The sequence below is a fragment of the Pristis pectinata genome, chromosome 11, assembly GCF_009764475.1.
Source record: "Pristis pectinata isolate sPriPec2 chromosome 11, sPriPec2.1.pri, whole genome shotgun sequence".
Lineage (NCBI taxonomy): Eukaryota > Metazoa > Chordata > Chondrichthyes > Rhinopristiformes > Pristidae > Pristis > Pristis pectinata.
This window is the reverse complement of record NC_067415.1, coordinates 57,561,094-57,705,272: the sequence shown is the minus strand read 5'-3', so window position 1 is coordinate 57,705,272 and position 144,179 is coordinate 57,561,094.

Genomic DNA, 144,179 nt, shown 5'->3' with positions numbered 1-144,179 from the left:
TCATAGAACTGGTGTAAGAGGTCACAGAAATAGAGGCTAGAGTGGGAATCGGATGGAGAATTAAAGTGACAGATGACTAGAAGCCCAAGGTTACCCTTGTAGATTGAACTTGTGGTCTGGTGTTCTGCAAGTCAGGTAATCTGTCTTCGGTGTCTCCATCATAAAGGAGACTGCATTGTGAACACCAAAGGGAATACATTAGATTGGAAGAGTCACTTAGATTTGATCAGAGCATGATTTTGGCCTTTGCCATTCATTGCTCCACTGGTTTTCAGCAAAAGCTTCTGCACCTCATTGCCAGCAGGGATATGTGGGTGGGCCAGGGCAAAACCGTTATCCACTGCGATTGTTCCAAGAAGGGAGAGTGTTCTGGTTTGTAGGTATGCACCAGTGTTTGCACATGGATCACTCGCACAGCTAGGTTGTTAAATCTCTGATGAGTTGCATCATGATGTCAGGTAGCTGGTAGAGAGAACTGCTGGCCACTTGTGGTGTGTATGTGTCGGTGTGTTCTGGATCTCCATGTGGGGACAGTTCCTGATCATGCAAAGCTGAGGGACCTGGTGGGCTTTGAAAAATTGACTCTTTATTCCTGGAAAACGTTGAAATATGAGTTGTAATGATGCAGTGAGTAGGGGGCAGTGGGAGCAGTGGGGTTTACCGTGAAAGAACTGCTTTGTATTGGGAAAGGAAAGGATGAGGGGAAGTGAGGATGTGGATGTCAGAGAGTGAGACTAATGGAAAATGAGTGAACCTCACAACAATGAGGGTATTTTTTACAGCCCAGTCAACACTGTGTTTTTGGGTATTGACTGTAGCGCCTTCTTTTTCTTCTCGGAGCACAGGGGATTCTGTTTTATTGTGTAGTAAAACATTCAAAAGGTTTTATTTTACAGGAATCATTAGGGCAATAAATAAAGATTGGTCAAAGTGGTCAAGAATGTCTTAAAAGAGGAAGGACTGTGTGGAGGAACAGAGTGCAGGGAGGAAATTTCAAAGCTTGAAGGATGGGCCAATGAAGGTATAGAAGGCATGATAACTGTGATTAGAAATGGGGTTGGCACAACCACTGTACTGAAGGATGCCTCCAGACTTGTCACACACTTATACTATATCTACAATGGTGCACTCAATAACACATGCAGTAGTCACATCTGTTGCCTTCAGTGTGATGTGGGTCTCATCGATGGTGTCAAGCAGATTGGGAAAGCCAATGAATACTGGAAAGTGATAGACCTTTCCCCTTGTTCAGCTGTGAGTTGGGCAACTGTACACAAATCACCAACCCCTTTCTTCCAATCACCAGTGGCAGAAAGCTTCAGAGCTTGTGTCACTTTCATGGCTAAGGACAAGATACTGCAACATGCTGAGTGTGACCAAAGGTTATTCCTCCAAGTGTCAGCGAGTCAGCTGAGTCTGATTCATTGAGGCACCACTTCCTGACATGAATGCCGACTTCATTCATGGATTAGTCTTGGCCTATACTTTTGCACAGTTATGCCAGGAATATGATGTCCATGATTCTGACCCCTCTTCACTGCTCATCTGTTACAGTGATTCATTCGCAGAATCTGAACAGGATTCTCGGTGAATTTGTTGTCATGCAGGCATCTTCCATCTGGAAGTCGAGAATATGTGAAAGGAGAAAGGAGTATTTAAATCAATACAGCCATGCAAACTGCAGTACTCATAGGTACAGGGTGGAGAGCAGCGTATGTATTCACAGGGTGGAAAGCAGTGCATTCAGTCACAGGGTGGAGACAAGTGCATACAGTCAGAGGTGGAGAGCAATGCATGCAGAGACAAAATGGAGACCAATGCATGCAGTCATAGAGTGGAGAGCAGTGCATGCAGTCAGAGGGTGGAGAGCAGTGTGTACAGTCAGAGGATGGAGACCAATGCATGCAGTCATAGAGCGGAGAGCAGTGCATGCAGTCAGAGGGTGGAGAGCAGTGTGTACAGTCAGAGGATGGAGACCAATGCATGCAGTCATAGAGTGGAGAGCAGTGCATGTAGCCTTGGGGCTGAAGATATCATATCCTTCCTCATAATTACGTAGGGAGGAAAATATGTGCTGTTCAACTGTGTGCAGCCTTCTTTATTTGGCTGCTCTGCCTTATGTTGGTTAATCCACACTACAGCAACCCAAAGCCAACCTCTTTTTTTCGATGACACTTTCCTTAAGAAGACTATACAGGTTAGAATTATCCATCAACACAGATCATGGCAGTTACTAACTCTTGAATACAACTCCAAAACAAGTTCAGGAGATTATTCTGACATTTATAGAACTTGTTGCAAACTAACAATGTGCAGGCATGTCCAATTTCAAAGTTAATTCTCTCTAGCACCTTCCATTGCTGTAAAAGATATCATTGTTTGGGAGTAACAGATGTGGGTGTGACTGGATGATCATTAGCACATAGAATAGGTTTTTCTACAGTCTCGTAAGCATGAGAAAAGTCTTCTGACTTGATCCAGAAGAAAAATCTACCAGTAGTGTTGGAACTTGCAGAGTGGAGAGGTAGTCCACATGAATGTGAATATGTCCATTTTCCACTTGTACTGTGTAGGTCAAACTTCACTTACATTTGTTAACCTCTCCAGAAATCCACAAACGCTCTGAATCCCTGAACTGCTGGAACACCAGTCTCACCTCAGGATGAAACCCCAACCCATCACCCGCACCTCAGAGTAGACTCCTGGACCCTCACCCTCACCTCAGGGTGGACTCCTGGAACATCACTGTCACCTCAGGATAAATCCCTGGACAATTGCCTTCACCTCAGGATGGAATATGTTTTGCAAGGATCAGTGCTGGGACCCCTGTTGTTTGGACAAATATAAATAAAAATTATTTTGAACAAAAATGTATATGACCTGACTAGTAAGTCTGAAGATGATGTGAAAATTGATGGAGTTGTGATAGTGAGGAATGTTGTCAAAGGATAAAACAGGACATAGACTTGTTGAAAATTTGGGCAGAGAAATGGCAGATGGAATTTAATCCAGACAAGCGTGAGGTGATGCATTTTGGGAGGTCAAATGCAATGGTGGTAAAAAAGGTGGAGAGTGTGCTTGTCTTCATTGGTCAGGGTGTTGCGAATAAGAGTCAGGAAGTCATGTTGCAGCTGTGTAAAATTTTGGTCAGGCCACATCTGGAGTATTGTGTGCAGTTCTGGTCACCACATTACAGGAAGAACGTGGAGGCTTTGGAAAGGGTGCAAAAGAGGTTCACCAAATTATTGCCTGGATCAGAGAATATTAGCTATAAGAAAAGTTATTTGGATTATTTTCTCCAGAGCATCAGAGGCTGAGGAGTGACCTCATAGAGGTATATAAAATTATGAGAGGCATAGATAGAGTAAAAGTGTCAAACATTGGAGGGCACAGGTTTAAGCATTGATACGCTGGAACACTGAGCTGCCCATCCCTCAAACGTGTTTCTGTAATAGCTATAATATCACATTGGCCCTTTTATGCCCCAAATTCATCTGTTTTAAGAAGCAAGGCATCTTGCATTAAAGTAAATGCAGTTTAGCCTATCAGACCTTCCATGCTCCCTGTCCTGTCCCTGCCTGTCCTACCTACTGGACTTGCTTGCTCTAACCCTTATATTTGCTTCAACCTTCTCATCTGTTAGACCACTACCAGACTAGTTTGCCATCCAAGCAGCACTAGCAAATTTCCCTGCTAGGATATTAGTTCTCCTCCAGTTCAGATGCAGCCCTTCCCTCTTGTATTGGTCATCTCTGCCCCAGAAGAGATCTCAATGGTGCAACTAGCTGAAGCTCTCCCACCTGCACCAGCTCTTCCACCACACAGTCATTTGTCCTGTCCTCCTATTCCTACTCTTGCTAGCACATGGCACAGGCATAATCCTGAGATCACAACACTGGAGGTCCTGCTTTTTAAACTTCTGCCTAACTCCCAATATTCATTTTGTAGGACCTCATCCCTCTTCCTGCCTATGTTGTTACTGCCAATCTGGACTACAGCCTCCAGCTACTCACCCTTCCCTTTCAGAATGTACTGTAGCCACTCCAAGACATCCTTGACCCTGGCACCAGGGAGGTAACACATCTTCCTGGAGTCTCACTCACTGCCACAGAAACACTTGCTTGTGCCCCTGACTATAATCTCCTATCACTACCACTTTACTGGACTTCGACCCTCCCTGCTGTACAACAGAGACAGTCATGGTGCCACTGATTTGGCTTCTGCTGTCGCTTTCCCCTGAGAGGCCATCCCCATAATAGTATCCTCAATGGTATGCCTGGTAGAGAGGGAAATAGGAACAGGGAACTCCTGTGCTATTTGCTTTCCTCTCCTGGTGGTTACCCATGTACGTGGCGGAACCTGAGGTGTGATCACCTCCCTGAAACTCCTTATCTATAATACTTTCTGCCTCTTGTTTAGGGAAACCTAAACAATGAACACCGATTGAGTATCAGTTCTTTATGTCATTCTATCCCAACTCCAGAATCCATCTTGTTTCATGTTTGTCATGTGTTTTTAAGTACTGAAGTGGTGTCATACAAAACATAAGATCAATTTAAAAGTTTGTGAAATACAGAAATAAGATGTTAAGGCAATGTTTCAGACACACAGCAAATAACACTATGTTTCCTGCATGGTACCTGTTTGCCCCACCTTTGCTCCCAGCACACGGGCAACTTAAAATTCAGCCCTTTGATCATTGACAAGAGGAAGAGATCTGAATTGGGCAGGATATCTGAGGACTGGCTTCATGTCCTTAAATATTTTCAGTGACCAGCCCAAACACCATTAGATATGCTTAGCAGGAGGGGCATTAAGCAAGAGATGTGGGCAAAAATGGGAGGGAGCAATGTCCAGCAGGAAAATAAGCAATAGAGGAAGGGGACTCAGCAAGTCAAGGAGTTGTACACAGAGAAATGAGCCCTTTGTACCATCACGTCTATGCCAACCTTTTTTCCCATTTACGCCAACCCCATTTCCCCAGATTAGGTCCATATCCTTCAATGCTTTGCCAATTTAAGGTCTGCCTAAAGGTTTCTTGAACATGGTGATTGTATCTGACTTCACCACCTCCTCTGGCAATAAGTTCTAGATATTAACTACTCTCAGAGTGAAAAAAGTTTCCCCTCAAATTCCCTTTAAAACTGTTTCCTCTCACTTTAAATATATGCTCTCTCATTTTTGATAACCCTTCCCAGGGAAAAAAATATTTTGACTGTATACAAAAAAAATGGAAGAATGAGGTAGTGTTCATTGATTCATGAACTGTTCAGAAATCTGACGGTGGAGGGGAAGAAGCTGTTGCTAAATCGCTGAGTGTGGGTCTTCAGGCTCCTGTACCTCCTCCCCAATGGTAGTAATGAGAAGAGGGCATGTCCCCGGATGTGAGGGCCCTTAGTGATGGATGCTGTCTTCTTGAGGCACTGTATCTTGAAGATGTCCTCAGTGGTGGGGAGGGTTGTGCCCAAGATGGAGCTGGCTGAGACTACAACCCTCTGCAGCCTTTGCACTCCTGCACATTAGAGCCTCCATACCAGGTGGTGATGCAACCAGTCAGAATGCTCTCCATCATATGTCTGTAGAAATTTGCAAGAGTCTTTGGTGACATACCAAATATCCTCAAACTCCTGACGAAGTAGAGGCACTGGTGTGCCTTCTTTGTGATTGCATCAATGCGCTGGGTGCTCCAAGATCCTCTGAGATGTTGATGCTCTGGAACTTGAAGCTGCTCACCCTTCCCACCACTGACCCCACGATGAGGACTGGTGTGTGTTCTCCCAACTTCCCCTTCCTTAAGTCCACAATCAATTCTTTGGTCTTGCTGACGTTGAGTGTGAGGTTGTTGTTGCGACACCACTCAACCAGGTGATTTATCCCACTCCTGTATGCCTCCATCTGAAATTCTGCTAACAACAGTGGTGTCATTGACGAATTTATTGATGGCATTTGAGCTGTGCCTAGCCACACAGTCATGAGTGTAGAGAGGGTAGAGCAGGGTCTAAGCACCCATCCTTGAGGTGTGTCTGTGTTAATTGTCAGCAAGGAGATGTTACCATAGATAGGCACTGACTGTGGTATCCCGATAAGGAAGTCGAGGGTCCAGTTACAGAGGGTGAAACAGACGCCCAGTTTTTGAAGCTTATTGATTAGTACTGAGGGGATGATGGTGTTGAGCGCTGAGCTGTAATCGATAAACAGCAGTCTGACGTATGTTTTGCTGTTGTCTAATTGCTCCAAAGCAGAGTGGATCCACTGTAGACCTGTTGTGTCAGTAGCCAAATTGCAGTGGGTCCTGGTCCTTGCTCAGTCAGGAGTTCATTCTAGCCATAACCAACCTCTCAAAGCATCATCTACTGTGATGAAATCTCTCCCCACAAAGTCCTCCATTCCAGGCAATATTCTAGTGAATCTCCTCTGCACTCATCCTTCCTATAGTGTGGCTACCAGAACTGTACACAATACTCCAAGTGCAGCCTAATCAGTGTTTTGTAAAATTGCAACATAATATCACAACTTTTATATACTGTGCCCTGACCTATGAAGGCAGGCATGCCATATGCCTTCTTCACTGTCCTACATATGCCTATGTTGCCACTTTCAGGGAACCATGGGCTTGACCCCCAGGATTTCACAGTTCATCAACATTCCTTAGCACCCCACTATTTACTGTACATGTCCAACCTTTATTTGACTTCCCAAAATGCATCACCTGGCACTTACTGAGATTAAATTCCATCTGCCAACACCCCATCCAACTTTCCGTATGATCTATATCCTATTGTGGCCTTTGACAACCTTCCTCGCTATCTACAACACCACCAACTTTCCTGTATTTACCCAAACTTACTAATCATGCATTCTACATTCACACCTAGTTTATTAATGTATATCACAAACAACTGAGGTCGCAGCACCGATCCCTACAGTACACCACTGGTCACAGGCTTCCAATCAGAAAAACAACCTTCCACCACTAGTTTCAGCCCCCTATCACTAAGGTGATTTTGAATCCAATTTGTCAGTTCACCTTGGATCCCATGTGCCTTAATCTTCTAGACCAGCCACGTCAAATGCTTTACTAGAGTCCGGATGGACACCGGTCTGCCGTCAATCTTCTTAGTTACATCTGCCCACTCTATATAAGGGGAGGGAGAAGAAGCCAAAGGACCTCAAAGTTTCCTTGTGGGACATGAGGTGGACAGCTGTTTGCCTTGACTGACAATAACAAAGAACAACAAAAAAAATAATAACTTCCCTGGGCCTCTTGATCTCCCAGCAAACTTGACTTTATGGGGAAACCTTCACTGCTCCACCACACAGACACCCAACAGAAACTGTGGATCATGTTCTGGTGTTGCCATTGGATATCTGAACATATCCGTCTGAAAGAGTATGTTAACACCAGGACGTGATGGGTAACACCAGGGTCAGATGGACTGACTAGCTACCCTTTTGTAGAGTCTCCACTCTAAGGGGCCTGTGAGTCAATTATGATGTGAAAGTGCAAAGGAGATTAATGTTGTTGCTGTTTTTCTAACTGCAATCTCCAGGCCACTACCTGAAAAAGGAGGATTTAATTCAGAATGCTTTACATTATATATTGTTGCCATTACAATTTTATATTCCCTATTGTTGATCTAAATTGACTTCCTAAAGATTTATTTTAAGAGATAAAATAGCTATTTGTTAGAGAAAATCAACCCAATCTTGTTTTAGGATTAATGTTGACAAAAAAAGTACGATATCTGGAATAAATTGAATCCACAGATCGATGCACAGCTAGCATTCAGAGGCATTTTTTTTTACCATAATTCTATCCAAGCAGCTCTAATAGGATTGTTATTTGCTCTTTGCATTTGACCCAAAATATAATTCCCAATTTAAAGAAACCATTATTTGATATTTAAATTACAAGTGCTTTGGTTTGTCTTTCAATGTATTAAGAAAAAAATCTATTATAACCTAACAGACCTCAGTCTTAATGTTCAAATTACTCTCCTCCCAGTACAGTCATTTCACAGTGGCTAAACTCAGGATGTGGCATAAATGCAACTTCATATGTATTTCTTGTATCCTTCACCTATGTATTTCATCTGAAGGATAATTGCACAGTGTACAACATAAATGTATAAAGAATAAAGTTTTATTGACATAATTTGCATCTTGCAGGGTATAAACCTCTTAATGCATAAGTATGAAGGTTGAGGTTTAAATAGAGTTCAGACAGTACAAACCCCATGCCAAATTTCAAGTGAACAAACACAAATTAATAAGAGAAATTATTACTGTGCTTTTTATGCAAGTGAGTCGTTCAATAGAATCTCATCTTGTGTACTAAGCAGTGAGAGTAAAAATAACAGCCATTTTCTTGTACTACAGCTTCACAAACCAATAATTCACATAATCGCTCCCTGTCTTATCTGATGCTTGGCAGATCTATCTGCAACAGACAGACCCATTCTGAATCAAGGCAATAGAAAGAAAAAATCTTGCATTTATATTGACTTTTTTCCAATCCTCAGCATTTTACAACCACTGAATTACTGTTAAAGTACAGTCACTGTTGTAATGGAGAGAGCCCTTAGGTTAATGACATATTAGCATTCCTATTTTTGAGTCAGGGTGAAGCAGGCATTGAGCCACACTGCAGACAATTCCAATAAGCTGAGACCAGAGTTTCAGTACTATTTTAAATGTATCACGGATCACCAGAAGGCACTTGAATTTTATTTGCCAGGTGACTTCCCTTTCTACTAGCATATCTATGTCCTCTTACCACACTTGGTGTCACCTGCAAGTTTTGATGTGTGTGTGTGTGTGTGTGTGTGTGTGTGTGTGTGTGTGTGTGTGTGTGTGTGTGTGTGTGTGTGTGTGTGTGTGTGTGTGTGTGTGTGTGCAAATTGATGCTGGTAAGTATGTATTTCTCTCCTTTCTCTTTTCACAAAACTGACCTTCAAAATATTTTGTTTTGCTAAGATGTTGTTCATAGATAAACTGTGTGTCCAACTGCTTATTACTGCTCATTTTCATTTTAAGTGACATGAGGGAAAATCATCTTGAGAAAACAGCAAAGGAAATGAACTAGGAAAAGTATTATCCAGAGGCAGGGCTTCTAGTTGCAGCCTGACAAATGCTATGAGCTTCAGACCCTTTCAATAGTGAGTTGAATCTGAATCACAATTAAATTCTACAATTTTCCTGAACAGAATGTAAATATGATCCATATTTGATCACTGTAACTAACCCGGGCATGTCACTTTGAATTTCATTTTCCATCAGTTTTGAGTCCATCGTGATCCTGTGTGAGAGATTTTGCCTTCCTTGTCTGCATAGATTATATTTGAAATGCCTCACTCATTTACATAGGATTACTAATGTCCTTTTGGAAATTGACACTATGTTCAAATGGAATTGATTCAATCTAGTTCTATGATCTAAATCAAATCTAAATGAAAACAAAGCAAGATTGTTGGCATTCCCATTAAGAAAGCAAACCAGTTGGAGCTGGATCGACCACTGCAAGTAGAAGGGGATATTTTGTTTGAATTCATCATGTAAGGTTTGATCATGATGCTGGTTTTCATTATGAAAAAAGATTTCATTTCATAAGGATTGTGGCCTGTTTGCAGTTGAAGAAGTGAATAAACTTCTAGATAGAGGAGGAATAACTCAGGAATAACTGGGAGATACAGTGAGGAGGAGAAGCTTTAGAGCACCTCTGAAGGGACTAATAAACATGAACTGAATCGGCTCCTCAGTCATCTGGAATTATCTTGTGAAACCAGTACTCTGAAAAACCCTGAACTAAAGCACTGAAAAATCAATTAAGTCTAAAACAGCACAGCAAATTACAGTGAGATTTGAGAAGCCTTCTTATCATGGATATGCAATCGAAACAATCCCATTAAATCAATCTCAGCTGATTTAAAAAGAAATCTTGGCCATCAGATACAGCTGAATTTGGAAATTGTTATTTATTCTTCGGTACTCTGGTAAACTAAAAATTGACTCTGTCAAAAACTACCATTTTCCCTCATGTTCCCACAATGAGAATCTCAAGGAGAACGATGGAAAAGAATGGCCCTCAAACAAGGCTGCAAAGACATTAGCCTGGATGTTACAGTTGTGATGATGGCAAAGCTATCGGTGCTCATCATCAACATGGTGAAACTGACAGTGCCTCTTTATATTTGTAAATGCCCAGTTAAATGCAGAATCCTGGAACTGTTGTCATTTAAACTGTTGCTGAGAAGTTGGATTGCTCCTATTTTTGTTGTGTTACGACATTGCATTTAGAGCTAGCGCCAATTAGTTATCATGCAAAGCATCATGAAATTAATCAAAAAAAGTTTGAAACATCGTTTGCGTGCTTTATTTGTAAAAAAAGACTTTTAAACTGCTCTAGATATAACCACACTCAATTCAACACAACTGTTTGCATCCTGTTACACAGCAGATAAAGAAGGGCATCAAACTTTAAAGAGACACTTCCCATGGCAGTCGGAAATCAACATGTTGTGACTGTCATGGAATAGAGATAACATACAGGGAGAAGTTAAGGGCTCCATGATTTTCTGAGAGGGATATAAACATCCAGCTCAATGAAATACACGACAGGAGGAAAGTCTTGAGCACTGGCAGGTGGTGAGGGCATAGGAGGCCAGGGTCAGCATCAGATTGCTTTGTTTGATGTAGTAGCTATTTCACTTTGACATAGACACAGATGTAGAACATTACAGCATAGTACAGGCCTTTCAGCCCACAATGTGGTGCCGACATTTTATCCTGCTCTAAAATCTATCTAACCCTTCCCTCCCACATAGCCCCCTGTGTTATTATGTGTTGTTATGTAGTTATTAAAAAAGAACTACAATTCCCAGTAGGCAATGCAAGGGGTCACATAGGGAACAGGAAGTGGCTGTAAAAAAGTGGGAAAGCCAGCCAGCCTGTCTGTTGCAGCCTGTTGTGTTGTTTTAATAAATGTTCAGATGTGAAACCCACGCAAAGTTTGTCTCTTGATGAAGAACAAACATAACATGGTGTCAGAAGTTGGTGTGAGGTCTGAACAAGGGAATAAATGAATACTGTGTGCAATTGAGAAAGAGACTCAGTGAGCACGAAAGAAAAGCTGTAATAAGACGGAGAAAAAGCCGGCCAGCGTGGTGAGGGAGCACATTGTTCCTGAAGTTCAGCAGTCACCGAATTTGCTGAGAGAAATTCAGGTGAGAGGCCGAGAGTTCCCGTTATGGATAAGCTAAGTCCTCCCAGGCCTATGCAGTTTACTGGCAATCTAACCGATAATTGGAAATGCTTCAAACAGCGATTCAACATATATTTAGATGCTAGTGGAGTGGGAAGGAACAATGAAAAATTGAAAGCGTCTATTTTTCTGCACGTGATCGGCTAAGATGATTTGGACATCTATAACAGCTTTCAAATTGATGAAACAGCTTTTGAGTTGGGCACTTTGATGAAAAAATTTGAGGAGTATTTTATCCCAAGTTCAAACGTCACATTTGAGAGATATAAATTTTTTTCCTGTGACCAGAAACAAGGTGTTAGCTTCGACTAATTCTTAGCTGAGATTCACGCACTGAGTAAGTCTTGTGAATTTGGAGATTTGAGAAACTCACTAGTTAAAGACAGAATAGTTTGTGGAATTCCAGATAACGGACTCAGAGAAAGACTGTTGGGTGAAAAAGATTTGACCCTGGAAAAGGCGGTGAACATGTGTAGGTCAGCAGAAACCACACGAGCACAAGCTAAGGAGCTGTACAGAGCAGACATAACAGTACATGCTGTGAAAACAGAGAAGCAGCTTCCAAGGCATTTTTGAAAGCAACAGCAAATCAAAGAGGAAGGCTCAAACAGCAAATGCAGCAAATGTGGAGGTAGGCACATTCCAAAGATGTGTCCTGCTTATGGGAAATCCTGCAATAGCTGTAGGAAGAAGAATCACTTTGCAAGGTGCTGCAAAGCTGGGGCTAACAAGAGAAAGGTGCACACAGTTGATGAGAAAATGGAGGAATTCTTTGTGGATTCTGTACAGACTGTGGCTGCTGGTAAAACAGAATGGATTGTTCCAGTAACTGTGAATGAAACAGTAATTCCATTCAAGCTTGACACCAGAGCTCAGGTGAATCTGTTATCCATGGATGATTATAAGACTCTCATAGGAAAGAGTAAGATTTACCCTGTGAAGTTAAAAGTGACAGGCTACACTGGAGAGAAAGTTCCAGTAAAAGGGGGCTGTATGGTAACCTTTAAACACAAGGGGCAGCAATTAAAATCACAGCTACTGATTGTAGAAAAGAGCGTACAGCCAATATTAGGTCTGAGTGCATGTGAAAAGCTCAACCTAGTGAAAAGAGTTTTCATAGTAGCTTCACATACCAAAGATGACTACACAACACTCATGGAAGAGTATGCAGATATCTTTGAGGGGCTCGGATGCTTACCTGGTGTACACAAAATTCACACAGATGAAGCAGTGGCTCCTGTTGTCATGCAGGAAAGTTCCGTTTCAACTTAGAGATAAACTTAAACAAGAACTAGCACGCATGGAACGGATGAATGTCATACAGAAAATTGAAGAACCAACAGATTGGGTGAGTTCACTGGTAATTGTGCAAAAGAAAATGGAGCATTGCAGATATGTCTAGATCCAAGAGATCTCAATAAAGCCATCAAGAGAGAGCATTTTAAATTGCCACCACGGGAGGAGATCATGTCCCAGTTTTCAGGTGCCAAATAGTTTAGCAAGCTCGACGCATTGTCTGGATTTTGGCAGATGAAGCTTGATGAGGCAAGTTCGAGACTGTGTAATTTTAACACACCACAGGGAAGATATCACTATCTTCGGCTGCCATATGGGATCCTGTCCGCACCAGAAGTCTACCATAAAACCATCTACATGATTTTTGAGGGCATACCTGGTGTTGAGACCATGATGGATGACATCATCGTCTGGGGGTCCACCAAGGACGAACACGATACTCGACTGAGACAAGTGCTTGACGTGACAAGGAATGTCAATTTGAAATTAAATAAAGAGAAATGCGAGTTTGGTGTTAAGACACTGACCTTCACAGGAGATGTCATATCTGAAGAGGGAGTGAAGCCTGACCCAAGAAAGACATCAGCCATTGAAAACATGGAAAGGACCCTAAGCAAAGGGAGGTGAGACGTTTCTTAAGGATGGTGACTTACCTGGCTAAGTTCATCCCTCGACTGTTAACAGTGTCAGCACCACTTAGGCCACTCCTTGAGCAACAAAATGAATGGATTTGGTCTCATGAGCAAGGAGAGTGTTTCCAGATGTTGAAAAGGGTCCAAACTGAAGAGCCCGTGCTGAAGTTTTATGATCTGAAAAGGTGTATCAGGATATCAGCTGATGCGTCCCAGCACGGCCTTGGATCAGTACTACTGCAGCAGCATGATGGCACATGGCAACCTGTGGCCTATGCATCAAGGACCTTAACAGGTGCGGAAGCCAACTATGCACAGATAGAGAATGAGCTTCCCGCCACTACATATGCATGTGAAAGGTTCCATCGGTACATCTCTGGGCAAGCTATTGAAGTGGAGACAGACCATAAACCATTGGTCTCAATTATGTCCAAACCACTGAATGACTGTCTCATGAGGATACAGCGCATGTTGATAAGGCTGCAGAAATATGACGTGAAGATAACCTACACACCGGGAAAATATATGTTTGCTGCTGATGCTCTGTCTCGAGCAGTCGACAAGACAGAAAAGAGAGACCAACAGGTTAATGCGGATATACAGGCCTATGTTGACATGATTGTCACCTCTCTTCCAGTATCTCTGGATAGAACAAAGCAGATTAGGAAAGCAGCAGAGGCAGATGAAACAATGAAAGTACTCAAGGATACAATATGGAAAGGATGGCCAGCAGCAAGGATGACTGTCCAATGTGCATTCGGGATTATTGGGCATGCAGAGCTGAACTGTCAGTAGTGAAAGATATGGTCTTCAAAGGGAACAGGTTTGTGATCCCAGTGTCACTATACAAGGAGATGATCCAGAAGATACATGAAGGGCATCTTGGGGAGGAAAAATGTAAACGTAGAGCACGTGAAATGATGTACTGGCCAAGAATGAACCAAGACATCAGTCGGACCACTGCTTCATGTGAAATATGCCTTACCTACAGACCAAAGCAGCAAGCAGAACCACTTACGCCACACCCTGTACCAGACAGGCCATATTTCAGAGTTGGAGTGGATTTGTTTGACTGTAATGGGAAGAGCCATATTGTTGTAACAGACTACTTTTCCAATTACCCAAAGGTTGCAACACTGCAATCAATGTCCAGCAAAGCAGTTAGCACATTCCTGAAAGCTGTGTTTATGAGGCATGGAGTTCCATGTGAAGTAGTATCAGACAATGGTCCACAATTTTCGAGCAGTGAATTTGAATCCTTTGCCAATGTTTGGGGGGTTTTGACATATAACCTCTAGCTCACATCACCCAAAATCTAATGGCCTAGCAGAGAGCTCAGTTAAGGTGGTGAAGGACATCATCAAGAAAGCGCAAGATGGACAAGAGGATTTCCATAGAGGTCTAATGATTTACAGAAGTGCGCCACTGCAGAACGGCCTTTCACTAGCCCAAATGCTGATGGTTTGATGCATATGCACTAACCTTCCAATACATGAAAACCTGTTGACACCTGGAAAAGCACACAAGGTCAAACAGGCTAAAGAGGAAAGGACAAAAAAAACAGAAACAGAATCATGACAAGACAGCGAAAAGCCTACCAGTCCTGAAGCCTGGGGATCAAGTGCAAATCTGAGATCATGATTCTGGCACATGCTTCATGCAAGGAGTCGTGCAAGAGGAAGTAAATCCACATTCATACCAGATTCAGACGGAGCAAGGGCCACCTCTGAGGAGGAACCGCATGGATCTATGACCACAAGCTCCAACCCATGGCTGTGACCCGTCCCCTGTCAGTACACCAAAGGGGCTGGCATATGGAGAAAATGAACATGTGGACCAGAGTTCCCAGGAAAACACCAACAGTAATGCAGCAAATGAAAGCAACACATCTGCAAAAACAAGTACCAGACCAAAAAGGACCATAAGACCACCTCAGAAACTGATTGAAAGCTGCTGAGTGAACAAGGGCTCCTGGCAGGTTTATAAGGACAAAATATTGTGTTTGTTTTTCTTTAAAGGGGGAAGATGTGTTGTTATGTAGTTATAAAAAAAGAACTACAGTTCCCAGTAGGCAATGCAAGAGGGTCACATGGGGGAACAGGAAGTGGCTGTAAAAGAGCGGGAAAGCAAGCCAGCCTGCCTGTTGCAGCCTGTTGTGTTGTTTTAATAAATGTTCAGATGTTAAACCAACGCGAAGTTTGTCTCTTGATGAAGAACAAACATAACACCCCCCATTTCTCTATCATTCATGTGTCTATCTGAGAGTCTCTTAAATGTCTCTAATGTATCTGCCCCCACAACCTCTGCCAGCAGTGCATTCCATGCACCCATCACCCTCTGTGTAAAAAACTTACCCCTGACATCCCCCTTATATCTTCGTCCAATCGCCTTAAAATTACATCCCCTCGTGTTATCCATTGTCGCCCTGCACGACATCTTTCCTACAACAGGATAACTAAATAATAGTTGTAAATAATCACTGAAATGAAAAGAGTTTCTAAATAGTCTGAAATTTGATATTGATATTTTTGTATTGCTAAATAGCACTGGTTTTTCAAGAAAAGTAAGTTTATACATCCACCACCTCCAGCATACATTAGAAAACTGAGAGAAGGATGGGTTGCAAGCATCGCGTGAGGATGCAAAGATCTATTATAATTTCAGGGGTAGGGATCAATGAGGAGTGCAGAAGGGCACACCAAGTAAAGCATCAGGTGCACCTAAAAATGAGGTACCAATCGAGTGAGGCTGTAACACAAAACTGCATGCATTCTAGGCAAGAAAACCGCATACAGAGAGCAAAGCGGTCCCACAATCAAGGGATCAGGTTCAAGCTCTGCAATCCTGTCTAATCTCGTGGTGACTGGTGGCAGAAAATTCTTCTCCTTAGGCAATCCCTCATGATTGAGGTTGCCTTGCTTCCACTCTAGTTTGTAGGTTCTGAGGTGGTTAATAGGATCAATAAGGAATCTGCCAGATAGGTAGCATTAGAGCCACAAAAATGCCAGGCAATGACCATAGAATAACAGAGATAAACAGCACAGATAAAGACCCTTTAGCCACCGAATCTGCACCAACCATCATTCATTCATTTTTACATTAATCCAACCTCACATGCTATTGCTCACCCACGCTAGGGAGAATTTACTGAGGTCAAATAACCTACCAATCCACATATTTTTGAAATGTAGGAGGAGACCAGAGCACTTAGAGAAAACACACACAGTCCACAGGGAGAATCTACAAACTCCACACAGACAGCAGCAGTGGTCAGTAATCAGGGCCACTGGAATGGGAAGCAGCAGCTCAACCAACTGCACCAATGTGCTGCCCAGTGTTCTCTCACAAAAGAGAGTCTGACCTCACTTCCTTGACATTGTGACCAAATTCCTCACCTTCAACATGCTGGGGTACCACATTGACCAGAAACATAAGTACTATGACTAGAAGGGCAGACCAGAGACTGGGTATCCTGTGGAAAATGACTCACTTCCTGATGCTCAGAAGACTTTCACTTGATAAGTAATCTAGAAGAATGAATGAACAATCCAGAGACATGAGTTCAATTTGCACAACAGCAGCTGTGAAACATAAGTTCTGATAATAATGTGAAAATTAAAGATAACAAACTGGATATAGTATCAATGTCCATCAAATTAAGAATTGCCATAAAATTCTTCTGGTTCATCACTTACTTTTTAGTCTGGTATTAATGTTACCCCAGATATATAACAACCTTCTGAAATGGACAAGTAAGCCATTCAGTTCTATCATAACTGCCATGTTGAATCAAGAATAAGGATTAAACAAGATCAACATTTGAGATTAACTTCCACACTGATTTCAGGCATGGCAATGTTTCTCCCTACTCTCCTTACAAATGCCTGGGGACTGGTGTCTAAGTTGGAAGAGCTGTCCCACAAATGAGTCAAGCAGTAACCTGACATAGCTTTACAGAAAACACACCAGACTGCTCCTTCGTAATCCCTGGGTATGTCCTGTGCCACTGAAAGTGCAGACTCAACAGAGATGGCAATACAGTGGAATGTAGGTCAAACATGTCAAACAAAGGCAGGGAAAATACTTACCGCTCTCCTTCAGCCAATGAATCCATGTTCCACGTTGACCAAAACTGGGAAGAAACACTGAAAGTAGCAAGAGTACTGAATGAACTATGATAGGGAGCTTCAATGTTCTTCACCAAGTGTGGTTTGTTAGCACCATAACTAAATGAGCTACCTAAGCCCTGAAGAAAATAGCTGCCATACTGGGTCTGCAACAGTTGGTGAGTGAACCAACATGGGGTAAACCTACCTGACCTCATCTTCACCACCCCCTATTACAGAAGCATCTTTCCATCATAGCATTGGTGAATCACTTTGTGGACTCAAATCCCAATTTCACATTACGGATAATGTTGACACCACCATTGTGCCGAATTGGATGGACTCTGAATAGATCTGGTAGCTTGAAAGTGGGCACCTGTGATGTATTCTGGATGATTATCGGAGTCATGGAGTCATAAAGCATAGAAACAGGCCCCTGTAAAAGATGACTACACACATCCTAAACAACAAAACCAGCGTACAACAGACAGAGACAAGAAATCTTGCAACCAAATATCAGACAAAGCTCTGCAGTTGTGCCACATATTGTCATGACTGGTGGTGAGCAATTAAACAGCTGATGTTTAGAGAACACTCTCATCCTCAATGATAGTGGGACTCAGCAGGTGAGTGCTAAAGAAAAGATTGAAGCAATTGCAACCATCAGCAAGTAGTGCAGAGTGGATGATTCATCTCAGCACCTTTAGAACCCCATAATCAAATAAGCTACTTTCAACTAATTTTATTCAATCTATATGATATCAAGATATGGCTAAGAGCAATAGATACAGCAAATGCTGTCGACCAGACAGCATTCCGCATATTGTGCTGAAGATTTGAATCTGCACGCTCCTTTCCAATTCACACACAATCCAGACTTGGAAATATATTGTTGTTCATTTATTATCACTTGGCTAAATCCTGGAGCTACCTACCAAACAACATTATGAGAATATCTACACTAGAAGCATGGCAGTAACTCAAGAAGATAGATCATCACAATTTCCTCAAGTTCTATTAGCTACACGCCTTGACAATGCTGTCCAAAAAATGAATAAATTAAATTTGAAAAAGTTTGAGTTGTTTCTAAAGGGACTGAAAGTTAATAAATCCCCTTGATGTGATGATTTTAATTCTAGGGTTTAGAAAGGGATTGTAACAAAATAATGGATAGACTAGTTGTCATTTCTCAAGTTCCAATCATTCTAAAAAAATGTTCCCACTGATTGAAGGCAGCAAACGTGACCTTACTAATTACCAGAGGAAGAGAGAACACGAGAAACTTTAAATCAGATAGCCTGACATCAATAGTAAGAAAAAAAATGCTGGAATTTATTATTAAGGAATTAATAAGACTAGGCAGTCAACATGGATTTATGAAAAGGAATCATCTCAGATTAATCTTTTGCAATTTTTGACGTTGTAACTAGTAGAATAGATAAGAGTGAACCTGTTGATATAGTGTCTTTGCACTTTTAAAAGGCCTTTGATAAAGTACCACACAAGAGATTATTAAACAAATTTAGATGGCATGGTATGGGGCATATTCTACTGGCATTGATTGATAACTGGTTAATGGACAGAAAAAAGAAAACAGGAATAATTGGGTCATTTTTGAGTTGCAAGATTGTGAACAGTGGGCTGCAGTAGGAATTGATGTTGGGGCCCAAAGTGTTTACTATCTAAAGCAATGACTTAGACAAGGAAATCATGTAAAATAAATACAAGTTTGCAGATATATTAAGCAATATGGGAGCACGAGCAGTGAGAATGATGCAGACAGGCTTCCGGAGATATAGTTAAGCTATCTTAATTGCGCCAGGACATGGTAGATTAAATATAATGTGGAAAATTGTAAGGATGTGTACTTTGGTGAAAAATTGGAAAGCAGGAATATTTTATAAATGATAAAAGATTAAATAGTGAGGATGTTCAAAGGGACCTGGATGGCCTTGTATATGGATCACTGAAAGTCAATATGCCAGTTCGGCAAACAATTAGGAAGGAAAATAGTATGTTGGCTTTTATTATAAGAGGAGGTGAGTGCAAGAGTAGAGATATTTTTCTCCAAGCACATGGAGTGCTGATGTGACATATTGTGTACAGGTCTTGGTTCTCAAACTAAGGAATGAGATACTTATGTTAAATTAGTGCAGCAAAGGTTCACTAAATCAATTCCATGGTGGGTTTGAGGAACAATGAGATGGTAGACAGATCTGGATTGTACTCTCTTGAGTTCAGAAGAATGAGAAGTGATTTTTCTGAATTTTTGAGGTGCTTGACAGGGTTGATGCAAAGTTGAAGTGTCCATCCAAAATGAGTCTGAAGGACAGGTTCAGCTTCCATTTGGGTGAAGAAACTCTGGATGAAGCCAGTTAGGTTTGATCTATAATTTGGGGAGTCTAATCCCAGGAGATGGCTATTGCTGACTCCACAGTATATTTTGTCTGTGCTTTGACAATTCAAGCGTTAGTCCAGATGCTCCCTAAATGTTGTGACAGTACTTGCCTCCATTCTATGAAGAGTGTTCCAGATTGTAACCACCCTTTGGGCCATTTTTCTTTCCTTTAGATCCCCCTTAAACCTCTTACTCCTCACCTTAAATCTATTTCCTTTGGTCTTAGATGCCTCTGCCCTGGGGGCAAAACTTCTCACAAAATACCCCATCCATACCTCACATAATGTTGTGTACCTCTGTCAGTTACCGCTTCATCCTTCTCCACTCCAAGGAAAAAAAAAACAGCCTATCCAATCTCTCTGCATAACTGGAACATTCCATCACAGGCAACATCCTGGTGAATCTCCTCTGCACCTCTCCTGTGCAATCACATTCTTCTTATAATGTCGCAACCACCACTGCACACAATATCCCAGCTGTGGCCAACCAATATTTTGTAAAGTTGTACTGAGATCTCCCTGCTCTTATACTCTATACCCCATCAGTAGGACAGGCAGCATCTACAATAGTCAATGTGTCAAGTCAATGACCCTTCATCAGAACCACTGCTCTCTTTTACATTAAGTGCTTAAAGGCTAGCCCCCTGACCCACTGTGTAATTATATATAGATACCAAATGTAGAAGATTGTATCATTGAACATTGGCATCTGAAGACCTCCTACATGAACCTCCTAGTGTCAGTTGCTAGGATGCAGAAACAACAGCTGATCTATTTATCAAACTGGACTCCATTATTGAGAGCTTAAGAAGTGACGTAAATCCAACATGGTGAAAATAACGAGAAGGATAATGTGGATGATTTGTCTTGCACCTTTGAATCGTTCAAGAAACAAGCAGGACCAAGAATGCAGGATTTACTTGCTTTGTGACGAAAAGGCACTTAGTAGGACCCTAATTTTATTTTCAGTTCAAGAAGGATATTGGTGTTCTTGAAATTCAAAGTTTTTGTTTTCTTGTCTGTTTATTGCAGCTGGTAAACCTGGGCTATGCCATTGGTCTTAATGGGGCGTCTTGCTAATTGTATGCTTCCCTGCACGTAATTACATGTAAACCTATCTTAAAAACTAGTTCACACAGGAATAACCTATAAACACGTCAGAATCATATCTTGCTAAATGAAATAGTGTAATTAAAAATGGCTTGACAGCAACAGTATAATATAAACTAAAGCAAACAAAATAGTTAAAACAAACATTGCAGGACCACAGCCTTTTACACAAATTTTAATCTTGAACCAGTATGGGAAGGAATTGACTTTTTCGGACCACACTAAACAGCTCATTAATATGCTTTATCATTCTATTCACAGAGTATTTTTCATATGTAACCTGCAGCCTTTGACAGGAAAAGTACATTCATCTTAATGTGACCTGATCATGCCAAAATTGACAGACTTTTGAAAAAAAACTCACCCTTTTATTCTAAACATGTAGTCTAATCCAAAGATCCCAACAGACATTCTTGATCTCCCAATGAACTCTGCCAGGGCTGAAAAGTGAACGAAACATTTGAGATTAAACAATCATTAAGATTATCTCTTGGGTATAGAAGTCCATGTATAAGAGTGGACAGCAACTGTAAAGATGACTTAGAATGAATTAAATAATCTGAGGGAAAGAAAATGCTTACAGATAATGCCTTTCACATTCCCAGACTATGGTAAAATACTTCACAGCCAAGGATTGCTTTAAATGTAGTCACTGCTGTCATGTAGGTAAAGTTACACCTAGCCTGTGCTTCAATCATTTCTGAGCTTATTAACTGAGCAATTACAACCACCATTATTTTTAGCACAAGCTTCACATTCTTTCCTTGATTAAACAAATTGAAACAGAGAGGTGTACTTTAAAATTATATTTCACTGCCTGGAGGTCGTGCATTTTACTGAACCTGAAAATTCTGTTAGTTAACTTCTATAAGAAAATTGGACAAGATTCCCAGCAACAAACCTTTCTCACTTCAACACCCATAACATTCCTGCTTTTGATTCCCAGATATTGGGTTCTGAGTGTGCAATTCAGCTTTGGGGAATAGGGTGTAAGTAGCTTCCATTCACCTTTGTAATCACATACTTGTGTGTTAAATGCAAATATTTTGTTTGGAATGGTGGACATAAAATATGTTTCTCTTTTTCCTGTTATGATTTTGAAGTGATTTAAAGACTTTGAGGTTACCCAGCTCAGTTACGTTCACCTTTTTATAATTATTGTGAAATTACTTGTTATGAAAACTATGGTTGTGACTTGAATTTGGTTCAATGATTCTGTAGCATATAACTTATTTCTAGTGGATGATTGTTGCTGTTATACACAGAGTGAAAATAACACAAAAACTCCTGACAAGTTGTAGTTGGTTCAGTGGGAAATAGAGATTTCATCATTATGTATTGTATTTCTTGAGATGGGTGCAAGGATTGGGATCTGTTTCATTATTTGATAGAATTTTCCAAGGTATTTATTCCCCTTATATTTTGCCCTGGGTATTTGTTATTTTTAAGGCTGTCCTGGGAGATTATCAAGTTGCAAGGGTGAAGTGGTAGTAAAGAAGTATTTACATATGGTTCTCCTGCCATCCTGGTGTGAAGCAGGCTCTTCATCCTTTACCTGCTCAATAACACAATGACAACAATTCATTATGTCAGCTCTTGCCATGCTGTATGACCAATTCCATCATCCCACCATTGCTATCAGAACTTTCAATCATCTAACTCTTAGCTAAGCCTTTCCACCTTTCCTTGGTAAAAGTCCTTCTGAGCTCCCAAGCATTTAGCTCTGTGCTTCCTTGTTTAGATTGATGTTGTGTTATCTGCTTAAGCTCTTGTAAAGTGCCTTGAGATATTTATTTCCTGTTAAATAGGATATAAATGGAAGTTGTTGTTTGGCTGTTATGTCCCAGTACAGGTATATACAGGGGCAAAACAATCCTCCTTCTTAATTTGTAATAGCAAACAACAACAACAATAGTTTCCATCTCTCAAGCCTGTTTAATGAAGCCAAGACATTCAAAGACCTTCAAAGAAACAATTGATCAAATGGCTTCCTTCTGTTCCGTAATCCTTCCGTGATTTTTGATTCTACAATTCTACTACAGAGGATACACATAACATCCCATAAATATTTGTAAATCAGGAAATGGAAGAGAGGGAGATTGCAATCAGGAAAATTGCAATCACCAGGGGAGTGGAACTGAACATACAGCTGGAGAAACAGGCTGACGAGTCATTGAATCCTGATGGATTTCATCATAAGAATCACAAAAAAAATGACCAGTGAGATTTGGTTTTCATTTTCCAAAATTTCCTAGATTCATGGAAAATTGCACAAGATTGGAAAATAGCAAATGTAACACCTTTACTCAAAAAGGAGAGTAATAGAAAACATAGAGCCACAGAGCAGTTAGCTTAATATCTGCCTTGGGAAAAATGTTAGAAACTGTTAGTTAAGATGTCATTTTAGGGTAACTAGAAAAGATGAAGGCAAAGTCAACATAATTTTGTGAAAAGGAAACCAATTTTATAAATAAATAAATTGACCAATTTATGGAGTCCTTTGAAGAAATAACAAGCAAGCAGGTGGACATGTTATGCTTAGATTTCCAGGAGTCATTTGTTAAGGTGCCATATCAAATGTTATTGTGGAAAATATAAGTTTGTGGTGTTGGAGATAACATATTGATACATGGATAGAATACTAGCTGATTAAGAGGAAACAGAGAATAGGGATGAATGTTTTTTTTCTAGCTGGCAAGATGTAATGAGCGCTGCACAATGGGGATTGATGTTTTAACTTGAATTTTTTCATTAGTGGCAGGGATCTCACCAACTTTCAATTCAGGGATCCTAAAATTCTGAGTTTCCTGAATAAAACTCTGTGCCACCAGCCATGCAACCAAGTCAAAATGTGATTCAGTCCCAGGATAAAGGGAGTTAGGTCATGAATGTCTGACTGCCCCTGTCCCACTGTTAAGGGAGTGGAGGAGGGAGGCAATATGACAAAGGGTTTGTTGGGTAACAATTCTGCTCTGAGTGCAATTAAAAAATTGAGTGTAAAATGTAACAAGTTACATTTGTTATTTTATACTTCATGGGTGTTATTTTCCTGTTTTACGTTCTTGTTAATAAAGGTGAGCATAAGAAACTTGATTTCCTTATGCACAATTACCAACCCACTGGAACAATCCTTGTACACAAGAAGAATTCAATTGCTTGGGTGTATGCATTATAAAATGCCCCCAGACAAATTCTTCTTTATCTTTCTTTCTGGTATTCCCCATCATGATTAAGTGCAGCAGCAGTTATTTTTCTTTCAAGCTGTTTTCTAAAGTTGTTCGTCTGTCCCTTTAAGCAGCTGCAGAAAGTGAAATATTGCAGCTTCGTAGGATATCATTCTGAGAGAAAGGCAGATTCTTAACGGAAGACATAAATCATGCCTGGAGCCTGTTTTGAATGCTTGATTATCACCAATCCAGCTAGACAGGGCAGGATCATGCAGGATTGTCCTGATGTCTGGAAGTAATGACATTCTGAAGTGTTCCCTTCCGAATGTCCTCAATCTTATGGCTTTCATTTCCATCCTCAAAAGGTTCCTCATTACAAACAAAAGGCCATGCGTCACTCTGCTGTTTGTGGGAGCGCATTTCACACTGCTTGGGGTTGGTACTTGGTTTCTTAGTGCATTGACAAAACTCCAGAAGATCGCTTGTGAGGCACTTCAGTGTATCCTGAAAATACAAAAGGAGTCATCTAAGTGGAAAATAGTTTCTTTCTTTCTATTTAAAATGTACCTCAGTTGTTTACCTCCCACAACCTTTCCACAGTTCCTGTAAGGCAAAAATCGCTCAAATCGCGCATGCAGGATATGCCGAAAGTTATTTGCAACTTTTGAGTTTGGATGGGGGTTGGGGGTAGGGGTGGATTGGGGATGTGAAAAAAATGCTGCTAGCAGATTAATTTCCTAACAACCTGCCTGATTGTACATCCATATGAAGCCATTGAAAATGTAAATCAAATGAGATGTATGACAAGCAGGCAATTCCTGTATCCAGTTTAATATGCTTGAGGAAGATGGAAATGACTCCCTTTTTCCATTAAAGGTTGTAAGAGTAAGTCATTATTTCTGGTGAAAAATCAAAATCCTGCAGATGTTGGTGATGTTAAATAAAGCAAAAATAGCTGGATGTACACAGCAAGTCAGGCAGCATCTGTGGGGAGAGAGAGAGAAAAAGAGAGAGAATCAGAATCAGGTTTATTATCACTGTCTTTTATGATGTGATATTTGTTGTTTTGCAGCAGCAGTAGAGTGCAAAGACATAAAATTCTATCAATTACAAAATAAATAGTGCAAAAAAAGGAAAAATGAGGTCGTGTTCATGGGTTCATGGCCCATTCAGAAATCTGATAATGGAGGGAAAGAAACGGCTTCTAAATCATTGATTGTGGGTCTTCAGGCTCCTGTACCTCCTCCCTGATGGTAATAATGAGAAGAGGGCATGACCCGGATGGTGAGTGTCCTTAATGATGGATGTCGCCTTCTTGAGGTAACATCTCTTGAGCATGTCCTCAATGGTGGGGAGGGTTGTGTCTGTGATGGAGCTGGCTGAGTCTACAACCCTCTACAGCCTCTTGCAATTCTGTGCATTGGAGCCTCCATACCAGACTGTGATGCAACCAGTCAGAATACTCCCCACCGTACATCGATAGAAAGTTAACATCTATAATTATCATTAACATCTACAGAGAGTTAACATCTCAGCCAACAATCTTTTGAACAGAACTGAGAAAAGTTAGCAATCAAACAAGTTGCAGAGGAAGTGGGGAGCTAGAGGGAATATCTGTGATAGGGTGGGGACTAGGAGAGATTGAATGACACAAGAGATGGTGTTGCAGACTGAAAGAGGTATGTCAATTGTACCTAATTTGTCTGGAGGAGGGGTCAGTAGACAAATGAAGAAAAGGAAGGAAAGAAAAACCAGAAATACTGGAATTGTAAGATGCAAACAGAAGAGCAAATACATTGCAGATAATTGGTAAACTCAGTTAACTAAAATCATTATATTAATATTAAGAACTGAGGGCAATAATATGATTTGTTCGAATATGCTTGTTCCTTTACTTTACATTGGGCTATTTATAAATAGCCTACAAGGCCAAAGACAGAGAGGATTAGGATGGACAATTAAAGTGACAGACAGCTGGAAGCTATGCAGATTGAGATGTGCTATTGGTTTTGTTTTCCCCCTTTGATTTTCAACCTTTACTCAGTTCTGAATAAAGTTTATCGAGCTGAAAAGTTAACACTTGATTTTCTCTCTTCATAGATGCTGCCTGACCTGCTGAGTTTTTCTAACATTCTCTGTTGTTATTTTGTTCTTTCTAAGTTTGTGATATTGCTTAAGAAGCCTTCTAAGTTAAAGTTTCATTTTCCTGCATCCACCTTTGCAAACAATTGATAATGCTATTCATCTGAACAACCATTTGGGATCCTCTGGAACACCTCCAGAGAAGCTGCTTTAATTAATTAGTTATTTAAGAATATATTTCCATTGACAGATTTCCAGATCCATAACAATCCTTCAATATCCAATTACTAAATCACTTTTTTTCTGCTGTGGACCATCACTGGGATTTGCTGTCAGAAAACAGATGAGAAATTCTGATTTCTCATCCATTGTTCATTGATTGACAGCTTTCATTGGGAACTCAGGACCCAATAAGGCACTTCACTCCTTTTTAATTGCACAAGGCTTTATTATCCAGAAGAATATTTCGTTTTTATTCTCTTCTGTCGCACTATACAATAATAATGACTGAAACGTAAGTAATTCCAAAATAGTCACTCACTTTGCTTTAATCAAATATGGATATTCTAGTTGATTCTTCCAAGCTACAATTACTCAGTCAATGCACAGATTTCAAAGTTGCATAAAGATCAGCCAATAATTAGAATATGACAGAATACCTTGAAGACCTCCAAGTCCTATGTCACTTTCAGAAGCAGAATCTCGTTTGGAGTACATTAGAGCCAACAACCAAGTGAGGCCAAGCAACATGTTTATACTTCTGAGCCATTATTGTGCATGAATTGTTCAGTCACGAAGATGATTTTGGAAATGGAAGTCTTTATTCAAAGACGAATTCTTACATAATTCATTCTTAAGTGTCTTGGAACATAACATTAAGAACATCAACAGGCCGCTTCAGTTCTGAGGACTGCTGCACTGTTCAACGAGACCATGTCAGACCTACAGCTCAACATGTGTGTGCTCACTGTTTTGGTCAGAAAATTACTTTTTTTTAACCACCCTTTCTGTGAAATTTTATTTACATTCTTAATGACCTACCTCTAATATTAAGATTGTCCATTGTTCTTTGTTTCAGCACTATACGGAATACTTCCTCCATTTCTTCCCGCTCAAATGCTTCTTTTAATATTTTAATAATCTCAGTCAGATCATCCTCAGTCTCCTCTGCTTAATGGAATAAAGAAGCATAAAGCCTAATTTAAGTGCTTTTCATTATATAACCATTGCCCATCCTTTGCTCCATGTCAACATACTTATATTTTACTTCTTTTTAAAGGCAAAACCTTTTCTATTTTGTGTGTGTCATTCTATCACAGTAAAAAGAAACATAGATTTGGTTTGAAAAATTCTATTAAAAGCCAGTCAAAACCTATTTTCATCCTGGACTGAAAAACCTACAGAAAATGGGGTGAGACAGTTACCTCAATCGGAAAAGCATACAAATGCAAAGGATGGTCAACCTCTCCAACCCTTAGCTGAACTCCAACCAGATTGAGGTTAATCCATGGTGACCATCCCATCCGTCAGCAAAGGACAGAGCTCTTTATTTTATTTTAGTGAAGCCTGTAATCAATATCTATTACACTTTAAGCTGAATTCTTTCACAAGAGGTCATAGACTCCCTTCTACTATTCTGAAACTCCTCCCAATTCACTCATGTACGTGGGAACTTAGAAGATCTTTTACCATCATTTCATACATTAAACCCAGTGACTGCCATACTGGCCTTTTCACAATAGCTTTATTAAAATACACTGTTTCCTTCTGTGGCTGAAGATATATTATCAGCAATCATCTGAAGCATACCTTGCAAATGGCAGCTAATAAATATAGGAGTTGAAGCTCTATTGTTTACCACAACATTTTTATATGCTGTGCAATAGAATGTTTTCAGAAATCTAATAACTAAATGCAATCAGGAATGTTGTATTTCCCAAGATAAACTGCAGTGTTATCCTCAATGCAGAACATAGCAGCCAGAGAGGGTCCACAGCAGGTGGGGAGAAAGCCAATGCAAGAGATAAATTTACCTTCAGTGATGCATTTGTTGCATGTGTATTCTTGACTGGAGTGGTGAGAGTGACCGCAGTTCAGTCCTTATGGAAACAAAGCACTGTCTTCACTTTGAAGTCACCTTGCATCATATTGTGTGATGCTAAATTGGATAGATTCAGAACAGATCCAGTACTTGCAGACTAGGACTTGAGGAGGCCTTGTGAGCCATCAGCAGTGTCTGAATTGTATTCCACTGCATTCTATGATTGGTAATGGCCCACATCAGCTCCAACATCCCAAACTATTTAGACCCCTTACAATTTGAGTACAGGAAAAATAGGTCCATGAAGGACACCATCTCCCTTGCATTACATTCATCTCTGAATCACCCCGACAATAATACATGTCAGGATGCTCTTCACTGATTACAGCTCAGCCTTCAACACCATAATGCCAAATAAGCTCATCCCTAAATTTCTGGACCTTGGCTTTGGGTCCCCACTTGCAACTGGCTTCTAGACTTCTTGAATAGTAGATCTCAGTTAGTTAGAATTGCTCATTACATTTCATGCACCCTGACCCTCAACACAGGTTATGTGCTCAGTCCCCTCCTCTACTCCCTTTGTACCCATACAGTGCCAACTTGGTCATACCACTGTTATAGACTGGATCAACAACATGATGAGGTGGAGTACAGTAAAGAGATAATAAACCTTGTGTCATGGTGTTAGAACAGCACCCTTGCCCTTAACATCAACAAGACAAAAGAGCTGGCTGTTGGCCGAAGGAAGCAGTAGAGTAAACACAACCCCATCCCCATCAACAGAGCTGCAGTGGAGATGGTCGACAGCTTCAAGTTCCTTGACATCCAATATCACCAGCAACCTCACCTGGTTCCTTCACACTGATCGGTGACCAAGAAAATAAATTAGCATATTTACTATCTGAGAAGATCCGGCACATCCACAAGGTTTCTCTCAAACTTCCACAGATGCTCCATGGAAAGTAGCCTGATAGGTTGCACCTCAGCCTGGTAAGGCAACTTTTCTGCTCTTGACTAACAGAACCTGAAGAGAATGGCAAATACAGTTGAGTTCATTGTAGGCTTGTCACTTCCTTCCATTCAGTCCATCCACACGGTACATTGTTTCAAGAATGCTAATAGTATTGTCAAGGATGTCTGCTACCCTGGCCATTCCCTTTTTTCTCTTCAACCTTCGGGGAGAAGATACTTGAAAGCCAGGACACCCAGACTGGAGAACAACTTCTTCCCCATTGTTACCAGACTTCTGAACCAATCATCTCTTTCATACCCCCTTCCCAATGGTGCTTCTATGTTCTCATACTCTTAATTCTACCTCTCTCAATTATTCCATTCTATTTGCACTACTTCAGATTTTCACTACAATCTTTAGACCATTCTACTGTATGGCACTTGTCATTGTATTTATTATCCCCATGTATACTGTTTACTCTGTAAGCTTCATGCGAGCAAGGAATTTCATTGCATCCTGGTGTATATGACAATAAACCAATCTGAATCTGAATGTGAACATTGCTCACTCTGCAATTATCCACCAGCCAAGGAACTAAGAATGGTTCAATGAGGTGCAGAAAAGAATGCTGGGAACAGCAGAAGGCAAATCTACAAGTAAAATACCAACCTGGTGAAGGACTACTTGCAGAAGAGTGAAAAAAACCGGTAATACATAGAGCAAAACAAATACATAACCAATGGTTCAGAAGACAGCTCTGTCCTCCTGCTAAATCCAGATGAACATGGTACTAGGCAATGATGGGAGTAGGAGACTCCAACATCAGTCCCATCCTTAAAGATGATGGAGCTCCACATACAAGAGAATTAGCGGGGTTGAAGAGTTGATAACAATCTTTATAACCAAGTAATTGATCTGTTTTTGGTCTCCTCCAGAGGTCTCCATCATCTCAGAAGACTATGTTTAGGCAAATGATTTGATCCACATGGTATAAAGGAATGGATGCAAACACTTAAATCAGTGAAAGCCTTCAGCCTTAATAACAAGTAGCTGTGCATGTAGCCAAGCTGTTCTGGCAAGGCTACAATACTGACATCCATCTGACAGCATGGAAAATTGTCAAGGTGTTCTCTCTCTATGTAATGCAGGACAAATCCAAACCACTCCATCAGTCTACTCTCACTCATTAGCAAGGTGACAAATGGTGTCATCAACGGTGTTATCAAGTGACACTTTCTCACCAATAATCTGTACACTGATGCTCAGCTTCTCTTCCAGGACCACTTGATCCAAGCATATTCAGCTTAGTTGATGTGGAGCTGGGAAATGGGGCAAGAGTGACTGTCCTCAACATCAAGGCAGCATTTGACTAAATGTAGTATCAAGATCCCCTGGTAAAACCAGTTAATGAAAAGTTTTCACTGGTTGGAGTTATTCCAGCATAAGGACTGCAGCAGTTCTAAAAGATAGCTGACTAGCTCAAGGGCATCAGAATGGACCTTAAAATGGTGGCCGTGATTCCCATATTCCAGTAATAAATCAAAATACAGTAATTTTTCTGATGTGCAGTCAGTTTCAAGCTAATATCAAAAAATCAGGTCATAATAAATAGCAGAGTGTAGATGTATTTTTTTAAGAGCAATAGGAGAATACTGAGTTTTTCTCTCAAAATACCAACTTGCTAATAAAATTGGCATTCTCAGAATTCATGGGTTGAAAGGCATGTCTTTCCACAACTTCACTTGCTGCTTATTAAACTGGTGAAAAACAGACATTCTCTTGTGAAAAATAATTGCTTGCGGGTGGAAGAACCGGTAGGAAAACAATTTGCTTCTATCTCTGAAATTAGCAATGCAAAATCAACAGAAGAGGAAATCATGCCAAAACACATCATTCCCTTATTCAGCTTGAATACACAATAATACTATAGTGAAGAGATGGAGGGAAAACCAGAAACCCGGAAACATCAGCAACTGAAAGCAGGCATTATTAATGTTGCTTCTACAGCTACCCAATATGACAAACTGGAAAATCATGCCTTAGGTGTTGTCAGTCTTTCGCTTTCCAAGGCATTAATCACCCATACATCACAAAGTTATTCAAGGCATTTATGTTACAACAACCACATGTGGAGTCTTGTTGTTCTCCAGTAAGACATGTGTTGCTGGTGCCATATGTGCTCAAGCCACTGGGACTTCACACACTAAAGATAGTTTTCCTAATCATTATTGGCTCAGTCTGCATGGTCTGCCAATGGCTTTACATTGAAGAGATCTACCTTCAGTTTTTTGTTCCCTGAAAGACCTATCTCTTCATATTGTTTACTCTTATATTTTAATATTAATCATCCTTGGTTATCGATTGAATGATTTGCGGTAGACAAGAAAACAGTCAAGGCTTTGGAGGATCAGAATAAATCAAAGCATTATACTTCAATGGGAAAATCTCACTGTAAATTATAAATGTATCATTGAGGCCATTGACAATTTCCTGAGTTGAATAGTAAGAAAGATCAATATTAAGTTAGTGTGGTGCACTTTTGTGGCAGATCTTTATTATGCATGCGTAATGGATCTACAAGGTAAGTTCTGGCTGCCTTTAGGTACAAAGTCCTCTTACTTCAAGTATATTCCCTTGCTTTCCGTGAAACCTCTACTTTTTTTTAAATCAAAGTGTGGTTGGAAACATCTCTGTACCATTCTAAGGATTAGTGAAGTGGAATATGACACAAAAAATAATGATTAACTTGATAAAGGAAATTTTTTGGTGCATTGATCCCTTTCAAATCTCCAAGCTCTTTAAAGCTTTTTTTTTGTGGTCACCTGACATAAACTTCAGCTAAAGAACCACGGTTTGGGAAATAGTAGCACAAGTGTAAGGGATAAAGACAAAATTGTTGAAAAGATTAGTTGAGGATGATGTTAGAAATAAAAGACAATTTGCAACATGGAGTTGATTTTATTATTGCCAAAGGCAATTGAATGCTTACAATAAAGTTGCTTATGTTACATCCCATCTATATCAGCAGAAGCAAAAGTCTTGACAGCACTGCAATACGATAGAAAACATGAGCAAGATGCATTTTTGATAAATACGTATAATATGTAACAGAACTTAGGCAGATCATCCTTTGTCTTGACCAGTGCATTAGAGTTCTCACTCTGCAAATGGGACTCATTGCCGAGAACAGGGTCATTTCCTCATTGTCCTGGGCTAAAGAGCCAGGTACACCTTGAGTTTGGTACTTTAGCTTTAAGCTAAAAGGTAAATGAAGGTCAATATTTTTGCTATTTTTTTCACTTTTTTTCTTTAGGTTTATGTTTTAATTAATTTACAGTCATCCAATGCATGTTAAGCTACAATTATTTTTTATATAAATGTTGTTTATTATTTAATTATATCACAAACTGTTTCTAAATGTCTCTGATGATGTCAAAGGACAAGAGCTATTAGATGACATCAGAGTAGTTGTGGGGGGGCCTCGGGTTATACTGCCTGTGGCTACATTGCTGCTTATGCACTGCTCAGCTGCGTGGATTGTCATTGATGTGAGCCCTCAACGAAGCTGAGAGCCACGCAGCCAAAAAACGTAGGCATAACCAAGTGACTCAAGGTACAGGACTGAGTTGAGTACCATTCACGCCAATAACTAATCTTATAATTGTCAAAGAACATGATAACATCTTAAAGGAAGTTAAGCTTTCCCAGGAACCCTGTTTTCAGTTGGCTCTGAGATCTTTATTTCAAAATATTTCACATTTATTTTCTCTGTAATTCTCTGAAACTTCAGAAAAGCAGCAGTTTAATGGAAAATGAATCCCTAAAATGAATGAAAATATTCATCAATCAAACATTATGCAATGATTGTCATTGCCTAGGCACGAATATTAAAAACATTTCACGTACATGCAAGAGCTTTTATCGCAAACAACTGCTTAAAGATGTTTTGAAAACTAAAAAACAAATAAATACATTTATATGAGTTGATTATTGGTTAAATATATTGGGGTAAAAGCACAAAGGATTGCTAAATCAATATTAACTGAAGAAGTTTCCAAGTTAGGGCATTTCAGTTTTGAGTGGGATTAAAATCGGATGAATTGCAGCTCAGATCAATTTTACAAACTGAAGAGTTTATGGTAGTAATATAATATTTGGAAACAAGAATAGTGATGATTTTATGAATTATGTTTGCAATTATGAGCACTACAATATGCTTCCAAAAAACTCATTATCGTTCTGCTGCACTTTCTCATTTGGTCCTGCTTTATTGTATTCTAAGTAATGAAATGTTATAGTATATCAAATGAAGGATTTAAGCAATTGTAAGACAACAGGTTCCTTAGCTAGGAAATCAGATGGATGTGCTAATTGATGAATTATCCTACATCTTTCTGTAATGATTCCTGTTTTGGCAGTTTGGGGCTGCATTTATAGCCCTTTATGAAATTATAACCCTTACTTAATGGCTCCTAGTCTGATTCCATTAGCTGGAGGGATGAGAAATGAATATTTTTCTTTCACCAATTGGCCCTAGTTTTGTTTTCTGCTTTTATAACTCTTTCAGGGGATTATTGACTACAAATTGAATTGCACCTTTTTCTGGCACTTAGTACTCATAGCAGATTGGATCAAAGTCGTGAAGTTGGACAAAATTCTGTGTGAAACAGTGTTACGGTGTAAACTGCCCAGAAAGAAACACTAAACAAGACCTGCATCATTCCTGACAGGACCCCACTCAGTTCAGCAGAGTTCCTGACAATTGGCTGTGTAGCAATCAGAGAAAGGCATTACATACATAATGAAAAAGCAGGAAATGTTTAAGATATTCAGCAAGTCATGCAGCATTTGAGGAGAGGGAAAAAGTTAACATTTCAGGCTGATGAGCTTTCATCAAAACCATGGTGCTTTTTTTCTCCATAGGTGCTGTCTGATCTGCTGAACCTTTTCAGAATTTTCAGTTCTATTTCAGGTTTTCAGCGTTTGCAGTTTTTAATTTTTGTGGTCTTCAAAGACATACTCCCCAGGGCTGCCACACAACAGCATCAAATATTTCCTGAAGGAAAGGGTAGATGACCTTCACATTCATTCAAAAGGATATGCAAATCCTGATCACGCCAGGGCTTGTTCCATTCACCAGGACTATCATAAAAAGGATTTAGCAGAAGGAGGCCATGGTAATCTCCTCCAGGAATGAGAATCACCACAAATGGACCAAAGCAGAAAGGAATTTTATTTCCTCCCAAAAAACAGCAGAGTTTTTTGCAAACAACTGTTCAGACCTACATAATGGAGCTCATCACGGGAAAGGGTGTGAAGGTTTAAACCCTTTAACTGTGTTGCTACTCAGGAGATTTAAAGATATGTCATTTAAATATTTAATCCAAGTTTTGTTTTCTGCTCTTATAACTTTTCCAGGGGATTATTGCCAGTATTTGAAGCAAGGAGTAATTTAATCACATTATAGTCAGTGTGTCAACCTACAAAAGAGGATGTAAGGGGTTTTTAAACATCATCTAGCTGCCCCTGTCTGACTATTGAGCAACTCTGTTGATGGCAATGATTGGCGTGTGGAGAGGGTCACAATTTGCATCAGAAACGATGATTTTGCAGATCTTGCTGGGAGATGAGGTTGCAGATGTTGAATTGGGACACCCCGTGTAGCTTCAGTCTTGCTCCTTCTCCTCTTGCTTCTGCTGCTCTCCAGTCTCTGCTTGATGGCCCTCACACTCTGTGCCTCCTTGCTGCTCTTTCTCTAGCTCACAGTTTGTGAGATTGTACAGAATACAGTTAACAACGTACTAACTTGGCAGGTACTGTAAGGCACTACCATGCTGGTAATTACATGACTCTCATTGTGTCTGTGTTGAGCTATAGTGGTTAAGGAATGGGCTGGTGAGAGTAGCCAGGGAAGTAAGGTAGCTCTAGTCCCATAAGGTACTTTCCTCTGGGCAGCACTGGCCATTGAATACGTCCAGTAGTGTGGACTTTCTCGAAATGGGTGCTTCCCAGAGACATGAAGTTCACCATATGGATTCTTTTCTTTTTCTCATGACTGATCTTGCACATCGAGGGATTGGAAACCTTTTCTGTTGACCGAAAGGTCAAGGTTGTCTGTAAGAGACTGAATGGACAGCTGAGTTCAGTCAAAGGCTGCCTGCATTTGTGGGAAGAACTCAATGCTGGTAAATCCCAATCCCTGAAATGCCACCTGTTTTTTTCTGAACTCAAAGTTAATGAAATAAATTCTTTGTAAATACAATGTCCAGGTGACCATTCAGATGCAGCAGTGAGCAGTTAATTGGAATCAGGATAGCATGCAAGCCATAAACAATAAAGCTAGCCTCACTGCAGACCAGTTCAAGCAAGGTTGCATCATTGCATTGGGACTTTTTTTTTAATCTTTCTTGTCACAATACTGCACCACCAACAGATTTCCAATGGTGTGGAGATTATCTAGAGAATTAATGGGGAACTGTTCAACTAATGTTGTCTACATTCCTGAACCCAGGTCACCAAAATCTCAGTGGTTGAGCTACATTATGCAGACAATGATTGCCTTTGAGCTCCAAGTCATTGTCAGCTCATTTGCTGAAGCATACTAGAAGAAAGGTCTTGCTCTCAACGCCTGCAAAACAGAGGCCATGTATAAATCCGTTGCACGACATTGCCTCCAATAAAAAGGTTCAAGGTAATCTCTGGAAAACATGCATTACTCCCCATATATTGGAAGCTATTTCTCAGTGAAGGCAGACTGAGAATGAAATTCACCGTTATCTTCAGTGCACCAGGACAGCATCTGGCTGACTGAGGAAAATTGTGTTTGATGGACCACGACCTCCAAACCGGCACAAAACTCATGGTCTACCAGACGGCGGTGATCCTTGTCATCAGGCACGTTTCTGAGTCATGGATTAGGGCAGGGTCCTTAAGGCACTGGAGAGATATCACTAATGCTGCCTCTGAAAAGTTCTTCAATTCCCACTGGCAGGAAAAGTGAACCACTATCATTGTGCTCTCCCAGGCCAACACCCCAGCACTACAGACTTAATTACACTCAGTCAGCTCCACTGGGCAAGCCACTTCATGTTCTTAACTGGCTTCAGACTCCCAAAACATTCTGTTTCAAACTCTGTTACAGAAAGGGACAGTACAGTTGTGTAGCAGTTGGTGCTGTTGTCTCACAGCTCCAGAGATGTGGGTTTGACCCTAACCTTCAGTCTAATTTGAGTGCAGTTTGCATGTTCACTGAATGTGTTTCTGCTAGATGCTCCAGTTTCCTCTCACATCCCAAACACATACTGGCCACTATAAATTACTCTTTAGGTCAGTAAGTGACAAAAAAAGTCAAAAGAAAGTATGATGGGCATGTGAGAGAGAATCATTTTCAGAGTTACTGGGAAATCAGAAGAGGGAATGAGACTGTTGGGATTGCTCTGTTGTGAGTCAGCATGGACTCAATGGGCTAAATGGCCTCCTATTGTCATAGCCAGGAAGTAAGAAACATTACCTGGTGGAAAAAAGGAGAAAAATATCCAGAATCTTAAATCCTTGCTGAAAAAATATACCTCATCCTGGAAATCCCTGTCCTTCACAGTTCAAAATGGAGAAAGAACATCAGGGATGGTGCTGAGAGCCTCAGCTCCATGCCTTGGGAGCACGTGGAAGTCCGGCCAACCAAATCCCGTCCCATCAGGTATCTACTGCCCCATCTGTGGTCTGCAGATCCCATTTTCGTCTCATTATTTTCTTCAAAACCCACACAAATGAAATGGTAGCAGGTCATTTCGGGACTGCCTGAGAAAACTTGGCAGGGATTTGCTGTGGCTGCTTGGAAAGATCCAATGGCAAGGAAATTGTGAGTCTCTATACCTTCTCTCCAGGGAGAGAGCTACCCAGGCACCAGAGAATAAATGAAGTTCTTCCTGCAGAATCTCACTTACCTCAGCGATGATAGCCTTTGAAAACCGATGAATACATTTCTTGTCAAAGATGTCTAATAGGGTATGGCATCTTCTGAAGACGTTGTGGGCATATGTCCTTCACTGGTGGACATGTCTTTATATTGAGTTTGGAAGGGATTCAGTTCAATCTGAAACTAAGTTCTTAAATCTAACCAAAGGAAACTGTGAAGGCATGACCAGCAAATTGGCTATATCTGGAAACAATATTAAAAGTTATGATGGTGGACAAGCAATGGTCGCAGTTAAAGAACTTATATATGAAAAAAAGAAAAAAAAAGCACAAGAACTCCACAGCTGACAGAAGAAATTAAAGACAGTATAAAGGAAGAGGCTTGTAAAGTTGACATACATTTAATAACAGTAGTCCTGAGTACTGGGAGCAACTTAGAACTCAGCAAAGGAGGACCAAGTACTTAATAAAGAAAATATAGATAGAACATGAAAGTAAACTGGGTGAGAAACTGGAAAATGGCTTCTGCAGGCAAAGCTGGGTTCAGGGCTTTGCTGCTGTCAATGTTTTGAAGTGTGCTGCCAAACTGGGACTCTTCCATAACTAAGGCCATACAGCTGAGCACTTAAGGCCAACGAGACTCACCCTCTGCATTCAGACCTGGACTATACAGGCAAGGAAAGAACCCAACTCGTGATGGCACAGGCTTGACACACAAATACCAGCAACCCTAATGTGTGTTTGTGGGGTGGGGTGTTGTGATGGTGATTCCCAGTAAGTGGTTCACATTGTGATTTTCTGTAACACAAAGCCATATTATCTGCACATTCATCGAGAAACACGAGTTATGAAAAAATGTGTTTACTTATTTACTTTTTTTCACATAAATTCTGTAAGAGCAAATTGTATTCCATACCTCAAATACATGGGTCATGATTTCTGAATTTTGTAAGAGCTACTTTCTGTTACAAACGGCCAAAATGTGGGAATCGCCTGGAATTTTGTTCTTTTACAGGTCATAAGCCAGTAGATCCTTTTTTTACTACTTGCAAGTGAATTCTTTTCCCATGGTGACACTCACCCAAACGTTCAATTAATTGATTTCAATGTCCCATTAAAGTACAGAAGAAATGTGATTAAATGTTTGTACACCAATATATGCACTGTATATTGTCAAGGCCTGAAATGGTGGGCAAAGTTTTGATGCATTTTGACAAGAAGTCAAAAAATCATTCTAAAAGAATTCCAAAGAAAATAAGTGTGCTGTGGTCAACAAGCTGGATGTAGGGAGGATGTTTCCCCAGTCTAGAACCAAAGGGAACAGACTCAGGATACTGGATAAGACATTTAGCTCTGAGATGAGCAAAGATTTCTTCACTCAGAGGGTGGTGAACCTGCAGAACTTTACAGCAGAAGATCGTGGAGATTTCCTTGAATATAATTCAGAAAGAGAATAGATAGGGTTATAGGCACAAGGGGTATGAGGAGAGCACGAGGACATGGTATTAAGACAGAGGATCAGCCATGATGGCATTGAATGGCCAAGCAGGCTTGAGGGGCCAAATGACCTATTCCTGCTTTTTTTTAATATTTCCAAGATTCAGTCCGGTTCTTGACTTTGTATGAAAATGTGAAATGGATTTTTGTGTCTAGAAATCTATCTATCTCCTTCAACATCACTTCCGTGTTCTATTTCTGACATAGGGATAATACTTGGATAAATTTTAAACCACTAGTGAGCAACCAATTTTGTCATAACTACCCTCAGAAAATCACTTTTGGTGACAGGTCATTAACCATATAGAGAAACAGCAGTTTCAGGTTTTAATCAGATGTAGAATTCTGGAGTCCTTGTTTGGAAGGAGTGCAATCTGGTCAGAACCACAGACAGATTCAAACTAACCTCCCATCTTCTGGAATTATTCAGTGTATTCAGTGCATCCAAATTGTTGGAAACCTGCTAACTTAGATCCTTTTGCCAATTCAAGGCATCTCACTGTTCCCACTATTACAATGTTCACAACAGAAAATGCTTCAAATACCCAGCAAGTCAGCTAGCATCTGTGAGAGTTAACATTTCCGGTTGCAGATCCTTTGTCAGAATAAGAAAAGGGAGATAAAAAAGGTAAGCTGAAGTTAGGTAGTCAATTTAAAACTACCTTTTTGTCTCTTTTTCCCAATTCTCATGACATAGTGGCATGCAAAAGTTTGGGCACCCCAGTCAATATTTCTGTTACTGTGAATAGTTAAGTGAGTAGAAGATGAACTGATCTCCAAAAGTCATAACATTAAGATGAAAACATTCTTTTCAACATTTTAAGCAAGATTAGTGTATTTTTTTGTTTTATACAATTTTGGAGTGAAAAAAAGGAAAGGAGCACCATGCAAAAGTTTGGGCATCCCAAGAGATTTGAGCTCTCAGGTAACTTTTACCAAGGTCTCAGACCTTCATTAGTTTGTTAGGGGTATGGCTTGTTCACAGTCCATCGTTGGGAAAGACCAGGTGATGCCAAATTTCAAAGCTTTATAAATACCCTGACTCCTCAAACCTTGTCCCCACAATCAGAAGCCATGGGCTATCCCCTAAGCAGCTGCCTAGCACTCCTGAAAATTAAAATTAAATGATGCCCACAAAGCAGGAGAAGGCGTAAGAAGATAGCAAAGCGTTTTCAGGTAGCTGTTTCTTCAGTTCGTAATGTAATTAAGAAATGGCAGTTAACAGGAACAGTGGAGGTCACATTGAGGTCTGGAAGAGCAAGAAAACTTTCCGAGAGAACTGCTCGTAGGATTGCTAGAAAGGCGAAATCAAAACCCCCGTTTGACTGCAAAAGACCTTCAGGAAGATTTAGCAGACTCTGGAGTGGTGGTGCACTGTTCTAACTGTGCAGCGACATCCTGCACAAATATAACCTTCATGGAAAAGTCATCAGAAGAAAACCTTTCCTGCATCCTCACCACAAAATGCAGTGTCAGAAGTTTGCAAAGGAACATCTAAACAAACCTGATGCATTTTGGAAACAAGTCCTGTGGACTGATGAAGTGAAAATAGAACTTTTTGGCCGCAATGAGCAAAGGTATGTTTGGAGAAAAAAGGTGCAGAATTTCATGAAAAGAACACTTCTCCAACTGTTAAGCACAGGGGGTGGATCGATCATGCTTTGGGCATGTGTTGCAGCCAGTGGTACGGGGAACATTTCACTGGTAGAGAGAAGAATGAATTCAATTAAATACCAGCAAATTCTGGAAGCAAACATCACACTGTCTGTAAAAAAGCTGAAGATGAAAAATGGATGGCTTCTACACAGGATAACGATCCTAACCACACCCCAAAATCCACAATGGATTACCTCAAGAGGCACAAACTGAAGGTTTTGCGATGGCTCTCACAGTCCCCTGACCTAAACATCATCGAAAATCTGTGGATAGATTTCAAAAGAGCAGTGCATGCAAGACGGCCCAAGAATCTCACAGAACTAGAAGCCTTTTGCAAGGAAGAGTGGGCCAAAATCCTCCAAACAAGAATTGAAAGACTCTTAGCTAGCTACAGAAAGCATTTACAAGCTGTGATGCTTGCCAAAGGGAGTGTTACTAAGTACTGACCATGCAGGGTGCCCAAACTTTTGCTTCGGGCTTTTTTCCTTTTTTGTTATTTGAAACTGTAAAAGATGGAAATAAAAAAGTAATCTTGCTTAAAATATTAAAGAACTGTGTCATCTTTAACTTTATGCCTTTTGGAAATCAGGTCATCTTTACTCGCTTAGCTATTCACAGTAACAGAAATTTTGACCAGGGGTGCCCAAATTTGCATGCCCCTGTAGGTCAAGGACTGAAACATTAAGTCGATTTTCATTCCACAGATGCTGGTGAGTATTTCCAGTATCATGTGCATACTTACCATCATGCCATCTTCCATAAGAAATAAATGCTACTTTTTGATGTCAGCCTAAAGCAATATAATTTCTTTTGCTTGTCCATTTTTGTGGTACTGTTCAGACTTAATCTCAGCTGAACATTATTATTGGTTATTAAGTGGGAAATTTGCTTATAAAAGTCCCTGAACATTCTACTCAGTATAAGAGGTTTTGGTGGTAGCTGTAAAGATGGCGCGAACAGGCAATGGGTAAAACATTTGTATAACATTGAAAGCTGAAACACAGGGCACTTTTGATAAATTTGATGAAAAAGGATTAAACATGCTTCAACAAGCACAATGTTTTACAGTAAAGTCATGTTTGTCAGCCATTAGCATGTTATAGGAGTGCTTACTTGATTAAGGAATTTTGAAGGAAGCTTTCGGAAAGATGCCTTAGGCTAGATTCAAATGCCGAAGAGCTTTCATTTGAGTAACATGTTTCCTGAGCAATTATAATTCCAATTGATTCTGGCATGAGGCTGTGGGTGGGATGAGTTTCATTCTTACCTGGGACAGGCCTCAAGCACAATTACCTGAGCTCTTTGATTGAAGAAGAATCTCAACATTTGTCCTGAGTAGTGACAAGCTTAACATGCCTTGTTAACCATTCAGCCAAGAAAATGCTTCACCACCCAATCATTAAATACAATGATTCATTCTTTATGTCCTGCTTAAAGATTAATAAAATCTATGTTTTATAAAATGTTTAGTGGAAAGGTTTTGAGTGGAATGCTTAATCCACAGTAGTTTGTCAATCTCACACTAACCTCACCTTCACCAACTTGTCAAACTTTCTCTGTTGTCAGGTTCAGGAACAGGTCAGGGCAAAAACTTGACTGAATTGGTAAGGACCTGCTTTGCATCTATCTATGTCAATGGCAGATGTGAGTGTTTCCTTCCACTTTTAATACCTTAAACAGGTTTTCAATCAGAAAGAAGAAAAATACAAATCAATCAGTACCTGTAAAGTGAAAATACACCTTAAAGTTTTCATTAAACATTTGACCGAAACAAATTTCTAACTTCCATTTACTCTTAACAAGCAGTGGTGACATTCAGCATAAAAAAAGTCAGTTTGACTCTCTTGTCAGCTGAATCACTATATATCTTGAGTGGAATCTCCCTCAGGCCACACTCAGAGATAAGAAAACACTATCCTGCGCTAGATCATAGTTTCTCCTACTAATGGGTTGAAAATACAGCCAGAAACATGACCAATTCTAAGATTTAAAATATTAGTTCCAACTGCTACCAGAATGAGATGATTATTGTTATCTAAAAAATGTCAAAAAACAATACTATTAGTGTGGATGCAGCCCTTTATTCTGACAGTTTGCTGTGAATGTTTCTTGTCATTTCAGTTACTCAGCATGAAAGCAGCAGACTGTGTATTTTGGATGCAATATTCTGTAAAAATAATGCCTTCAGATATACCAAAGAATCAGTAATTGGTTATTTCATCACCTATGTGCAACATTACCAAGCTTCAGTGTGTTCTTAAATAAGGAGCTCCTTAGGATACTATTCCCTTTAAGTAGCACGAAAGCATGCTAGAGTAGAGAACAGAAGCAATGGCATATCTGATATAATTTTAATAGCAGTGACTGAATTGCAACACATTAAACATATTTAGGATCTAATGGTGTAAAAGATAAATGATTTCTCTTTAGAACCTAGCACAACTAGATACTTATAAAGCAGAGAAAGACTGAGGTTGCATGGGATTAGATTTAAAACAAGAGAGGACCCACTGGGTCTATGTGAATATATGAAACCCTTGCATTCAAGCCTTATTATGGACTAGTGGTAGTAAAGCTTGTTTGTTTTCATTGGATCAGCTTTGGCACTCCCAGCTGAGGTAATCATGTTTACTTCAACCAGAGAACTTTGTGATTTGTTTCCTTATCTTCTCTTGTTTTCCATTTAATTGTCCCTCTTTCAGAAGCAGTTAGCTGGATTACTTGCATTTCTTTCAACAGGGCCTCTGTCTGTTGATTCACATTCCAGAGCATAGCTGGTCTTGCTTATTTACTTTGCTCCTCAATAGTGTCATTTTTCACCGTGGATTGTTAATGATCAAACAGTATGTGGCTAAACCACTGCTGACTGCAGTTGACCTAAGAGTAAATTATTGGACGATCTCATTAATCACTAATAAAAATGTATGAGTAATAAAATTCCATTTGTGTTCATGCTGATAGTATTAAAGAAAAGAAAGGTTTTATATTATACTGAAAATATTGTCTCAATCAGCATGCTTATAACATTTAGAAATTTCAACAGGATTTTATGTCATTTGCATCATTTTGACATGTTGATTTAGAATTTCCTGGGTTAAGCCTCCCTTGTTGAGGGATGAGTTAATTCCTCACACAGTATTCCCTTGGAGCATTGCAGGGGAACCGGCCCATGTCGCCTTGAAGGTTCCCGTCATTGGCAATTCCCGTTAGAATATAATTTTACCATCATATTGCTGCACAAGGATGTCTGCAAGATAAGTAAATTATCTACCTACATCCTTGGGTTACTCCACATCCCTTTCCCCAATGTATCCGCAAACCTGCAGCTTCCCTCCCAAGTGAATGCAAGATCCAGCCTCTGACCCTACAATACCCCCTACTCTGTGACCCATCCGTGATTCTTCCAATCCCACTCCTGTTTCCCCCCAAAGCAAATAACCGATCTTTCCATTCCTCCCCAATCCCTAAACCCCAAGAAACCATTCTCCCTACCCCCCAAATCCCTCAAACTCTAATGGACAAGTCCTTCCACTTCACTCCCACCAATGCTGGGCTCAGCTGCCCCCAACACTCAGCCACAGCACAGGCCCAAGCAGACCTGTAGCTGAAGACACCTGTAATTTGACCTTGGGAAAGGAGAACTGTGGCAGCGCATTTTGCCAGCTGCAAAATCATGTAGTGGCTGGTATGTTGTGCCTGAGGCCTGGAGACTGTGGTACAATGGAAGGTTCACCAGAGGCCAACAGTTGTACCATTCTAGCACTTCCCAATGTGTACACTGGACTTTCTGGGCAATGATTTCTTCACAACCAGTGATAAGGCATAATAGACCTTGTTTGCTCCAGGTAAGTACCATCGTGCCAGAGTAAATTTACTTAAGCACTATTTATATTTAGTCAACCCTCTTTTAGTTGAACTTAATTGAATACACACTGGTATATGATTCTTTGCTACAAAGGACTTCTTTACTTCAGCTCGGTTAGGAATGAATAACATTGTTCATTGATATAAATAAATATAGGAATGACCCTCTCAAGGAAGGATGTTAATTTGACTAATTCAATCATAATCTGTATCCTTTGGTCAGTTACATTAACATGGAGTATATTGAATAAAAAGGATAAGTCAACATTAAATATCATGGAGATACAAGAGACTGATGATCCTAGAATCTTGCCCACTGCCTTATATTGTCATACCTCAACTCTATCTTGTCACCTACAATCCAGGACAACTCACATGCTCTCCACTATTTTAACCACTTTCAATTCCCTGACCCCCACTGCCTCAACTTTACCATAGACATCCAGTCCCTGTACATTTCCATTCCCCATCAGAAAGGCCTTAGGGCTCTCTGTTTCCTTCTTGAACATAGATCCAACCAGTTCCCCTCACTAACATTCTCCTCTGCCTGATGGAACTTGTACTTACCCTGAACAACTTCGCTTTTGATTCCTCTCACTTCCTACAAATCAAAGGCACAGCCATGGACACTTGCATGGGCCCTAGCTATGCCTGCCTTTTTGTTGCCAACATGGAGCAGTCTTTCTTCCAAAGCCACTCTGGCACCACTCCTCAACTGTTTGTCCACTACTCAACAGCTGTATTGGTGCTGCTTCCTGCACCCGTGCAGAACTTGTCAATTACATCAACTTGGTTACTAACTTCCATCCTGCCCTCCAGTTCACTTGGACTATTTCCAACACTTCTCTACCCATTTCAGGAGACAAACAATCCACTAACATTAACTACAACCAACTGACCTTCCACAATGACCGAGACTACACCTTCTCCCATCCTGACTCTTGTAAGGACACTATCCTGTTCTCTCAGGTTCTCCACCTCTGCCACATCTGTTGTCGAGATGAGGTTGTCCACTCCAGGACATCTCAGATGTCCTCCTTTTTCAGATATGTAGCTTCACTCCCCACCCCCTTGCCTCTGCAGATGACAGAACCTTCACCTTCTCTATTGCCTGCACTTCTCACCCCATCTCCCCCCAGACAGAACAGGGAGAGAGTTCCCTTGGTCCTTACTTTCACCCTGCCAGCCTCCGCATCCAGCACGTCATTCTTTGACACTTCTGACAGCAATTTCATGATAACGCCAGCATTCACATCTTCCCCTCCCCACCCTTTTCTGCTTTCCACAGGGACCACTCTCTCCATGACTCCTTGGTTCACTCGTCCTTCCTCGTACATCTCACCCACATTCCACTGGCACTTTCCCTGCAACTGTAGGAGGTGTAATACCTGTCCCTACCTCTCCTCCCTCACTACCATTCAGGGCCCTAAAATGCCCTTCTAGCTGAGGCTCAGATTCACATGCAATCTCTTCCAAACTTTTTTATTGCATCCGGTGCTCTCGATGTGGCCTCTTCTACATCCATGTGACTAAGTGCAGACTAGAATGACTGCTTTCCCAATCACCTGTTTCTCTGAGTGTGGTGACACGTTGCAAGCTGCTCTCTACAGATCTACTCATTACCTTACTATACTCATTCTACACTTTTAAAATTAACTCTATGTCATTAACTATTACTAATAATGTCCTTTCAAATCTTCTTACAGGGCTGAACGATCTTCTGACCTTCAGGAGCGACTGAGAAAAGGACCTGACTCCCGGACCCAGAGGGAAATGACTATCACGGCCTAGGACGGGCCCGTCCCAAACAGAAAACCATGGATGAACCTGGAGATCCACTCCCTACTGAAGGCAAGGACTGCTGCACACAAATCTGGGGATCCTGATCTGTACGAGAAATTGAGATATGACCTTTGGAAAGCTATCAGGGATGCCAAGAGGCAATACCGACTCAAAATAGAGTCCCTGACCAGCTGTCAGTTATGGCAGGGCTTACATGCTATAACAGGCTACGAGACGAAGTCGGGCTGCATAGTTAACAACAACACATCCCTTCCTGATGAACTTACCACATTCTATGCGCGTTTTGAACAAAAGGGAAGTGGATTGTCACCATCCACCCTGACAGCCTCCAATGCAGCTGAACCTATGATCACAGTGGAGGATGTAAGATCAGTCTTCCGGAGAGTGAACACGAGGAAAGCACCTGGCCCAAATGGTGTCCCTGGCCGTGTGCTCAGATCTTGTGCTGATCAGCTGGCAGAAGTACTTGCGGACATATTCAACCTCTCCCTGCTTCAATCTCAGGTTCCCACCTGTTTTAAGAAGACCACTATCATCCCGGTACCAAAGAAAAGCAAGGGAACATGCCTCAATGACTACCGACCAGTGGCTCTGACATCCACCATCATGAAGTGCTTTGAGAGGTTGGTCATGGCACGCATCAACTCCAGCCTACCAGACAACCTGGACCCACTGCAATTCGCCTATTGTCGGAACAGGTCTACAACGGATGCCATCTCCTTGGCCCTACACTCAGCTCTGGAGCACCTGGACAGTAAAGACTTTTGTTTATTGACTACAACTCTGCCTTCGATACAATAATCCCAAGCAAGCTTGTCACTAAACTCCGATAACTAGGACTCAACTCCTCCCTCTGTAACTGGATCCTTGACTTTCTAACAAACAGACTGCAATCAGTGAGGATAGGCAGCAGTACCTTCGACACGATTATTCTCAACACTGGTGCCCTACAAGGCTGGGTCCTCAGCCCTCTACTCTACTTCCTATACACTCATGACTGTGTTGCCAGATTCTGCTCTAACTCTATCTACAAGTTTGCAGATGATACCACTGTTGTAGGCTGCATCTCAAACAGCAATGAGGCAGAGTACAGGAAAGAGATAGAGAGCTTAGTGGAGTGGTGTCATGACAACAACCTTTCCCTCAATGTCAACAAAACAAAAGAGCTGGTCATTGACTTCAGGAAAAGGGGCGGTGTACATGCACCTGTCTACATCAATGGTGCTGAGGTCGAGAGGGTTGACAGCTTCAAGTTCCTGGGAGTGAACATCACCAACAGCCTGTCCTGGTCAAATCACGTAGATGCCATGGCCAGGAAAGCTCACCAGCGCCTCTACTTCCTTAGGAGGCTAAAGAAATTTGGTTTGTCCCCTTTGACTCTCACCAACTTTTACCGATGCACCACAGAAATCATCCTATCTGGATGCATCACGGCTTGGTACGGCAACTGCTCTGCCCAGGGTCACAAGAAACTGCAGAGAGTTGTGGACACAGCCCAGTGCATCATGGACATCAGCCTCCCCTCCTTGGACTCTGTCTTTACCTCTCATTGTCTTGGCGAAGCAGTCAACATAATCAAAGACCCCACCCACCCAGGACATTCTCTCTTCTCTCCTCTTCCATCGAGTAGAAGATACAGGAGCCTGAGGGCACCTACCACCAGACTTAAGGACAGCTTCTACCCCACTGTGATAAGACTATTGAACAGTTCCCTTATACCATGAGATGGACTATGACTTCATGATCTACCTTGTTGTGACCTTGCACCTTATTGCACTGCACTTTCTCTGTAGCAGTGACACTTTGTACTGTTATTGTTTTTACCTGTACTACATCAATGGACTCTGTACTAACTCAATGTAACTGCACTGTGTAATGAATTGACCTGTACAATCAATATGCAAGACAAGTTTTTCACTGTACCTCGGTAGGAGCGACAATAATAAACCAATACCAATACCAATGAACATATGAAGCTCCCAGTTGCAAGCTATTGTGATTTCCCTTCCTATTGCCACTCCGATGTGTCTGTCCTCAGCATCCTCCCAGCCTCCATTTCTCTCTCCACCTTTCTGTCCCCCACCTGACTCCATTTGCCCATCAACCTCTCCTCACCTGGATCCACTCATCACTTGCCAGTTCTTGCCCCACAGTTCCCCCTCACCTCTTTACACTGGCTATCTCCCCTCTACTCTTACAGTCCAGATGAAGGGTCCCGACCTGAAACGTCCACAGATGCTGTTTGATCCACTGCGTTCCTCCAGAAGCTCATTTTTAGCTCCATTTATATGCCATGTTTCTTTTTATTTTGGATCACCAGTAATATAAAATTAATTCTGGATCAAAGGCATTAATGTATCATGTCTTTTAGAAGTGTCATTCTCACTGTAAGATGTCATAATTTCAGAGAATTGAATTCTGAAGAGTAGCTGCTAAAAACATGGCTGTTACAAACACCTTCTGTGGCTAACTTTGTTCAAGCTGCTGGTGGTGGCATCACAGTGATTTGAAGCAGCAGTCAGCAGGAGTAACGTACCTCTGTTTACCATGAACAGGGCTTAAGCCTAGCATTGCCACTTTCGTCAAGCTACAAAAATAATTGTAACATGTCAGCAATTCAAAAGGTGACTCTTTTTATTGGAGGAAAATGTTGTTCAAAGAAAAGATTGCCAAACCAATAAGTCAACTTTCCATGGAAAGCAAACATCAGGATACAAACCCTTAAACTGCAACCTCAGGTGCAACCTCAAACCTGGTGATATGGTCAACTAAATATATTATACTTTGAATTAATTTGCTTTTAATAGAAGACAATTTTTTTAATTTAAAAGAAAATGATCTCTTGCAAATCATGTGGATATGACTGAGTAAATATAGTTTTAAAACATAAAAAAGAAAATGTTTCAACCTGGTTGCAAAATTTTTAAAAAATGGATCATTCGGTTGTCTATATGTCAGCTCCTCAACATTCTCATTCCACTGAGTTGGGTTTCATTATACTGTGAACCTCTGCTGTTGCAATATTCAACATTCTCAAGGAAAATGATAATATTAGGGCAATATCTCCTTTGTGCACACCAAGAATTTACACCTAAAATAGTGCCAATTAGATTTCTCCTAAAATAAATCTTCATAATTAGAAAAATTAGAATTTTCCAGTGAACCAGCATGACCAAATGGTGAGAAGACTGTGTTCTTCTTTCTTTATTTTCTTTCCATTAAAAAGTATTCCTTTTGTATTTAAGAGTGTTAAAGGTGGTGAAATTTGTCTCTAATAGTAAACATTTTTAGGTCAGATGCCTGGATCAGACCTCTGTCCAATATAAAATCAGTAACACTATATTTTAAATTCACTATATGGAGCATTCAATTTTTCAGTAAATTAGACACTTTTTAGTGCCAGTTTGAAGATCCTTCCCATAACCAGAGAAAACCAGAAATCATAACTTTGTGCTGTGATCAGTTTTGTGAGCAGATTCGGTACAGGTGAAGTGAATTTTAGACTTATGTAAGAGATTAATTACAGAACACACAATTGTAAATGCTTTGGGCCTCATGCATTCAAATGTATAATCCATAATCTTTTATCCTGCAGGATTAGTCCCTTTTGATAGCTTTCAACATATTATTAATGTAAACAAATCATTTTAAAGTAAAGTATAATCTCAGCATAGCCATATTAAGAGCTATGAACATATTTAGGACCAAATCAATCCTTTGTTTTTTTTAATTCAGAAGGCCTTCTCTAAAACAGTTATATTGCCAATCTTACTGACTCTTACACAGTTCTGCTTTTATTGCTTACTCAAGTTCAAGATGAATGAAAAAAGTATTTTTTTAAACTTCTATAAAGGGAGAAAAAGCTTGAAGCTGTTTCTTGTGCAAAGCACTCATTATCACTATGGTACTGAACAGCTGCATATACTGAACACAGAAATAGTGATGCTTTGCAATGTCTCTGTTTATGACCAGTGCGATTCAAGTATAGAAATATTAATTCACTACCTGAAATTCCAAGTTAAGAAAAGAAAATTAATGAAGCAAATAATTTATAAACAAAAGGTGAGGTCTGAAATAATGACATAGGTGATTAAGTGCAGATAGAAATGTTGAAAAGATTTTTTAAATCCTAGACAAACACAAAACATTATGCACAAGATGACTTTTTTTTTGTAAATCATTTGGAAACCGGGAGAGAAAATTAACCTTCAGTAACATTTTTTCCTGAAAAGCATGAAATCTACAATTGACTAGATTAGATCTGGAAAATACTTGCAAGGATATTAATTTTTCAGTCTGTAAATGCATTCTTCAGAATATACCAAAGACAATGAATCCTAATGAGCTATTAAGTTTTGATATCAAAATTTATGATATATTCAGCAAAACTAGCTATTGGACTCTGATAAGGAGTTGGTATTTGTGTGATTTGTGTTTTTTTTAATTGCACGATTAAGGAAGTAGGGGTTTATAACTGAAGTAAAGGCCTGTGTTTTCAGTACAGGACAATATGATGGTGAAAACTCTAGTTCAATGAAGCGGTTTAGTGAAAAGAGTGAAGTATGGCTTCTCTTGTGATGCAACAGACAGGATTTCCCCAATCACTATTTCGCTAATTTCCATTTCACCATCCAGAAAAGAAGTACAAAATGGAGATTACAATTTTTTCCTCTCTAGCGTGGGGTAGGTAAATTAAATATTCTATTTCCCAAAGAAGCGTTCACTGGGCCGAAGTGACTTCATCCCTGCATGATCGGATGGATGATGTACAAAGAGTTAAAGTCAAAAATTTTGAAAAAATATGAAAAGAACCTACAAAAAACAGATTTGTCAGTTTTGTTTTTTGTGAAATTATTGATAAATATAATTAGATTAAATTAACTAAAATTGTACTGTACATTAGCCAATGACAATTATAAACCATAGCAACATCCTCATGCTTATGGAAATCATTTTCCCTTACTCCAGTCAGGGTAGCTGACCTGACCACCATTCAGACATATCAGTCTCCATTTGATCTCTGTGGGGTGCAGATGGCAGGCTTGCATTCCACTCAATGCTCTCTAATTGAAGTCTGGGCTGTGTGGCTAATGTGTTCAGCAGGTTAATGATGCTGTGAATCTCCACTTCCATGCTAGACTAGGTGTGAAAATGTTTCAAGTGCATTGAACACAGATTCATTGTGACTAGTTAAGATGCTTTAACATAAATCAAAAGTGACATTTAATTAGTTTTGCTGTGAAGTTTACAGGATGGATTATATGGAATTCACCAGGAATTGGTTTGATTTTTGAAATATTATCAGAAGCATAACAGTACATTAATGTGCTGAATTTGCTGCAAACCTGCACCATAGTAATGATGTATTATGAGCATGTGTCACTGTTGATACATAAAAAATGTAAGAAATAAAAGATTAAGTAAGTTGCACCATGAGTTGTCTTGTGTTATAGTTGACTGGCACATGTGTACACTTCACCATTGGCTTTATCAAGTTTGTGGTACCTAGTTTTTGTCATCAGCTCTTCATTATAACCTTTGTCCAGTGTGCTGGTTTTATATTTGCCTTGAAAAATAGTCACATAATGATCTAATATTTAAACAATTTATTGTCAGCTCATGATGCAACAAAGGGACATTTAAAACTGTGGTACCCAACCCATCCTACACCCCAGCAATCTAGACATTGCTAATTCATCCATGCTGATTGTTTATTCTTGCAACCTTTGCCATGATAGTTCCTGCAGAAAAATAACTTCAGATCTCCAGCTTTTTCTGGTTAAAGTATTCTAATGTTTAATTCTAATGAGTTTAGAAATTCATAGAATAACAGAGAATTATTGAGTCATGTTCAGAAACAGGCCCTTTGACCAATCATTTTCGTGCCAAATACCCATCTACACTAATCCTACACAGTCTATTGCTTTCTTAGCCATGGTGTTTAAAGTACTCAGCTAAGATTTCTGAAATGTCATGGAGTCTGCCTGCCTCCACTACCCTCTCAGGCACACTTTCCTCCCTGTGCTATTTCTCAGTTTGGCTCATTGTGGGATAAGATGGCCAAGAGTGGGTAGTTTGAATATGGGTAAGAGGAGAAATGTTTCAAAATACTACTCATAGCCTTACCTAGGTTCACCTTTTACTCCCGGCTCTAATGGAGTCTGGTTGGAAATTGGACCACCATTCTACTCTCAAGTTGATTGGGCAATTATTTTAAGGAAGTTCCGTGTCTCCATCTTCAAAGAGTTTCATTTTTGTCCGGATTCCTGGCCCCAAGAAAACTGAAAGGTGAAAGGGGAGAGAAAGCCTATTTGCTTAAGGATGCCTTTTATCGCAACACTTGTGGACCAGAGGGAGATCAAGCTGACATGTCCATGGCTGGCCAAGACAACTCACCACAACAATCAACCTCCTGACAAATATTTTCCCTGACCATGGGATTGAACTAACTATAATCTCTCCTCCCTCCACTAACCAGAATGTCTCTATTCTAACTAGGATTTCCCTTCATCACGATCGCCATTCACCCATGACAATATCCACTGAACACAGTCACTCTAATGACTCATGATCTCATCCCTATTATGATCTCCCTTCCAGTCAAGTAATACCATTTGGAAACTTTTAAGGTGCTGTTATGTTAAATTCTGCAGAATATCTAGGAAACCTGTTCTTGCAGGGCTTTCTATTGGAACTCCTTTCACTTTACCTGCACACAGTCCCTGTAAGTACCAGGACCATGACATCTATTCTCAAATATCTGCAATGTCATGTGACTGCTCTGTGCAGTAAAAAGCAGGCTACACTGGCCATAAGGTCTCTAACATGCCACTAGCCTCGCTCACATAGGTGGATTGATAGACTAACAAATTAAACCTTAAATCTGTCTGAATGGTGACCAGAAAAGTTCAAACAACAGCATTTACCATCAAATTGCCATTCATACAAGTTAAACCTCAATTTGCACGTTCTCCCTTTGACCACGTAGGCTCCCACTGAGTGTTCTAGTTTCCTCTCACATCCCCAATATGTATGGGTTAGCAAGTTAATTAACCACTGCAAATTGCCCCTAGGTGTAGGTACATGGTAGAATCTGGAGGAAAATGATGAGAATGTGGGAGAATAGGTTACAGGGAAAGTTAATAGGGAATGGGATGGACTCGAGGCGCTGAAGGGGCCTCCTTCTATGTCATGATTTTTCCAGATGAAAATCATTTGGCTAACCAGTCACCAAAGTACCTGGCTAACTACCTTAACATCTGGACAAGATCTTGCCGGTGGAAACCTGCCACCTGCGTCATTGGCCAAACATATCTATTCCAGATGTGGAAGGTCCGTCTTCCTGAGGCAAAGTGCAGGGCTCCAATGGTGTGGCGTGACTGGCAGTAAAAGTTTAATCATGAGAAACCCCAGCCTCTGAAACTCCTCTGATTGCCTTTGGTAGCTGTAAAATGTGCCAAGTTTTGAAGTATTCATTCTGTTCAAAAGCATTTACAATTATTAAAAATGAAAGAAATAATTTTTAAAATAAATTATTAAAAATATTTAAAATATTTTGTAAAAAGTCAGCAAAAGCACTTTAAAACTCCTAAATAATTAAAGACATTAAACAAAACTGAAATAGCTTAACAATATTTTCTTTCCTCCTCTTCCTGTAGAACTACAATCCCCATTGAAATTGATGAGGCTCCAGATCTTGCATCAGCTCTCACCTGGTATGGGATGTGAGAGCTGATTCCTCAGCATAACTGCCTGGGAATCTCAGCATGGAAGAGTTCTGTCAATAGATTCTCTATGATGTCTCCTGCAATGAAATGTATTGAAGCTACTGTTTAGCAAGTTCAGGGTCCCTTGCTTGATTTTCCATACATGGTTGATTCAGAATTGCTTGCATTTATCTACAAAATCTGGGCCATCAATAAACTGATAGACAAACTGATTCAAAAGCAAAATACTGCAGATGCAGAAAATCTAAACTTAGAATCGAATTTGCTGGAAATAGCAGATCTGGCAGCATCTGGAGAGAGAGAAAGTTGTCATGGGGTCATATAGCACAGAAACAGGCCCAACTCATCCATGCTGACCAAGGTGTCCATCTAAGCTAGTCCCATTTGCCTACGTTTGCCCCATTTCAGGGAGATAGATGACCTTTTACCAAGGAAGGTCATCAACCTGAAACACTTCTCTCCACAATTGGTGCATTTTCTATTCAAACACTACCTGAATGACACTGGGTTTGGAACAAGCCAGTGATATATGAGGACCTGAACACTTCAATATGTTCAACAACAATAGTACAGTTACTGAGTGGCTCTCCCTCTCTCTCTATCTCTCTGACCCCACATAAAAAGTTATTTCCTTAACATAAATATTTTGACGTTAAAAAGAGATGGATGGCACAAACATAGTGCTTCTTTAAAAGTGCAATCAGTTTAGATGGCCTCAGTTCTCTTGAAACTCATGATGGCTGAATAATTTATTATCTAGTTAACCAAAGTCCTATCATATATTCTCTGTTTATATATTGACTCTCCATAACACTGCTCCATTTTGAAGAATCTATTAGTGGAGTCTTTCACATGAATACAGGAAACCAGTGTTTGTTTTAAGGACTAACAGAGACCAGAAAGTCTTCTAATTCAAGGTGTGAGTACCAACAAAATACATACTTCAGTGATTTTTCCACAAAATGGAACATTTTAGGTGATTTTCTAATTTCCATTAAAACCTGAAGGATTTTCTCGTGAAGATTACACAGTTAAAATGAATTACAGTTTGCCAAAGAATGAACGAAACCGAATTCTATACTTCACTGCTCTCAAATATTCTTTTACTCAGCAATCCTGAGATACTAGTTTTAGAATGAATCACTTGATAAATGAGAACCTCCCATTTGAATAGCTGGTTATTTTTGTTGTGTTATAGTTAAAACAGTGTAAAGGCAGTAATAACATAATGCAATCATTGGCATAAAGTTAATAAGCATGTGAGCAATAGCAATACTACTTCAGGATATGATATAATTCAGAAATGCTTTGTCATTCTTTGTTCAATAAAGGATAGTTAATAAATCAGTGGTCACGTGAACCCCAGTTACATGATCAGAGGACCAAAAGCTACATTCCACAATTTGTAAGTGAATATTTTATTGACTGCTGATTTCAATAGTAACAAAAATAAATTTATTTTTAAATGCAGGCAACCCTGCATTATGGCCATTCAGGTAATGGAAAGCTGCCCTTACAGAATTCACAAATCACGACCCAAAATTTTGAGATATAGAACAAAGTTCACTGCCATGGAATTTTTGTGATAAAAATAAATAACTGAACAGACTTTTCTATAACTCACGTTTCTTGATGTATGTGCAGATGACGCCACTTCTCAGTACAGAAAATCATGATACGGTCCGCTTACTGGGAACACAACCCTCGGTAATGCAGGGATTGCATGTACGAAGACAATTTCACTGGGGCAGTAAACTATCTGCTGGAGGAACTCAGCAGATAGAGCAGCATCTTTGAGAGGAAAGGAATTGTTGATGTTTAGTATCAAAACGTTGATTCAGGACAGCGTTTTGACTCAAAACGTCAACAATTCCTTTCGTCCCACAGATGCTGCTCGACCCACTGAGTTCCTCCAGCAGATTGTTTGTTGCTCCAGATTCCAGCATCTCCAGTCTCTTGCATATTAAATTCATTGGGGTTCCTTGTATGCGTAAAATTGTTCTCACACATTCCAAATTACCCCCGTCTGAGGCTTCCTACTCACAAACTTGGTGTCCTTTCTGAACTGAAGTTCCTCATTACTTCTGCCCATATGTAATATCACCCTAGTCTCAGCACATGTGCTACTGAAACACCAATCCATACCATATGCCCATAAGATATAGGAGCAGAATTAGGCCATTCAGCCCATCAAGTCTTGTTTCGCCATTCAATCATGGCTGATTTTCTGTTCTCAACCTCATTCTACAGCCTTTTCCTTGAACCCTTAACCTCCTTTATTTCTTCCTGATATGACCAATCCATGCTCTCATTATTGGCCTCCCACCCTGTATGCTTTGTAAATTTAAATGTGTCCAAAGCTCTGGGCCCATACCTCAATCTTCATCACCTTCTAACTATCACAACCTCGAATGCTCCCATCTAAGAACAGTTCACTTTCTGACTGGAATCTGACTACAATTACTTCCAGGTTGAATTGCATCACCCTGGAAACTTGATAGGCGTTTTGAGTCATGAGTGAGCCTGCAGCATCACACAACTTCCACATCTGTCACACATAGGCTGACATCAGTTGTCATGTAATTTTCTTTTGAAGTGTTGACCAAGAAGGTGATATTGTTCAAAGGGGCACTAGAGCTGGGAATTCCTGGAACAATCACACTTTCATAACACTGTTTAACCTGCAACAGCACTATTCAAAGGGTACATCCTGAATCTAACCTAGTCAAGAAAAGGGAATCCAACCTATGTTGGTCCCATTATCTTTTTTCATAAATTTACTTGAATTTCAAGGGCCAATCAAATCCAAGGCACAAACTGTCTCTACCCCAACCTGCAAATCCACACTCTCAATGTAAAAGCCTTGATCTCCATATCCAGGCTCTGGTCTTTGAACATTTCTTTCTCACCTCAATTGAGCCCTCTGTTTCACCTAACCCCTTTCTCCTCAACATCCTCCCTCTCAGCACACAAAGGAAATAATGTAATGAACAAACAGCAGCACACAATCCCTTGCCAAACCTTGACAAACACAAGGCAAACTCTTGTAATGGATTCATGAATATGAGTGTACAAACATAACAGAACTTAATGCAAAGATGAGGAACGAACTATCTGATGTAACCCCTGGGTACTTCCTGAACCTTACCTGAAAGAAATGTTGAGGCAGTCTGACAGCTTCCATAGTAAACCTTCTGAATTAACTAACTTATTGTGTTGCTTCAATTAGAATTCTCAACTTCTGTTTCCCTTGTCAGAAGTAACTATTACATTATGGCCTATTTCATAGAATTAGTGTGAGCTGAGGCCGTATAACTGCAGAATAAGATATGATCTGCTTATTTGAGTAATGTTCACACGTCAGGGAATTTCTCAACAGTAATATAACACAGATATGGGCAGGCAAGAATGAACATTGTCAACATACTCCAGTATGAATGAGAAAAGTAAAATGAGTTGTGGTATCCCACAAATATTGTGTAATTTTTTAAAACTGGCATATTACAAAGTGTGTAAGAGAGTTCAAGCAGAACATGATGATTGAGGGGTTCTGGTCAACCAGCTGTAAACTAGAATGAGCATATGTGACATCAGAAATTTCATTGATTGCCACTTTTCATGGCTTATTTTAACTTTTAATACTTATGACAGCATAAGAAAAGCCATTAAAATAGCACAGGGTGAAAACATACCCGGTAAGCACTTTCACAGAACTTTGAAAAATTATCAACGGAAAACTAGAGATACTGTATCTAACTGAAGACCTAATGAAGAAACTTGATGATCATTGCCACAAGGGCAAACAGAACCTCTACATGTGAAGGAGATTTGTTTTATCTTTTCACAGTCCAACTGAAAATTAGCCTAATCATTCTTAGTGGCTCTGATTTAATGTAACATTCATAAGGAAGCAGCAGCATCATATTCAGATCAAAGTAATGCAGGCTTGCCTGGTACTCTGGAGACATTGTTGGTATTCCAAGGCTTCCAGAAATAGTAGGAAGGTTAACTCTGCTGATTCAGTAAAGGTTTTGGAATGACTTCTAGAATCAGGTAAAAATAGAAAACCTGCATCCAGTCTGAATCTTCAGTCTGCAATCATTGATTAAAGGTGAGTTACGTTTCTGCAAAAAACTTTCTACATAAAATTATCAAATAATGAAATAATTTATGTTGTAAAAATCTGCCCATTGAATAGTCTACCTTATCAAATCGAGAGCCTGCAAAAGTTCATGCACAGCATTCAATTGTTTTACGTCAACAGCTGGCTCTTTCCGTGCCATTTACGATATGCTTGCCATTCAACAGAGTTCGAAGTGAAAAGTGGAGCTTCAACAGGATGAGTTTAAATGCTGCTGCCCCGTTGTCCATTGTCAAAGGTTGTATAGGCCATACCTATTGTGATAATGGCTGTCCAGATACTTCGTTTTGTAAAACCTTTTCTTCTAAATGGTATTCACACAAGAGTGAAATCTTACTTCTCAAATCTTCCACTAACCTCATGTGTATTTTTCCTAATAAACTACTTGATCCTGTGATCTTAGGAGATATGGGTTCTAGCCTGAATAATGCTTGTTGATTTGAGAACTGATTCAAATGTTACGGAAACATCACAAAAATGTAAAACTATATACCTCTACTCACTATCACATCACGCATGAACCATAAAATCTTTCCTAGCCAACAACTATCTGTATTAGACAGCATACAAGGAGCTTTACAGGAATGGTAATTCAGTTGTATGGAAAGACAAGAGAAGCTCAGATTGTTCAGCTTAAAACAGAGAAGATTAAGGGGAGATTTAACAGAGATGGTCAGAATTATGAGGGCTGTGCAAAGTAAGTACGATCAAGCTGCTTCCAAGTCTGAAGAGTTGATAACCAATAGATGGAGATTTAAGATAAAATAACCAAGACTGAATGAATAGAAATTATTTTATGAAGCAAGTACTTTTGACCTTTGTGGGAACTTGCTTCATAACAAATTTCTAAAGGGGATTAGAGAGATACAAGAAAAGAAAACAATTTGTAGGGCTATGAGGAAAGAATAGTTGTCAGACTAATTGGAAAGTTGTCCCAAAGAGTAGTAACAGGAGTGATGAAAAGAATGATTTGTTTCTTCACCATATGATTTTGTGATTACACTGACACCTCATATCAGAGCAAAACTAAGCTCTGTCTCTTCAACAGAGGTAAGCATTGAATGGTGAAATGATTCTGTCTAGGATTCTAAGATATGGAACTTTCTTTGAGCAACACCAAAAAAACTAGCACACTTGGACAAAAATGGTATTAATATGGTGTTTACTAATTTTGCTTTAAGTTCTGGAAAAAGATAACACCTATCCTTAATAGGGATGGACTTTTAAGTGTGAGATTTTCTGCAATCTAGTGCTAGTTTTCTGACATTCAGCTCACCTAAGCGGTCAATAGTTATGCAATACCCAAATTTTGTTTTATACACCACATTGATTTTACTTCTAGCCCCTTTCATTCCCAAAGGAAGGAACTTTTAATAGTGCTGAATGCTCAAGCTGAATGTTATTTAGAGGGCCAGATGTATTTCTCCTGCATTCATAGGCAGAGTGCTTCACAGCTCTCTGTCAAACAAACCTTGAGGAGATTTCTCAAACTGGAATCCCAGTCATTACATCCTCAGGTGATCTCAGCAGGATTACCCCCTCTAAAATTAAGTGGCCAGAATAATCAGAAGAAATCCTGCAAAAATAGAAATGCTTCAGTTTTCATCAAATCAAGAATGAGTAAAAAGATAGAAAGACATTTGACCTAAGAATTGGCACCAAAAACTTCTCCGCCCTGGCTTCACAGGGGGACATTCTCTAATCAACACTTCCTGCAGGAACAAAGTCGATGCAAGTTATCCTTCCTCTGAGAACCTTGAGGACAAGATCACACAAGTGTTTACACTGCTGTCAAAGTCAAAGTCAGGGTCATCCTCGCTTTGAGAAACCACATCCACATTCATTGCAGGCTGTCTCCATGGGGTGTGTGCATACTATAACATATTGCTGCTTTTCACAGAGACGGAACAAAACAGCTCTATTAGCAAACTAGGGAAGCCTCTAATTTTTGGTCAGATCAACTTTTGTGTTCACACCTGGAAGGGGCATTCAGCTGTATTTCAGGGCTTTTAGTAGAGCAGCATTCATAGGAGACACAAATACCACAAGTACAAGGTGGCTGTCTTCTGTGTACTGTTTTTGTCAGAAGCCTGTGCTGGTTCCTCTGGGAGGACTCTGTCATCCTCCTTCCATGACACGACCATTTACTTATTCTTTGCCAACACTTCCCCACACTGCTTGTATTGTGGGGGGATCTTTAAAGCACCACTTCCCAAGATCGGAGCTGGGAGGAAAGACAATATTAGAAAAGATAGATAAGGTTAGATAAGATATCTTTATTAGTCACATGTACATCGAAACACACAGTGAAATGCATCTTTTTTGAGCAGCCTGCAAGTGTCGTTACGCTTCTGGCACCAACATAGCATGCCCACAACTTCCTAACCCGTGCGTCTTTGAAATATGGGAGGAAACTGGAGCACCCGGAGGAAACCTATGCAAACACAAGGAGAACATACAAACTCCTTACAGACAGCAGCCAGAATTGAATCCGGGTCACTGGCACTGTATTAGCATTACGCTAACTGCTACACGACCATGCCTGCCTCCTACACTACCATGCCTGGCCATTATTGTGAGAAATTCAATCCTTGGCCAGATTGGTATTCTATGAGAGAGCCCTGTAACACTGTTTTGGAACTAACGCTGATGAATTGTACAGTTTCTTAAAGCTTTTTGTAACAGTATTAGGAATGTTGTTAATACTTTTAAACACAGGAATTTCTAAACCAAGTTGCCTTATCAGTTTTCAATTCACTTACAATTTCCTTGTGGATGCCATTAATATTGCAGAACAACTTCTCCAACTTTTCACCTTAACTATTGAAGACTAATCTGATGTTTTATGAAATAATTATCTCCTACCCATTGACAGTTGATGGCAAGCTGACTGTTTGATTAATATTGAGACACACATTTTAAAATCCAAGTTTATTTCACAATGTACATTGTGTAACTCAGTACCTACGCAATCATATGATCACTGTGGCATTAGCTGGGCCAGAGGGGCAAAGAATTAAAGATACCTTTCTTTGCTCTCTTATTCTGAGATAGAAGGCGGCCATACCACTCGTTGGGTCTATACCAGCTCTCAGCAGATCAATCCCATCTGTCCCATTCCCCCTCTCCTTCTTTTCCCTGCAGCCCTGCAGCTTATTCCACATGTCCAAAAACTTGCTTTTGAAGCTTTTGCCACTAACCTTCAGTAAGGGATCATTTATAGTAGCCAATAACCTATCAGTACAACTTGGGGGCGTGGAAGGGAAACGAGTCACCCAGCTCAATCCCACACAGTCAAGGAGACAATGTGCAAACTCCCCACAGACAGCACCTAAAATCAGGATCGAGCTCTTGTCCCTGGAGCTGTGAGGTGGCAGCACTACCTGTTGTACCACTGCGACTCCCAAAAAGTCAGTGCCCCTATTGCAAGGATCAAACACAAGTTGTAATATGAAATTTCTGTGCCTTGAAATTTATTCTATAGTTAGCAGCTCTAAATATGGTCTCTAGTAGTGGGTGGCATAGTGATGCAGCTAGAAGAGCCACTGTCTCACAACTCAAGAGACCCGGGTTGAACCCTGATCTCTGGTGCTGTTTGTGTGGAGTTTTCACATTCTTCCCTGCATCCTCTCACATCCCAATGGGTTGGTAGGTTAATTGGCCATTGTAAGTTGCCCTTGGTATGTAGGTGACTGATAGAATCTGGGGAGAATTGATAGGAATGTGGGAAGAATAAAATGGGATGAGTGTGGGATTTGTGCAAATAGGTGCTTGATAGTTGTTACAGACTCGGTGGGGCAAAAGGTCTGTTTCAGTGCTGCATGACTCTCTGAGTCTGCATATTCTATTCCATTTCTGAAATGTTGCTCCTTTGATTTCTGTAGTGTTTAGCATTACCAATCAAGGATGCATTTCTCGGCAGTGGAGTTTGAGTAGCTTACCAATGGAATGACTGTATGAGATAGCACATGAAGAATAGTAGGGGCATAATACTGGAGGACAAATCCCATGGGATGCATGGATCTGGAACTGGAAAGCCAGGACAGAAGCAATGGTTCAAATGGACCCTGAAAGAAAGAAACCAGTGTGGAATTTCTGGACAAGAAACAGAATTAAAATCAGAATTAGATTTATCATTACTGACTTAGATGACATGAAATTTGTTGTTTTGCAGCAGCAGTACAGTGGAAAGACATAAAATTACTATAAATTACAAAAATAAAGAAATTGTGCAAAATCAAGGAGTAATGAGGTAGTGTTCACTGGTCCATGAACTGTTCAGAAATCTGATATCGGAGGGGAAACAACTGTTTCTGAATCATTGAGTGTGAGTCTTCAGGCTCCTGTACCTCATCCCCAATGGTAACAATGAGGGAGGGCATGTCCCAGATGATGAGGGTCCTTAGTGATGTATGCTGTCTTCTTGAGGCACTGTCTCTCGAAGGTGTCCTGGGTGGTGGGGAGGGTGTGCCCATGATGAAGCTGGCTGAATCTACAACCCTCTGCAGCCTCTTACGATCCTGTGCATTTGAGTTTCCATACCAGGCTGTGATGCAACCAGTCAGAATGCTCTCCACCATACATCTACAGAAATTTGTAAGAGTCTTTGGTGACATACCAAATCTCCTCAAACTGCTAACAAAGTAGAGCTGCTAGTGTGCCTTCTTCATGATTGCATCAATGTGTTGGACCCAGGATAGATTCTCTGACATGTTGACACCCTGGAGGATCTATCCTGGGCCCAATACATTGATGATTATGGACATAATATTGGAGGACAAATCCCATGGGACACGTAGGTAGATCTGGAACTTGAATACTAGGACAGGAGCAATGATTCAAATGGACCCTCAAAGAAAGAAGCCGAAGTGGGAAATTTCTGGACAAGAAACTAATTGTTGGAGATTCATTGTCTGAATTTAATTGTAAGACATCTTTTATAGTTTCTCCAGGTTTCTTACTCACAGCCAGAATGACTGACAGGTCATCTGTCTGTCAAGCAAGAAATCAATCTGGAATTGAATACCGATGAAGAGGGGGAGGATGAGTCAAACACTAGTGATTGCAGAGGAGTCAGAAATCATTCATCAGCAAGACAACAATGATTTTGGTGAATTGTAATCAGTAAATCTGATCTTAATGCTTGCAAGCAGATTGGCTCAGGGTGAGGAGTGGGTGGGAGCATTTCTGTTCTTTCTGTCTGCAAGCAGTACTATAAATGGAGTTTCTTTGTGGAATCAGCCCTGCTCACCTTCTTTTACCACCTAGGATTCCCAAATTATGTGTACCCGAGGTTCCTTGGTTCAAAAAATAACAGTGCTATGAAAATGGAGGTACACAACTTTCTTGAACGATTTAATGTTCCTTCCACTGACACCCTTTGCACCAAACCATCATAGCTTTTAAAACTCCCTGGCTACAGTAAAATGCCAGGTAAGGGCACTGCAAATGAGATTTTATGCACTTATATTTGTTTTGATTGTCATTCTTTGATGGCAAACATTGTGAGCACGCTTTCCTGTATTCCTGTGTCTGTTGTGAATGATAGAGATCTTGCATTCCCATGAAAGCCATATGATTCATGTCACTTATCAACAGAAAATTCAGACTATCAGAAGCAGGAATGATCCATTAGCTCCTTGAGCCTTCTTCTACAGTCAATTATTTCATGGCTGATCTGTATTTCACTCCCACTTACCTGCCCTAAGTCCATATCTTTTGAAACCTTAACCAAGAAAAATTCTATTGATCCCAATTTCCAATTATCCCAGCAGCCATAACCTCTAGGAGGAGATTTTTCCAAATGTTTCTACCTTCAAATCTAATTGACAAGGAACTTCAGGTAAATTCCTGTTCATATCACTTAATTTAAAACCAGATTTAAAAGTTTACAATATTTAAAAGTTTCCTTTGTACAGATGTAATTGGATATGTTTTGTGGGCTGTCAAATATGCTGTACTTTTTGTTATACGAAAGAGGTAGTGCAGTTCTCAAACATGACCGATAACTGCAACATCTCTGTTAAAGAATGATATAGTATTCCACTTCTGAGGCATAAAACAACTTAAATGGTTCATCTCTCCAAGGTGTTCACATGATTGACCTTCCCGTCAACAATGACAAAGGATATTAATGAGGAAGGCTAGGATAATTTTGATCTGATTCCAGCGAATTTTGTAGAAAATTAGGATGGCATTTGGGATTGTCTGTTTCTTAAGAAGATTTAATGAGGTTGATGTCATGAGCTGTAGAACAACTCAAATGCCAATTTTGTTGATCAATGCCATTATTGACTTACACAACTCAAATGTAAACCGATCAATCCTTAACCCAAACTATCCACACCATATGTGAAAGAGTTGGAAATAGAGGCCACACAGGTTGACAAATCCAGCTGATCCTAATTCACTTCTTTTCCCTTGTGTAAACATCGTTTAAGCAAGAGCTGCAATGAAAGTTCATGAAGTCTTGCAGTTAAAGTGTTTAACAGCTTAAAATGTTTAAGGCTGCATTCTGGAGTTTGCATAATTTCTGTGAATTATTAAGTTAAGTCATTTGGTCTGTAACATCAAGATAGTACAGAGGGCAATATAGTATTTTCTCAAGCAGTCCAAGTACATTTTTGCTACACCATAGCTATTTAATGTGCTTTGATAAACTGTAAATGGCTCATAAATTAGGTAGTGCACTCTTTAATACAACAGTTCAAATTCACTTCAGTTCATGGAATTTTATACATAGCATTTTAAAATGTTCACCCTCCATTAAGTGCACAAATATACTGATTTACCTTATCAAAGTTGTTGAAACATAAAGCTGTACTGAAAGAGTTGAAAATGTAAATATGTTCAGGCATTTACCTCATGCCTTTCTTAAATTCAGGACTTCCCAACACACTTCACAATAATAAAACTTTCTTTTAAGTGGGGTTACTGTTGAAGTAGAGGAAAGGCAGTGACAAATTTTCTCATGTCTTAGAAACACCAAAAGTTAATGACCGGTTAATATTTCTTGATGGCATCACTGAGGGATAAAGACTGGCAGGACCCTGGGAAGAATTGTCCTCTTGGAAAGGGGAAATGAGATTTCTTGTCACCACATGGAAGAACAAGTGAGATTTCACTTTAACGTCTCATCAAAATGACAGCACCACTGGCAATACAGCGTTCTTCAGCACTGCACTGATTGTGCTTGATATTCCTGTGCTTCACATTCTGTATTCATGGAATTCCCATGGCTGCACCAATTTTTTGTTGTCCCGTGGCTCCAAATGCCGGTGTTACTCGGGAAAGTTTAAACTAGGAGGGGTGGTGGGACCCAAAGTACGAGTGTGACAGATGAGAAAGTTGAGGCAAATATAGAAATTATAGTAAGCTGGTCCAGTAGGCAGCATAGGCAGGGGCAGGACAGGGAGCGAGGAAGGTCTGAAAGGCTAAACTGCATTTAATTTAATACAAGAAGACTGACAAGCAAGACAGATGACCTCAAAGCATGGATAGCACATGGGATTATGATACCATGGCTATTACAGAAACATGGTTGAGGCTTGGGCAGGACTGGTAGATCAATGTTCTGGAATACTGATACTGCAGGCGTGATAGAGGTATGATGGGAGGGAGAGTTATGTTTTTGATGAAGGAGAACATCACGGCAGTAATTAAAGTGGATATTCCCGGGGGAACATCCAGTAAAGCAATATGGAACATAGAACATAGAACATTACAACACAATACAGACCCTTCGGCCCACAATGTTGTGCCGCCCTTAACCTACTCTCAGATCAATCGAACCATTCGCTCCCACATACCCCTTCATTTTTCTGTCAGAAGGGTAGAAGTTAGAAATAAGAACAGGGTGATCACTTTGATGGGATTGTATGACAGGCCCCCCAGTAGTCAGTGGGAATTAGAGGATCAAATATGTAGGGAGATCACAGATAGCTGTAGGAATGATTTGGTTGTAATAGTAAGTGATTTTAACTTCCTGAATATTGATTGAGATTACCATTGTACTAAAAGTTTGAATGGGGTAGAATTTGTTAAGTGTGTCCAAGCAATATATATATGGCCCTATGAGAGAGGGATCAACATACTCCCTCCTATTAGGAAATGAGGCTGGGCATGTGGCTGAGGTGTCAGTGGGGGAGCACTTTGGGACCAGTCCTAAATTGGCACAAAACTAATTTTAATAGCATTTGACAGGAACTTGCAAAGGTTGATCAGGAGAGTCTGTTAGTAGATAAAGGGACATCTGGCAGTGGGAGGCTCTTAAAAGTGAGATAGGGAGAGTTCAGAGCCAACATGTTCCTGTTAGAGTGAAGGGCAAGGCTGGCAGGATTAGGGAACCCTGTATGATGAGGGATATTGAGGGTCTGGTCAGGAAAAAGGCAGCTGGGATCAAATGAGTCCTTTGAGGAGTTTAAGGGATGTGGAAATACACTTAAGGAGAAAATCAGGAGGGCATAAAGCAGCCATGAGGTATCCCTGACAGATAAAGTAAAGGAGAATTCCATAAAAATTCTGAAGTATATCAAGAGCAAAAGACTAACTAGAGAGAGAGTAGTTCCCCTTAAGGATGACCGTCATCATCTTTGTGTGGAGCCACAGAAGATGGACGAGGTCTTAAAAATAAACACTTATCATCTATATTTACTGTGAAGAAGGTAATAGAAGCTAATGAGTTCAGGAAAGAGAACAGTGATGTCCAAACACATATCAACATTATGAAAGAGGAGGTGTCAGCAGTCTTGAGGCACATAAAGGTAATAAATCCCAGGGCCTCACCAAATGTATCTTAGAACATTGTGGGAAGCAAGAGAAGAAATTGCTGAGGCCCTGGCAGAGATCTCCGTATCTTCGTTAACCATGGGTGAGGTACTGGAAGACTGGCAGAAGGTAGATGGCTAATGTAGTGCCTTTATTTAAGAAGGGCTGCAAGGACAGCTCAGGGAACTATAGGCCAATGACTGGTGAGAAAGTTACTGGAGGGGAATCAGAAAGCCAGGATTTTGAAAAGGTCCCACATGGTAGACTAGTCCCGAAGGTGAGATTACATAGGATCCAGGGTAAGCTGGCCAATTGGATAGAAAATTGACTTGGTGGATGGATGAGAGGGTAGCAGTGGATGGTTGTTTTCAAATTGGAGGCCTATGACCAGTGGTGTGCCACAGGGATTGGTACAGGGTCCACTGTAGTTTGTAATAGATTTTAGCAATTTGGATACATGTAGATGGCATGATCAAGAAATTTGCAGATGACATTAAAATTAAATTTTCAGGTCCTCCCTGTCTCACTGCTCTCCCTCTGTAATCTCCTCTGCTCTCCAGCCATGTGCTCTCTCAGACTCAGTTCCACAGCCATGTGACCTTCCTCACTCTGTGTCTATGCCGCCATATTGTTCCATGTGGCTCGCAGGTCCTCCCACTCTCACTGCAGGTGACACCAAGATTGGTGAAGTCATGACAGTGAAGAAGGTTGTCTAAGGTTACAGCAGGATGTACATCAATTAGGAAAGTGAGCAAAAGAATGGCATACAAAATTTAACTCAGAGAAGTGCAAAGTGATGCACTTTAGGAAGTTAAACTTGAAAAGGATGTATACAGTGAATGACAGGGCCTTGGGGAGTGCTGTCGTACAGAGAAACCAAGGGTTACAAGTACATAGTCCCCTGAAAGTGACAACACAGGTAAACAAGGTGGTGAAGAAGGCATATGGCATGCTTACCTTTATCAGAAGTGGCATACAGGACAAGAGCGCAGACATCATGTTTTGCAGCTGTACGTGATGTTGCTGAAATTGCAACTGGAATATCGTGTGCAGCTCTGGTCACCATACTATAGGAAGGATGTGATTAAGCTGGAGAGGGTGCAGAAAAGATTCACAAGGGTGTTGACAGAACTAGAGGGCTTGAATTACAAGAAGAGATTGGATAGGCTGGGACTGTTTTCCCTGGAGCAAAGGAGGATGAGGGATGACATTATAGAGTTCTATAAAGTCATGAGGGCATAGATAAGATGAATAGTCAGAGTCTTTTTCCCAGGGTAGGGGAATCAAAAACTAGAGGGTATAGGTTTAATGTGAGAAGGAAAAGAATTCAGGGGCCTGAGGGGCAAGTTTTTCACACAGAGGGGAATGGGTATATGGACTGAGTTGCCAGAGGAAATGGCAGAGGCAGGTACAGTTAAACCATTTAAAAGGCACTTAGACAGGTTCATGGATTGGAAAGGTTTGGAGGGATAGGGGCCAAGAATACAGGCAAATGGGACTAGCTTAGGTAGGCAACTTGGTCGGCATGGATGAGTGGGCGGAGGGACCTGTTTCCATGCTGTATAACTCTATGACTCTATGTCCTGGAGGCATCATCACGCTGGTTATTTTGCAAGACAGAGCAGCCTGTGAATGGTGAATAGGCCTCAGGTTGTGGATCCCAAGGTTCTGACGGCAGTTTACAATACATCTGCTTTAAAATTTAGAGTTGTGTAACAGTATGTGATCTTGGCATGAAGATTGCCACAGGTTGGTGATCATCTGAACTCAATCATTTGAATATAGGTTTTATATTTAAAAACATGGGGATGAATACCATGTCGTGATTTTGATGATGACACAAATTGATAAGTTTTACATCAATACCAAAATAATTCATGACAATACCAAGTATATGAATGTAAGCTGGGTGCCAAGGTTTTGTTAGAAAACAGTAGGATTCAGAGAATCTCACTTCATTTAGTCCTGCTTTCAGGGAAAACCCTTTTGGATACACATTGTAATTTACACTGTAACTGTAGAGTTTGACAAAGCCAAGCATCTTTATAGCAAAGCTGTACTTCTAGTCTAAGTGCATGAACCATGTGCCAAGTTGTGTGAGTGGAGCAAGTTTTTTTGTACATCCTCACCTTCTTATGCCATTATGCTCTTCCATTGCAATGTCTTGTATTCAGTTCCAATAATGCAGCAAAGCTCCAGACTTGGAAGTATAAAATTCAAGAAAACCTCTGTTTTCACATAGAGGGAAAGAAATCCTCTTTTAACCAATCCTGATGTGACCAAGAAAGTCAATGTGGACAGGGCAGTAGACTTGGTTTATGTGGACTTCAGTAAGACCTTTGATAAAGTTCCACATGGTAAGCTGCTCTGGAAGGTTGGATTGCATGGAATCCAGGGAGAGCTGGCTAATTGTATATACAATTGGCTTGATGGTAGAAAGCAAAGGGTGATGGTGGAAGGTTGTTTCTCAGACTGGAGGCCCGTGACAAGCGGTGTGCCTCAGGGTCAGTGCTGGGCCCATTGTTGTTTGTCGTCCATATCAACAATTGGATAAGAACGTACAAGCCATGGTTAGTAAGTTTGCAGATGACACTAAAATAGGTGGTATAGTGGACAATGAAGAAGGTTAGCAAAAGTTACAGGGGGGATCTTGATCAGCTGAGTAAGTGGGCCGAAGAATGGCCAATGGGGTTTAATTTGGATAAGTGCATTTTGGAAAGTCAAATCCAGGGAGGACTTTCACAGTGAAAGGCAGGGCTCTGTGGAGTGTTGTAGAACAGAAGGACAAGTACATGGCTCCCTGGAAATGGAATGACAGGTCGACAGGGTGGTGAAGAAGGCTTTTGGTATGCTGGCCTTCATAAGTCAGGGCATTGAGTCTAAAAGCATTTGGGTGCGGTTGTACAGGGCGCTACACTTGAAATACTGTGTTCAGTTTTGGTAGCCCTGTTATCGGAAAGATGTTATTAAACTAGAAGGAGTGCAGAAAAGATTCACAAGGATGTTACCAGGACTTGATGGACTGAGTTACTGGGAGAGGTTGGACAGGCTGGAACTTTATTCCTTGGACCGTAGGAGACTGAGAGATGATCTTATAGAGGTGTATAAAATCATGGGGGGCATTGCACTCAGTCTTTTTCCCAGGGATGGGGAATCAAGAACCAGAAGGCTTAGGTTTAAGGTAAGAGGGTAATGATTTAATAGGACCTTGAAGGATAACTTTTTTACACAACAGGTGGTATATATGTGGAATGAGCTGCCAGAGGAAGTGATTGAGGCAGGTACAATAACAATTTTTAAAGGACAGTTGGACAGGTACATGGATTGGAAAGGTTTAGATTATGAGCCAAACGTTGGTAAATGGGACTAGCTTGAATGGGGCTTCTTGGTTGCCGTGGATCAGTTAGGCTGAAGGGCCTGTTTCTGTGCTGATTAATTCTACGACACACTCTATGACTCCTCTATTTAGGCTGTGCAGACTGAAGAAATTTATGAAGGGAAACAACATCAGGGACTTCCCACAAGTGAGATTGGTGACCCTCACACTTTACTGTTTAAAAGTCAGATGGGTATTAGTAAATGTTAATATACAGCATCAATAAAAGTTAATGTAGATCATAGACCAAGGATATACAGAGTAACCAAATCAACAAGCAAAATTATTCCTAACAATCCAACATCCATGATGAAAGCACAGGTCCAAATGTAGTTGGTAGTGACAGTTTGGGGGAAAATTTCCACAATTAGTTTTTCTTCATATTGATCACATCTATTTCTTGTATTATTGGTTGTTCTTCTGCTTGATATATTAAAGTGCCAAAGTTAGTACAAGTGAAATGAAAAGTAATTGATTGAAAAGGTGATATTTATACGGTATACAAGATACACAACCAGCCCATTTGGCACAACAGCTCTATGTCAATGTCTATACTTCACAACAAGGATTATTTCACTTATATCTATACTTATAAGTTTCAAATTCATTCTCAGTCACTTTGTAGCTGGATAAAATACATTGACGGGATTTTCCAATGACCCCAAGATCATTGCTAACCTATCTCTGGACAATAATGTTTCTCAGTACAACTATGCCCCATTGTAGTGCAGTGCGGTGCCCTCACAGAGTGAGTAACTGGCTGCACTCGTTGAATGGTTTGGACATCCAGTGAGGCCTAAGCTCATTGATTATAAAAACTATGTCTTTGACGTTGACAAGCATTCAAAAACTCTCATGAAACACTTAAAATTAAATATATATTTTTTAATTTGAAAGCATTTCATCATATTTAAATTAAAATAAAAACAGAAAATGTTGGAAACTCAGCAGGTCAGTCGCCTCTGGATAGAGAAACAGAATTAACATTTCAAGTTGAACCCCTTCATCAGAAATGGGAGAGCAAGAAAATAAGTCAGTTTAAAGTTCCAGAGAGTGTGGGAGGTGGTGCACAGGACAAATGGAATATCTCTGAGAGACTGTGGCCAGGGTAATCAGTTGATGAAGCCAAGTTTTTGTTAGATTAATAAGGGAAGTTGGAGAGATAGATAGAGATAGAGAGACAGATAGAGAGAGAGATAGATAAGAGAGAGAGAGAGAGAGAAAACAAAGGGGCATGTTGAACCTGTGAAATGCTGGAATGCTGGTCAAAGCTTCTGGAAATGTCCAGAAGATCAGACAGAGTCAGTGGAGGAAGACTCTAATCTCATTCACTAAAAGACAACTCCAAAAAATCACAGAATTTTACAAAAATTTAGGAATCTATATTATTCAATAGAACATATTCTGTTTCATAAGTTTTGCAGCCATGCACTCAACAATATACAAACCATTACATTCCAGGCATATTTGATTCTCTTTGCCTGTCTTATAAGCTTCAGTATATTTATAAACAGATTGATTGAAAACACAATACTAATTTCTTTTGCAAAGATTCCTTTATATTTACTTTGTCTGTCATAATCAACAAAGGTTTTCCATTTCATTAAAATGAACAAGCGTAAAATGACATTGGGATTACGGAATTGACATTACAGAAGCTGAAATCGTTGGACTCAATGAAAATTACGTCATAGAGAAAGGGTGAACTTCATTTCCTGTTATTTAGAACATTTGTATTAAACATCACAATTTCCTATAGTCCAAAAGCCTTTATCATAACCACAATTTCTTGTGAAACACTTTATCAAATGCTTTCTGTGTGTTTAGATATATAACAAACAGCACATTATTTTCATTCTCCACCAACTCTGTTATATCCTCAAAGAATTCCCATCATTTCTTTAGCCCTGCCTTTTATAAATCTGTGCTGGCTTAGAGTTATTGCCTTCAGGCTTTTTCAATGTGTCTGAACTATTTCCTTTATAATAAACTCCAAAGCTTTTCCTGCTATCAATATCAAGCTAATAGAACTGTAATTCCCAGGTTCATATTTCAGATCTCCTTTCTCCCACAAAAATGGAGTGCTGGAAGTTTTTCAAACATCTGGCAGAAGACCTGGATTTAATGAGCTGCAGGAATTTTGAAGCAGAATTCTTCCACTTCAATCCTCCTTTCTTTAAGTGTTTCTCGGTACATTTCATCTGATTCTGCGGTATCATAAATATATAAAAACTCCAAATATTTCAATAACAATTTCAATAGCGATTGATACTTTTCAGCATAGCAATCTCCTGCCCTTCACGTAAACTGATATTATATAGAGTTTGGAGCTTCAAAAACCCTATGTCCAAAGAGAATAGTCTATAAAATTGTCAAGAACTCAGCAATATTTTTCTGTAATTTTTAAAAAATATGGTTAAGCTAAAATTTAATTCCATCCAACTTTTTTTCTCCACTGAGTGCTATTATTTCTTTATCAACTTATTTCATTCTTGCCTACTATAAATAGGTTCAATTTTTAGAAACCTTTTACATCATTTCTTTCTTGATATCTTCCTTTCATTTTTCAGGAATTATAATTGTAGTTCTATTCATGCTCCAATCTCTCCTTTCTCAATTCTCTTTAGATTTCTTTTTTTAAAAGTTTCTCTTCACAATATTCTTTACTCCCTTAGCCATTTTGGCTGAGGTTTTGATAATAACCTGCAAACTAAACTCAGATAAAAAACACAAATTAAACAGAACCTATTGAGTAGTGTCTGGTTAATTGTAGTTGCTAAGCAACATTCATGAAATGATATCCTTCATAGAATATCAACTGAAAGGAACAAAATGCCAAATGCCAAAGTGTGCTTCTACACTCTTAACAACTCCCAATACCACTTTTGGCTTCAGTCACTCAGACAAAACCGTTGTAACTAAATATAATACCTTCTGAGAAGTGGCTTATCAAAAGGAAGGGGTGCCAGTGTCTTTACTTTCTTAGGAGGTTAAGGAGGTTTGGTTTGTCACTGAGCACACTGACAAACTTCTACAGATGTACTGTTGAAAGTATCCTGACTGATTGCCTGATGGTCTGGTACAGCAATTCAAATGTAAGCAGCTGCAGAGAATAGTGAACTCAGCCCAGTACATCAGGGGCACATCCCTCCCCACCATTGGTAGTAATTACAGGAGGGACTTCCTCAAGAAAGTAACATCCATCGTCAAAGATCCCCACCATCTTGGCCCTACCATCTTCTTGCAGCTACCATCGGGCAGGATGTACAGAAGTCTGAAGCCCCACACTACCAGGTTCAAGTACAACTCGTTCCCTTCAGCCATTCAGTTCTTGAACCAACCAGCACAACCCTAATTGCTACAGCTGAGCAACACTATGATTGCTTTGATCACTATGCACATAATTACAGCATTAATGCTTTAAACAAAGTCGCACCCTAGACATTTGGAAAATGACCTACCTCTAAAGTGCCATAATGTTATGTGGAACATTCTCGTTATTTATGGACTACAAATGTGCTCTTCTCTTTGTTCATTTTAGGATGTTCTTAAATCATGAGATTATCCCAGACAGCATTTCTGTTATCACTTTTTGCCTGCATCTTCAAAGCTTTAAACTTCTTTAAAGGCTGAATTTCTTTCCAGGCTGAAACTGAGGTGAGGTTGGCACCATGCCTCCTGAGGAATTCCAATAACCTGACATTTAGAAGAACAAGAGGTATCAAAGCCCTTTTCCACACAATGAAGCTAATTCATTTGAGGAAGTCATTCATAAGTTGGACTCTGTTTCTGTTGGGAGGCTGTGGTTTGATATAAAACTTGTACAGTTAAGGCAATTGTTCAACCACACAAAAGCAGAACATGTACATAAATGGGTCACTTAGTATGGGTGTTCATAAATTTGTCTGTCTGTATTGCTTAATTCTCAGTTTTAAGCAACCACAAAACAGCAACCATGTAAGTAAACTTTGGTCTGAAAAAACAGATGCAAATGTTAAAATTGGAACTATTTATATTTATTCTTATATGTAAAATAACTACTTTGCACATATTCAATTACATTATAATTTCCAGATCAATAAATGACCATTGGAAAATTGGCCTGGGCCAAGATTTCCCCAGAGGAGTTGATATATTCTCAGTGTCAGTGACACATCCTCTGAAATAATAGGCAACACAGCAAACCTACTGTTGGTAAAAATTTGGAGCTTTTAGTAGAAAACTCTGAGCTTAATCATCTCAAAAAATATCGAGGAGCACACCAAGTAGAGTTCAGGAAATGGGCAGTGATCAAAGGATATGCAGTGCCACATCAATGTCCTGCATACAGTACCTGTCAATCACAATGTTAATGGCCAACATTATATTAAATAATTCACTGGAGCCTCCTTCGTTACTGCAATTTTTTTTTAACAATCACTTGTGACCTTCATGCAGTGACTACTGGTCTGTTGTCAACCTGCAGCTCATGTTGCCTTGGGGCCACTCATGGCACTGAGTGGATTGGACCAGTTTACTATGTGGGGGCGCCCAGACATTAGGGAGAGTAGTATCATTATCCCTGCAGCCTCTCCCCACCCACCACTTGCAACCATCTCCATCACCTGCATGAAATTCTTTTCTGTCACTGTACTGTGACTGACATGGGGAGAGTTCTCTAAGCACTGACTCACTTCCCAATTGTTGGTGGAGCAATGAGCTCTACATGGATATTCTGACAGGAATTATTGAGGTCTCATGTTAGTAATGGGTGTTTTTGAGGTTCCATTTGGTAAATATCAAAATTATACTTTTACATATTTTAGTCATTTTTTCCCAAACAGTGAGTGGGTGTTAATGCTATACATGGAATATATTTGTAAAGTATGTTTGGTGCACCAAAAAAGATGAACTACAGTTTCGGGGTAACAGGTTCTCTGAAGTATTACCAACAGTATATATTTTCTGCAATGATGGCAGTATTCATGATGGGGATTTCAGCTAAAAACATCTATTCCATTAGCACCTATACCTTCAATAGGACATTCAAGCACATGTAAAAATGTTCTGTGGCTTAGGCGATCTTGTATGCAAACACAGAAAAATGTGAGACTGCAACCATTCAGAAATTAATTGTTTTGAAGAGAATATCCGACCAAGCTATCCCAACATCCATCTCACACCACGTTTCTCTATAAATCCCCAACATTGCTTAAATCAGTGCAGAAGTGAAATCACACAATTATAGCAAATTGCTCTTGGAAGGAAGGATATTCAGCCCCATATACCTTTGATAGCTATTTGGAAGAGCCATCTAAATATTCCATGCCCCTGCTCTTTCTCCATAGTCCTGAATGTTTATTCTGTTTCAATTACATTTTCAACTCCCTTTATAAAGCTTAGAAGCATAGAAACATAGAAAAACTACAGCACAATTCAGGCCCCTCGGCCCACAAAGCTGTGCCGAACATGTCCCTACCCTAGAAATTACTAGGCTTACCCATAGCCCTCTATTTTACTCAGCTCCATGTACCTATCTAACAGTCTCTTGAAAGACCCTATCGTATCAGCCTCCACCACCGTTTCCGGCAGCCCATTCCACGCACTCACCACTCTCTGAGTAAAATACTTACCCCTGACATCTCCTCTATATCTACTCACCAGCACCTTAAACCTATGTCCTCTTGTGGCCACCAATTCAGCCCTGAGGAAAAGCCTCTGACTATCTACCCTATCAATACTTCTCATCATCTTATACACTATAACATATATACTTATACATCTATAACAAGGAGGCTAGGGTGGTGAAGAAGGCATGAGACATGCTTGCCTCCAAAGGTCGAGTTGGGATGTTATGTTGCAACTGTTCAAAATGGAGTAGGCCACACTTGGAGTGCTATGTGCAGTTCTAGTTACTACTTTATACCAAGGATGTGATTATGCTGAAGGGAGTACAGAGGAGATGCACCAGGATGTATCCTGGATTGCAAGACTTTAGATATAGGGAAAGATTAGATAGGCTTGGCTTGTTTTCCCTGGAGCAAAGGATGTCGAGGGGTGACCTGATAGAAATATACAAGAATATGAGAGACATATTATAGAGTAGATAGTCAAAATCTCTCTCCAATGAAAGAGGTATTAAAAACAAAAGGGCATAGGTTTAAGGTGATTTTAAAGGGGATCAGCAGGGTGTTTTTTTTCCCACTGCAGAGAGTGGCTTATATTAAACATGCTCCTTCCTCCCCCACCCCACTCCCAGCCCCTCCTCTTTCATGGCAGTGCAACCACAGTCATAATGATAACAACAATAATCCTTCTCTGTCATAGGATAGTTTTGCCAATTTTTTTTAATCTATGTTCTTTTATTTCCGACTTTCCTATCAAAGGAATGATTTATCCCATGTAATCTAACGCAATCCTGATGATTTGTTACACCTTCATTAACTGCCTGATTTATTTTCAATAAGTGCATAATATTGAAGATCAGAAGCACATGACAGATAGTGATGAACACTTTGTTAATAAAAGTGATATTTTGACTGACTTCACTGACAATACAAGTGAAAATACAACCAATCCTGAAATAAAACCAGAAGATGTTGCAGATATCCAGCAGATCAGGCAGCATCCTTGAAGAGGAACAGATCATTTTAGGTCAATGATCTTTTGACACTGAGACTTCACAGCATTCGTCACTGACCTGTAATGTTAACTCTGTTTCTCTCTCAACAGATGTTGCCTGGCCTGTGAAGAACCTAAAATGTTTTATTGTTTGATGTCCGATTTCCAGCATCTGCAGTTTTACTTTTGCTTCTTGAAGACCACTAAGAAATTGTCCAGCTACAAAATTGGTGTGCTAACATAGCACTGTGGCATTCACCCACGTCAATTCACCTTGTGTCAGCACTGATACACAGTGAGACTTCATAGCACCTTGCAGCTCTTGCTCACCAACAGAAGTTTATTTACTTTTGTTCTTCCTCAAGCTATTTTGAGGTTAATTAGATTCACTTTTAAAGACACACAGAGACTTTTTTTCTAATGCAAGTGAAATTGCATTTTGTTTGGGACGTATTCTATCAATGACCTGTTTCTTTAGCTAGTTGTCATTTTACAGACTTGATCCTAATATGTAAATGTACGCCAAGATACAGAGAAATAACTGTCCCTTTAAAAATCTCACAATATTTATTCTTCGGTTTTGCATCTTTACATGCTTCAGTAAAAGGACAGATGCTGCATTTTCTGTGACTGCAGACATATACACTTGTGAGGGGTGTTGTCAATTCTTGCAGCCTCATTTCACCAGGAATTTTCAACTCATCCTCAGCTTATTCCTTAACCGAGATCTCATCAGAACAATGTAAACAGTTATTCTTATCTGTGAAGCCGGATATGTTGGAAATTTAGGAACACTTAGCTGCAATTTCACCATTGCCATGAAGCAGTTCCACTTATAGTGGTGTGTGAACCTGGAATTGTGTCTAACTTCACTCTGAAGCTAAATGAGACTTCTAGTGGGACCATGACTCCAGAGTTAGGCTGCTCTTAAATAATACAGATCACCTTTTGATTTTCTGGAAATCAAAGGACTGAAATCTATACCCCATGAACTCACAATTTCTCAATATACTTGCCCAGCATCATTGTGTTTGCTGCCCTCATCTCTGTAATAGCAGTTTTGCATCATCCAAACAATACCTCTCCGTTCACTGCACCACTTTTTTGGTTGCTAGCTTACCAGATGTAGCCATATCTGCAGCAATGGCATACTTTAATTCATGGTAAACAAGCATTAAGTAAGTACTAACCGAAATTTCTACCCCTACATCCTTTGAGAAACCTGGAGGTATCCAGTGAATTATTAAAACTGGCAATCTGGATGCATCGAGGCTTGGTATGGCAACTGCCCCACCCAGGACTGCAAGAAACTGCAGAGAGTTGTGGACACAGCCCAGCATGTCACAGAAACCAGCCTCCCCTCCTTGGACTCTGTCTTTACCTCTCGCTGCCTTGGCGAAGCAGCCAGTATAATCAAATACCCCACCCACCCAGGTCATTCTCTCATCTCTCCTCTTCCCTCAGGTAGAAGATACAGGAGCCTGAGGACACGTACCACCAGACTTAAGGACAGCTTCTACCCCACTGTGATAAGACTATTGAACGGTTCCCTTATCTGACGAGATGGACTCTGACCTCGTGATCTACGTTGTTGTGACCTTGCACCTCATTGCACTGCACTTTCTCTGTAGCTGTGACACTTTACTCTGTACTGTTTTTTTTTAACCTGTACTACCTCAATGCTTTCTGTACTAATTCAATGTAACTGCACTGTGTAATGAATTGACCTGTAGGATTGGTATGCAAGACAAGTTTTTCACTGTACCTTGGTATGAGTGACAATAATAAACCAATACCAATAGGAATTGAACAGTCTGCCTGCTTCTCTGAATCCCCGTGCTATAGCTGCCCATAAAACTTACACATCTACAGAGAAGTGGCAAACTTGGTTTCACGAAGTCTAAATTTGGAAACATTAATGCTCAGGTTATTTGATACACCAGAACCTTTCCCCATGAAAGCATTCTGACGTAATGGAATTTTATAGGCTGATATTCCCCTGAATGGCCAATATATTAATTCACTGACACAGGGTGAGAAAGAACAATTTCACAGACTTACAGCAAAGGAAAAGATTACGATAAAGATAGTGCAATCAAAGGAGGGGATTACATCAATCAAACTGTCACAAAATGACACAAAGTTAGGAAGGGAAATATGTTGCAACAGGACATTGGAAGTCAACAACTGAATATAGATAGGTTAAGTGCAAGGGTAAATATCTGGCAAATGGAGGAAAAAGTGGAAAAATGTGGAATTGTTCATCTTGGTGTGGGGGTATTAAAAAATGTGTATTATTTAAAAGGTAAGAGATTGCAGAGCTTTAAGGTGCAGATGGACTGAGGTGTCCTAGAGCATGACACATAAAAGGCTAGTATGCATGAACAACAAGTAATTAGGAAAGTTACCAGAATGTTTTAGTTTATTACTGGGAATTGATAAGATAATTAGGGAGGTTATACTTCAGTTAGATAGGACATTGTTGAGACCACATCTGGAGTACTATGGATGGTATCGATTTCCTTATCTAAGGAAGACTGTTAAGCATTGTAAGCAGGTCAGAGAAGGTATATTGAAATAATACCTGGGAAAGGTGGGTTACCTCATGAGGAAAAGTTGGACAGGTTAGACTTGTATTAGCTGGATAGCTGGAACTTAGGAGAGCAAGAGGGACTTGACTGAAACTTAATCTTAAGGGTTCTTGACAGGGTGGGTGTGAAGAGCACATTCGTCTTGCAGAGAAGTCTAGAGCTAGGGGGCACTATTTAAATAAAAGGTTTTACTCATGTAAGACAGAGATGAGGTGATTTTTCTCTCAGAGGATTGTGAGTCTTCCTCAAAGGCAATGGAAGCAGAGTGTCTGAATATTTTTAAGAGAGAGGTGGAGAGCTATGTGATATACAAAGGAGTGTAGAGATGTGCATGTAAACTGAAGTTACAGTCAGATCAGCCATGAGATTATTAAATGGCAGTTTGAGAGAGCTAAGTAGCGACTAATGCTCCTAATTTGAAAGTTCATGTGTTCATATTCATGGATGTGCTTTTGGTATTAAAAACAGGGAGGGATCAGGGCAAACTTTGGCAACTTGCAAGGAAACTATGGGCAGGATTGATGCCAAGTACACATGGGAACAGAATCTTCCAAGCGATTCCCAGAATGAGTTATGATCAAAATGATTACTAGATCAATTCAATTTTAATTTAAAAATTTAGAATCAAAATAATTAAAAAATAATTATTGATCTATGTATTATTTAAAATTAAAGTGGAGTTACAAGGGAACTACAAAGTAGGAGTGATTGCCTGTATAGATGGGGACAGGTTCTTTTGAATGATAATTAAATGATTATTAAATGCTCTGTCATTTAATAATCTCATGGCTGATCTGATTGTAGTCTCCAGCTCTGCATTCCCATCTGTCAATTGTTGCAGTTACAGCTGTAGTTAAGGGTTAAAGATGTGTAAGGTTGAGTGAGAATGCAGGCATCATATTTCTGTATTTTAGAGTATTTTGCATTATATAATCTTTGGGAGTTTCTTGGAAGTTCTGATGCTATATTATACATATGCTCATACTTATGTTATTTTATTTGTAGCATTTGCTTAGGCTCAATAAACTCTAAAACAGTTCTGGGTAATGCTGGTCTCTGAACCTTAACTAGTGTTCTTCTACCTGGATGGGTTCAAGGTGAACTCAGAATAGATGTAAGAGACAATTGCTTATATTGTGGACATTGACTCTTTGTCCCAGTGTCTCAATTATAGAAGAAAAATATTGTAAATTATTTCAAGGGGTGGTTTACATCTCCAGCAATGCAGATCAGAAAGGAATAGCCAAACACTTCCTGAGGCCACATTCTTTATTATTAAGTTGCTTATGAGTTTGTATCTTCAGTCTGCTTATGATTTCAGCTCCTGCCTACACCCCTCTTTCACTAGCTCAATTGAATATGTTTAAATAAAGTTTGGAGAGAATCAGATGATCAAATCAGCCCTTCTTTGGTGTTTGACTAAACAGACGTTGGAAAATTGTTGCAAGTGTCTATTTGTTATCCCTTCTCTTTTGAATAGACTGGTTGCTACATTGCCATTTATTCTTTATTTAATGGAGCAATGTTGTCTAAATTAAATTGTAAACAAAATATAAGGAAACTGAGGGATGGTAAAGTACATGGTGAATTTTGAAATCAACCTATTGAAGTAAACCACCAATGAATTATCAGTTTTATAAATCTTTCTACGGCTTTTTATGCTGAATAATAGAGAACATGTGCAGCCATTTCTCTGTACCTTAACTGCCTTGATTAAATAGAACAATGTAACTGCAACACATAAACAGGTTTAGAAGCCTACAGTGATGCAACTTTAACTATTATTCCCATATTCTTTTATTCGCTTCTCATTCAATTACTGATGGATGTTCTTTTCAGAACAATTCAGCATCATTATCATCAGCATAAATACAATTTCAGTGGTTTAGTAAACTATCATACAATATGGTTTAAAAGTATTGGAAAACATGGTGCTTTGTCCTTCTTCGATGTTTGGTATGGTTCAGCAACTTTAATAAAATCACTTTATTATGAAAACACAAAGGCAGCTAATAAATCATCCCATTTAGACACAAGGGGTGTGGATCTGGCCCCACAAATTCAAACTGATCAAAAGACAAATGTCAATGCATATGTCAAATAAATTCAAGACAGAACCAGAATAATTTACATCACTGCCATTACATTAAGAGAATTAAAATTGATAACACTGGAAATATTCAGCAGACCAGGGAGCACCTGGAAGAGAGAAACACTGTTAAATTGAGGATGATGATTTTCAGCTTCAGAAGCCTAGACCTACTAGTGGATGAAATCCACTGAAGAAGAAGTCCTTTGTGTTGGGATTGAGTGCAGGCATAGATCGTGATGAGAAAGCTATTCAGAGCTATAGCTTGGCATACTTCACAGGAGCAGGTGGAGGATCTGAGCATGAGCCAAAATATGAAGTAATGCAGGAAGAAGTATCTCACAAAGTGTGCGAAGAAATCTACACTAGAAATGAGAGACCTAGGGGTGCAGGTGCATAGTTCCTTGAAAGTTCCTTGAAAGTGAAGAAGCTGTTTGCCATGCTTGACTTTGTCGGTCAGAATACTGAGTACAGGAGTTGGGACGTTATGTTACAGTTGTACAAGACATTGGTAAGGCCATATCTGGAGTACCGTGTGCAGTTCTGGTTGCCTTCTATAGGAAGGATGTCATTAAACTGGAGAGGGTGCAAAACAGATTTACGAGGATGTTACCAGGACTGGGGGGTGGGGTGGGGGGGGAGCTTAGGTTGTAGGGAAAGGCTGGAGAGGCTGGGACATTTTTCCTTGGAGTGTAGGAGGCTGAGAGGTGACCTTATAGTTTATAAAATCCTGAGGGTCAAAGATAAGGTGAATAGCCAAAGTTTTTTCCCCAGAGAAGGGGAGTCCAAAACTACAGGTTTAAAGAAGAAAGATTTAAAAATTGTATCTGATGGACAATTTTTTCACACAGAAGGTGATGAGTATGTGGAATAAACTGCCAGAAGAAGTGGTAGAGTTGGGTACAGTTATAACATTTAAAAGACATGTAGACTGGTACATGGATAGGAAAGATTTAGAGGGATGTTGGCCAAATGTTGGCAAATGGGAATAGTTAGCCAACTTGCTCGGCATGGAGGAGCTGGGGCAAAGGGCCTGTTTCCATGCTGTAGAGCTCTATGACTCTGTGAATGCAAAATCCACATAAAGGTACCCACAATAGGAAGCACTAGGGCTTTCTAATTTCTTTAATAGATTTAATTTAGCTGGTATTATTTTGTAAGTTCAGAATAAAAGTAGTGTTTGATATCCTAGTTCATTTTAATGCGGAATAAAACACTTTGTGTTTAAAGTTGAATTTCCATGCAAAACAAACAAAAAATATCAGCAGAGCAATAAGTGGTCATGCTCAATAAAGGTCAATTAATGCTTTGTACATCAGTTCATTGTTGAATCCAATACACCAGAATCATTGCTAGCATTGTGGAGAGAGATCAAAATTCACTGAGACACGAGAGCCAAAGTATTTGCATTCATCATAACGTAAGGTAAGGCAGTGACTCTAAATGAAAAGTAGCTTTGTGTCCTTTGATCAGGGGTGGGGGATTAGTATTGCCCCCCTTTGCATAAGGTTGCAGAAAGTGATCTATACACACAGAAGATTTGACTTTATTGACATTTCTTCTGCCTTTTTGCCTCTGAGTTTGATATTCGATGAATGAAGTGAGTTCCCAGGATACCTAGCTTTGCGCCTGAGAAAGCTCCTCTCCTGGCCAATCGCATCCTGATTGTTGAGGGAGTAAAAGCCCTTATGTTTCATGAACAGCTCGCGATTCTGAATCAATGCTTGAGTCCAGTCGATGATGGCTTGAATCCTGGGGAAGCCAAAAGTGAAGCTAAGTCAGAGGAAGTAACTCATCCTTGAGTTTAGAACATCAGTGACTCAGTCCTGCTATAGTGAGCACTGAACCATGAGATATGACATGGATATGATATGAAGCAGAGGTAGTTACCTGAGTGACCCTGAGGCTTGAATGCTGAGTGTAAGATTTACCTTGACCTCGATTGGCAGAGCAGTCTATCTGCTGGTGTGAGCCAAGTATTCAATCTGCAGAAAGACATCAGCTTCACTGTCTTGGTAAATCTTAGCCTTTGGCAACATTGCTCTCCAAGTTGTTGAGATAGGAACATGGGTCCCTGTAGACACTGGGAAAGACAAGACTGCAGGAGACTGTCCTTCCTTGTCTCTCAGTCCCCTTTCAAAGCCATGTCCCAAGTACCAAGTCAGCAAAACTGGCAAGGCCATCACATCAGCATTCATTGTAAGGAGTTTCCAAGTTCTGAAATGCACATATGTGATGTCTTACTAGAAATTCAAAGCAGGTTTCGGAGTGACATGCTTGCTCCATTGTTCTGTACTAATAGCAGAAGTTGCAATTGAGTGTGTGAGTGGGCCCTTTAAATCATACAACTGTAAAGCAGCATTATGAAAAATTGGCTGTTCTTTTAGTGGCCAATGCCAGGTGAGCTTTAGAAAATCATCACTAGGTTTCAACTAGCCACATTTAAAGATGCATTACACAGCCAATGATGCACATGTGGTGCCAGAGAAAGGTCACTTTACAGGCCTAATTCAACCTGGGAAGGGGTACGTTGATTTTCAGAGTGACAAGAAGTGACCTAAAGATGGTCATTATCACATTTCATTCCAGGGAAAGTCAATTTCCATCTGTGTTGCACTGCAATAGGCAATGTTACAACAGACTTCTCAGCCAGCAAGCTTTAAGATGCAAAGACAGTGATCGAGGAAGAAGAGACTTAAAGGAAGGTCAGTGAAAAGATGGAAGGCAGGAAAGATGGAGTGACTAAAGGGATGATAAGTGCACAGTGAAAAAGCATAGGTTTGGTGGGAAATGATAAATTCAGTGCCAAAGCCATACCCAAGGGGTTGCTGGTGAAAGGGTGAATAGGGTCAGGGTGAATGGTTAGGATTGACATAGTGGATGGGACTGTGTGAAGCTGATCAGTAATTAGAGGGGTGTGGTATGATTGGCTTCCCGGCAATGAAGCTGTGTGCGGATACTGTTATGTACCGAAGATCTCCATTGCTTTGTTCCAAAGTATCTACCACACTGAGGGCACTCAATACGTGGCTGCCCACAGATATACCTGCTTTCCAGTACAGGTTAACGACAAAGTGGACTCCACAGATTGCTTCAAAAATCCATACATGGTGTATAGTGACAGTCACAACTATTGTGCTTCACTCGCGGATACAGAGACCAGCAGTCAGTGCTACCAACTCTCTCTCTCCCTCTCCCTCTCTCTCTCTCTCCCTTCATCTGTCTGTGCAATTGCCAGCACAAGTTGCTTTCTTTCTCTCGCAGTGGTCAGATTAAGCCACACACACTACCATTCAGGCATCTTAATGGGACACTCATCAAGTAGCAACCTGAGCTTGTAACAATACTGCGTTCAGGACAAGTTGGCAGTCAATGGTGGGATGTGTGTTTGGCAACTGATGGAAATGGTCAGTGATCAAGTAGGGTGCAGTTGGTTGGGGATTTGGATCACTTGGATCCATTGGATAAATTTTCAATTATGTTTTATTTTTCAAAGAAATTGAATTGTGTCATGCTTAAAATTGTGGGATTGCTTGGTCAAGTTTCTACCGATACAAGCTAAATTCCTCTGTATAACATCAACGATATATGACATTTTAAAACTCTGCTCTCTTGACCTTATTTATGACAACTACCCTTGATGATTTTCTGAAGCAGTTTTCATAATAGAATAGAATCATCAAATTTGTGTCTGAACTCATGTACTTCCAGACAGAGGACAGAATAAAATATTTCACAATTATTTTCAACCTAATAGGCAAATTCAGTTGGGAGCCAATCACTACTGGCAACTGACATCACTCCACATTCTTCTGACCTACCTCAGTGGAGTTTCTCCTAAATGAATTAAGGGAAAATCTCACAACCAATAAAAGCAGTAGTTTTAGGAACCAGTATGCCGTATTGGAGGTAGATGTCAGGATATTGACATGAATAAGATAGGCTGTCTATTATATTCAAATCATAAATTTATCTCTTAAATGACTTAAATTGCACGCATTTTTTATTTGTTTGTAAATATCTAAATTGCACTCTGAATGAAGGAACATTCCATCCATTTGAATGTTTTTCTTTTTAAATGGTGTTACTAGTTGTTTTGTCCATTATCAGTTTGAGCTCAACAGGTTAGAATTCCAATAACATTTGAACCATTTCTGCAAAAACACATGGATGTGTTTATATGTTAATGTGAATACTTATTAATTTTAAAGCTTTAGTGTATCTGGCAATAAGCCTCACATCCACAGCTGTGTGCTGCTATTTAGCCTGAATAGGCCTTGTCTTAGTGAGATCAGAAAATGGTAATCACTTTGTCAATGCAATATGCTCAATACCACCAGTTTTTTTGTGCTAAATTGATGCTGGCTGGTACTGATACTGGTGCTTCCAAATTCAGGAGCTACCATCAGAATTTATCAAGCTTATTTTTTTTCTCTGTCTTCACAGTTGTAAAATGATTTGGCCTTCATTCATTTCATAAAAGAAGCTTTCTCCATTATAGAGTTTAGTAGGATAGCCCCAAATTTAAAACAAATCCTGTTCAAAAGCAGCTTTTAACAATTGCATTGAAAAATAAAAATCCAGTAAGAGTCTTTGTATAAAAATTGGTAGTTTGGAAAATAAATCAAAACAAATCCTTTAAATTTTACAAAGTAGAAATCCTGATTACAAGTTTTTTTCTGCAAACATTAAATGGAACTTATGATATTCCACCCACTATTTTTGCAGCAATTAGTACAAGTATATGCACTAATAACTGTATAAGAATTTCACAAACAGAGATGTTGCAAAAAAAAATAAACTATCCATACTTGTCCACTATCAACTAGAGGTCCTTCTTAAAAAAGACTAGAGTTAATCTCCTGGAGAATTGTTTATCAGAAATCTGAAGTGCGGTTGTGAAGTTCAGCTGCTGATACTAAGCAGTGTTTAACACTCAAGTACTATCTAGATAAATGGTTTAAAATAGGAACCACTTGGGAGTTGTAGATTCATATAATTGTTACCTAGGTCAATGAGAGGGCAATTGTAACCACTTGAAAATTCATTGCAAAGTCTAAGGAAACTAACATGACTTTCCTATGATGTACGACTTTAGGAGTGATGGATTCACAGTGTAGGTATTAACTGTTTAAAACAAAGTAAATATGTATACAGTATAACTGATCTCATAATGTGGTTTTACGTGCACTTAGGTTCTGAAGGTATTATTTTAAAAGCAAAACTTCTTAATGTTTTTTTTGGTGAGGGAATAGAGCTTATACTAGAATTTTGCAGGTCTAGGCCTTGTGGCACATATTAGAAAAAGTACTTAACAGTTCGAAAGCCAAAACCTGCAAAACACAGGAGTACTTATTTCCAGAGTTGAAATCTAAGCCAGCAAGGGTGTTCATTGTTTTTACATCTGTATTGTGATCAATTTTCCCTGATGTTCCCTTCTATTCTTCCCCTAGATGTGAAAGCTATAAGAAAACGTTTCTTCCTGACTCTATAAACTATGGGAATAAGGCACCTTACGTCAGTAAACGTCTGGTGGGAGCTGCTCTTGTGTTTTGTCAGAAATCCCACAGGATGCTCCTCCAGTGGTTGTTAACTTACCGAAAATCCATCAGAGATGAGACACTTCCTTATTTATTCCATGCTTCTCAATTCATTGGTTGAAAGCATTATTTCTCTTATTTTAGAATTTTTTTGTGCTTGCTGCATCATGTTACTGATTTAAACTTGTTCTCAAACACCATCAAAGATCTTTGCATTCCATTCTTATCAGGAGGTCAAAGCAATTAGGAAATATTGTTATCATCCTTTATACTACTTGCAATGAGTGATTAATTTGAGGAATGCACTTTAATTCATCTGCTGATAAAATCTGCTCAATAAGTTCATAAAGGTGATGGAGTAGAGGAAGATTTTTACTACCTATACCTTTATACTACTTGCAAAATAGGTAACTGACTGAGAAAAATCTAATGGTTCTCTCAGGCACACTTAAGCTTCTTGAATCAATTTTCTGACCAGCCTTTAAATGAGCTCCCTGTTTTCCTGTCCAAAGGAGGAGAGGGGCTGCCTAGAGGTGAAAATCTGGGCTGTACACCCATGTGCCAACGTGAATCCAATTTTAATGTACCAGTGGACCAAACATGTTTGATTTGCATTTCCATTCTTATGGAATGTTTAGTGGCTTTAAGGATTGTTTTAGGTTGCTCAGAGAACATTAATTTTCATCCTTCTTGAGGGCTCTTAACACACATCTTTTTAACCAGTATCTGGTGAAATGGTGGTGCTGAAGACACGAGTGAAACAGTCATGGTATGTGTGGTTCATACATGAAAGTGATCCACTGTGGCTTTTAATCAAACTGCAGTGCCTGAGCCCTGTTGGCTTTCTGCCATTCTGAAATGCTGTTCGATTGCCAGTTATGAGAATGACAGTCCCGAAATCGATGAAAATTGCCTGGAAATCAACTTGGGAAAGGAAAGACAGAGAGACCAAGATAAACTTGAGGAATAACAAAGAAACACCAGCTGGAGAAACCATTGTATTTTTCTCATACAAAAGCCATCAAGTTTATATAGAACATGCTGTCCATGATGGAACTTGCACCTTCATGCCATTTTAGTAAAAGGATAAAGGGAGGGGCAACTGAATGGGAAGTTCTCACTGCCATGGGGCATTATGGACCACTGCTCATCCAACAAATGAAATAATTATAATGGATTAATGTAGACTGCCATGGAATGACTGAATAAAGTTTTATGCAGTTCAGCTACTTAAAGCATGTCCTTGTGAGAGATTAATATGTCACCATGGGCTCTGTAGAGCCTTGAATTAGAAGCTAAAAGATTTCAACCCTACTCCAGATATCTGAGCACAAATTCCTGACCAATCCTAGTGTAGTACAGGCTTTCCCCAGGTTACGAACTCCCAATTTATGGGCACCTGTACATATACAAACAAGTTCCCACAATATTATTACATTCAAAAGTCCGATGTAATTTTGAATTTAATAATAGGAATATGTTCATTTCTACAAATGGCAGAAGTAATTTCCTCTCTCTCCACTTTATTAACTGTTCTTTCTTACCTCTCTTGTCCTATTGATACCATTCATTACAACACAGTGGTGGTATAGTTACCAAATTGACTGATTTTTGTGCACTTTCCGACTTACGGACAAAATTGACTTATGGACATTTGTAAAAGCAGTACCTGTTCATTTTCTGGGATGGTCTGTACTGTGGGAGTAATACATTAATAAATAGTTCTGTCTTCTGGATGACAATCGTACTGTCTTCTGGAAAGAAAATTGAGGAAGTTTCCTTGGTATCCTGATGAACATTTAGCTTTCAATCAACATAACTAAAATAGATTACCAGGTCCCCTATTTATTGGTATTTGTGAACACTGCTGCATTTTCTACATTCTAACAGTGACTACACTTCTATAAGCACTTTATTAGCGTTAATTCATTTTGGGACATCTTAAAGCTGTAAAAGGCATGAAATGAGAACAAATTCTCATGATACACATGAAAGATAATAGGATTTTGGTGGATATTCTTTCTTTGTTATTAACATGATGGAACTGCATAGATTGAGGATGTGAATTATCATCAACACAGCTCAGCAGCCTTCGATAATAATATGCCTGAATAGGACTGACTGCATTCCAACTGTAATAACAACACTGGCAGCAGATAACTTTGCAGTGAATACGCTGTGAAAGGTGCATTAGAAATACTGATCACTTTTCCTTGAATTAAACAAAGTGGGAAATAGAACAGGAATTACTTAAGGCTGCTAAATGAACCAGTATATGTTTTGAAAAGCTGTAATAAGTTGAAAATTGGCAGATGTAATGCACACATCCTTTCAGTTTGCTCTGAACAGAAGTGATCCTTTATTTGGTAATACTTCCATATGTAATCACTGAAAATCAGGAACTCATCCTTTTCATTAATTGATACTGATGGACAGTTTTTACATTTTAAAACAATAGAACAAGTGACATCTGCTCATTTATCATTCATTATTATGCTAAACTTCACAGAATAGTTCCTGTATGACATGAGCATCCCCTTTTATGACCGACCAAATTCTGTGCATTCCCAAAATAAGATTGCTGTGTTTAAAAATGGCCAGTGCATTTCCTAAGTAGCTACAATGACTACATTTCAAAAGCATTCCATTGGTTTTAAGGTGGTTTGAGATGTTCAAAAAGGAATATGATGGACTCTGTATAAATGCAAGTCTTTTTTTCTTTTTAAGTCAGTTGTACAATTGACAGTATCATTGACTTCCCATAGTCTATATAGATACACATAAGAAAACTAACATAATCATGTCAATTAGAATATTCTTTTCCACTTGCATTGTACCATAAGGAGAGCATTACTATGTTGTTGTTAGCCAGAAATAGAAAAATGTTCATGTTGGTATGTTTGCTTCCTTAAAGCGATGCTCCTCTGAATGAGTTAAATCTTTCATATGCGAGAGGAAATTCTACAGTTACAGTATCCAGAATGTGACTGGTATTCATTTTCAACACAAAAGCTACAGCACTGATACAACTTGGACTTACAGTAGTTTCAAGGTGAAATGTTAGTTTAATTATCTGATACTTATGAAAGAAAGGTGCAGGCTCTTCACTTTGCTTCAGGTGTAGGTAGGGCTGCCACAAACCAGTTATTCCAGAAATAATAAACATAGTTTAATAATGATAATAGAGAGTGAATATAACATTTTAGCAGAAACGTTGGGCTGAATACTCTTTTTATTTATCATTTAATTATTGGATGAATATAATAACACAGAAGAAACAGTTTGACCTCCACCAGCCATCTGGTGCCTTGGCTTTATGGCAACTCTTTTCATGAATCAGGATACAGTCTATTTCTTAGAAAGGGTGGGGCTATCACAGCTAACTTACGTGTATATAGACTTGCAGGTATCACTATATAGAGATGAGGTATTGTAACCCGGAGTACCTCCCTACAATGCTTTACTCAGTGGAAATCATAATATTTCAGCTGCCTTGCTTTAAAGCCTTACCAGAGATTTGATTTACTACAATACCAGAGGTGGAGCTACTAGATTCCATTTCTTCTTCTTGAAGTTGCTCAAATGCTCAGTTATAATTAATGCAACTAATATTTAAGTGGATGGGTTAACATACCAGCTGCCTTGTTATTGCAGGAGGAAAATATTAGAAAATAACACAGGGAAGAAATGAAGAAATGTTAAAGAGGTGATATTACTTTCAAAGCAGAAAATCTGTTCCATGGAAACCAAGCTGTTGATAAGTGTGAATATGTATGTAGCACAGGTACAGTCAGTTCGTGGGCCAACCTTCTCAATTATTTATTGAACTAAGTTATTTTTTAAAACTCGACACCATTGGCTGAAATGCCAAAAAAAAACCCTGAAATACTGATCGTTTGAAAGATTTGCTGAGGCTTTACCAGCATTTCTTCAGGAAAGTATTTCAAAAGCCCAGCCCCAATTGTTAGGTTGCACATGTTTATTCTTCAGAACAGAAGCTAGCGAGAGAAAATCATTGCCAAGCCAAACAAGGAGGCACTTGTAGCAACAAGCTCTGATTGTTGGCTGCTTTTAAATGAGTCCAGAATAGCTTGAAAGTGGAAAGTGACTTAATTTTTTAAAGAATAGATGTGGTTGTTTCCCACACAACATATCCACGTGCAAACAGCCCAGAGTCTTACTCTCAAACTGTTTATCTTAAAACAATGCAAGCCATTTTCTTGAAGAGGGTGTGGAGGAAATGCTCATATGGGAACAGTGAGCTGTCTGCCAAGTGTAAGGCATTAAAGTACACAAGTTCGTCAGTCAACAAGTGTGGGAAAGGAGCTTGGCACCATTGTTTTTGTTTCTAACCAAGCAGGTACACAGAACACATTCTCAATTGACAAATATCTACCTCAATTCATTTTATATATGCAGTTACCAAAGTATTTACTGGCAGATACATTGCTAAATCTGTCAGCAACAAACATTTGTACAACTAAATTTTAAGAAAGTTCTCTGGCTCTGGCTAAAAGCAAATAGAATTTCCCGTAATGTAACTTGAAATACACTCACATACCCAACCCCAACCACCACCCCACTCTCTAACCTCAAAGTTTATGTTTTTTCCACCACCAAACTTATGTAAGTATGATGGTTGATCCCTTGATACAGAGAACTCTGACACTTGTATCATAGGCTATTGATATTTTACACGGCAATTGTTTCCGTGGGAATATGTTTCATAATCTGGCAGAAGTCCTGTTGATATGGTGGAGTTCTCCTTTGCAATAAGAGAAATTGACCTCAGAAAGCATCAGCTTGACAGCACACCAGTCACTCAGTCTCATCATGATTCTAGTTTCTGATAAGCCCAAGAGTAAGAAACAACAATGAAAAACAACAAACCGAATTGTTGGAACAATAGCATACCCAGAAGAGATCTTCTAACTGCTGTTTTAACAATTTTTGAACACAGCAGCTGAAGCAAGTCTCTTAACCATTATGCTACCAGGGAATAAATTAGTATTTTTATCAAGTGTATAACTGATAATATTGTGATCATTGATGCACTATTATCAGCTCGAAACATATTTTTGTGTCACACTTTCATTCAATTCAAACAGCATTTAAAAACTTCTTTCAGATTCCAGTTTCCTGCTGAAAATATGTGTAAATCTCTAAGGCATCTACCATGTGTGACTTTACAGAAATAATCCCAATCATACTTGGGTAAAATGTTCACGCGACTGAAATCTTCTGAGAATATATAGTATTCAACAGTTGTCAGGTCATAAAAACTTCTAAAAATGTTTTCCTCCCAGCCATCCATTTACACTGTTTTCATTTTAATGCTTCTTCTTTAGAGAATGTTTGGCTGATATTAGTTCATCATAAACTTTTTTTTGAACATAGTAAACTGAAACAACTTGATTCTACATCTGAACTAATTCCCTGCCCCCTCTTATTATACTTTTCAGCGCAATGGGAGGGAACTTCCTTTGTGTTTTATCAGCTCAAAACACAGGCCAGACATGATTCCTGCTGCACAGACAAATTGAAGCACAAGAACACTTAATCTTCATGTTAGAACCCATTTAATGAGTGGATATTTCTCTAATTGTTTTAGCATATTTTCAGATTGGGCCTTGATAATGGTCATGCTCCCAGAGATCCTTTCCAACTAAGAATATATTTTTTTGTCCTTTCTCTGCACACAAAGTGGCTGTCAATACATCAACGATTTGGTGCTCACACAAAACAATTTTTGCTTCACCCTCCCACAATGTGCAGTGTAAACAGTAAGGGTGAAACCAAAGTGATGAATCTGTTTAATCTTATTGTTTGGTTGCAATTCCCTTACAGTTTTCTTAGGAGGGGCTCAATAGCCTTGAACCTGTTAAAGCAAACCCAGTTCCACTAGCAAAAAATGATACTGCTTATCACTACGGGGCAGTGGCAGAGTGGCAAAGCTTGTAGAGCTGCTGCTTCACAGTTCCAGTGACCTGGCTTCAATGCTGACCTTTGGTGACATCTGTGTGAAGTTTGTATGTTCTCCGTGTATCTGTGTGGGTTTCTTCCAGGTACTGCAGTTTCCTCCCACATCCCAATGACATACAGGTTGGTAAGTTAATCGGCTGCTGTAAATTGTCCCTCCTGTGTAGGTAAGTAGTAGAGTTTGGAGGGGATTGGTGGGAATGTGGAGAGAATGTGGCTCCTCTGGGATTGATCGAGAAACTGGCATAGACCTACTGGGCTACAATGCCCTATTTGTCATAAGGATCTATGGAAATATATTCAAGGTGCAAAAGCTTGTGCATTTCCTGCACATTTGATTTAGTGGAGGATAAGAAAATGGAAAAAGATGACAAAGATCAAAGCTGGACAGAATCTGAGGAATACTGTCCTTGCCATTATTATGCTGACCTTTAGCAGCTCATGTGTGACAAGTAGGCACTTACAGAGGATCTTTACTGCAAAAGGAAGCCTAGTCTTCACTTTTAAAATCTCTTGTCCCTTCCATAGGGAACATCAGCAATCTCAGTCTGTCTGCTATCCACAAGTGTATCAAGCAGGTGACTGATCCTTTGTTCAGTGGGGCAAACATCTTCAGTTTACTGCATAACAAGGCAGCATGGTAACAGGAAAGGTATGTTACTGGACAAGTAAGCTAGAAACCCGGACAGTGATCAGGAGACGTGACAACAAATCCTCTATAGCAGCTGGTGAACAATTTTAGTTAATAAGATGCCTGGAATTAAAATGCCCAGTATTTGAAACCATTGAAAGGACACTAATACCCTCTAAGGAAGTAAATCTGCTGTTGCCAGACCAACCAAATGTAAATCTGGGTTCACAACATGGATAGCTGTTAACTCCCACAGAAAACCATTCCGTTCAAAGGCAAATGACAATGTTCAACAAATGAATAATAAAGATGATGCCCAGTTCCTTCTCCCTGGTGCGTTTCAGAAATTAGAATCAAGAATATTTACAGCACAGAAGGAGGCTATTTGGTCCATAGTGCATTTCCAGCCAAAAACGGGCCAGGTTTCTCTTGCTTCTCAACTCTTAGTTTGTGGTCTTGACTTTCAAGTATTCATCCAGGTATTTTTCTAACATGATGAGGGTGTCTGCCCAGACCATTACTGTTCATGAGTGAATTAGAAATTTCTTCAACTCCCCTCTAATCTGACCAATTAACTTAAATCTGAGTCCCCAAGTTATTGTTCTCTTTGGCAAATGATATAAACATTCCTGATCACCCTGTTCAGGCTTCTCATAATTTTCTACATCTGATTTATATCTCTCCTCAGACTTCTTAGTTTTAAAGAAAATCAATCCAGCCTGAGTAAGCTTTTCCACATAAATTATTGTGGTGTTTGGTTTAACTGACTATTGCATTAGCACAGAACATTTAATTCAATTACCTGAATCTGTATTACAGTGACTGGTGTGAAAGTGATTTTATTCCAACAGAATGCCCAACAATATCCACTTCCCAGGCAACACATGCATTGCTTTCAGACATGAAAGGTTTTGCATGACATACTTCTCTTGAAACTGAAAGGAAACTGGAACATGAGCTCTTTTGCGCAGAGGTTAGTTAGTGACAAAGATGAAACACATGAACAAGACATATCAATTTAACAGGGTCATTATGATGTCTGCCGAAACAACTGTTCAGATGGCTGCAAAATCAGGACTTCATTGGAGTGCCGATTTGGAGCCCTCCATCTCATAGAAAACCTTAGTCATATTCTTAATCAGCCTATTGATGTGCAAGTTTAAAATTCTAACTCTTGGATTCATCCTCAAAATTGGTAGTGGTTAGTTTGGTGTTCTGGTCAGTCTCCTTTCCACCCAGTGACTTACCAATGTTTTGATAGCCTTACTCTTTGGACTGTTCTTGAAATTATTCATTTTAGACACCTTCTGTGTCCACTATCAGAAAGCAAAACTAAATCGTACAAACAGAAATATCTGTATGTTGCACCACATGTAAGGTTAGCTCTAGTTTTCCTTCCACAGATGCTGACTGATCTGATGTGTTTCTGACACTTTCTGTTTTTGCCTCAGATACCTGCATCATCTTTCTTTTATTTTCATGAAGTACAATGTAATCACTAAGTCCTGTCATAATGCCAGATGACATCAGACAGACCTGTGATTAGTCATACTGTCACTTCATGCCCTCAGCAAACATTTCCTCCAAGGGATGAGTGAAAATCCAAGACTATTTACCGAAGCCATTTTCACAATTCCACTTATCAGTCACCACCTGACCATCACATCCACTGATAGCAATGCCAATGCTGTGTTTTAGGAATGAGGGGCAGCTTGTTACTGCTGCTGCTTGCCATTCTTCTGTTCCTTTCCTCCACCTTCCCTGCGTGCACCTTTGCTTCTCTCCCTGCATTCTCTTCCTTCTTCCTCCTTCCTTTCTCCCCTCTCTCACTCTCCTCCCATTCCTTCCTCCTCCCCCCACCTATTCCTTGTACAGAAGCAGCAGAAGCTGTTAAGTGCAGCAGTTGAGGGTTCCTGGGTGTGTCTCCGCCTAGAGGAGCAGAGAACGAGGAGAACGACATTTGGATTTGCTAAGGTTAATGCTCTGACCTTGGAAGTGTAGTATTGAAAGCAGAAATAGCTGCAAACCTACACACACTTCACATATTACACAGGCACCAATCACATTTTCACAGTCTCTCTTCAAGGTGCTCTTTGACACTCCTCAGTGCTAAAAGCATTGCACACTCACCATCACCTTCCTCTACTTTATGTTTCTATTAATGCAGACTCTCATAAGATACCATTCATCCATTTCACCCCATCCCTAACCCCTCAGCACACAAATGCATAGGAGAGGAGGAGGGGAAATGTCACATCATCACACCGATATCATGAGTGCCTGCTCAGATATTGGTACTATGAGGGTTAAGCTGGCCAGATTTTGAGATGTATATTCCTTTTAGAGAGATACCTAGCATTAATGGGGTGCAGTTTGGCCAGAAGGACAGGAAAGCAAGTGTATAAGCTCCCTGGAAGGAGACCTTCCCTCTTGGTCCTGCTGGAGGTCTGCATGAGCTGTCACAGAAAAGCTGGCATGTCACAATATTTAGCCCTCTGACAATCCTGCCTAACAGAATGTGAGAGGTATTAGGGTATAAAGAGGAGTCCATCTCCAACCACACCCAGGACTTTATGTGGAGATATGAACACATCCTTTCCTGTCTGGAAATAGTGCACCTTTCAGTGCCGGGTGATGTTGACATTCCCAAGGTGCAGTGGCTGATGGAGCAGGATTCTGCTTCCCTTTGAGGCCATCCTAATTCATCATACCTCAGTAGCACCTTAGGATACTCCAATTAGAGCTGTCACCCAGCATTATATTGCTGCCTGTAAGAGCAGAGAGATGAAAAACACAAGTGTATAGTTGCAATCAGGGAGCACACTGCTGCCATGTAAGTTATTGACTATTTGGTTCCATATTTGCTTGCAACATAGAAGGAGGCCATGGAGCTGAGCCACTCACCAACTAATTCTCCCTATAGCCTATTGTCCCCACATTCTCATCAATTCCCTTCAGATTCTACCACTACTCTGTGCACCAGGGATAATTTGCATTGGCCAATTAACCTACCAACCTGCACTTGAGAAGAAACCAGGACATCTGGAAGAAACCCAAACGCTCAATGGGAGAAGCAGGAAACTCCTCACATACAGCACAAGTGGTCAGGATTGAACCCAGGTTGCAGGAGCTGTGAGGCAGCAGCTCTGCCAGGTGTGTCACTGTGCTGCCTGTGAGTTGGAATAGGTTGGGAACCATTGAAGCAGCTGTGTGATGTGTAACACCAGATATATTGTCTGCCCACTTCAATTAAATGTGCAGGTGGGATAACATAGGACACTTCAGAAGGATGAAGCACTCTATGCTGCAGTTATCTTTCTACAGTATTTATCTTTTATATGTGTAAAAGCAAATACATTATGGAAGTACCATTTTGCTCAATGGTAATTCCAGAAGGCCCATCAACAAAGGGAAAGAATTGTTGCAGGTATAAAGTGAACTTTCTGGAAGATTTGTGTAAAGTGAACAGTTTCAGGAAACAGCTCACTTTTTCAGTTCTTCATGTTATCTCTTTAAGTCAATCCCACTCTTTAGTCTTTTTGGGGAAGAATATTAATGCTGCAGGACCTTCCGTTGGAAGATCAAATGCTGACAATAATAGAACAAGATGCAATAGATGAGGACAGTTAGGAATCAGCCATATCTATGTCAGGAAGTCAAAACAATTGAATAGGTAAGGCAGTGTATCTCACTCACATTGCACTAAGCATACACCTTTAGACTTTCTTCTCAATTAAAAGTCAACTATTTATTTTGTTCACACAAGTAGTACCATTGTAAGTGACCTCACAGCCAAAATGTTACAATTGCACATTCTGTCTTCAAACCTTTAACATTTGACATACACATTTGATGTGCACAGAGCTAAACTAAAATGAATGATTACCCTGCATGTAGAAAGTAGACTGCAAAAATGGCTAAGGATGGCTCTGGTATGTCATTACCTCCGTTCCTTGCACTGATTAAGGTTTTGGCTACTGTTCTGAATAGCATTATCTTTCTGTCATTGTGTGTGATATGATAACAGTGGTTTGTCAAGGTCAAGGATTAGGACAAAGTTTCTTAAGTGATTCATCTGGAATTAGCATTGCATACCCATAGCTGAGCAAATAGCATGGCAATGCAGCTACTGACTGCTGTTATTTAGCTAAGAGATGCACAGAGGAAACATTTTCTTGCAGAATAGATATGCACAACTGTGTGAATGATAGTCAAATATGGAAACTTTTATTAGTTCTCTTCTGGATTTGATTGAAGGATTTCTCTGGTTCAATGATCCTCATGAACAATGTTGACAATGACAAAGTTATTTTCATGATACCTTTTATTAACTAAGAACCATCAGTGCTGATGAACTGATTAAGACAGAGATTCATTTTCAAAGTAAAGAACTGACGCTTTCTCTGTTGCCATGTTCAGAAGCGAACTGAGGGAGATTCTATCCTTCAGTGAAGTTGGTCAACATGCATTTCTAGCTTTATGCAGACGTGTTGCAGATTTGACTGCAGACATTAGAATGGCTATCAGAACTGATATTGATGAGGGCTACAGCAGTTGAATGGAGTAGTTGGAGTCACACAATAACTTCATGACAATGAACTTTAATAATTGAATACCAAAGGCAGATGGTGCAGAAAAGCCAGTCATTTCCCCATATTAAGTCCTTGCCTGGCTCCTGAACCCCTGGACTGGTGTCCTCCAGAAATTAACAGGTAGTAAGATTGGCTCCATCTGGCAACATCCATCTCCTATTCCTTCATTCTACCATTCCCCTTCTCACCTGATTTCTCCTCTCACCTACCAGCTCCTGTCCCACCCCTCTCCCTTACTTCTGTACACTGGTCATCCGTCCTCTTGTCCCCCAGTCCTGAAGCAGGTTCAAAACCCAAAATGTTCACCATCCCTTTGCTTGAGTTCTCCCAGCAGATTTCTTTTGCTTCAAATCGCAGCATCTGGATTCTCTTGTGTCTCCTCCTATTCCTCCTGCTCTGCCAGCTCCTCCTTCTCTGCCTCACTACTCCTCCATTTCCATTTCCTCCTCCTCCCAGAAGCCTTTGGCATTTTGATGGGCAGGTTATGGAGAATGTGGCAATGCATTTGCACAATTAAATATACTGTAACAACACCCAGATTCTATTGTATGGTGCTGAAACATGCAATTTAATTGCTAGTCAAGTAAACTGAATATTTAAAAATGAAATAGTCCATAAACCTTGAAGTTATATAAATTATGCTTTTAATTAAAAAAGCAGACATCATGGCCTAATGAACAGCTCTGAGAACCTTAGTATACAATTTATCCAAAAGCCAGGCATAAATGAAGATGTTACAAATATGAAGACATCATTCCTACACATTTTATTTCTTATTATGCTTCAAGTCACCTGAACTAATCAGACTGAATGGAAAATGAAAGGTGTAAACAACACATTAGGAGCATTTTGCACAGCTTAGTCAAGAACGGCTTCAGACAAAGTCACACTGAATAACTGTCCATATACGTTGAGATCTGTACTGATTGCTTCCTCATGTCTTTCTGAGTTTAGTGAAGGCAGAAATACCAAATACATGAATAAATAACAGCAATCTTATCAAGTTTCAATCAGTCCAAATAAGCCATGACAATCAAACAGCATGGTTGAATGAACTAAAAGTTCCACATTAGAACAATAAAACACTGCAGAAATAAACCTTATTTTACTAAAGGTGAAAATCTGACTGACTGACTAACCCAATAAATCTTGCATTTTCTGACATTATACATTCTTCGAATGGGATAGATACTGCTGGAAAATGTCAGAAAATTGATCACTGAAGTCTAATGCTGTGTTCCCGTGTTGAACTCTCCATGAAGTCAACTCCAATCAGAAACATTGCCAACAACTCTGACCATCCCACATGCAAATGACATTAGAGTGCTGGGTTGGTAAGCTGCTGTTGGTGATGTTGGCAGTAATTCCATTGTCATCAATGATAACATCTCTATTTTATCAGTCTAAATCTGAAGGCTTGACATGTGGCCTTCCCTCTTTCCATTATATTCCAACAACTCTGTTGAAGGCAGTGCCGTATAGGACCAGCTCTGATCATGGAAACATTAAAAAGAATGTTGACATAGCTAAGCCACACACTAAGCTTAGCTGGCTGTCAAACACATTCAATACTCATGGTTGTCTCTGACATTCAGAACTATTCAAAAACAATTTATAGTAAATTAAACTGTTAACATAATTAAATACTTAATTGGTATAGTAGAAGTGGAACAGAGAGGGTGGACAATCACTAGAATCACCAAGAGGGCATGGCTTTAAAGTAATGGGTGGGAAGTTCAAGGGAGATATCAGAGGGAGGTTTTTCACCCAGAGAGTGATTGGTGCATGGAATGCGCTGCCTGGGGTAGTGGTGGAGGCAGGTACATTGGTCAAGTTTGAGAGATTGTTAGAGAAGCATATGGAGGAATTTAAAATAGGGGGATATGTGGGAGGAAGGGGTTAGATAGTCTTAGGCGTGGTTTAAAGGTCAGCACAACATGGTAATAATTGTCTACAGGAAAAGATCCTTTCATCCAGTCAATTGTTACACCTTGCACAGCACAATATATTAATTCCATTCATGATCAGAAATGGAATTTCTGGGAGATGTGTAACAGTAAAGTCCGGGCAATTGGTGGGTGGGTGAGTTTATGCTGGGAAGGATACAGAATCTCGATTTTTTTCTCCAATGCCCCTTTCAAAACCAGCCAATGAGATTAATCAGGCACTGATAATTATATGCAGTATCTCCCTTTCATGCAAGGGTACTTCCTCCCAGTCAGAGATTAGTTTACTCATGCTTGAAAGAATTCAACAAATCAGTGACCACAATAGAGCCAGCAGCCTATTCCAAACCATTCTCTGGGGGAAAAAAAAACAACCTACTGACATCTTGTCTAGACTGACCCTTATTCAACTTCATATTGGGTCTGTTGGTCCTATTTAATTGTAGCAAACTGTCAACATCTAGCCAATCTATTCCTTTCATCATCTCATAAATATCTTTCACATTCCCTGTGAATCAACACTTCTCTTAAGTGTTGAGTCCCAGTTCTTTTTTGCTATCTTGATATCTTATCTTGATTTGTGAGATACTGATGCAAGATTCATGTCTGAAATTGTGTGAGTTTATGATTTTGTGCAAATGGCAAATGGTATGTAGGTCTTCATTCTTTGTAAGTGCTTAGAGCATGTTCCAAATGTGGTATGCAGTCCCTCATTAGGAAAAAGTTATAGTCAATGGGTCTTATATTATGGCTCCACAAACCATAAACAGCATAAAATTCTATTCATGCAAGGTTCTGCCTGGTGAAAAATGTGTTGAGGCTGATAAGGAACATTCAGCTTGTCTAATCCTGAATAAATTTCAAAGAAGTAAACTAGCTAGAACAAGTTCAAACAGCACCATGCTCTGGTGGACTTCGATGGGGTGTTATCATAGTCACTTTCGTATTGTGGTTGGAGCTCGAGTTAAATATTATAGTTTTATTATTTGCTTGTTAGAGGATCATGGCTGCTGATCTTGCAGTGAGCTTTATATGAAACCTCTGCTACAATATGCACCAAGGCTATGTTATTGCAGTTGATAATGGCAGTCTGGTAAATCCATTTAACAGTCCCATTGATACCTTACCTTTCATAGGATCACACATGCATGCAAACAAGCTCTTCAGCCCACCAAACCTGAATTAGGCATTTTAAATTAATCCCATTTTATTCTCCCGAGATTTCCATTATTTCATGACTTCATGTAATCTCAAATAACTGCATGGTCCATGAGTGTTTTTGAAATGCCACAAAGGTAATATAGGAATTGAGGCCTTTGTTTCATACATTGTAAGGTCTCACAAACAGGAACAAAATTATCCAGGGTGCCTGTTGAGAGGTAAATGTCGGCTAGGACATTAGAGATAACCCTCCATTCTTCTTTGAAAATAAGTCTTGAGATTGCTGGCGGCCACGCGAGAGGGCAGGTGTGTACAAATAAGTTTTTGTCCATGAGGGCTAAATTCCTATTATAGTAGTGGCTATGCATTGTACTCACTTCTGAAATTCAGTTCAGTTCAATTCAATGGAGCTGAATTTTGGAAGTACAAACAGCCTTTACTTTGTATGCCTGTTTTACACATGGGGCCAAGGATAAATACCTAACCCCTTGGTCCCTTGTTTAAGGATCCCTTCAAAAGAGAGCAGCTCTAATGGTCCCACATTACTGCACTTGAAGGATAACCTAGATTTTGTGTCTGGTATGGGATTGAGAGCCAAGAGTGCTTCCCTTGAGCGATAGCTCACATCATCTTTTAAATCTATAGCAGTTAGCAATGAGAAACCTCAAAGGTGACAGCACTAACCTTTTTGTTTGCTTATTTTCTAATATTAAATTTTGCTCTGCCTTTATTTTGGAAGCAAAACCACTAATATTAACATCTGAAATCTGTCTGGCATCAGTCTGAAACTGCAAGTCATTTCAGCCATCATGATGAAAAGTCTGTAATCTAATGCCACTAATTAGCTGGTTCACCTTGTGCCAAATGAAAGAAAATGAGCTGAAATCACTGTCATCATATGCGCAATTTTACATTCATTATTACCAATACAAACTCGCTGGTGAGGCTCCCATTATAAAAGCTCTTTCATGTTGATGCAAAGTGGCTTCAGGTGCACTGTGACATAAAATTAGTAATATAAGTTGGAGTCCGGTCAACAGCACAACTTCTAACCACACAAAAACAAGAAAGGACTTTGGGTGACAGTCCAAGTAGGCAAAATCAATTCAGCTGTAATTTATACATCACTTCTTATTTTCATTTCTATTGAAGTAAATGTTGGGAGGTTGTGTCACGGGCAATTGAATCTGAGTGGCTAAAACTTCAGCCAGAATAAGGTGGAATAATCATTATTTTCAGATCAGAGTCAACTGATTTCTGTTTTCTCCATGTCACTATTACCAATTTTTGAACCTGCTCACAAACCATGTGCAGCTCAAGTCATATTGTTTGGTCCTTGTACTCCCACAGACTTAAACCAGGACGTTGCATTTTGTGTCAGAGTCTGGGAGGTACTAATGACATGGTAAGTCAACAATACTGAGAGCTGAGTTTGGCCACATACCAAAGTACATGTGTGTGCCATTCTTTTTTTTATTATTGAGCTTAATTTAACATGTGCGACATTTTGGCCTTTGCTTCTCTCAACTCGTCTTTCGGATTTTCTCCATTTGCAGTGTGTAATTGTCTTTCCTCTCTTTCTGCACTTTTCCTGTTATGTTTTCACACACTTTTATCAGGCACAAGAACACGAGAAAATGGGAGCAGGAGTAGACCAAGTACTACATGCTCGTCTCTGCATTAGAAAGCTAATTGCCTTAGAAATTCTAAAGCATTTAAAAATGTGTAAGTTCACCATGTTATAGAATCTTCAGATTGTTGATGATAGTTGTTGAATGTGACACACTTTTGCAATCAGTTGCGGCATGCATTTGGTGTTACTTCTGTTAATTGCTGTCATGTATCAATGGCCTTCACAACATATGTGGACATGCTTGACCAGATCCAAGGGCATAAACACCAGATGTTTGGAATGACATACAACTAGGCCCTTTCTTTGAAAGTCTGCTTCAGTGTCCTGCCACCTTAAACTGGTCTGAGTGCAACCCCAGTCCAATTTTAACCACTCAGTTGTAACCCAACCCATCCTCAACCAGCAAACAATATTCTTATAAGGAGTTTGCAGGTGATTAAACCTATCAAATCCTGATTAGTGATCACTGCATATATTGATTTACACTAATTTTCTCTCTCTTTCTCTTTCTTTTTCATGCCTTTACTCAACTTTTTCCAACCTTACTAAAATGTTTCAGTCTTTGGCTCTGATAAAGATCTGAAATGCCAGGAATATGATATGTCCCTTCAAACAGATTCATATTTTTATTTCACACTTCCAAAATCTGTGGCCTTTTTTATTAATCAGTAGTTTAATTTAACAATCAAATGCCAAATTTAAAAATATACATTTCTATTATGTAAAAAGCTTTCACTCCCTACAGAAATGTGACATCCATTAAATTAAAAATCTGCCTGATCCAATCCCTGTGTAAAACAATCTTCATTCCCTCCAGTTATGCAGAATTGCTGATGCAATTAAAATGTGAAAGTGTATAATCATGATCTAAGCATAGTAAGTTCCCCAATTATCCATGTTACATTGCTCAGCATACATTTAGTTGTCAGTTTGACTGATGTCACTCAACACTTCCAAATTAATAATTTCATGTAAGAGGCTATACCAGGATGTATCAAAAAACTTCAAAAATGCATATTATGAGATGAGACAAAATGGGCTAAAGTGCAAATTATTCATGATCTGATAATCATTTGAATTCATGACTATTGGCAATCCAATGCATTTCAGCTCATAGTGAATTGTGATTTCTTTGTGTTTTGATGTGACCTGTTGGTTAAATACGGTTCAATTGGAGACCTTCAAAGCAGCAGGGATCAATCGATTGCACACTGCAGTTTGAATGCAGAACTTTGTATATTCATCAGGACCCAGAACTCTAAAAGGAAAGACCAGTAACCTGCAATAGTTTAAGTAGGTTCTAAAAAGTCACTTTGCATTCAGATATTTCTAAGTATCACTTCGACTCAGAAAGGGTTTCTATGCTCAAGTACTGTGCAACATATGGCAGGAAAGTCATTAGAATTAAACATGATAAATTAAAAGAGAAAATGTGTTACTGAGTAATTTGTCGTTTGGAATAAGAAAATAACAGAATATGGTAAAAACTCAATCAGTATAACAATGAAACAAACCTATAACCTCTTTCCTGTACAGGTCAATGCGTATTGCTAGTCCTACACAATTTGATGCATTCTTAATTCCCAGAAGGTAAATAGGGCAAAACATAAAATGCATAGCCTCCTTACTGTTGCTCATATCTTGTTTTGAAATCATTTTCCCAATGTAACTTACTAATGGAAAAGATTATTTTCTGATCTTTCAGAAATATCTAATTTGGGCATTCTAGTATAACTGACTTCAAATTAAAACGGTAGAGGATGGTAATATATTAATGCCTGTACAAGAATCAGCAACAACTGAACCAGTTGAAGCAGTCTCCTCAATTGAAGAGATATTGATGATGAAACAAAGCTGTCTTTTTTGTTGGAAATATGTGCAGAAATCACAGAGTAATAAAGAATTTCCAATGCCCAGGTTTGCTAGGTCTAAGGTATTTAAAAGAAAATATCAGTTTGGAAATTCGGCTATCATTATATTCAAACACGTGCATAATTGCAAACCATTGATTCTTTTGAAATATTTATTTAAGGCCGTATATTTTATTTTTGGAAATGAGAACTGCTATGACCATTGTGCATAATAATATCATAAACTTTTTCATTAAGATTTCCATTTTTAATGAAACAGTAAATGCTTTCTTTTGGCAGTCCGGCTCATTGCAGCTGTGAATTTGTAAGCAACGTATAGAATAGACATATTTTCATTACTGGAATACTAGCAGTACATCAGTTCTTCAAGGAGTGCAAGGAAAGTTGTAGAAAGCAAATATGGAAACAGGTGAACTAATCTACATTGGAGTTTATCTTCCTGGAAGATTGTTCAGAATCTTTCATCAGACTGACAGCAGGGTTTGGAGGGTTAATCACGAGGATAATTTGAATTGATAATTGGTAATTGGTTTATTATTGTCACATGTACTGTGATACAGTGAAAAGCTTTTGTTTGCAAGTCCTGCAGACAGATCATTCCATGCATAAGTATATCAAAGTATTACAAAAAAAAACAGAATGCAGAATATAATGTTACAGTTATAGAGAAAATGCAGTGCAGGTAGACATATAAAGTGCAAGGGCCATGACGAGGTAGACTGAGAGATCAACAGTTCATCTTCATTGTATTAGAGGTCCATTCAAGAGTCTTGTATCAGTGAGGTCGAAGCTGTTCTTGAGTCTGATGGTACGTGTTCAAAACTTTTGTATCTTCTGCCTGATTGGAGTGGGTAAAGAGAGAATAACCAGAGTGAGAGGGGTCCTCGATTATGTTGGCTGCTTTCTTGAGGCAGCAGGAAATGTAGACAGAGTCCATGGAGGTTTTCATGATGGACTGAACTGTGTCCACAACTGTCTGTAGTTTTTTGAAGTCCCAAGTTGACTGGAAGAGGACTTTAGCAGGGAAGATAGTGGAGCAGTAATGGCAGGAATTTCTTGGAGAAATTCAGGAGGCACAGCAGAATTTCATCCCAAGGAAAAAGAAACACACTAAGAGGGGGACAAGCAACCACGGCTGACAAGGAAGTCAAGGACAGCGTAAAAGCAAAAAGAGAAGGCATACAATATGGCAAAAATTACTGGGAAGCCAAAGGTTTGGGAAGCCTTTAAAAGCTAACAGAGGGCAACTAAAAAAGCTATAAGGTAGGAGAAGAGGAAATACATGAGTAAGCTAGCCAATAATATAAAAAGAGATTCCAGAAGTTTTTTTTAGATACATAAAGATTGAGAGAGAGGCAAGAGTGGACATTGAACCACTTGAAAATGATGCTGGAGAAGTAGAAATGAGAAACAGGGAAACGGCGAAGGAGCTAAAGAAAAACTTTGCATTAATCTTCAGAGTGGAAGACACCTGTAATATGTCAGAAATTCAAGAGAGTCGGGGACAGAGGTGAGTGTAGTTGCCATTACTAAGGAGAAGTTGCTGGGGAAACTGAAAGGTCTGAAAGTGGATAAATCACCTGGACCAGATGGACTACATCCCAGAGTTCTGAAAGAGGTAGATGAAGAGATTATGGAGGCATTAGTAATGATCTTTCAAGAATCACTGGAGTCAAGGAAAGTCCCTGAGGACTAGAAAATTGCAAATGTGACAACCCTGTTTAAGAGAGGGAGGCAAAAGACAGGAAATTATAGGCTGGTTAGCCTGACCTCGGTAGTTGGTAAGATTTTAGAGCCCATTATTAAGGATGAAATTTTGGAGTACTTGGAAGTATATGATAAAATAGGATGAAATCAGCACAGTTTCATTAAGGGGAGATTTTGCCTGACAAATCTGTTAGAATTCTTTGAGGAGGTAACAAGCAGGTTAGACAAAGGAGAGTCGGTGGATGTTACTTGGATTTTCAGAAGGCCTTTGATAAAGTGCCGCACATGAGACTACTGAACAAAATAAGAGCCCATGGTGTTAGAGGCAAGGTACTAGCATGGACAGAAGATTGGCTGACTGGCAGAAGTCAGAGACTGGGGACAAATGGGTCCTTTTCAGGATGGCTGCCGGTGACTAGTGGAGTTCCGCAGGAGTCAGTGTTGGGACCACAACTTTTCACTCTATACATTAATGATCTGGAAGATGGAACTGATGGCATTGTGGCCAATATTGCAGACAATACCAAGATAGGTGGAGGAACAGCCAGTGTTGCAGAGGCAGGGAGTCTGCAAAAGGACTTGGACAGGTTGGGAGAGTGGGCAAAGAAGTGGCAGGTGGAATACAGTGTAGGGAAGTGTGGGGCAATGCACTTTGGTAGGAAGAGTAAAGGTGTAGACTGTTTTCTAAATGAGGAGAAAATTCGGAAATCAGAGGTGAAAAGGTGCTTGGGAGTCCTAGTTCAGGATTCCCTCAAGGTTAACTTGCAGGTCAAATCGATAGTAAAGAAGGCAAATGCAATGTTAGCATTCATTTTGAGAGGCCTAGAATGTAAAAGCAAGGGTGTATGACTGAGGCTTTATAAGGCAATGATCAGACTGCACATTGTGAGCAATTTTGGGCCTTGTATCTAAGGAAGGATATGCTAGCCCTGGAGATGGTCCAGAGGAGGTTCACGAGAATGATCCCAGGAATGAAAGGCTTAACATATAAGGAGCGTTTCGTGTCTCTGGGCCTGTACTTAATGGAGTTCAGAAGGATGAGGGGATCTCATTGAAACCTACCCAATACTAAAAGGCCTGAATAGAGTGGATGTAGAGAGGATGTTTCCATCAGAATAAAGGGACAGCCCTTGAGATGAGGAAGAAGTTCTTCAGCCAGAGGATTCAGAATCAGATTTATTATCACTGACATATGTTGTGAAATTTGTTGTTTTGTGGCAGCAGTACAGTGTAAGACATAAAGACAAAAATTATTATAAGTTACAAAAAGAAATAAATAGTGAAAAAGAGGAATAATGAGGTAGTGTTCATGGGTTCATGGACTGTTCAGAAATCTGATGGCGGAGGGAAAGAAGCTGTTCCAGAAACACTGAATGTGGGTCTTCAGGCTCATGTACCTCCTCCCTGATGGTAGTAACATGAAGAAGGCATGTCCTGGGTTGTGAGGGTCCTTAAAGATGGATGCTGCGTCCCTGAGGCACCACCTCTTGAAGATGTCCTCGATGGTGGGGAGTGTTATGTCCGTGATGGAGCTGGCTGAGTCTACAACCCTCTGTAGCCTCTTAAATTCCTGCACATTGGAGACCCCATACCAGGCAGTGATGCAACTAGTCAGAATGCTCTCCACTATACATTTGTAGAAATTTGCAGGAGCCTTTGGTGACATACCAAATCTCCTCAAACTCCAAATGAAGTAGAGCCATTGATGTGTCTTCTTCGTGATTGCATCAATGTGTTGGGCCCCAGATAGATCCTCTGAAATGTTGACACCCAGGAACATGAAACTGCTCACCCTTTCCGCTGCTGACCCCTCAATGAAGTCAGTGGGTGGTGAATCTGTGGAATTTGTTGCCACAGAGGGCAGTGGAGGCCAGGCCTTTGAGTGTATTTAAGGCAGAGATTGATAGGTTCCTGATTGGGAGGAGGTTAAGGCTTATGGGGAGCAGGCAAGAGAGTGAGGTTGAAAAAAATCAGCCATGATTGAATGGCAGAGCAGAATTGATGGGGCAAATAGCCTAATTCTGCTCCTATATCTTCTGATCTTATGATGCATCTGCTAGGTTACTTTCTATGATGCCTCTGTAAAAATTGATGAGGGTCATCGGGGACATGCTGAATTTCCTTAGCCTTCTGAGGAAGTAGAGACACTGGTGTGCTTTCTTGGGTACAGTGTCCACGTGGCTAGACCAGGACAAATTTTTGGGGATATTTACACGTAGGAACTTGAAGCTCTCAACCATCTCCATCTCAGCACCATTGAAACAGACAGGGGTGTGTACTCTGCTCTGCTTCCAATGAACAGCTCTTTTATTTTGCTGAAAAAACTCAATATGGTCAATTGACGACAAAGTTGAGGGATAACATACTAGACAGTTTTAAAATGATGTACAGAATGGATAGGGTATGTGAAGAGAAACTGCAACATCTGGTGGGGGAGACAAGAATGATACCAGGGTTGTCCAGAAATTCATCCCTGGTTAATAACGCCATAAAACCAAATAGTATATAAGACATAAGAAGATATGAGTAGGAATAGGTCACCCAGCCACTCAAGCCACACTTCGGCTGAGATCGTGATGTCATATCTAGTAGTAGTTGCACATTCTACTCCACTTAATTCAATTCTACTGACTTCTATGGAGCTCAGTTTTGGAAGCAGAGCAGACTGGTCAACTGCTGAATTATGGTGCATTTAGCACAATCAATTGAGAATTTCCAGGTAATAATTTAAATATTTAATTGAGATCATTGAGCGTCAAAGTTTGACAGCACATTTCACATAAAGTGTAGTATAAACGTGGAGCTGTTAAAACAGATATATTTTTGTTAGGTATGAATATCAGGGCAGCTAAATGAGGTTGAGGGATGGATCAGCCATGACTACTTTAAATGTAGCTGGAAATTCTGAATAAACTACTCCTGTTCCAATATTCTTATTACACCATCTTTTAGCCCAATTGCTTTTGCTCCTTTACTGGAACTATTTATTTAACTGAATTGTGACTTTCAATATTGCCTCTTCAAATATTAATATGCAATTCCCAGCCTCACAACACAGTGTGAATAAATGTGTTAACTTTTGTCTACATCACCTCAGTGTAGACACTTCAGTGAGGGAGAACACTCTGTTTTGGTCCTGTCAGCTCAAAGACCATGCTCTTTCCATTAAAATAATTATCTAAGATAAGATAAGATCTTTATTAGTCACATGTACATTGAAACACACAGTAGTGATTTTGGGGGGCAGCCCGCAAGTGTCGCCACGCTTCCGGCGCCAACGTAGCACGCCCATAACTTCCTAACCCATACGTCTTTAGAATGAGGGAGGAAACCAGAGCACCTGGAGGAAACCCACGCAGACACGGGGAGAACGTACAAACTCCTTACAGACAGTGGCCGGATTTGAACCCGGGTCACTGGCACTGCAAAGCATTATGCTAACCACTATGCTACCGTGCATAGTGCATAGATATGTATAAACTTTGAAGAATACTGCAGCTCCAAAGAATTGCCCAAGTCGTGCCTATTTCTTTATACTCAATTATTTCGATCTCCTCCAATAGCTTGTATGCATGGTGTGTACAATTTGGGAAAAACAGCCCAATATCTGAAATTGAAAAGAATTTTCTGTTATCAAATAATATTAATAGATGCATGACAGCATGCTTTGAGTTTCTGAACAGAAATGCTGACTAGGTTTTCTTTGTGTACAATCTCAATCTATGCTGTTGAGAATGAGCAGTTGAAAAAACTAAGAACTGGAGAAGTTATTGAGCTTGAAGGCTAATAAATCCCAAAGATCTGATGATCTACATTCCAGAAATTTGAAAGAGGTGGATTTAAAGATGATGAATATTTTGGTTAATATCTTCCAAGCTTCTATATATTCTGGTGTTATTCCTGTGGATGGAGGATAACAAATGTGATCCCACTATTAAAGAAAGGAGAGAGAGAGAGAGAAACATTTGGACTTGATAGCCTAACACCACTGAAAGGAAAATGCTGGAATATATAGTGAAGAATGTAATAATAGAAAACCTTGAAAAGAACAATGGGATTCAGCAGAGTCAACATGGATTTATGAAGGAAAAATCATGTCTGACTAACCTGTTGAATTTCTTTGAGGATGTGACTCGTAGAATAGATATGGGGGCACCAGTGGATTTCCAGGAAGCTTTTGAGCAAAGAGTGGGAATAAATGGATTCTTCTCCAATTGGCAGCCTGTGATTGGTGGGGTACCACAGGGATTAGTCCTTGGGCCCCAGCTATTTAAGTTCCATCTCAATGATTAGGCCAAAGGGTCAAAATGTCATATTCACAAATTTGCCAATGATAGACGGGATAATGAGTGCGGAGGAGGATGCAAAGATGTTTCTAGTGGATTTGGAAAAGCTGAGTGAATGGATGAGAACATGGTAGATGGAATATATTCTGGGAAAATGTGAGGTCATCCAGTTTGGTGCACATAAGTTTGTTAAATGGTGAAAGGTTGGGTGGTATTGATGTTCAAAGGAACCTAGGTGTGCTTGTACACAAGTTGCTGAAGGCCACCTTGCAGGAGCACCAAGCAATAAGGAGAGCAAAAAGTATCTTAGCCTTTATTGAGAAGAGAGTTTTCTTACAGGAGTAAAGAAGTCTTCCTGCAAATATATTATTCCTGATTAGATTATGCCTGGAATATTGTGCCCAACTTTAGTCCCCTTACCTCAGGAAGGATGAACTTGCCATAGAGAGAGAGCAATGAAGATTCATTAGATTGTTTCCAGGGTTGCTGGGTTTGCCATGCAAGGAAAGATTGAGTAGACCCTGAATGTATTCTCCAGAATTTGGAAGTATGAGAGGAAATCTCATTGAAACTTACAAAATTCTTAAAGGGCTTACAGACTAGATGCAGAGAAGATTATTTTTTCCTTACTGAAGAGTGTGGGACCAGGGTGTGCAGATTGAGATAGGCAATAGGCTATTTAGGACTGAGATGAGAAGAAATCTCTTCACTCAGAGGATTGTGAACCTTTGGACATCTCTACCTTGGACATCTGTGGAAGCTGAGTCATTATGTTCATTCAAAACAGAGCTTGATAGATTTCTGGACAGTAAGGGAATCAAAGGATACGGGGTCATTATTGGAAAATGGTGCTGAGTGAGGATTATTCCACAACTAATTCTGTTTGAAAACAGATCAGTAACTTGTTCACCACTTTCACCGGGAGAAAGAAAAGTAGAGTTGAATTTCCACAGGAATCTTTGTTCCACTGACATAACCATCAAAAGATTTTCAGAAACTCCAGAACGTGAAACGTATTTTTGCTGTTTTTTTCTGAAACTCTTTTTTCAGAATTATGGTAAATGAATGGTAAAAGCCACATTAGCTGTCCCCTCAGTAAGTTTTATTTAAGAGTTTCCATAGCTATTGATGAAAAATAAGCAATAATAACATGCACACTTCTGCAGTAACCTTCTTCACCTTAGCCAGACCAATTGCATTGCCCAATGATTACACTCTCTAAGCAAAGCAGAAAAATAAGATTTCAACACCTCAAATAACATTTGACCAAGGGCCATCTTCTCAATCATAGTAGAACAGCTGAACTCTACTGATTCCTTTCAAAATCTTAAGGTAGGATCCAGAATGTAAGAATCTTCTAGTTATAAGCCATGTGATTGAATCTGTCACAACCAATTTGTTTTGAAAATTAATTGTAAGTGAGGAGAAATCATCTGCAAATATTAAGAAAAGATACTCAGTGGAGTGTGTTTCTTGTATTTTTCCTACAGGTTTCTAAGTACCTTTTGGAATAGTTGATCCCTGCTTTTGCTGGGTTCTTTTTGCCTCATTAATGAACTGCAGACTTTATTATAATGAATAAATTAAGGAGATTACCACATCTAAAGATCAGGATTTATTCTGTGCATGAAGGAAGTGTTGGGAAGATTTTAATAAAGTACACATTATGCATTCTCTGAGATGTGCATCAATTCACTTCAAAATCTATCTACATATCAGAAGAGAGTTAAACGGAAACAGGAGGGGATTTGTCTGATCTGGGTGTAATTTGCACTTGAATGGTTAATGGCAAATTTTGACCGGACATTAATAAAAGCTATGCTATTTGTACCTAATTTTCTTAGTGTCTGTGCTTAATTCCTTGTGCTTATCTCAAAGAGGGCAGAGAGGTCCTGGTAAGATCAGAAAAAATGAGTATGTTAGTGAAATGTCAAGGACTGAGCTGATTAAAGGGAAATACCACAATTGGTGGCAACAATTCTGGAAACCCCTGGAATGATTCAAAAATTATGTCAAGCCATTAATAAACTTTGCTAAGAGCATAGGTGTAAGAGACTGGTTGTGTCAGCATGAATTTGTAAAGAACACACAAACGATCCAAGCACTTAACTCCTCATCAGTCTGATGAGCACTCCGGCCTTCATCAGTCAAGGCATTCAGTATAGAAGTTGGGATGTTACGTTGCTGCTGTACAAGACATTGGTGAGGCCGCACGTGGAATATTGTGACCAGTTTTGGTCACCCTGTTGTAGGAAAGATGCCATTAAGCTGGAACAAGTGTAAAAAGATTTACTAGGATGTAGCTCGAATTTGAGGGACAGGGTGATAGGGAGAGATTAAGCAGGTTTGGACCTTATTCCTTGGAGCATAGGAGAATGAGGGGTGACCTTACAGAGGTGTATAAAGTCATGAGGGGCAAAGATAGGGTGAATGCACAGAGTCTTTTACCCAGGGTTGAGGAATCAAGAACTAGAGGACATATGTTTAAGGTGAGAGGGGAGAGATTTAGTAGGAACCTGTGGGGGGCAAGTAATTCACCCAGAGGGTGGTTAGTATATGGAATGAGCTGCCTGAGGAAGTGGCTGAGGCAGGTACAATAACAACAATTCAAAGATATTTGGACAGGTACATGGATCGGGAAGGTTTGGAGGGATAGGGGTCAAATGGGTCCAGTTTAGTTGGGGTATTGGTCGGCATGGATGAATTGGGGTGAAAGGCCTGTTTCCATTCTGTATGACTCTATGACCTGTTAACTGCGGAAACTGAAATGGCATCAGAGGAGCCTGAGGAAAGAAGGATGCCTTCTGTGCCACTGCATCTCCACAGGGCATGCATCCAGAGAGTTGAAGTGAAATTTCAGCTGGATTCTAAATTTTATTAGCATTTTTGTGCCAGTGCAATGTTGCCTGGTAGCCACAGATATCTCAATATATGGTGGGTTGGAGCTCGGTTAGACTGACCTCTTGGTCATTTCCAGGTAAAATATGTTAGAAATTGCAGATGCTTATCTTAGCAGCCATTCAGAGTACACCAGTAAGTAATCACTTTGGCATGCTTCACTTACCTACAATGCCGAGCATAACATGTCTGGATGTTTTCTTTCATGGCGATATTATCCAGGAAAGACTTTCCAAGCTAAGGTCTGCCTTAGATATTCTCTTTGGCACAGTGTTTCAAGCAGTCTAAAAGGCATAATAAAAATAGAAAAATACTGGAAATGCAAGTCAGGCAGCAAAAGAAAGAGAGAAGAAACAAACTTTAAGATTCAGAAAAGTTGAAGAGGAGAAGGGAGAAAAATGGGTAAATCTGTGAAAAGGTATAAGGCAGGAAAGATTACAATGCAGGAGGAACAATCGTGCATGATGAAAGATGGGAAGAGACTAAAGGGTGACTGGAATGATGTGAAGAGGAGAGGAGAATAATCTGAAACCATCAGCAGATGGTAAAGTGAATGTTGGAAATTGGAAATAAAAATGCTGGAAATGTGGATTCGACATATTTGAACTTGGAGTTGTCAGGATAGGTCTTATTGGAAGATGAGATATTATTCCTCAAGCTTAAGCTGTTGAAGCAGTGTAGGGAGCCAAAAGCAGAGAGATCAGAGTGGGAGTAAGATGGAGAATTAAAGTGACAAGATATAGGAAGCTCTTGATCATGATGACTGTAATTGAAGAGAGGAGATACCAATCTGCCATTAGTTTCCTCAGTGTAGATGCAGCCAAATGGTGAACACTGAATACAGAACATTACAATCTTCTTCAGTGTTTGTTTTGTAATGGAGCACACTAAGTTGAAGTAAACAGAAGTAAATCACAGTTTAATGTATAAAGAATGGTTGGAGCCCTGGCTAGTGGGGTGGAGAAAATAAAACAGCAACTGTTGCCTCTCTTATGGTTACATAGTAAAATACAATGGGAAGGGGAGTGAGATTGGTGGGGGTAGAAGAGAAGGAGCGGTAACATTGGAATGCTCAAAAGGGGAGGAAAGGAAAAGATCCATCTGGTAATAGCATCATGATGGAGGTGTCAGAAAATCTGGAGCCTGATCCATTGAACATCAGAAGGGAGATGTAAAGAGGAATCAAGGGATATAACAAGCTGATTGAGTGGGCAAAAACTTGGCAGATGGAATATAATATGGTTTTGCACTTTGGTGCCGATATCAGAAAACCAGAGTATTTGTGAACTGGTGAGAAATTGCATAGAGTTGACGTTCAAAGGGACCTAGGTGTGCTTGGACACAAGTCACTGAAGGCCGACATGTAGGTGAAGCAAGCACTTAGGAGGGCAAATGGTATGTTTGTCTTATTATCAGAAGATTTCAACACAGGCATAAGGAAATGTTATTGCAATTGTATAGGACCTTGGTGAGACTGCATGTGGCGTATTGTGAACAGTTTTGTTCTCCTTATCAAAGAAAGGATGATCTTGTCATTGAATGAGTGCAGCAAATATTCACTAGAATGGTGGTAGGGATGGAGTGTTTTCTGAATGAGGAGAGATTGAGTTTAGAATTGTGAGAGGATATCACATTAAAACTTGCAAAATTCTTAAAGGGCTTGTCAGGCAAGACACAGGGAAGATGTTGCCCCAGGATCAGTGGGGGCATTTTCAGAATAAGGGGTAAGCCATTTAGGACTGAGATGAGGAAAGGTTTCCTCCCTCAGAAGGTGGCATTCCTTTAGAATTCTCTCCCCTAGATGGCTGGGGAGTCTCAGTTGTGTGTTCATTCAAAACAGACAGATAAATTTCTGGAAATTAAGAGAATCAAGGGATTTGGGGGTAATGCTGGAAAATGCACTGAGGTACAACATCAGCCATGGTCTTAATGAATGGTGGAGCAGGCTCGAAGGGCCAGATGGCCTACACCTGCTCCTATTTCTTTGCTTCAATTGTTATTTTCTCAGTGCTGCAGGACTGGAATGTGAAAAGGGAGTGCTATTCTGGTTCTGTCAGAGAGGAGAAGGAGTAAGAGCAGAAATGCAGGAAATGGAATTGGTATGGCCAGGGGCCCCATCATCTGTGGTGGAGGAGAACCTACAGTTTAGGAAAAAGGAAGACAGATCCAAAGCACTAATATGGAAAGTAGTAGAATTGAAACAGATGTGATGGAGAAACTGAGAATATAAATGAATATTTTTTCAAGAAGCAAAATTGGAGGTGGTGTGATGAAGGCAGCGGTCGGAATCAGTGAGTCTGCAGTGGATATTGGTGACTACACTATTTCCTGAAAGAGAGATAAACAAGTTGAAGTATGGAGGGATAAGTCACAAGTTACTTTAATTCTTCATTTCACTCCCCCTTCGACCTCTGTTCCCAACTTCCTATGCTGTCCCAATGAAATAATTATCATTTAACTTCTCCTGTTTTAATGACCTTCCCTTTTCTTTTCTCCTCTCCTCCCCCTTATTATGTCTTAAAACTTGCTTTATCTCTAACTGTTCTCAAATCAAAATCACAGAGAGATGCAGAAGAGAAATGGGCCCTTTGATGCGTTGAATCTATGCTGACAATTAACCACCAGTTCTGATGATAAATCATCAACAGATGCTACTTCTCCCTCCACAGAGGTGGTTAATTGCCTGACCTACTGATCTTTTCCATCATCTATTGTTTTTATTTTAAGTGTGTTATATCCACAATATTTTGAGCTTTTCAGATTTATTGAATACCTCAGTACTAATCAGTGTAACAGGAAGACACTGCTGTGATCCAAATATGATAGTTGCTTCCCTAAATAATTTGAGGGAGCACAATGGAAACCATTATTAGACAGGCCAGATATGAGTTATTAAGCACCTTCATTGCACACATGTGAGTGCTTGAGACAAAGCTGAAGCATTCATAATCCCGTGTTGAAGAGATGACCAGACTCGGCTTCCTCCTGAGATCCACACGATCATACAAGACAGTTTCCAGCCAATTCAATTCACAATGTGATAACAAGAAATGGCTGAAAGCAGAGGATGGGGTCAGACAACAACCTTCTGCAGTCTTATCTTTTGTAATAGAGCATACTAAGTTGAAATCAATGGAAGGTTGAGATGAGATGGATTGGCCTTGCCATGAAACAGCACTTGATTGAATCAAGGTATCTTGGCAAAACTCAGGTCAAAAGGAAAGCACTCCAATAGTTTGACATCTTGTTTAAATGAAGATGGTTATGGTTGTTGAAGGTCCATCATCCCAGCCCCTGTCCTCAGGGCTCTGTCCTAGCCCAACCATCCTCAGCTGCTTCAACAATGACCTTCCTTCCACAATAAGTTCAGCAGTAGGGATATTCTTAAGTAATTACACAATCTCCATTTTGATTCTCCTCTCTTCAGCATGTGAAGCTGTCCATGTCTGCAATGCAAGATGTTGCCAACATCCAGGCATGGGCTGATAACTGACAAGTATCATTTGCACCACAAAAGTATCAGGCAATGACTATCTTGAACAGGAAAGAGTAAAGCATCCCACCCTTAACATTCAATAACATTGCCATCACTGAGTCCCCCATTATTGATATTCTGTGGGTTACCATTGACCAGAAACTTAGCTGGAGCACTCATATAAATATCATGTCTGCAAGACCAGGTCAAGGGCCTGTGACAAATGACTCACCTGCAAAGTCTGTCCACCACCTACAAGGCAAAAGTCAGTAGTGTGAACGAATGCAACTCCAACAACTCCCAGGAACCAACCCAGCATGCAGCAGCCACTCCATCATTAGTGCTCAATGACCGCAGTGTATACCAGCTACAGAATGCACTGCAGTTACTCACCTAGATCATTCCAATAGCAGCTCCTAAACTCACAAACTCTAAACTTTGGTTTAGTTTAGTTTAGTTTGGTTTGATTTGGTTTGGTTTGATTTAGTTTATTATTATCATATGTACCGAGGTATGGTGAAAAACTTGTCTTGCGTACCATTCATACAGATCAATTCATTACAACAGTGCATTGAGGTCATACAAGGTAAAACAATAACAGAATGCAGAATAAAGTGTTACAGCTACAGAGAAAATGCAGTGCAAGCAGACAATAAGATGCAGGGTCATATGGAAGCAGATTGTGAGGTCAAGAATCCATCTTATCGTACTAGGGAACTGTTCAATAGTCTTATGACAGCAGGATAGAAGCTGTCCTTGAGCCTGGTGGTCTGTGCTTTCAGACTTCTGTATCTTCTGCCCAATGGGAGAGGGGAGAAGAGAGAAATCCGGGGGGGTGGGGGTGGGGGTGGGGTTTGATTATACTGGCTGCTTTACTGAGGCAGCAAGAAGTATAGAGTCCATGGAGGGGAGGCTAGCTTCCGTGAAGTGCTGAACTGTGTCCACAACTCTCCAGTTTCTTGCAGATATGGGCAGAGCAGTTGCCATACCAAGCCATGATGTCATTGGCAGACTTAGTAGATCTTCTGCCCAACTACTACAGTGACCTGAGTTCAATCCTGACTTCCAATATGAAGCAGAAAATGCTAGAAAAGCTCAGCAGGTCATGCAGGTGGAAAGAGAAACAGTTGATATATCAGGTCTAAGACCATTCTTGACCCTTGATGCTGTCTGTGTGGAGTTTGCACCTTCTCCCTGTGATTTCCCCATGGTTTCCCACAGGTGGTCTGATTTCCCCCCACATGCCAAAAATCTGCAGTTTGGCAGGTTATTTGGTCACTATAAGTTGCTCCCAGTTTGTAGATGAGTGGTAGAATCTGGTGGGGTTGATGGGAGTGAAAAGAAATAAAATGGAATTAGTGTAGGATTAGTGTAAACGTGAGTCTTGATGTTGGCCAAACTCTTTGAGTTTCTGTGCTGTATTTCTTTATGACTTTGTGACTCCAAGAAGGACAGAGCACGGGAACACCATCATGACCAAATCAGACATTATCTTAATTTGCAAATATATCTACATGATTGCTGGGTCTAAATCCTGGATCTCCCCACCCAACAGCAGTTTGGGAGTATCTTCACCAGAAAGAATACAATGGTTCACAAATCTGGTGGGGTTGATGGGAATGAAAGGGAATAAAATGAAAGTGTAGGATCAGCGTGAATCAGTTGGAGCAGCAGTTTGACTCATTGCAGAGCAAGCAGGAGGCAGACGGTATTATAGATAGAAGCTTCAGGGTGGTGGTCATGCCAAAGGTTCAATCAGATAAATGGGTGACCGCCAGGAGGGGAAGGCAGGTAGTGAAGGATTCTCCTGTGGCTATTCCCCTCTTAAACAAGTATACTATTTTGGATAATGTTGGGGGGATGGCCTCTCAGGGGAAAATGACAACAGCTGCCAGACCAGTGGCATCACAACACAACAAGGGAGGGTGGAATCAAGGAGAGCTGCAGCGATAGGAGACTCGATTGTTAGGGGGACAGATGGGAGGTTTTGTGGCCGTGAATGACACTCCAGGATAGTATGTTGCCTCCTGCGTGCCAGGTTCAAGGTTCTGAGCCATTGCAGAAAATTCTCAAGGGGGAAGGAGAGCAACAAGAGGTCATTGTACATGTTAATACCAACAGCATAGGTAGGAAAAAGGATGAGGTCCTGCAGAGTGAATACAGGGAGTTAGGGAGAAGGTTAAAAAGCAGGATCTCAAGGATTGTAATCTCCAGATTACTCGCTGTGTAATATACCAGTGAGGGTAGGGATATGAGGATAGGTCAGATGAATGCATGGCTGAGAAGATGGTGCAGCAGGGAGGGATTCAGCTTCTTGGCCCATTGGGCTCTCTAATGGGGCAGAAGTGACCTGTGCAAAAGTGGCAGGTTGCACCTGAACTGGAGGAGGACGAATATCTTAGCAGGAAGACTTGTGAGTACTACTAGGAGGGTTTAAACCAATCTGGAGGGGGCAGGGAGTGAGGGGTTGGACCCAAAGTAGTAGTGTGGCACAAGAGAAAGTTGGAGCAAATATTGAAGTTAAAGTGATCAAGTTCAGGAAGCGGGACGGGCAGGGGCAGGAGAGGGAGCACAGGAAGTCTGATAAACTAAACTGCATTTATTTTAATGCAAGTAAGGCAGATGAACTCAGGGCATGGATAGGTACATGGGAATGGGGTATTTTAGCTCTTATAGAAACATGGTTGAGGGACGGGCAGGACTGGCTGCTCAATGTTCCAGGTTACAGATGTTATAGGCATGATAGAGGAGAAGGTGTGGATTGTTGATTAGGGAGAACATGAAGGCAGTGCTTAGAGAGAATATTCCTGGGGAATCATCCAGTGAAGCTATGTGGGTGAAACTCAGAAATAAAAAGGGAGTGATTACCTTGATGAGATTGTACTATAGGCTCCCTGAGTAGTCAGTGGGAATTAGATGTGTAAATATGTAGGGAGATTGCAGATAGCTATAAAAACAACAGGGTTTAAACAATAGGGTTTTAACTTCCTTAATCTTGACTGTGACTGTCACAGACCAAAGGGCTTGGATGGGGCAGAATTTGTTAAGTTTGTCCAGGAAAGTTTTCTCAAGCAATATGTAGAAGGCCTTAGTTGAGGGGGGGAGCACTGGAACTCTTGTTGGGAAATGAGGCAGGACAAGTGACTGAAGTGTAAATGGGGAAGTACTTTGGGACGAGTGACCATAATTCCATTAGTTTTAAAACTGTTGTGGAAAAGGATGTTCATGAAGATCTTTGTGTCTTTTCTAGCCATAGGCAAGGTCCCATGGGATTGGAAATCCCAAGAAGGGAAATCGGCATGATCCTGGAAACTATAGAGCAGTGAGCTTCAGGTCAATGGTAGGGAAGCTCTTGGAAAGGATTCTTATGGATTGGATTTATTTGCATTTGGAAAAGTGTGGCCTAGTTAGGGACAGTCAGCATGGCTTTGTGTGGGGCAGGTCATGTCTTACTAACTTGATTGAGCTTTTCGAGGAAGTGATGAGGGTGATCAATGAAGGTAGAACAGTGGATGTTGACTACATGGATTTTAGTAAAGCATTCAACAAGTCCAGAAGATTAAGATGCATGGGATCCACAGTGCCTTGGCCATTTGGATTCAGAATTAGCTTGCCCATAGAAGACAGAGGGTAGTGATCAATGGGTCTTATTCTGGTTGGAGGTCCATGACTAGTGGTGTTCCACAGGGATCCATACTGGCAACTCTGCCTTTTGTATGGATGTATATATATAAATGACCTGGATGAAAACATGGATGGGTGGGTTAGTAAGTTTGTAGATGGCACAAAGATTGGTGGCATTGTGGATAATGTAGAAAGTTGCCAAAGGATACAGCGGGTTACAGATCTGTTGCAGATATAGGTGGAGAAATGGAAGATAGAGTTTAATCCAGGCAAGTGTGAGGTGCTGCAGTTTGGAAGATCAAATGTAAAGGGAAAGCACACAGTTACTGGCAGGACCCTTAGCATTGATGTGCAGAGGGATCTTGGGGTTGAAATCCATAGTTCCCTGCAAGTGGCCACACAAGTTGATAGGATGGTAAAGAAGGCCAAGAAGGGATTGAGTTCATGAGCCAGAAGTCACGTTGCAACATTACAAAACTCTGGTTAGGCCACATTTGGAGTGTTGAATTCAGTTCTGGCAACTCCATTGTAGGAAGGATGCAGAGGCTTTGGAGAGGGTGCAGAAGATGTTTACCAGGATGCTGCCTGGATTAGAGGGCATGTGCTATAAGGAGAGGTTGGACAAACAAGGGCTGTTTTCTATGGAGCGGTAAAGGCTGAGAGAACTGATTGAAGTTTATAAAATTATGAGAGGCATAGACAGAGCGAACAGCCAGTATCTTTTACCTAGGGCTGAAATGTCTAATACTAGAGGGCATGCGTTTAAGGTGAGAGGGAGAAATTTTGAAAGAAATGTGCCAGTCAAGTTTTTTACACTGAGAGTGGTGGGTGCCTGGAATGCACTGCCAGGTCTGGTGGTGGAGATAAATACAACAGAGACATTGAAGAGGGTCTTAGATAGGCACATTAATGCACAGAGAATGGAAGGATATGAACCATGTGCAGGCCGAAGGGATTAGGTGTCATTCGTTTAATTAGTTTGACACAACACCATGGGCTGAAGAGCCGGTTTCTGTGCTAGGACTGGTCCACATGTGGAGCGAGCTGCCAAAGGAAGTGGTAGAAACAGGTACAATTACAATGTTTAAAAGACATTTAGATAGATTCATGGCTACGAAAGGTTTAGTGAGATGTGGGCCAAACATAGGCAAGTGGGTGTAGCTCAGCTAGACAACATGGTGGGTATGGTTGAGTTGGGCTGAAGGTCCTGCTTTCTGTACTGTCTAACTCTATGACTCTGAGGCCCGTGGTCGAATTTGTTCTGACAGTTTGGGCCTCCTTCCTTCCCTTGTCTCATCTGGTGCTTCAAATCTGGCCTAAGCAAATCTCTAGGCCTGTATATGCCTGTAACAACATACAAAACAATTTGTTGTTTGCACTTTGTGACAGCAGATCGATGTCAATGATGACAGAAAATTAGCTATCAACGACATAAATGACAGCCAATCTTGCCATTGAAATAATAATTCTTGCTTTTATTTCTCAGATAAAATGTTCTCTATTTTGAACCACAGAAAGTTACTAAGTGATTGTCTTCAATGAATAATTTCATTGTCAGGAGGTGATACAGAAGTAATATTCCCTATAATCATGACCAAATAGAGCTTATCAGTGCTCTGACAATGCTGCATTATGTTACATCAGATTGAACCATGCTTCTTAATTAAGGACTCACATTAGCCAAATATATTGACATTGCTTTTAGTCTGACACAAAATATTTCACCTGTCTTTCTTTAATTTCACTTTAAAGGTTTGCAGTTCAGAATGATGAAGTCTAAATCTTTATAGGGAAAAAAACTTGAATTGCCATTAATTTTGTGCTATTTTACACCATCATTGAGTCAAATTCTGGCCTTAGGTCAACTGAAAAAGAACATTAAAGACACATTAAGAATTATTTATATCAGCTTCAAAGACAACAACATAAATATCATAAAAATAAACAGCTGACTTATAAAGCATTTACTAAATTGCTATTTAATGATAAAATAAATACATATATAGATGCAGAAATTGCAATAATTTTACAATTTTATAAAGTAGGTCAACTACTAAGGTGATTTATTATAATTAAAAATGGAAAATGCGGGAAATATTTAGTAGAATAATATGTATCAGCTGAGAGAGAGAAATAGCAGTAACATTTCAGGTCAAAATTCATTCATCAGAATTGGGATTATGTATCATTTATTACATGTTTTTATTATAATTTTCACTCTTTGAATAACTCAACCAACATCACCAATTTGCTTTTCTTCCTCATATGGAAAAACTCAAATCTAATGGAAGTTTATATAAGAGCAACAAAACATCAAAGAACGACTTTGAATGGATTTGCCCCTCAGTGGAAGATTCATATTTCAATACTTAACATATCTTTATTCTAATTCTTGTTTTGTCATGAAGTTGTTAAAGAAAACTAAACTGTACTTGAACAGTACTATAATGTAAGAATTCAGCTCAATATTTTCAATAGTTTTAAATATACTTCAGATACATTCTGAGAAATTTTAAAATTGGCTATGTTTAACATCACAACACATTTCTTAGCCTATCTACAATCTGCAGCTTTCTGGCAAGATTTTAGCTACAAATACCCTTTGATTAAAACCTTGTATCAGTTTTTTTTAGCCAGAGATTATAGAGTAAATCTATAACATGTGAAGACCAGGTCAAACAACCTTTCACAGCTGGGATTTGGATTTGAAGTCAGAGCTGAGGAGGAGATGTCCAATTAACAATGATGCTTCTAAGTGAAATTAATTGCATAATCCCATAAACCTTAATTTCTACATTTTTCTGTCTTCTGTGTTCCTTATTTTGGCAATGTTGACCTGTGTAACCATCTTTTCCAGTTCTGTCTTGTGTAAGTGTCATATTCGGTATATAAACATTTTTTTCTTGATACAGCTTTTGTGAATTTTACTTCAATGGAAATGAAAATTGAAAGAGATATAAAATTGGATGTTGACTTGATATTCTTTGATAATTACACCATCACTAGCAGCAAAATGATCGCCTTCTGACTATACTGAAAAAAATCTTTCTTCTGTCACATAGCTTAGACTTTCCAATAATTTGTCTTAAGTTTTGTGAATAACAAGCCAAGATAGGACTTCCATGTTGATAAAATGGAATTATTAAAAGTTTTAGAATAGAGAGGTTTTAATTGTTACTAAATGATAACAGCAATAATGGACCAGATTGTCCTGAACCAGGCCAAGTGCACAAAGTTACTGCCTGTGGTATTCCCATGCCAAGATGTGCAAGATGTGGAGGATGTTTTGCTGCCCCTCCATATCTTGGATTCTGCTGGGGTGATCCACACTGCAACAAGCCTTCAGGCAGCATCGTGTGCACCTCGAATCACCATTGACAACCAGCAAAGTTGAAGGTAGAATTTAGACTCCTGTTAAAGCTGTCAATGAATTTGTCATCAACAAACACAAAATGCTGGAAGAACTCAGCAGGTGAGGCAGCATCTATGGAGGGAAATAAACAGTCGACGTTTCGAGTTGAGAGCCTTCATCAGGACTACAAAGGAAGTCCAGAAGTCAGAATATGAAGGTAGAGGGAGGGGGGAGGAGCACAAGCTGGCAAGTGATGGGTGAGTCCAGGTGAGAGGGGGTAGGTATGTAGGTGGGGGAGGGGGAATGAAAAGGAATGACATGAGAAGCTGGGAGGTGATAGGTGAAGAGGCAAAGGGCTGAAGAAGAAGGAATCCGATAGGCGACGACAGTAGACCTTGTTGTAAATGTGCAATTCAGAGACATCTAAAATCTTTTAAAATTAAAATAAGTAATGAAAAAGCTAAACAAAAAAGCTTAAACATTTTAAAATGTTAATTTAACATACAAGCACTTAGAAATGATAGCAAACTTACACTACAGCAAAATAATTGTAACAAATAATTTGTCTTCCCAGTGGCTTCCTAAATCTATCTTCTGCAAACCCCACTGAGAATATTGAGAATACGATGATGGGGAATTCCAGCAAAACGGAGCCATGCCATTACTGCAGTCAAATGAGAAGACCTGGTGAGTGCAGGTAAGTAGTCTTCTGGTAAGTAATCTGGGAAAGGAGAGAAGAACACATGTGGGGACATGAGTGAGAACACAGACTATCTAACATAAAACAGTAGACAGGAACAGGCCCTTTGGCCCACAATGTTGTGCTGAACTAATTAAACTAGTAATAAAATGCCTAACTAAACTAATGCCTTCTGCCTACAAACTGTCCATGTTCCTCCATTCTCTGCACATTCATGTTCCTATCTAAGAGCCTTTTAAATGTCTCTATCCCATTTGCCTCCACCACCCCAGGAAGCGCATTCTGGGCACCCACCACCCTCTGTGCAAAAACTTGCCCCGCACATCTCCTTTGAACTTACCCCCTCTCACCTTAAATGCATGCCCTTTAGTATTCGAAATGTTGACCCTGGGAAAAAGATACCAGCTATCTATCTATGCCTTCTGTCAGGTCTCCCCTCCTCCAGAGAAAACAATGCAAACTTGTTCAACCTCATCCCATTGCACATGCCCTCTAATCCAGGCAGCATCCTAGTAAACCTCTTCTGCACCCTCTCTAAAGCTTCCACATCCTTCCTGTAATGGGGAGACCAGAATTGAATGCAATACTCCAGATGTGGCCTAACCAGAATTTTATAAAGCTGTGACATAACTTCCTGACTCTTGAACTTGATGCCTCAACTAATAAAGGCAAGCATGCCATACGCCCTCTTTACCACTCTATCAAACTGTGCAGCCACTTTCAGGGAGCTGTGGACTTGGACTCCAAGATCCCTCTGTACATCAACACTGTTAAGGGTCCTGCCATTAACTGTGTACTTGCCCTTTACATTTGATCTCCCAAAGTGCAGCACCTCACACTTGGCCAGATTAAACTCCATCTGCCATCTCTACCCATATCTGCAACTGATCTGTATCCTGATGTATCCTCCCAGTACAGACATCACAGAACAGCACTAGTCACAGACCTCCAGCCAGGATAAGACCTATCGACCACCGCCCTCTTGTCTTCTATGGACAAACCAATACTGAATCCAAACAGCCAAGTCATCATGGATTCCATATATCTTAATCTTCTGGAAGAGCCTCCCATGAAGAGACCTTGTCAAATGTCTCACTAAAATCCATGTAAACAACATCCGCTGCTCTACCTGCGTCAATCATTTTCAAAATGCTTATAAATCCTATTCCTAAGAATCCTCTCCAATAGCTTCCCTACCACCAACATGAGAGTCTAGTTTCCAGGATTATCTCTTTTTCCCTCCTTGAACAACGGAACAACATTAGCTACTTGCCAGTCCTCCAGGACCTCACCTGTACCTTGAGAGGACACAAAGATCTTGATAAAGCCCTGGCAATCTCATCTCTTGCCTTTCTCAATAACCTAGGGTATATCCATCAGGTGCTCATGACTTATCCACCTTAAGGGATCCACAAAGAAGGGGATTGGTAGTCATCGGGAGGGAAGTACAAAACTGGAGACTGGGGGGAGATGGGCAGGTAAAGATCAAAGGTACATGGTAAAGATCATCTGATGGTGGTGGGGAGAGATCAAAAGGGGCATGAGGCCATAGACAGGTGGGAATGGATGACAAAATAAAACATAAACCAACATTAAGGGAAGCTGATGTGTTTTACTGTGTGGTAGCAGAGGCCATAGGATGCATGGGCCAAAGCAAGGTCTACCCTCTGATTAAGAATGCTTCTGTGTTTGAGGCCCGCAGTATTCATGAACTTGCTTGATTGAATTTCATATGAAGTTAATTCTGCATTGGGTATCGGCTGAAGTCACCGGTGTGCCCAGTGGTCCTTGTGTGTCCTGCACTTTTCTTACCTTGTACCATCATCACTTTTACTCCTTAACCTCCCTTTACTTCTGTCCCATCACAGATCTTCCCTTTTGTTTTCTGCTTCCTTCCCACTTTTCTCTGTAACTTAAAACCTGTCTATCTCTAACTATTCCTACTTATGATGGAAAATTATTGATCTGAAACCTTATCTCTGTTTCTCTCCACAGATGAAAAACACAATGATGTTGGAGGAACTCAGCAGGCCAGGCAGCATCCGTGGAGAAAAGCAGGCAGTCACCGTTTCAGGTCAGGACCCTTCCTCAGGACTCAAGTGCACCTTAGTGTTTTTCATCACTCCTCCAGCATCATAATGTTTTTCATCCTCCACGGAAAATGAGTTGCAGGGTGGGTGAAGGCAGTTAAAGTTAGTGAAGGCAACAAACTTCTGAGCTGCTATTTGCATCCATTCACAAGCTTTGCTGGGGCTGAAAGGGGTCATGCAGTGAAATATGAAAGTGAAGGAGCAAGGAATCAAGTGTCAGAAACTTTCTACATAAGGTGACTGATAGTAAGCTTCATCATAACAATCTAGCTAGCATATACTCTGTATCTACTACCAGTATTGTGTCAGAAGAATGAAAATAGCCCTGCAAAATTGCCACTTTCGGCATGCACACAGACAATGGAACAGCCCCAGTACTCAATGTGCTACAGAAGTGGAATGGTGTGTGGTGTGGTGGTGGAGAACAGAACGCTGTTTATTGCTCAGCAAAGTAGGGAGAGGCAGCATTCAGGCTTCAGCTTGTCAGTACGTCATATGGTGTCTGTTAACTACAGGTGTCCCTCCAGCAAATAGCATAACACTGTATCTAATTATTTAATGCAGCAAACCCCTTGAAGTCACTTTCAGGATGGCTTGCTAATGCTGGCAGTTATTGGGGATATGCTGAGCCAGCATATGTTGGCTGTTGATCATCTTGGCATACAGTGCATGCAGTCCATGAATCAGCTGGTCCTTTCCTCTTTTTCTTTATCATCAAACAAATACAGAATCACACTTTCAAAACCTACAATTGCAAGTTGTGAAACTGAATTCATTAAATCTAGATATTTGTCGTTGGCTCCAGAATAAAAAGGCTGGTAAATTGTTAAAAAAGATAATATTAGTGAAGAAAATATATTGGGTTTAAAAGCTTATAAATATTCTGGATGTAATGACCATCATGTGTGCTTTGTAACAGAGGTGACAACATTAATTGTGTTCTTTCAAAATTCTCTGGATCCTTGGAGCACTCATTGTGAACTGGAAGGCAGCAAACATAGCATTGCCATTGTAGAAGGAGGAGGAGAGAATATGAGGAACAGCAGGAAATTAACTTCCTCATCAGTAATCAGAAGATGCTGAAATCTATGAATAAGAATACAGTGACAAATCACTGAGAAAAATCAGAGTATGGTTAGAGAGTGTAAATGATTTTATGAAAAGACAATTGTGGTTGACAAATGTAAGAGAGTTTTTGTGTGTATATAGCTACCAGGATGGATAAGGGGAAACCAACAAATCTGCTAAACAAAATTTTCAGAAGGTTTCCAATGAATTTACATGCAAAAATTTCTTCCACAAAATAAAGGACCAGAGGCTTGAAAATAATATATTAGCGAAGATAGCAGATTGTCTGAAAAACTTTAAAAACAGACAGTAGAAATAAATAGGTAATTTTCAAGTTGGCAGGCTGTTACCATTAAGGTGCCACAAGGATCAGAGTAACATGAAATCTATAGATCAGAGATTCCCAAACAATTTTTGCATTTCCATACGTTATGGGGAACAATGACAGTTTAATTCCAGGCCAAGGTAGTGATATTCTGATGTGTACAATGAACATTGCAAGATTTAAATTCAAACTATGCTGAAAGGTTCATAGAATCACAGAATGGTTGCAGCACCGAAATCGGCTATTTGACCCATTGAGTCTGTACTGGCTCTATACAAGAGCAATGCAGCTAGTTCCATCCCATATTTTCCTCATAGCCCTGCCAATTCTTCCATTTCACTTACTTACTTAGCTCTCTTTAGAACACCACAATTGACTCTGCTTCCACTCCTACCCCTGGCAGGATATTCTAGGCCTTAAAACTGCTTTCCTCACAGAACGTTTGATTCTTTTACCAATTACCTTCATTCTATGTCCCTAGTTCTTTACTCCTGCTTTAATCAGAACACTATTTCTCCCTGCCATCCTAGTTTTTAAGTACCTCTATCAGATAATTTCCTTACCTCCTCTGTTCCAAGGAAAAGCTACCCCCATACACTCGTGCACTGACATAAATGAAGTCTTTCATCTTTGGAATCCTATACTTCTCCATATATCCTTATGACATAGGAAGAGGCCACTTCAGTCCGTCGAGCCTATGCCCCTTACAGAACAACCTCATTCTCCCATCTATTCTCCCAATATTCCATGATTCTACCACTCACCTACTCATTGGGGTCCAATTAACCTATGAAACCACATGTCTTTGGAATGTGGGAGGCACCCAGAGGGAACCCACCTAGTCACAGGGAGAACATGCAATCTCCACACAGACAGCACCGGAGGTCAGGACTGAACCTGGGTCACTGCAGCTATGAGGCAGTAGCTCTGCTACTGCACCAGCTTTCCTCTCCACACCCTTTCTAAAGTGTTTATATCTTTCCAGAACTGAATGCAGTGGTCCAATTTTCAACCAACTACTGTTTTACAAAAGTTTATCATGACTTCCTTGCTGTGTGTATTCTATCTCATTATTTATAAAGCCTAGGAACATGATGCTCTTCCAACTGCCCTGCCAGTGTCAATAATCCATGTAGATATACTTATAGTTTCTTCTGCTTTTCTATTCTCTTTAAAACTTTGCTCTCTAGTTTCTATTGTCTCTTCTGATTCTTTATACTAAAGTGTAAGATTTTGTGTGTTTTAGCATTATGTTTCGTTTGGCATTATGTTTCGTTTAGCATTATGTTTCGTTCCACTGACTTTCTATGTCTCCTCAAAGTCTATTGCTAAGTGTCTTCTATACAACCAAGTCCAAGTCAATAAGGAAACAGTGATCCCAGTATCAACCTCTGCACTAGGGAATTCCACCAAACTCTTCCTACCAGTCCAAGAAACAGCATTTTGCTTCTACTCTCTGTTTCCTGTTCTTGAGCCAATTTTCCATCCATGCATCTGCAGCCCCTCTTACTCTTGCCCTATTATATGGTACCTATTCAAATGCCTTTGCAAGAACATGTATATAACCACAGGTGGTACCCTTTTCTCAGGAGTTGACTAGCCAGTCTTAGCCCAGGAGGCAGTACATGGTTGAGAAGAGGAAGACTGTTATTCAAAGTAGACAGTCTGGGAGAGAGAGAGGTTAAAAACTCAGGAGGTTCAGAGAGGTAGCAGACATTGAAAACACTATCAATGTAGAGTTATAAGACCTTCAAGTGGCACCTCAGTTGACGATTATTTGTGACACTTCCATAGATCATTAGTTTGTCAGCCTTTGGCTTGAACAAACTGACTGCAGTATGCACATAGTGCATTAGAGTAATATCCAATATGGAAAAATGGGCTTCAAATTATCATTGGTCCAAATCTTTGTTTGAGAAATTAGTACAGAGCTGGTTTTAGGTATCCACTCTGGATGAGTCCATTTTACCTTATCAAATTTGACATGTTCTTCCTGGTATGGAGAAAACATGTACACACTTCTGCATGTAATATTAGGTTTACTCAGTCATTTTACACCCATAAAAAGGGCGGTGCAATCCAATCTCAGTCATTTTTGGTAAAAAGGTTACTGAACTGACACCTTGTTGTCTCTTAAGTCCAAAATCCAAGTTGATATTTCTCCCTATAAATTCGCAGCTGCTGATGTGTTGCAATATCACATAGGTGATGCCTGAGGTGTGTCAGACAGTTCTTGTTCAATCAGCACTTGTCCTTCTGGGTTTTTACTCCCATTAAACTGTCACTGTGTGCTTAAGTTTTGATCAAGGAACATCCTTAAGTGAGGTCATACAGCACAAAACCACTTCTACACAGTGGAGGAGTGTTCAGTTGTTGAAAATTCACCTGCAAGGATCCAACAAGTCCAACCATTTTGTCATGGAACCTTAATTTTGCTTTAAACTTCCCAAATATTAAATGGGAATAAAAAGATCAGATTTTACTTTCAGGGAAGGAAATGTGCTATTTTTACCTCGCCAGGCCTCAGTGTCACTCCATCATTTTCATTCATTTATACCAGTTATATTTCTCCTGACTTTAATATTGTAACTGAATTAGCCATGTGAAATCATTAGTTCTATCAGTTGGGTATGGATCCATAATCTTCAGTAAATTAGGCTAACCAGTCAGTGTGTTGTTTGTCCTAATCTCCACAAATGATAGTGCACAGATGGATGGTGGGAGCAAGCTTGGCAAGTAACTTTTTATCCTACACAGGTGATATCAAGGATATCCTTGACAGTGCAGAGAAAGGAAAACAGATGAGGAGATTCAAATGTTGGTAACAGAACCAGTCTGAATTTTCCATCCTTTTGAATTAATGGAAGAAAGCCGGCGACATTTTGCTCCTCTATAACATATGCTAGTGCTAGAGATGTTTAACACTCAAAGATGGAAATTTATAGAATAATGTTTTGGGTTCTGTACCAATTTTATCTTTTTATCCTATATTGAAAATAGTCCTGTTGATTCCTGGTAGGTATTTTTGACCAAGGCTGAGACCAATCAAAACCAGTGAAAAGAATGGCTAGCTGTGAAAATTCTCCAGGACTAATCTCGCTAATGTTCTTACTTTATTATCAGGTGTTCAATACTGTCATATTTTTCTTTTGAGGACATTTTGGGACTGGATGAGGGGCACATCAATCGTTTGGAATTTGGGGTAAGACAAGAGGTGAGCCAAACTTCTGGACTTGCAGCAGAAAGCATGGACTATTGATCCAAGGAACAGAAGCTTGGAGCTTGAATCTCACCATAGCAACTGGGGAGCTTAAACACAAGTAAATAATATCAATAATGTTGAATATAAAGCTACATGATTGTCATTAAAACCCATTTGGTTAGATAATGTTCTTCAAGGAACAAAATCTGCCATCATTATCTGGTCAGGCCCATGTGTCACTCCAATGTGGTTTACCCTTAACTGCTTTCTCAATTCAGAACAATTAGATTAGACAATAAAAAGTCGCAATTCCAGTGATGTTTATGCCCTGTGAATAAATAAATTAAGTTAAACTATAGCTATCATTTTTCACTTCCTGTAAAAGAGATTTAGTGTTCTGGTCTCTTGTTCACTGCAGTAAAAAACAATACAAATGGACATTGACATCTGGATTTATCAACATGTGTCTGAACTGAACCAGTAAAAGAAAAGAAGGTCTACAATCAGCTCCACTATCTGGCACATTCCAAGTGTGCACAAGGTCTAAATCTTATTTGGGAAACAGAGTTAACTCATGCTCTGAACTCACTTACGTGATTCCAGCAATAAACATGCAGTTTTGTCACTTGAAAACATATTTACAGCATTCACGTTCAAGAGTGGCTAGCACCACTTGAATCTGGCCAATCTTGATAAGAGCTATGAGAAGTGCACATTGTCTGCATTTGGTTCTAGGTGTCACACTTCATGTTTACGGTGCTTTGTTGAAAGCCCTGAGCAAGACTAAGCATCATCATCCTCAGCTGAAGTTCTGGAGGCCAAGATGAGTTACTTACACGGGCCAGAAAATCCTCCAGGCCTTAAGGAGCAGTGAGATAATGCAACAAACAAGGTCAATCCCAGAAAGGAAGCTCCAAGGCCAATGGATACAAAGCAAAATAGAGATGAGCAGAAACAAGATCAAATCCCATCTCCGACAACTGCATCACTGACCTCACACACATCCCCATGTAATATTCACTCCTCACTCACTTAAACACAATCTATCATGTGGCTGATTGGTCTACTCCTACTCCTGTTTCTGATGCTTGGAACTTGGATCTTTCATTCAGCTATCCTACCACAAGTGCACATTTACCAGTACTTCAAGATTCATGCCATACCTCACAGCTTCTCTACTGTACATTGTAAGACTCTAACATGCTTCTCTCTTTCTTACAGGAATGCATCAACACAACCAGTAGCAGCGGGCTGATGGAAGACCAGCATGGTCCTAACTACTCACTCTCTCTACTTCACCAACCAAGGGACAGAGTAGTAGACAACTTGAGTGACCAAGCGTGAACCACTGCTGTACTGGGAACATTGAAGATCTCCAAGTGCTCTTCTTAATCATCTTTACTACATCCCACTTTCCCCACATCCCACAGTCTCTTATGACTTATAAGCTGCAGATATTATAAGTACACATATCCACAGTCCCCTCACTATCACTCTACCCTTATTTTCTCCTTATTTCGGATGGACAGGAGTTCCCACCAGGTCAGGCTGGCAGAAGCTGTGCAAAATGACAATGATGAAGGTAGCACCATATTGCCTTACAGCCATCAAATGATTATGGCTATTCGGTGTATTGTGGAAAGTAGCCGGGAAATAGAGTAGCTCAAACACCAGCTGGCCAGGAAGCAAGATCACACATAAGTTCTGCTCTAGAGAGCTAAGAGGAGGACTTTGATGGCATATCTTAACAGGAGAAGACTGATGGGCATGTTCAGTCAGATGTTTGATGCATTGTCAGGCCTGCTTGAAAGCTAAGTGAAATGTCACGGGGTCTGTGGGAGTCCAGCTGCAACCTCACATATGGAAATATGTGGGGCTTGGAGCTAAACATTTCCAACATAGAAGTTATGGCTACCTTCAGGTTAGTATTTGCAGCCCCAGGCATCATGCAACATCTGTTAGGCAGCACTAGATTTCTGGTGAGTTATTAACACTTGGCATCATCTCCACTTCTACTGCAACACAAACTAAAGCCATCCGTCTATAGTAATTCCTTGTAAATGGCAGAGAGTCTTTGGGGAGTCAGGGGTTAAGTCACTTGCTGCAGAATGCCCAATCCCGCACCTGCTCATGTAGCCACAGCAATAATGCGGCTGATTCAGTTTCTGGCTAATAATGACTCCCAGAATGACGATGGTGAGGGTTTCAGTGATCGAAATATTGTTGCATGTCAAGGGGATATCTTTAAACTTTCTTTTGTTGGAGGTAATCATTGTTTGTCATTTACATTGTGCCCACCAATACTTGTTGCTTTGCTGTCCAAGTCTAATTGCTGTCCAGGTCTTGCTGCATGCATGCATCAACTGCTTCATTCGTTAATTCGTTTCAATCTTCTCTTTAATGAAAACACAACACCACCAGTCTGTCCTTGACTGTTTAGCTAGGAAGGATTTCCTTACATTCCTCCTTCCCTCCACATTCATCCTCTTCCCTTTGCTCAACTATGTCAAGTTCACTTACTGCTGATGAGGACCAAACCTACTTAATTTCTGAAGTATAAGAGATGCAAATAGCCATAATTTTGTGGCACCCACTATGTGCTGTATTGCAAGGCTCCCTCTGAGTGATCCAGGCATAAAAAGTATTTCTTAAGGCCCCCAATTGTCTGCTCAGTTATACCTTAGCTCTCATTGTATGTCCATTCACCTCCTCTGTCTGAGCTTCAGATGGATTCAGATGAGCTTCAGTTTGAGCTGCTCGCTAACAATCAACACAGGCACACCTCAAGAATACATGCTTAGCCCACTGCTCTACTCTCTCTACATTCATGAATGTGTGGCTAAGCACAGCTCAAACGCCATCTATAAATTCACTGTTGTGGGTAGAATCTCAGATGGCAACGAGGAGGCATACAGGAGTGAGATAGATCGGTTGGTTGAGTGGTGTCACAACAACAACCCAATGTCAGCAAGACCAAGGAATTGATTGTGGACTTCAGGAAGGGGAAGTCAGAGAACATGCACCAGTCTTCATTGAGGTGTCAGTGGTGGAAAGGGTGAGCAGCTTCAAGTTCCTGGGCATCAACATCTTGGAGGATCTATCTTGGGCCTAACACATTGATGCAATCACAAAGGAGGCACGCCAGCAGTTCTTCTTCCATTAGGAGTTTGAGGAGCTTTGGCATGTCACCAAAGACTCTCACAAATTTCTATAGATGTACGGTGGAGGGCATTCTGACTGGTTGCATCACAGCCTGGTATGGAGGCTCCAATGCACAGGATCACAAGAGGCTGCAGAGGGTTGTAGATTCAGCAAGCTCCATCGCAGGCTCAACCCTCCCCACCATCGAGGATATCTTCAAGAGACTGTCCCTCAAGGTAGCATCCATTATGAAGGACTCCATACCCTCTTCTCATTACTACCACCAGGGAGGAGGTACAGGAGCTGAAGACCCACACTCAGTGATTCAGAAACAGCTTCTTTCATTCCGCCATCAGATTTCTGAACAATCTGTGAACCCGTGAACACTAACTTGTTATTCCTTTTTATTGCACTATTTATTTATTTTTGTATTTTGTAGTAATTTTATGTCTTTGCACTACTGCCACAAAGCAACAAATTTTTCACATCATCTAAGTCAGTGATAATGAATCTGATTTTGATTCTGATTCTGATTCTGGATTTGATGAAGCAAGTATTGAGCAGGTGCACATTGACGCTTTTGATGTTATATGTGGTGGCAAACCAAAGGTTAAGCAATCAGATTGTGTATTGTGAAATTAAATAAAATATATTTTCTAACTGATGGGATAGGATCATGAAAAAAATTACTCTTGGTTGTCTTAAAAATTCAACTGATAGACTCATGTCCTTCAGGGTAAGTCTCTTCAAGGGTAAGCCATCCTATTCAGCCTAGACTGCATGTGACTCAAGTCCCCAAATTGACTTGACTTTTACTGCACTCTGAAGTGACCCACTCTGTTCTGAAAAAAAAATGATGCAGAACAGAATCATTAACAACTGTAGTGGTTCAAGGAGAAAGCTCGCCGTCACCTTCTTAGGGCAACTGGGAATGGGTAATGAATGCATCGCCACATTCTGAGATGAAAATAAGAAACAAATCAAGTGCATTCGTGACTACTGACAGTCCTTGGATAATCTGCTTAGCTTGGAAAGGAGAGACACTTACTTACCAGGCAAGATATCAGCTTCAATTTCATTTTGAGATTTTTTAAAAGAACATTGCATTCGCTGAATGCCAATCTCATAATTGGTGTTAGCATATTTTTTCAATATTCGTTTTAATTTTTTCATTAATAAGTGGGTAAAAAACCTGTGGAGCTGTGTTTAGGGCAATGTGGCTGCACAAATTCAGTTCTGTTTCACCTGGTGCTTGGACGTCACAGGTGCAGATTTACTGCAGGTTTACTGTGCATTGTCAGCACACTTACTTGTGGCACAATTTGCACTGCCCACCTTATTGGAAAGGGCATCAGCATGAGCAAATGTACAAGTACGCAGAATAGGCACATTGTGACCTTACCCTCAGACAAGATTCATCTGATGCCAGTGCTAACGAACTGCTAAACCGCAACAATGCAGTCCTATGTTCAACTGAAGGCGGAGAATCCAATGTTTATCAACAGGAAGGTCCTCTGCCAAGTGTGCTATTTATTTGTGAGTAAGTTATGGATGAAATTATGGAATAATCTTATTCCAGACCTGATTAGGATTTGACAACCAAAAATGGTTGGTTTTACTGATGGAAGAAAATGACTCTGGTAAGCAGTTTTAATGGTTCTCAATCATTTCTGAATGGTGTAAGAGATCTCTACAAACATTTGAATTTGGAGAACATTGTTGCTTTAATGAGGTCACAAATGTTCTCTGCTTCTTAAGAGCATTTATTTTGCACTAGTCTGCTGTGTCCCCATCTTTGAGATATGACGGTAGACCAAGACAGCGACTGAGAGACAGAGCCAAGCTCTGATCTACTGGGTGCTGCTTTCAATGCAGAGCCTATGAAGAAGACCAGTGTCTGTAATCAGAGCCATGCTGCCACATGCAAGTTCTGTAAGCAGACTATTGACATTGTCAAGCAACACTTCCGCAATCTGGATCAAACTGGTAGAAACCTGAACTACACAGTGGGGCAGGTCTCCAAGTTATATGCTCAACCGTCTTATCCTCTGCAACCTGACAAAGATGTGGGCTTAGCCCTCGTCAGTGGAGAAGGAGGAGCAGGGAAAGAAAAAGCTGCTACTGTATCAGGCCATCTATAACCAACTAATCAGAATGCATTTTCTATGATCAAAATCCCAGTTCCTCATAATATCACATTACTCATTTTAGCTTTCCTCTTTTGCTGATCACCACACGGTCAAAAGATATCATCTCAGAATAAGTCCAAAGGTATACCTCAAACCATGACAAAAAACATACAAATATCAGTGGATCACAAATCATACTCGTTGCCCATCTTCACTCTGTCCATATTCCTGCCCCTAGAAGGTGCTCTCACTGTGGCTGTAGCAGAGCTAACAGAAGGCCATTGACATGATTAGATCACAGAATTACTTTGATTGTGTATGTGAAGTTATTGAACTTTTTATGGCATGTTTTATAGGTGCAGTCCATTGAGCAGAATTTGGTACAAATGATTGGATATAGCAGGAGAAGATGAGTTCAGTGACAATGAGCATGAGTGTGACATTTCTGAATTTTTTGCAGCATTATATTAGGGTGCTTGAGACACCTGCTATTGACCTTAAGAGTTGCTTCCTCCTACTGTTGTTTAATTATGTGTCTGGAATGCCTCTCATATACTGAAGCTTCCATTGTTGTGTCTGCAAATCTTGGTGGTTAATCTTGGCCCTGTTTGGCCATAGCTTCCAACTAGCTGGAATGACTTCCACGATTAGCTGCAGGCACATCTCTCTCCTTAAAATGGTGCAGGATATCAACGAACACCAGTAGGTGGCTTGAGCAGGTGTTAGTTGCTGAGGATATTGTGCTCCTACGGTGATGCATTAAGATAATCAACAGCATCTTCTGATTGACTGGCCATTGAAATCATTGTTATAAGCCAGTCACACAAAATTTGCATGCAAGCTGCGGTAGGTTATATGAGTGGGGGTCAATTACACTTCATTATCTCAACACCTGTTTTTCTTTGCAATCAAAGTTAGTTTGTCATGAGTTTATTGACTAGGTTAAATGAGTGACATGAAATCTCTAGTCCTTTTTCCATATTCCCCAATTTTATTTTTATTGTGGAATGCCCAAGTTATTTATCAAAATTTAGTCAAGTTTTACCAGTTATTTTCAAATAGTTTTTTTGTTAAAATGTACAGGATTATTTTTTATGCTCCACAATGTGAAGTTTATTGAGACTTAGAAATGTAATTTTTTTCCAATTTGAGGCACATATTAGAACATAAGAATCAAATCTAGAATAGGCCTTGCAACCCCACAAACCTGTTCCACTTTCCAATTAGATCATGGCTGATCCTCAACTGTAAATTAACTTCTCCACCTCATCATCATATCTCTAGGTTCCTTTGGTGGACAAAATCAGTTCATCTCAGGCTCTAAAGGCTTTCTTGGGGATTAAGGTTTTATAGCACATAATGAGGTCAATTGCATAGAACATAGAACACAGTCTCGAACAGGACCTTTGGCCCACGATGTTGTGCCGAACTAATTAAACTAGTAATTAAACACCTAACTAAACCGGTCTCTTCTGTCTACACAATGACAGTATCCCTCCATTCTCTGCGTATTCATGTGCAGATCTAAGAGCCTCCTAAATGCTTCTATCATATTTGCCTTCACTACCATCCCTGGCAGTGCATTCCAGGCACCCACCACTCTCAGTGTAAGAAACTTGCCCAGCGCATCTCCTTTGAACTTATCCCCCCTCTCACCTTAAATGCATGCCCTCAAGTATTAGACATGTAGTCCCTGGGAAAAAGATACCGGCTGTCTACCCTATCAATGCCTCTAATAATCTTACAAACCTCTATCAGATCTCCCTTCAGGCTCCACCCTTCCAGTGAAAATAAGCCAAGTTTGTCCAACCTCTCCTTATAGTACTTGCCCTCTAATCCAGGCACCATCCTGGTAAACCTCTTCTGCACTTTCTCCAAAGCCTCCACATCCTTCTTATAATGGGGCAACCAGAATTGAATGCAATACTCCAGATGTGGCCTTACCAAAGTTTTATAGAACTGCAACATAACTTCCTGACCCTTGAATTCAGTGCCTCAACTAATAAAGGCCAGCATGCCATACACCTTCTTTACCACTCTATCAAACTGTGCATCCACCATTCAGGGAGCTACGGACTTGGACCCCAAGATACATCTGTGCATCAACACTGTTAAGTCTTGCCATTAACAGTGGACTATTCCTTTACATTTGATCTCCCAAAGTGTAACACCTCACATTTGTTCACATTAACCTCCGTCTGCCATTTCTCTGACCACATCTGCAACTGATCTATATCCTGTTGTATCTTTTGCAATCTTCTACATGATCCACAATGCCACCAATTTTTGTATCATCTGTGAACTCACTAACCCATCCATCCATGTTTTCATCCAAGTGGTCCCTGCAGAACATCACTAGTCATGGACCTCCAGTCAGATTAAATCCCATTGATCACTACTCTCTTTCTGCTACAGGCAAGCCAATTTTGAATCCAAATGGCCAAGTCACTGTGGATCCCATGCATCTTAATCTTCTGGATGACCATCCCTTGAGGGACCTTGTCAGACACCTTACAGAAATCCATGTAGATGCTTGTAATTAGTTATGTTTTACTTTCTCACATCTTAATCCATTTTGATTTAGTAGATTTCATATCCTTACATTCCTTTTCATTAAAAACAATTCTTCCAATATCTCTTTGTTGATCTTAAATTTATGCCTTTTACTTACCGACATTAACTAATGGAAATACTTATATCTTTTAAATTTTGCCAAAATCCATCATAGATTTATCTTTTCATTATATCTCCCCTCAGTTGTTGGTATCACTTTAGTGAATCTACTCTGTGCCCTCTTCGTGACATTGACCTCATTTCCAAAGTAGGCTGCTTAAAACTGACCTCAATAAATTAGATTTCTCTTTGCTACAGTCATGACAGATCTTCAGTGAGGTGAAAATTCCAGGGTTATGATAATTAAATATGTTGGATTGACCACAAAAGTCACATTTATTGGATTACACCCACAGGGAGTGTATTGTGATTATGTTGAGTGGTTTGTAGTGTCAACTCAAGATAAGAAAATAAATAATCTTTCATCTTCAAGAATGAACTTGCCACTTGCATGGCTGCTATTCAATTAATTGCACAAAACAAAGAGACTGTTTTATAATATTGACTCTTTTGGGGCCCATACCACATTTGTAGAAAAATGTGCAAACATTTTTTCATATATCATACATTGCTCAAGCATAAATGATTGAAACTACAACAGGAGTTGTTGGCCCAGGATTCTGACAGCACCTCCTAAATCCGTGATGTCAACCACCAAGGAGGACAAGGGTAGCAGGTTCATGAAAACGTCACTGAGGTTTCACTCCAAGTCACACACCATTCAGACTTAGAAATATATAGCTGCTCTACTTTTGTTACTGGATCTAAATCTTAGAACTTCCCACCCAATAGCACAGTAAAAGTACCTTCATCAGGACAACAGTGGTTCAAAAGCAACACCTTCTCAAAGGCAATCAGGAATATGCTATAAAGACAGGCCTTAACACCAACACCCGCATCCTGTGAATGTATAGAAATGTAATTGCATTTAAATGCAATGCACGTACCTGGATTTGACTTGGATACTCTAGGTGTGGTGCTACTTTTGGCAGAAAAACCTTGTTACTATCATTTACAATGGAAATATGACCTGATGAACAAACAATCTGTGTAGATTCAGAATGAACATTTTCTATTAGTACCTTGTCATAGAACATAGAACATTACAGCACAGTACAGGCCCTTTGGCCCACAATGTTGTGCCAACATTTATCCTGCTCAAAGATCTATTGAACCCTTCCCTCCCACATAGCCCTCCATTTTTCTAACATTCATGTGTTGATTTAAGAGTCTCTTAAATAGGGCAGGCATGGTAGTGTAGTGGTTAGCGTAACACTTTGCAGAGCCAGCAAAGGAGTTTGTACGTTCTCCCCGTGTGTCCTTACAGCTTTTCAAAATTCTCTTGCCAGCTTAATGCTCATCAATAGAATCTCAAAGCCAGGGAGAGTTACCATTAATGCTATCCTTGAAAAATGCAACAGATCCACCAGCAGGATAAGCAAACCTAAATTAGTGTCCAACATCCCAGCACTGAGACTCTGTTTACACTCAGCCACCTCCAATGAAAAATCCCGATTATTCACATGCCCAAGTCCAGACTCCCTAAACAGGGCATCTATTTTAAGTCTTGTCATGACAAGAGATTCGTATCAGCCCTGAGGAAATGCTTCAGGGACTCTTTTGAAGCCTCCTTTGAAAAAAATATCATCCTCGTGGATTCATGTGAATTTCTTGCCCTTGACTGCTCAGAATAGAAAATGAGCAGCTGGGATGCATGGGTAACCTGGAATCCCTTAGACAGAAGCATGTTGAAGGTCAAAAACAGGGGAAAGAGGCCACTACCCACCCCTCCACCCCGTCAAGCATTTCCTGCCTCACCAGAGTCTATGGAAACCATGTTGGCCTCATCAGTAACGTCAGAACCCACAGAATTAGAGTGAAATAAATTCATCACCAATTCTGAGGGATTGCCAAGAAGAAGAAACATAATATATTGAGATTAAATTCAGTTTTGAAGGCAGGCTCATCAGGAACTAAATAAGACTTCCCAAGTTTATTTCATGTTGAATGTCTGCAACCAGCAATAAGAGAAATTTAACTGAAAGATGTCATCTTGACATTGAATGATAGTATAAAACATGTGATATTAGATCAGCTGCCCATTTAAACAGTCTCCAGGTTTTATCTTCTGGACTTCAATGAAAGTAAAGATAGAGTGATAAATAACATACAATTGATCCAACCTTACCAATTGTATACTATTGCCAAAAGTCAAAATGAATAGCATGAAGTTCAATATTGCTCATCCTCAAAATCATTTGACTTTCCATTTTATCTTGTTTTTTGTAAGTTCTTTGTTTTTAATCTGTATTCAGAAGTAATGAGAAAACATTTGCCATGGTTGGCTTTACTTTAGTACACCTAGATTTAAGTACAAATAAGACTATCAAATGGGAAGATGATGTTTTAATTTCCCAAATAAAAACAAAGGAGCATTTGTTTATGTTAAAATGTATTTTTCTTCCTAAAACATGTCTTTAAATCTTATTACAGAATCCCAGGTAATCATCACAACTAATTCAGGTACATGTTGGATGGTGCTGATTATAAAATTAGTCAAACAACAAATGTAATATCAGGGAATTACTGCAATAGCAAATTGAGCTCACATAGCATCTTGAGGCCTTTGATGAATTTTTAATTTTGATTTAATTAACATTTATATAGATATGCATGTGTTCAATTTTAAGTTCTGATTTAATGTTTTATTTGAAATTATTAAGTTTAGGCTATCACCTGTGCAGTATATTTTGTGTGAGAATTTTTAACTTAAAATTGGACTTTTTTTTAAGGATTTAACAATGTTAGCTGTGGTTCAATGGTAGCACACATATACAACTCTGAAGGGTAACCTCAAACATTCAACTGTATTTAATTCTCCACCTCTGTGACACTCTGATCTTTCTGTTTCCTCTGTAAGTTCAAATCCCAGCTCAGTGTCCTTAGCACATAATCTTGGCCAATACTCCAGAGCAGTACTGATAGAGTTTCGCAAGGAAAGATGGATGAAATGATCTGAGGTTCCATTTTCCCTTTTAGGTGGATGTGAAAGGCTTCACGGTCATAACTGAAGAATATCAAGTAATTTATCCCTGGCATACTGTCCAAAAGATATCTCTCAGCCTCAAGCTAAAGAAGGTGATCTGGGCAGATGTTGCATTCGTGGAAGTTTACCGTGTGCAGAATGGGTGTCTTGTTCCCTGCAACATTGGCTATACTTCAGTTATAAGCACTATGGAATGCCAGAGGTCATGAAAGGCATTATAAATGAAACTGTTTTTTTCTTTCTCAGGTTTGGCTTGGCAGTTCATATTTTAGCTTGTTCCATTCTATGCATTGTGGGAGGTTTCAAACTGGGCACAGGGTACCCAAGGGAAAAACAGGCACTAGAATTCCTCCTCTTTTTTTACACACCTAGTGGAGACAGGCACCTTACAAGTACAACATTTTGCCCAAGTATAACAAATTTATTCCAAAGGTTTCACAACTCTTTTCCTCAACATTGGTTTCCCTCCAACATATTTAAGAAGTTCTCACCATGTCTCCTCTCCCATCCAGAGTAAGATATGTCCCTCTTGTCCTCACCTTCCACCCCAGCCTCCACATTGAACAGATCATCCCATGTTATTTCTGATACCTCCCTTGTGATGTTACCACTAGACTCATCCTCTCCTTCATTCCCCTTGCAGCATTCTGAAGGGACTTTCCCTTCTGGGATGCTTTAGTTCACTCTTCCATCTCCCTCAGTCCCAATACCTACTTCCCTTCTCACAGGACTTTCCCATGCAACCACATGAGATGCAACATTCACCCTTTCACCTCTTCTTTCTCATGTTCAGTGACACAAACACTCTTTATAGGTGAGGGTTGGTTCACTTGTACTTCTTCCAATTTAGTGTACTGTATAGAATGCTCATGACCACAATCCCCCAGACACCTCCCTTTAGTCTGTGAGGGTAACCTCAAACATTCAGCTGCCTATCAATTTAATTCCCCATTTCTGTCACGTATCTCTCGGTGTCCTATGCTGTTTGAATGAAGTTGAACATAAGATCATGGAACAGAACCTCATGTTCTGATCGGGCATATAACAAGCATCTGGACGCAACAGTGAATTCAGCAGTTTCTGGCAATTCCAGATTTGTATCCATATTCCCAGCATTCACAGTTTCGTTTTGTTCTTTTTGGATAGTTTCAGATTTTATCTGTTTCACCCTATTTACACCTTCCCTGGACACATCTGTTGTTATTCAATCACTTTTGCCACCCTCTTTCAGTCAGCACCACTACCAAGTCTGTCATTCAATCTCTCCTGTCCTCCACCCTATTACAGACATTCTTTTATGTTCCCTCTGCCCCTCCCCCTTTCCTGAAACATAAAACTGTTTTGAATCTCCAGCCTTCCCCAGTTCTGATGGAAGGTCATCATCCTGAAATGTTAACTTTATTTCTCTCTCCGCATGTGCAGCTTGATCTGTTGCGGATTCCTTTGCTTTCTGTTTTATTTCAAATTTCCAGCACCTTCAGTATCTTACTTTTGAACACATGACTTTTTCCTCTTTTAAATGTTTATCCTTTTCTTGAAAGATCAAAGTCTTAACTAGAATCATGCTCTACCAGCTTTCAATGTAAAGAAACTATCTCATCTTCATAATTAGTTAATTTATATAAATGATGACCCCTCATTTTTTGTTGATACCTGGGTTTGCCAATCTTTTAAATTTTTATCAGTTTCAATCTGTATTTCTTCACTATAAAGAAGGATGTATTTGGAATGAATTTGCAATTCCTCTTCATAAACCTCTGAGAACTGTACTAATCTTTCAATGCTTGAGTTCATAAATTGCAAGACAATCATTGAACATTTTTTAGTTCTTCCCAAGCTTTTCAAATCTGTTGATCACACCATCAATTTTAATACAGTCTTTAGATGCAATTCACTTTCTCACGCACTAGGTTTCCAGCCATCATCATAGCACAAGATTCTTGTTGATTTATTTTTAGCAAACAAATACGTGATTCCAAATGTAACAAAAAATACATTAAGTGAGGAATTATCAGTAGTTTATTATCAGTGTACCATGATTTGCTTTTGTTGCAGTAAAAATCTGCAGAAAGTTAAGAGAAATGAATTCTCACATCTGTTGCT